The 144,179-nt window shown below is 38.2% G+C and overlaps 2 protein-coding genes across 32 annotated transcripts in view; one reads left to right on the top strand and one right to left on the bottom strand.

The window, feature by feature from the left end:
* KANSL1 (KAT8 regulatory NSL complex subunit 1) overlaps positions 1-33,339 on the top strand; it is a 181,915-nt gene extending 148,576 nt beyond the window's left edge. For 3 of the 6 annotated variants that reach the window (XM_087915639.1, XM_087915638.1, XM_087915640.1), the window contains exons 5-15: positions 2,314-2,411; positions 3,454-3,649; positions 5,218-5,380; positions 8,455-8,640; positions 10,722-10,876; positions 14,243-14,287; positions 15,219-15,340; positions 17,299-17,356; positions 27,191-27,303; positions 29,773-30,019; positions 30,397-33,339. In XM_087915639.1, coding sequence (XP_087771765.1) covers positions 2,314-2,411; positions 3,454-3,649; positions 5,218-5,380; positions 8,455-8,640; positions 10,722-10,876; positions 14,243-14,287; positions 15,219-15,340; positions 17,299-17,356; positions 27,191-27,303; positions 29,773-30,019; positions 30,397-30,624 — 1,611 coding nt within the window. In that variant the 3' untranslated portion in view covers positions 30,625-33,339. Of the gene's footprint in view, positions 1-2,313; positions 2,412-3,453; positions 3,650-5,217; positions 5,381-8,454; positions 8,641-10,259; positions 10,419-10,721; positions 10,877-14,242; positions 14,288-15,218; positions 15,341-17,298; positions 17,357-27,190; positions 27,304-29,772; positions 30,020-30,396 lie in introns of all 6 variants that reach the window. The other 3 variants (XM_087915641.1, XM_026717545.2, XM_026717541.2) reach the window with 2 other exon arrangements.
* Positions 33,340-36,661: 3,322 nt separating this feature from the next.
* MAPT (microtubule associated protein tau) lies at positions 36,662-109,626 on the bottom strand. Of its 26 annotated transcripts, none has more exons than XM_026717549.2 (14): positions 109,357-109,626; positions 92,825-92,914; positions 81,568-81,654; positions 73,111-73,173; positions 67,508-67,563; positions 66,083-66,274; positions 65,020-65,152; positions 63,842-63,895; positions 58,855-59,120; positions 52,115-52,207; positions 46,546-46,627; positions 45,300-45,412; positions 38,799-38,928; positions 36,662-38,008 (listed from the first exon to the last, which is right to left on the bottom strand). In XM_026717549.2, the coding sequence occupies exons 2-14, from the start codon at positions 92,895-92,897 to the stop codon at positions 38,004-38,006; spliced, it is 1,347 nt and encodes a 448-aa protein (XP_026573334.1). In that variant the 5' UTR covers positions 92,898-92,914; positions 109,357-109,626; the 3' UTR covers positions 36,662-38,003. The 26 variants fall into 26 exon arrangements, with proteins under 26 accessions (XP_026573334.1, XP_087771772.1, XP_026573332.1 ...); XM_087915646.1 differs by lacking the exon at positions 109,357-109,626 and adding an exon at positions 108,861-108,884; XM_026717547.2 differs by lacking the exon at positions 38,799-38,928.
* Between the last annotated feature and the right edge of the window lie 34,553 nt (positions 109,627-144,179).

Genomic DNA, 144,179 nt, shown 5'->3' with positions numbered 1-144,179 from the left:
ATCTCTCAGGAATGTTTAGGAAGTTAGTACAGTGGAAGTTATTCTTCATAGATTTTTAAAGGAATGCCTATATTTGCTTTGCATACAAAAAGTTCCAAGTTCAACCATGGTTACTTTGGTAGCAGACATTTACTTGAAAGCATGAACAGTAAATAAATATTAACATGTCTGAATAAAATAAGTAAGTAAGTGTCATATAAAAATAATCCACATTTGCCTATTGGTTTGATTCTGTAAAGCTTTACAATTGCTTATCCAAAAGTGATTGCTCAGGTAATGTTATAATGTCTGTCAGTTGCGTTTGATTTAGGCAGGTTTCATGATTGCAGTCATGTAAAATTGTGTTCTCAATTTTTTTTCATAGAAAAGCAGAAAGCTACTTGTTTACTTGGTCTATTTGATCAGAACCATCTACAGGCAGTGTCTTTCTAGACTTGCAGATAAGAGTTTCCCTTGTCGTACCTGGGTGTGTCACTTGGATATATATATACAAAGCACCTTCTGTTCTAAGACCTTTTGTTAGAGCAGACTGGACTCCTTAATCAAACACTGCCAATTTTCATTTTTGAATTCATTGAGAGAACTTTATCTTTTGTGGTGATATTGCCAGCAGTGAACCAAATTATGGGACCAAAGGTGGTAGGGTTGAAAAACACAAAATTAAAGGTTCTAAACTAAAGATTATGTTAATTGCCATTTGAAGTATAAATACTGCAGATATTAAATACACAGAGAAAATTCTATAAACTTGTATTTGGTAGGAGAGCTGGATATAATCTATATCCTATAGCTATAGTGGGTGTTTTGTACACCTCTCTGTGTTACATACTTTATGAATTATATAGTAGGTATCTATTTGATATGTCTCAATACATCAATTTTAATATTCCAGGTTATAAAGGAAAAGGCTTAGTCTGTAGTTCATGAAAACTGCTCAGAGGGCAGGACAGCTTTGCTTTCACCTTTAATTCTGTCTCTTTCCCCCTCATCCCTTTTATCTTTGGCCATATAATTTGATTACTACTGGCAATATTGCTGTAAAAGACAAAGCTCTCTCAAGGAATTCAAAATTTTATTTTTGGTCCTTACTAGCCTTTGCAAATTTAAATAGTATTGCCCTTGCATAACATGATACTGTGTAGGAAATAACAGCAGATTCAGTTCATAGAATATAAGTTGGTAGATTGTATGTAGTTGTTTTTCTACTCCTCGGAAAAACTTCTTTGTCATCTTAGAATATTCTGGATTCATTTTTCTTAGAACTTCCAAGCTTTTGGTTGCTTGAAATATCCTCTGTTTTTATCAGGTTGTAACATTTAATTCATATAATAAAGCAAACTGTAATTGGTAAAAGCTTGTGATAAATGCATTCATTCCTAAAGTTTCACTAAATTCTTTGTTATGTGCAAAATGTAATATGACTACCCTTTTTCTTGAGCCAGTTAAACTCTTCTTCCCTTTTAAAAATATTTTTGTTAGAGAGCTAAAAGTTTCTTTTAAAATCCTGTCTTCCCTCAATATATTCATTTTGAGTTTTAAAAAGTTTTTATCACATCCTTTTTATACTAACTCAAAATTAAAGATAAGCTGTAATGTTATGAATCATAAATATGTAAACTAGTGCTGTATTTGAAATAGCCTTTCCAATATGAGTGACAGTTTTATTGAGCCCTTCTCAAATATTCTTCATGGGTATAAGAACTAGAAGCTTGGTTTTAAGGTGAATTGTGAAAGACTAAACTTTCAATGGTGTAAATTTAAACATAGAACAGTAACATACAGAATATAGAGCCTCTGAATCAATTTTAGAAAATTATTTTGAAAACATACAAGATATGTTTGCATTGTCTGGGTATTCCTGTGTGCACAGAGTCTATACATTTGAAAGTTTTCCATAGACAGGTGTCCCACCATTGAAAACTGACTTCCATATGAAAATGATGGATAACTGAATTTTAAAATGAGATGTGCTTGCCCATTATTATTACTAGGTTAGAAAAAACTGTTTTGAAGTAGATGATCAGAAGAGCATCTGTGAAGATGCAGAATATGCTGTTCCTTTAATTGTGTCCGAGTTAGTGGATCTTTGAAATCATCTCTCTATGTTCCAGCTTATTGTACTGTTCGTTGCTGAGTTACAGCTATCGTACAATTCGTATTATGAAATACTCTTGATTCCCAAATGCTGCTGATTATAGAGTTTGTTATGTTAAAGAAAAAGAAGCTGTTGATCAGAGAATTATATAATTTAACAATGTTTTTTTTCTTTTCTCCCCCTGCTTCTTGCCCTTTCTATTTCTTGTATTGGTACAGTCATCGGAGAACCTTGGTAAATCCATTAGTAATACCCAAGAATCTCTAACTGCCAAAACCTGTGGAGTGCCGAGACCAGTTAATGGAGTCATTAACACGTAAGGTTCTTGTTAAACCTCTTCTTAAGAAAACATAACCTCTAGAAAGGTACTTCTGAAAGGCTACCCTTGAAGGTACTTAGGCCTATAAGCATATATAAATTAAATCAATTCTGATAGTATCTATTCAGCATGTCACTTATATCTTTATTAGAAATCTTAAAAATAAATAATTTGGAAAAATTTCAAAACTTCTGAGCAGAAGTAAGTCAAAGGACCTTTCTCAATCTGATGTTCTGTACATGTATTAGACCAGTGATGGCTCACCTTTTTCACATTGCGTGCCAAAAGTGTGTGCGTGCATGGCTGCACACATGATGCAGTGCGAGCGTGCCCCTCTGCCTGCATGTGCACGTGATCCTCCATGCCACGTGCCTCTGCATATGTGCACATGATGGTGCTCATGCCTCATGCACTGTAGATACCCGATAATCAGCTGGTTGGCAGGGGCGCGCATGCGCAGTGGGGCTCTTCCGGGTGACTCTCACATGCTGGCAGAAATGGCTCTGTGGGCCACTTCCAGCACGCATGCCATTGGTTTGCCATCACGGTATTAGACTATAACTATAACTTCCCACAAGCTGGTTCAGGAAGCTGTAGACCAGCTTATCTAGAGAACGCATTGGATTGAGAAAGTAAAAAGTTGATGGAAAGTTAACAGAATGAATCTCCTGGAAGCTGGAGCAGCCATTGTATGCAGAAGAATAAGACAGGATAATAGTGAAATAGTGTGGATGAGAAAAATGTGAGCCAGGAAGTTGTGAGAAATAGTAAGGACAAAGGAAGAACAGTACCTGACATTTCCAAATAATGAAAAGCTAGAGAGTTGCTGACAGGTGATGTCCACTGTAATCTAGTCTAACCTGGTATCAAAAAAGAATTCTGGAGGGTACTGATCTTAATTTTTAATCTTTATTATATGTATGGATTTATTAATTTCCTGGGACAAATGGGCTGCCGATTTTAAGAAGTGAAAATCTAGGCCCGATTAATAATAGAGAAGTAGAAATGCCTAATGTGCTGTATTTCCATTGTTGGACAGTCTGCAGCCAGGTTTGACAGAGCATACTCAGGGAGATGGCTCAGATGCTGAGGAGCTGTTGCGGAAAAAGCAGAGATTAAATATGATGTCTTCAATCCCTGATGGAACCTGTGTGGCAGCCCGTACACGCCCTCTTCTCGGCTGCAAGAAACGGAGGCTTATTCGACCCAGCAATCTGATTCCACTCTCCAAAAAGGTCTGTAAATGCATAAAGATAGTAAAAAAATAGAGGAGAAATATGCAGCTAAATGAGATAACTAACAAATTGTTGGTTTTACATATTGTTCCTTTGCCCCATATCACTATAAAATCTGCTTAGAGTCTCTCTGATATTCAAATAAAGTACATTTATTGGTCTTCATATCAGAAAAACTTTTCCACTATTAAATGAGTTTGGCATTGAGTAGGAAAGACTTGAGAAAGCTACATTTTAAGTCTTGATTATTTGGCTATAGAAGTGGGCAGAGAAAGATGGTTTGACTTCTCCTTCCACCATGCAGACTGCTTTGGGAGGAAAGATTCACATTTTAAACATATTTTAATTTGAGTTTAGTTTTAGATTTTTTAATTTAAAAATGTTTAAATGGCTACAATTCAGGATGCTGAATTCAGAATCAGTTCTAAATTTTGTGTTTGAGTTCATTTGCAGGATATTGCCATTATTATCTGTTGTTGTTTTATTTTAAAATGGTTCTTTCCTCTCCTTTCTCCCACAATTTAAAAAATAGCTAATCTAGGTAATTAAGGAAGTATGCACTTTCAACCAGACTGATCTGTTTTCAGTGCAATAGTTGGTAGGCTAACAGCTTAGGACAAATGTGATATTGATAGTCAAGAAATTTAAATTTGTATGCATAAATAGAAGACGCAGTACACAGAATGTAAACCTCTAAAAAAAAAACATTTTTTATATATTCTGAGCTATATCACTATTGAAGATAAAAGTGTTGCAGTGCTCAATACCTGACGCGGGAAAAAAGGTGCTTTTTCTCCAAGAACAAAACCTTTACATATCTTACTTTGAGACTTATTGTATTATCATGGATATTGAAGAAGGTTTGTTTGCGGGTTTTTTGTTTGTTTTAATTGGAACATTAATAGGATGAAGTTCCAACAGTGAAAATTATGTTTCAGTGGACACTTTGGGTTTATGAATAGCAAATATTCTGTTATTGGATAGTCTATAAATAGTAGTTTTCCAATCCTGGACAAATTCTGTAACAAGAGACGCAACTACAAAAGCTGAAGTACAAGTAGTTTTCCCAAACAGCAGAGGAAACTCAACCTCCATTCTTTATACTTGTAGACTTAGGCAAATTCACAGAATCAGTCTCTCATCATCCATCCTGTTCCCTTTTCACTCCTGTCAGATCATCTTGAAGGCTTGTTAAATACTTTGTGTAATTCACTATACCCAAATCATATACTTCCTTTTTCCAGTGCATTGATTCTACAATGAAGTCAATTTCAAATTTTGCTGAATAATTTTGCTTATCCTTTCCTGACTACCCAGAGCCATCCTGAGGTTTTCTTCTTTCCTTCCTTATCAGGCAGTGGCAGTAAAACATGTTTTTCCCTTTATGTTTTAGGCAGCCAAGAGCACCTCAAAGTCACTGGTCTCTGGCCACACCTGATAGCCCATGCCATGAAACTAATTAGTGGGTGATTGAAGACCAGGTGCTCAGTTTGAAACAAAGTGCAAGTTGATGCCTTTTTCTAGATTGATGGATTCTAGCACTTTTCCCTATCTCATCCTATGTCTAGGTTTATCGTAAACCACAGCGGTGTGGTTGTGATGTGAACCCTTTGTGTGTTCTCTGTGGCTCTCGAAGCTCAATGCCTTCAGAAATCCAGTATGAAGCCCCTTTGATGGAGCGTCTCTCACAGTTGGATTCCTGCATCCACCCTGTACTTTCATTCTCAGATGGTAAGAATGACCCCATTAGCAGATGTGAGTAATAAAAGCTAAACAAAAGTCAGCTCCTCATTCCAAGCTAGGTCGGCAGCCATATCTAGGCAACAGTAAGATCTCTACTTTTATCCTGTCTTACATAGGATGCTGGCTTTAGGATGATCCTTTGAAAGCAGAAACCAAATCTTTTTTCTTTTTTGCTTGGACCAGAGAGAGGTAGGCAGCCACAGGGGAATAATAGAAACTGAATGATTTTGGTTAAGAGAAGATCTGGAAATGCATTTACTTTGGCTCTCCTAAGGTATTGGAGCTACTCTGGTACTAATGTTAGGCATCCCTGACCTAATTATCTAAGGGTGGCCTGACATGCACTGCTAGAGACTAGTAGTTAAAATTTAAACAACAATTGGGCATCTTCCCCCCACCCCCCCTTTCCCCTGCCCTCATCCTGCTTCTTTCTTCCATATGTGAGGTTGTTAATGAATGTTCTGCCCTCGTCTGGATGATTTGATATGTGACTGGAAATTTCCAGATGACGTAATAACGTCATAACAACCTTGGTGAAAAGGATGTTAATCAGGTCTTTAAAACAGCTAAGATAGCGCCATCTGGAGTTCTTGAGAGAAGGTTGTTGCTCTGAAGCATTTGGTCAGGGGAAAAAAAGACTCTCTTGGCAGGTCACAATGCTGTTTTGGCGCAGTCAGATGTTGGCTAGCAGTAAGACGGAGGAAGAGTAAACTGAATAATCAATTGGATGGTGTGATCAGATGGAAAAATTGCTCGTATGTCTTCAACAATGCACTTCTCTCTTCTATATACATGCACACAGGTGGCAATATTTTACTGCTACAGTGCAGCCTTCTTAGGTTATCTGCATTTTCATGGTTTTCATCATTTGTACTATATTAGCAAGTTGCCAGAGTAAAGGCAGGAGATTTGCTTGGCAGATTGATTTGAATTTTTCTGCTGAATGTATTTTACTTATCAGCCTGTTATCCAGGCTGTTTTTTTAATTAACATCTGAATTCATCCTCTTTCATCAGCTGTTTCTCAGTATCCAACTACCTTTCCTATCTTAAGCCCTGCTCCTAGTTCTATGTACTTGTGTATGACCCATTTATGGAATATTCTGGGCAGGTAACTTATTTTCCAAACCCAATGGATGCAGCTATTTCTATACTGTGACTGTCCTTGATTTTGAAGTACTATGCCCAGGGGTGCACTGTAAACGTGGTAGGCAATGGCAGGGCAAAAAGTTAAAATGGAATTTTGTTTTATTTACATTTGCAATAAAAAAACATAATTACTGCCTAGGCATATGCTGTGGAATTTTCTCCATGTTAAAATCCACTGTTCATTAACCTGCAAGAAATGCTCAGAAAGGTTTTGTTTGTGGGTTATCTGTGAATAGGATGTGGCCTTGCATCCTTGTGTATATGCTCTAAACAAAGGTACACATTTTGGTTTTTACTAGGTAGGGGTGTGTGTTTGTGTGTGTGAGAGAGAGAATACACCTCATACATTTTCATGTTTTCTTTTACTTGCTGAAGGGTGCTTACCACACATTTTCTAGTACCTTGCCTTTCAAGTTGCCTGCACCACCACCAGCCGCATTTCTCTAGGAGATGTTTGTGGTTTCTGTCCCCCGTTCATGATCGGTCCATTTCACCCACATACAGAAAATTACCAAACAAAAAGGAAAATGCCAGTGATAAATTAATTGGAAGTATGTTCAGGTTGTTACTGGATAGACTAGGAATGTGAAAATAAACATCTTGGTTTGAATAGATGATGAATCAATGTTGTAATTGAGAAGTGATCAAATTCTTCATGTAAGGGGAAACGCTCTTTTAACTCCGTGTTTCCTCAAAAATGTCAATTCACCATCACAATTTTACTGTAGGGCAAATTTGCTGTTTATGTTATTTAGTAATATCCTCATTTTAATTTAAGAGGCACTTAATTATTTATTTTCAGAAACAAATCTTATTTCGGATTTTAACAAAATATTTGAATTGCTCTCATGTAAAATGCAACTTGGGATAGACATCTAGGACTTTTTTTTCCAGAGAAAGCTGTTTTAGTTGGAGAGATGGAGTAGCTTCTTCTGTTGTTGGGTCTCTACAAACAAAACTGTTCTGTCCTAACTGGAGGCGGAGCATGCTCAAAGAGAAGGATTATTTTTCCTTTCTCAACAAATAGTTCTCTACTTATAACAATTCATTTAGTGACTTTCCAAAGTTACAGTAGCACTGAGAAAGTGACTTAAAATTGTTTTTTCGTTACGACTTTTGTAGCATCCTTATGATCATGTGATCAAAATTCAGATGCTTGGCAATTGGTTCATATTTATGACCATTGCTGTGTCCCAGAGTCATGTGATCACCTTTTACAAGCAAAATCAGTGGGGAAACCAAATTCACTTAACAACCATGTTACTAGGTTATTAACTGCAGTGATTCACTTAACAACTCTGGCAAGAAAGGTTATAAAATGGAACAAAACTCACTTAACAAATGTCTCACTTAACAACAGAAATTTTGGCTCAATTGTGGTTGTATGTCGAAGGCTACCTGTATTTATTTTCTACTGTCAACCCTTTAAGCAATTTATAAATAAAAAGAACAAAACATAAAACTAACAATAGGAGAACAATATTTTATAAAATATTTGACGGAGTCATAATTAATGCAGTAATCCAATGGTTTTTCTTTTGGTACTTGTTCCACCCAAAAAAGGCCCATGCCCCTCAGATATATTGTTGCTGAAGGCTATGTTAGTTCAGATGGACTCAATGGAGTCCAATGGACTCAAAATATCTGGAGGGCACAATGTTAGGGTAGCTGCAACTGGTGATTTTATTACTGCATGAAAATCAAGAACTCCATAAATAAATACTGCTTTATTGGCTCTGAATGGATGATTGTTTTTAATCCATGTTACTATAAATCTCCAAATTTATGTTTAGATAGATTTGATGGGGAACTTTGTTCTGCATTCACAATAGGCCATCTTTATTCTGAATAATGTCTGATAAATGCCTTCTTTTGGTTTTATGTTTGTGTATGTGTGTATTTATTTTTCTGCAGATGTACAAATAGGCTTACACCTTCAGGGCATGTTGAAATCCCACTTGCAGTACAAACCCTGTGAGAAAACCAAGCCTCCCAAAAAGCTCGTGTTGAAGCACCGATCCACCATGCCTTCTAGCAGTCTGTCTGACTCAATGCGCAAAGACCGTCACAAGCTGGTTAATACCTTTTCAGCAACCGCCAGTAAGTGCCTTCATTGATTTTAGTCTTGAATTGGCAGGAATTATCCATTTGGTCCTGCAGAGTCATCTATGTGTATGGCTTAAAGTGAACCAGGATTCCACTTTGAAATGTGATTAATGCTAGTGCCCAGTCTGGAAAAGGAAATAATAAATAAGAGACTGCCTGCGAGAATACATTGAGTATTTGGGCTTCCCATAATAATAGTACGCAAACTCTAGCTTTAGGCAAAGCTTTCCAGGATTACAGGCCACCTAGAGGCTCCGCTCTACTTTCTTCCTTTGGTGGTATAATTTCTGACAGTATGTCCTCTTTTAGTAGTAATTTAATTTAGCTTTTAAGAGGGAAAGAAAGGTTAAATGGGTTAGTTATAAAGAAGAGAAGTTTGTAAACTTCTAAAAATTCCTTTGTGCAAATAATTAAGCAGTGAAAAAACAAAATAGGCAAGAACCAATGGTGCATCAATGTTTATTGAAATGAAACTTAGGCTCTTGCTTCGATCCTGGTTTTTGCAGTGTCTGTGTGAGTTAATGATAAGGAAGACTTAACTTCATATTAGTTGAAAAGAAAAATCTAGCGTGAATAACTGAAGGAATTAAACATGTAACTCTTTTTGAAGGATTATGTTGCATAGAGAGGAATAATAAAAATAATGCTTAATATTATAGACATAAGGGTATCCCTTATTCTGAGCCAGATCATTGCTCCATCTAGTCTAGAGTTTAGTGTATTCTGGCTTGAAAAACACTACTTCTGTTTGACAACCCTTTTTATCTGAAGATGCCAAAGATTGACCTATGACTCTGAGCACACAAACATGAGTTTTGCTATTGAGATTACCAACCTCCCTTCCCTTTCCCTTTTCTTACAAAATAGAAAGAGAGTAAGTTTCTGAAATAAGATGTCCTAGACTGTTTGAATTGTGTTAGAGCATGGGGGGGGCAATTATTTAGTGTTGGCTGCTGTTATGGGAAAACCACGCTGAGTATATGTAGAACGCAGTCATTCTTGAATGCTTCATGGTTATGGTATGTGTTGTTCTGGAACTGAAAACAATTAAACATAGATTGTGTGTTCCTAAATGAGCAAGAGAAAATAAATTTGCATGCATACACACATGTTTGTTCCTGCTTTTTGAATGGATTGTCTGCACTGAGCATCAGGAACACTGAACAGTATATAATTGATCAACTGCAAAGGTAAGTTTAATACTTAAAGCAAAAGAGAGGTCCTGCTGCTCTTGTTTTTTGAGATTGTTCTGCAGTGGTCAAGTAGCACCATATGTAATTGCCTCTTAGTTCTCTTTACAGAATGTAATTGACACAAACACGTGTGCCAGAATGGAAGCCAGCATTTTAGAAGCCTTGGCAGGGCTGGGTGCAGCTCAAAAGTTCCGCGCTCTAGTAGGCCTTGCAAACAGGGTGGATGGATAGATTTTTATTGCAACCGCTAAATTAATAGGGTCGTCACCCAAGGGCAGTTGCTGCCAGTAACTCTTTTATGTTGTTCTGGCAATCATGCTCGTATGGCTCCTGCGTCTTGTCTAGGCTGGGTCTCGAAAGGCAGGAAAGAGGGGTGAAAGCAGGGCATTTTCATGGCTCTCTTTCTGTTCCACTCCTCAGCTTGCTCACATCACAAAGTTGAGCCAGACAAGGCATACAGGCAACCCTTAAACGATGTGAGGGCTGCTCCCAAGGCCGAGAGAGCGCCAGAGCGCTCACTTATCCTGACGGCAGTTCATGAGAGAAAGCGATTGCGGGACAGCTCCAAGAGAAGTGAAGGTAGGCTGGCCCCAGCCAGGTCTGTCTGGGTGGAGTTTGGGATCTGCATTCTGCTCCCCATCTCACTTTCGAGAGGGCTGCTTTCTGTTTCTGGGGAATTAAAAGCGGCAGTGGTGTTACCTGCCAGGGGCTCTCTTGTGTGCTTTAACAACTTCCTCCTCTAGAGAAGCAGTCCAGCCAGAGGAAGCTTCTTTCCCTTAAGTGTGTTCGATGCCTGTCTGGTGTAATTCTTGTGGGTGTAATACAGGCATTGTTTTCACTCATTGCTCTCTACCTTATTCCTTCTCTTTCTTCCTTGCATAGTGTTGAAGCATCATGCAGAGTTTGGAGGGCCAAGTTACTTGTCGAGTGCTATGGCCTCCACGGCTCACAGTTCCTTCATGAGGCAACTCTCTACTTCCTCTGAAAATCCTATCCCTCCTGTCACCACAAGTTCCTTGGGAAGCTCCAGTGCAACTGTAAGTACTTTGGGTGGGGACGAGGGTTTACCTGACAGTAGCAAATGACTTAGAGTTTGGTTTCTTCAGTGCTTCAGGATACAGTGTGTTGCATGACCCAAGTCATACCATATCTCAAGGTGCTTGAGAGCTGACAGAAGAAAAATTAGGGCAAGGAGGAATGACTTGAACAGAAGGATATTCATATGTGCTCTTTTGTTTCAATTATAGAGTATGGGATACAAAGGGTTGTATCAAAAGTACAATGGAAAAGATTATTTTTAGCTTTCATGCTCATCAACGTTCTAAACAATTGGATTTAGATATAGACTGAAGAAAAAGTGAAGAAAAGCAGGCTTCAGAGTTGGGGACTTAATATATTCTGGGTTTGGGAACAAGGAAGTTGTGAATCCTATTGGAGAACGGGTGAGAGAATGACGGTAAGAAATGAAGTTAAGAAATGGATACATAGAAGGGGACTTTATGGCTTTTCAGTCCAGCTGAATTGAAACCCACTAGTTTGCTTGTTTGTTTTTTAATTTTGACCCAGACAATTGGAAAGGACCTTAGAAAAGAAGTAGTGTAAAATTGGTGTACTTCTTCCTCTCTATATAGCTTGCTCTCCCTCCCTCTCTGTCTTCCCAAGGCTTGCTTTGCCGTAGCTGTCTACTGCCACTCTGAAACTTAGCCTATATCTACCTTTTGTAACCAACTGGTGCCACCTTCTTCTCTTTAATTGCGCACCACTGTCCCCCTTGTGCATAACTAACAGCATTAGTTATCCCTTCCTCCCTACGTCTTCTGTATACTTTTAGCTGTTGCTTCATGTTACCATCTCTGATTTTTCTCCTTTCCCACTCTCCCATTACAAAACATTTCACAGGCAAAAGTTACATATTCTAACCCATGCATGACAGCCCAGAATTTCCCATCCTATGTATAGAATAGCCTATACGTAGGGTGACTGGAGTAAGAGATTGTGTGCCCAGACTCTAGAAAGGCACAGTAGTGGATACTTAATTTTGTTTGAAACATTTCAGCAATTGCTAGTGATAGGTAATTTCATTTGGCGGGATTTGGTTTTCCAGACTTGTCAAGCATTTAGAAAATGCTTTTCAGGAGCCATCTTGTGGTTTATTTTCTTGGCATTTAAACACTAATAGCACCCTATAAGTTCACTGTGTTTTGCTTCACTAGCTCCCTATTCATTCCCCTTCTTTATGCCAAGCAAGTTTACTTGCTTGAAATAGTCATTTATTTTATTTATTAAATTTATATGCTGCCCAGCTTGAGCATTTCAAGCTGTGTAGTGCTTATCAGGTAAAAGTAGAATTTCAGCGACATCTCTAGAGGAAATGTTCAAAATAGCATTCTAATTTTTACCTGGAGATTCTTTGTTTGGACACAAGCAGGACCAGCTTAATGTCATTTTAGTAAGTATGGGGTAGTAGCTAAATCACGGGTTGAAATCCACATTCAGCTATAAAAGTGCAACTGCCACATTAATTTCATGCATGAAATTTAAGAAAAAGATATAGAATATAATTCCTTAAATTCCTGTACAAAAGCTGGATATCAGTCTAAGAAGCATTCATGCTTTCTTGGCCAAATTCGAGTTGAATAGTGAAATAATATTTCACAAACCGTTTGAACTGCAATTGCTAATTCATTTCATTCACCCTGGAAAAGGCCAAATAATATGAATTAATAATGGCCATAATGGAACATGATCAGTCAACCAGTTCCGTTTATAAAAAAGGAGCTCCTACAATTAGAAGTAATAGCAAATAAATTAGTTGAATTTTTATTTGTTGGGCAGATGAGAGAAAAAAGAAAGAAAAATGTTCAGTAAAAACATATACATATCTGGAACATTCCAAATATATTGGAATGTTATATTGGAAGTTGTGGACTAGGTTAAATTCTCTGGATGATTTTGGACTGCATCTCCCATCACCATACTGGTAGTTATGCTTTTGTTGGTTATGGTGGAATTTATTTGTTTTTGTGTCTCTACATATAAAGCAATCACTACAAAGTCACTACAAAGGGGCAAAAAACCTTATTAAATATTGTTAAAACCACTAGTAAGCTAATGCAATTAGAAAAGGACTGAACTTAGAAGGTGGTTTTAATCTATTTTCTGAAAGCAGAAAGAGTGGAAACAGACTATGGTTCTTCAGGGAGCGTGTTCCAAAACTTGGAAACAAGGCCATCTCTCAGGTGTTTACTAAATAGATCAGGAAAATGAAGGTACCTATAAAGAGCCTCTTCTACTGATTTATGATTTAACCAACTGGTCCATCAGATAGTAAGGTCCTAAGCCATTCAGGGTTTTAAAGATGAAAACTAATATCTAAAATTGTGTCTGTAAGATAGTAACAATGGGCTGTGTTTTTCAAAATGGGCAAAGTACACTTCTGATATTGTCTACCAGTTAGCAACTTGGTTCCTGCATTTTCTACCAGTTGAAGCCTCCACACACACTCCTCAGGACTAAAACTATGTAGAAAACATTGCATTATAACCAAGAAGTGTTAATTATTGCTACATCTAGCCAGCTCAGATACATTATATGCCTGACCATATTCCTTACCACTCATGCCACCTGAAAATCGGGGATAGCAGGTGGTGTGAAGGAGCCCTTCCAAATGCTAGTCATCCTGTTTTATTAAGAATATAACCCATCCAGAATGATGACTAGTGTAGGGGGAAAATATTATCCCTGATCACTTCTGTTACAGACCCAGCATTGGACCAATTTGGAAAAAGCTAGTCTAGGTATAAATATCTAAATGTGTTCATGAATAACTTTAAGACCTCTAATTCAGATAGAGGCAAATAAGAAGGTCTTCCCTTCCCGCCCCCCCTTTTTTGGCTTGCATTACTATGATACTTAAAAAATCTCACGCGCGTAACTTTGGTTTCCGTATTAGTACCTCTTTATGAGTTTGCAAGCAAGAACTGGATCGTGAAATTTGCATCTCTGCCCTGAGTAGCTTCTGTTGGTTCATATTTCATTGAACCTCTCAGGTACCTAAATAATACTAGGTCCATTTATGCATGACAGGGGCCTTGTGCTAGCCAATCAGGGGCAAGATTTGTACATGTGTAACAATCCTATTTTCCAACATTAGCAGCTGAAGTGAGGCTACTGAGTCTCTCTGTCTCCCTGTAGCAGTGCTCTAGACTAATTGTTTGTCTCAACTTATGATTAAAGTGCAGTTTTAACAGCAGTAGATGCATGTGCTTGGTTTTTATCCTCTTTATTCATACTGGGGGGAAAGGAGGACACTGAGACAATGGTAAATTATAAGCAGTTTTTGTAAACATTTATTGCTAGTATTGTTTGTGGTATGTTTCATGTCTGGTTTCCTCTACTTCAAGGTTTCCCAAGTTGACCACCATTTTAAAAGTTTGCAATGTAATAAGGTTAGTTTCAAATTTCCCAAAGTAAGCTATTTTTTTCTAAATGCCTCTTAATAAGTTATAGTATTTCTTCCAAGCTTGTTGACATTAAAAAAAAGTTCTTACATTCTACACCAAGTATTTTAAGCAATAAAGAAGATAGCTTGATTTTGAAAGTTGCAATAAAAACAAAGTAATGAATATCTGTCGAGAATGGATATCATAATTTGGTATAAATTGCTATGTCAACAGAGCTTAGAGGCTTGAGAATCTCTTTTAAGATAGGGTTTCCCAACCGTAGCCATCTGAAGATGTGTGGACTTCAATTCCCAGAAATTATGGGAGTTGGAATCCCCACATCTTCAAGCTACCGAAGTTGAGAAACGTTGCCTTTATAAAACAGCTAAAAGGAAAAGTTAGATCTGCCACAATATGTCCAACCCACTGAGCCAGAGATGGTATTCTCAAAAAAAAAATCCCATGTTCATGAAGAGCCTGGTAGAATCTTAGGCAAAAATCAGCAGACACAAGCACTTGTTTTAATTTTATTATGTAGGATTATATATGCAGAGTATCTATGAATGTTAGAACTAGCAACATACTGCACATTTTATCAATTTTTAGAAAAATGGGCTGTTGGGAAGAAGGCTTTCCAATAAATAAATATATGCTTTACAAGCTATTCAAAGGGTAGGGTAGCTTTGCTTTAGTTTTAGTTACAAGGTTGCTTAACTTGGAATTTACATCAGGATATCTATATTTTCCATTAGTAGCTGGTTCCCTGGAATATTTAAGCAAATTAGAACTTAAATAATTCCACGTCCATTGTATTTTAATCACTAGATTAAAAGGCCAAAACATTTGTCCTTTCTTTCTGCTATAGGTTAGCTTTGAAATTGTTCCCTCTTCATATCCCTGCCTCATTTTTACTGTTGTTTTCTGCATTGTTTTGCAGCAGCAGCCAAGGAGGAGAAGAGGGGAAAGCTCTTTTGACATTAACAACATTGTCATACCAATGTCTGTTGCTGCCACAACCAGGGTAGAAAAACTTCAGTACAAAGAAATTCTTACACCAAGGTATGTTCGGAGGTTTAGTTAGCATATTAAATTTCCACAATCTTCCTGTTCATCTAAACCAGTTGAATAGCGTGATGTCCCTTCTAATTTTTTTTGCAGTCTTCCTTTTATAGAAAATTACTGGGAACTACTTGATAAATGTTCCACCATATTAAAAGAACAAACAATTTGAATCTTGCTTTTTCTATTCTACAGAACATCTGAATGAAACTTGTAGGCACCAGTGCTTTTAGACTACAGAAAACTTATCATAGATAAGGATCCATGTGTGAGTGAGCCTCTGAACCCCAAGATATTGCTGATCTATATTTTTCAACTGCTAGCATGCCCAGTAGTAAAAGATATTTTAAACAAGTTAAATAGTATCTAGAAGACTACCATTTCTCCCTCAACAGTCTAGAAGCAGAACAACTCTCTTAAGATCAGGTTAAACATTTTTGCTAAATATGTTCCAGAACAGGTGTCTAATCAAATTTGGAAGGGCCAAGGATTTCCCAGGAAAGGGAAATGTAGTTAGTATGTTCCTTACACTGGGCTCCTTACAAAATTTTGTTTTGTCATCACAGAAGCCATATTTCTATTGAGAATGAGGTTGCATAAGGTCTAGTAGCTTGATATAAAATACTTTATTGTAGATTTTATAGATTGAAAGCAGAAATGCAGGGTCTTAACTGTGGCCTTGATGGAATTTCCTTGTTACGTATGGTTATTCGATATATGACTGAAATTGAACCAACAATTTTGTCTGTGAGTCATGACAGTTGTAAGGTGGGTCACGTAACCAGACATGCGCAGCGGTTATAAAATGTTCATCATAGTCATTAAGCAGAATGAACCCATTTTTTGCTATGGGCAGGGTTTTTTTCCTGGAAACCAGAAGTAAATAACTTGTTTCCAGCAAAAGCATTATAAATCACAGTCATATGACTGCAGGGCTATGGTTCTGTACTTTTCTAGGAAGAGTCATAGCTTATCATGCTTTTAATTTAAAAGATCCAATGCTTCAGTCACCAATTTAAATGATCTCTACTGCTTGGTTAAAAATTAGAATAGGAGAAAAAAAATCAGCTGAATTAGAGTAAGGCTGTGATGCTCATAGAACGCAAATGTGAAATATTTCCCATCCCTTCTTCTTTGTGTGTGTGTTTTTTTTTCACGCTGTCATGGCAACAGTAATCTCTTTTAGTGGCTCTATATTGTTAACATAGAGGAAATGAATAGCTATCTATCTCTGGCTCTGTCCCTTGGATCTGTTACATCATCTTCACCATGCTCTCCAGCAAATTTCCAGTTGATCCTTGCAAAAGCAATATATGTTTAATATTGTTATTGCAATTAACAGTAATAGAATATGTTATATAGGAATCAACATGCATTTTCCCTCAATAATACTCACACATTTTCCAAATAAAGTGATTTTGTTTTAATGGCAAATATCAAGAGATTTTGCAGAGGGTGATTGTAATTGCAGCCTAGTACATACAGAGACTTGAAGGCATGAGTTGGGGTGAGCTGGTATGTCTGATTTGAAATTTTGCCACTGCATGTTAAAAAAGGGCAGATTGAGATATGACTGCTATGAACATTAGTGAGGTCTCTAAAAAGATGTTTGAAGCTTATTTGCTTTACCTGAAGAGGGGAAAGAGTTAGGAAGGTGTGCTAGAAAACCAAAGGCAATATTTGTGGTACTGAGGTTTAGAAGGGGCAGATAGTCTGAAATGCCACCATAAGAGTGAGGCTCTAATATGACTCTTAACTTTCCCGAGCAAGGATTAAGCTCAGTCTTCAGCTTAAGTAGAGTTCTTGAGTCGTTTTGATTGTTAATGAAAATCTCACCATAAGCCTCCATGGAGGAAAAGCCAAATGCTAAAGTAGCAGATTTCCTTTTGCTGTTGTATCCAAGTGGCAATGGATGTATTTTCCCTACTGACTCCTCTTTTTTGATCCAATCGTTGCAGTTGGCGTGTTGTGGATGTTGGTGCTCTGAAAATGAATCCAGATGAAGACAGTGAAGAGGTAATTGTAATTGTTTTCCTTGGTTGTCTGTGCTTAATTTCCATGTATGGGATTCTGAGCAGATTCTAATGCTATATATTATATTGGCATATGTTGGCTTCTAAATATATTTGGAAGAAGGTGGCAAAAACGACCATATGATCAACACATGTTGACTTTTTCCAAGGAAGAATTCTTTTTGAAGCAATCCAGAGCCATTTCTTGGTTATCTTGAATGGCTGATAAAAACAAATGGAAGTGTCTGTCCACAGAGCATTTTGGAGGGCAAAATAGAATTACAATTCATAGTGAGTGCTATTAACTACTAAGAAACTAAAACTGGAGTACCAACTGATCAGTACCAACTGATTCTCTGGGCATAAACCTCCTCACCCTAGTACTCACCAATTGTGTTGAACTGCCATTCCCAGCCAGTATTAGTAATTGTACCTAGATATCTTTGGAAGGTACTAGCTGAGACTGAGGGAGACAGTCTTGTGAAATTTTGTTATTGATCTGATTCAATAACAAATTCCCTCCAGGAGGCTTGTACTATATTTAAAAAAAAATCAAAAAAGAGATTTATGTCCAGTCATACATTATAAATTATAAAACCCCAACTATTTGATTGGGGTCAATTGCAGAGTGTTGCTAAAGATATGTGTTTTTAAGACTTTCTAGAGCAGGAACTTCCAGTGAGGGTGTTGTGCCAGACAGGTACCATGACAAAGAAGTCATGTTTCCTGGGTTCTTCTGGATAGCATTGTATGGAATCCATAACCCATCAGTTCTGCCTGATGTTATTGGATACCGCAGATACCATGGAAGAGAGGCAGTCCTTTAAATAAACTAGCCTTGTGTCAATAAAGAGTAACCTGGTAGTCCTTGAATTACTAGTATTCATTGAATGAATTTACACCTGGCTTCTGAAGTTACAACTTGCAAATGGTCCCTTAGTTATATGGTCAAAATTTGGGTGCTTGGCAACACTGACTGTAGGGGCCCTTCAAATCCCCTCTGCCTATCCTCCCCCTCAACCCAAAATCTCTGCCCTTTTGGCAGCCCGGCATTCCTCACAGTGTTCAAGATGGCTGCGCACATGGATGCTGCAGCTGGCCACTCCTTCTTTCAGTGTATGGTGTGTATGATTCAGTGTGTGTTTTGGATCCTTTACGATGGAATCCTGTGGGGCAAGGGGCATCTATAGTCGGCAAGCCTTGTTACAGATTGGACTGAAATGTGAAAAGGCTATTATGGATGATTTTATACATTCTCATAACATACTGAAGGAGCTAGGCAGCTAGGATCCTGGGGGAGCTATGGATCACTATCCCTGTAGGAAGGAGGAAGAGGCAGAGAAAAAGGAAGAGGAAGAGAGGATGCCGTGCTGGGCTTTTCTTTAGGCTCAGTAAGTTTCCACACAAGCCTTCAATTCCAAGTATATTTCTTACCAATGCAAGATTTCTGACTAACAGAATGGATGAATTAAGGCTACAGATTGCAAAGACTAAGTTCATCAAGAACTGTTGTATTTTTCTAATCACAGAAACTTGGCTTCATTCACTCATTTCAGATAAAGCTGTTGAGCTAGAAGGCTACTTAGCTCACCGGCAGAACAGTAGTAGAGATTCTAGCAAGATCAAAGGGGAAGATTTTAGCCTTTATGTGAACAAAAGCTGGTGTATCAATACAGAAACTGTAGACAGCCACTGCTCCATGGATCTGGAGTATATGACTTTTAAATGTAGACCCATATATCTTCCGCGGGAATTCAGCGTGGTTTTGACTACTGCAGTCTATATCCCACTTGATGCCAATACTATCATAGCTTTGTGATTCTTGTATAACATTGTTAGTAATCAGCAGAATAAGTATCCTGATGCTGTGCATATCATAGCGGGGGACTTTAATCAAGCTGATTTAAAAGCAGTGCTCTCTAAATTCTATCAGCATGTTAAGTGTGCTACTAGAGGAGCAAACATATTGGACAAAGTATATACCAACATCAAACATGGTTATAAGGTTATACAATTACCACATTTGGGACAATCAGACCATATGTCACTGCTTTTAGCACCAGCTTACATCCCTCTTAGGAGATGGGCTCTGCCTATAATAAAGAAATGAAATCTTGGCCAGAAGATGCTTCCCAACAACTTCAGGACTGTTTTGAGAACACAAATTGGGACATCTTTTACCACCTTGACGTAGAGGAGCACACTGCAACTGTTCTATGCTATATCAAACACTGCACAGATACTATCACTGTGAATAAACGTATTAGGATCTATCCCAATCAAAAACCCTGGATGACCAGGGAAGTCCAGTGCCTCTTGCATGACAGGACCAAGGCCTTTAGGTCTGGTGATGGGGAAAGATACAGTGTTGCCAGAGCTAATCTGAAGAAAGGTATTTGGAAGGCCAAGACTGATTATAAGAGGAAGATTGAGGATAATTTTTATAGCAATAACATGAGGCAGGTGTGGCGAGGGATTCAACAAATTACAAACCATCAACCGACCAATGTCATCCCTACTGAGGGGGATGCTTCATTGGCAGAGGAACTGAATCATTTCTTTGGTCGCTTTGAAGTGGAGACATCAGAGGCAGCTAAAATACAATCACCAGCCAATTGTAGCACCCACCTCATGGTGGAGAAAAAGGAGGTGAGGAGCATTCTGGGGGCTGTGGATCCTAGAAAGTCTGCTGGTATCTCTGGCCGAGTGCTTAAAGACTGTGTTGATTATTTAGCTGGAATCTTTACCAGGATCTTAAATCGGTCTTTATCCCAATCCACTGTTCCATTTTGTTTGAAGGCTTCCACCATTGTTCCACTGCCAAAGAAGTTCCCTATCAATAACCTCAATGATTACAGACCAGTGGCACTCACTCCTATCATCATGAAGTGCTTTGAGAAATTGGTCTTCCGGCACATCGTTTCTCATCTTCCGCAAACATTTGATAAACACCAGTTTGCATACAGAAGAAATAGATCTACAGAGAGCGCTATAGCCATCACTCTTCACAGTGCTCTGACTCATCTAGAACAGCGGGGGAGGGGGGGCTATGTGAGGATTCTTTTTGTAGATTTTAGTTCTGCATTTAACACAATTCTTCCACATAGACTAGTGTCTGAACTTCTGGACCTTGGGCTTTCTTATTCAATCTGCCTTTGGATTATGGATTTCCTGTCTGGCCACTCATAGAGGGTCAGATTAGGTAATCATACCTCTTCAGCCCTTATTCTTCACTGGTACACCACAGTGTTGCATGTTGAGTCCCTTACTCTATACTCTTTATGTGCATGACTGTATTCCCACTCACGCTAGTAATACTACTGCTAAATTTGCAGATGATACAACAGTGGTGGGACTCATCTCCAGAGGGATGCCTATCGAGATGAGGTGGACCGGTTGCTTTCATGGTGTGGAGATAATAACTTGGTCCTCAATACCAATAAGACCAAGGAGCTTATAGTGGATTATAGAAGAAATCAGACACCCAGCCCTTGCTTATCAATGGAGACTGAGTGGAGCAAGTGTTCAGTTTTAAGTTTCTAGGTGTTATCGTAAAAGAGGACCTGACCTGGGGTGCTCACATTGCAGCACTGGTCAAAAGGGCTCAGCAGAGATTATACTACCTGAGACTTCTCAGAAAACAACAACTAAATGACAAACTGCTGGTGACCTTCTACCGCTGCACCATAGAGAGTATCTTAACTTACTGCACCCCTGTAGGGTTTACCAATTGCACAGTGTCAGATAGGAAAGCACTCCAGAGGGTTAAAGTCATTGCCCAGAAGATCATTGGTTGCCCTTTCCCCTCTTTGGAAGAGCTTTATAGCTCCTGCTGCCTTAAGAAAGTTCAAAACATTCTCAAAGATCCATGTCATCCTGGGAACCCCCTTTTTTTTAACTATTACCCTCTGGCAGACGGTACAGAATAATAAAAACAAGCACAAATAGGCTGAAAAACAGCTTCTATCCCAGGGTAGTAGCTGTTTTGAATTTTTCTGTATAGTGCAATGTTGGTGCAGTGTTGGGGGTTTTCGGTTCAATGTGTGGAGGGTGAAGGTTGTGTATTTGTGTTTATTGTCATGGTCATGATGTCCACTGAAGATGTTGTTTGATTTCGTTGTACGAGGTGTAATGACCATAAAGTAAACTAAACTAAAACAGGAGTACAGGGGATAAAGTAGAGGCCTGGGATCCAGCAATTTCCACCAGTTGCCCCCAGGCTGCTATTTTAGTTTCAGCACCACTTTTCTTCAAGTGCTACAATGCAAAATCGCCATCCTGCACTCTGCAGGCTCTGCCACACCCAGTTGACCTTAGCTGTCTTCCATTGCTGACCAGAAGCACTCAGCCTTGCCCCATGTCAGGCTGCTGTTGGCTGTTCCAGTCCTTTTTGCTGAGGCCACTTGTACTGTTCTCCAATTAGTATGCCCCAGTCTCACAATCTTTCAGAAGGCTTCTGAAGCTTTATGAAGATTTTCCAAAGCATCGCAAAGCAGAGTGCATTACTGGTAATCTTCAACTTAACAACAGTTCATTTAGTGACCGTTGAAACTTACAACAGCATTGAAAAAAAGTGAAACTGTTTTTCACACTTACACTTGTTGAATAATTGCCATGGTCACATGATCAAAATTCATATGCTTGGCAGCTGGTTCATATTTATGATGGTTGCCCTGTTCCAGAATCATGTGTTCGATCACCTTTTGGAACTTTCTAACAGGCAAAGTCAACGGGGAAGCCAGATTTGCTTAACAAACATATTACTGACTTAATAACTGCAGTGCTTCATTTAAAAAGTGTGGCAAGAAGGATCATCAAATGGGGCAAAACTCATTTAATAAGTGTCTTGCTTAACAGAAATGTTGCTGTTGTAAGTTGAGGACTACATCTATGAGGAGAACAGCACAAACTGCTTTGGGAAAACAGGCCTAGAGTAGCCAATAGCTGCCTCACCTAGAGCCAGATCAAGTGCAACCCCCTTGCAGTAGGAAGAAGAGTAAGGTCATTTGGGCATGGCAGGATTTGTGGAATGCAGTTTGGTAGGGGCTTTGTGCTGTGGCATTCGGGTGGCTGGCTATGGCACAAAACTTGAGGCATCACTCTGATTGTGCTGTGGCTAAAGGCCTGGGGGTGAAGTACCCGGGTCTCTATTTAAGCCCTATCGCTTCTGTTAAGGACTGCCTAACAATGGTGGAATTCAGTGAAAGATGACGTGAAGTGCCAGGTGATGAGGTCATCTGATGTTTTGCCTAATGACCACATTGCTAAACTGTGCCCGTTACCAGAAGTAGATAATAACCAGTGCCTTGAATTGTATTTGGAAACTTGCTGACAACCAGTGCAACTCTCAGAGCAGGGACTTTTCCAGTTATGAAGAACATACCAAAAATTATCCTTAGAAATATAATGCATTGAAAAGATTCATTTAGTGTTAATCGTTTCTGTAGAATCTGGTAAGCTATTTGGAGATATACAGCTTGCCACAACTGTACATACTAGCTAAAAAAAAAGAAGTCTAAGTGAGATTTAATGCCATTTTTTTAGAACACATCAATGATCATCTTGAATTCCCAATATCTGAGGCAGCATTCAAGGCCAAGGTTTCCTTGCAACCAGCAAATAATGGGGAGGGAAGGGCAGAGAGATTTTGTAATATTTTCTTGGGGAAAATGTGGTTGTGTTCTTGAAAAGTACTATTGGAAGAGAGTTGTATGGGCTAAAGTATTCAGCCAGGCGTACTATAAGTTGGAAACCTGGGGTTGTGGCATCAGCATAATGCTGTGTTTGCCTATGTTAGCTGTTTCTCCGCTAAGGGCAGAGTTGAAAGAAAGGAGTAGCCTTCAGAGGAAAAGGCAACAAGTTATTGTTTGTCATGCATTAACAATAATAAAAGATTTGTCTAATTAATGTTACATCTCACCATGCTTTTAAATGAAAATCTCATTCTCTGCTACATCCTATTTTATAGGTATTAGTAGGTTCCTAGGCAACACCTAACTAGCTCTCAGTAACAATCTCAAGGTGGGAGGCAACCTCACACTTGGAAAGGGAAATCTTTTTTATTTAGAGCTCAGGAGCATCTTTATATTCTCCAGGTAGATGGGCCAGTGACATTAGGAACTATTTGTTTTGTTTATACCAAGAGTCTTCAAACTTGGCAAGTTTAAGACTTCTGGACTTCAACTTCCAGAATTCCTGAGCTAACATGACTGGAGGAGGAATTCTGGGAGTTGAAGTCCAGAAGTCTTAAAGCTGTCAAGTTTGAAGACCCTTGGTTTATACAAACCCAAACAAGTTGAGATCACTATATATTAATGATAACTTACTTGTGGAAAGCAGTGAAGAAACCTGTTTTCTTTTTCCTTGCCCATCTTCTTTTCACAGGTGATTTTCTACTCCAGTTAATGAGCAAACTTATGAAATTGCTGCATCAATTACCTGTGGAAAGATTTTCAGCTCCATACAGCCACTGAGCTGTATCTAGGTAGCTAATGAGGAGGATTAACAGACCCAGGTTTTGGAACTTAGGCTAGGTTAAGGCTAGGTTAGCATTGCCCATTGGAGAGTCCTGCTGATTAGATTAGAAAGCAAAGACCCTCCACATTTCAGCACATAGAAATCATGTGAGGAAGACTATTCTTAAGAGTAGTGTCATGATCTGCTCTTCTGATTCTGTGGAAGGCTCTTCTCTAGATCAGGAAGGCATGAAAGTAGTCAGAGCCTTTTCATGTGAAGTTTCTGTTCTCTTCCACTAAAGAGTTTGTAGTGTGCCTTGATCTCAGGAAGCTTATCCAGTTGCCCTTTTTGTGCTACCACATAATTTTAATGGTCTTCTCTATTGAAGAAATCCTAGTTCCAAAATTACTTAGAGAAGATTCAGGCATTTTATGGCTTCTGGGCCACATCGGTCCTTTGGCTGTACCTATGTGGCTGATGTGAGGACAGTTAGCAATTAGAAATCAAATGCATGCTGCAGAGGACAGAAGAAGTAGCTCTACACAATTGCTGTGTGCTCCTTTAGTCAGCTGTTGACTGCAGGACGACGAGAAGAGGAAGTGCTTTTCTACTCCTGTGCAGTACTTGCCCCTCACCTCGAGCAACCTGAGGAGCTGAGAGGATGAATTTTGAGGACATCAAATCAGATTATATTGGTTCGGCCTTCCACATCAACCAGAGTTTTTCATGTGGCCCTCTTGGGAAAATTAATTATCCACCTCTGACTTAGAAGATAGTTGGAATTTGGAGAGCTAGTTTGGTGTTGTGGTTAAGCCAGTGGTCCCCAACCATTCCAGCTTGGCAGTCTGGCACAAGGAGGGAGGGGAGGCAGGTGACTGGCAGGTACACTCAGCTCCATTGGTCCAAGAGGTTAGTGCCACTCACACAAACTGAGCTTTATGTGTGAACTTACGTGCAAAGCTGCATTTGTGCAAGTGGTGGGCACTTGTGCTCATGTGCAAAGCTGCACTCAATTGTGGAGGATGCTTGTGCTCACGCACGAAGCTCCACTCACATGAGTGAAGAGTACGCATGTGAGTGGAGTTTTGTGCATGAGCACAAGGGCTCTCTATTCAAGCACCCTCTGCTCATGCGAATGGAGCTTTCCCCCTGCACACATGCCCTCCTCCGCTCACGTGGAGCTTTGCGTGCACTTGTCCATCGTTCACATAGCCCTGTTTGAACAGGCAGTGGCCTGGAAGTGGGCTGTAGCCCGGGGGTTGGGGGACCCCTGGGTTAAGGCATCAGGCTAGAAACCAGAAGACTGTGAGTTCTACTCCTGTCTTGGGTATGAAACCGGCTGGATGATCTTGGGTCAATTACTTTCAATCCTAGGAAGGAGACCGTGGCAAATCACTTTTCAAAAACCTTGCCAAGAAAATTGTAGGGATTTGTCCAGACAGACTCCAAAAATCAGACATGATTGAATGGAAGGAAAATAAAATTGGAATTAAGACTATAACTGAAGTAGCCACTCTCAAACTGCTAATTTTTTCCTAGAAAAAGGTGACTGAACTGATTGTATGATAATAGGATGGCGATGATTATGACAAAATTGTCCATGCAGTGGATTTTGCCATTTTTCTTTGACGGTTTATGTGAATATACCATCAGATACTCAGTTTTATCCATATCTTTAAGAAGTTGAATCTTCCTCATGAAATTATACTGATTCTCAACCATACTTGCTATCACTGATATATGTGGGGTTAAAAAATCATATAGGTTGATGGTGCCATGTTGGAGAAGATTGTTCTAGTTGTTTGGAAATACGTTTGAACCAGAAATGTATAAAATATCTTCTCCTGGAGTTCTATTGGGTGTTTAGTTTTAGCCAGATTGAATTTTCAACATTCTCTTCTGTTAGTAGAGAATTGAAGTCTAAAATCTATCTGAATTTGGTTAATCTATCCTACCTCAAAAGAGTATATTTGTAGAAGAAACTTGATATAGTTATTCATGGAGGATATACACTGAAATACTTCCTTAAGACAAAAACATGCTTCAGAGTATATAGGAGCACAAGTGTAGCTCCTATTTCCACTTCTTTAAAGCAGCATTGTCTTTTTCTATGACCACAAAATTGCTTAGAGGAATTTGCAGGCACATGTCTCTGCACTATGCAAAACATTCCTGTTGGGTTGATTCCAAAGCATTACACAGCCCTGAAAAAATGTTTTGTCGTTGCCAGGTAAAAGCAGGATTGCAAATTCATCTGTGAAATATAGAGAATCTTTGACCTAATGACTTCGTTCAGCAACTTTCCAAATGCTTGATGGTGCTGAATAAAAAGACACATCACCCCCTCACAAAGTTTCCAGTGCTAGAGCATCCCTGCAGTCTCAATAAAAATTGGGGTGCTTTACAGCACGTCTGTCCTGAATAACCATAGGAGCTCTGCAAATACTTTTTATCAGAGACCAGGAGGCATTTTCTAGTTAGGCCCAATGATTCATCAGCTTTCTCCCGGCTTCACCACACCCAGAAGGCTTGGGCCTTCTCCCTACCCAACTGTTTACTTTCCCTTTCCATGCAGCTACTGACATGCATTCCTAATCAAAGTGAGGCACAGTTACTGTAGAAAGCTAGCCAAAGATAGAAAGAGCCTCAAATCATTGCTAGGGTTGGTGAACATCTGGCAGTGTTCTGGAGCTCTTTTGAAACATCATATTAGATAATTTCCTGTAGTAGTTGTTGACTGGGCGGGCTTGTCAGCGGCGGCATAAATTGGAAAGATAAGTAGAGCCATGAGTAGTAGGGGGTGGGTGGTGGGTGGGGAAAGACTTGTATACCGGCAGGTCTTGTTAGCTAGGACCTCCCAGCAGATCTCAAATTTCCATTCACCAGTGGGCACTGGCCCTCCCAAGGCTTCCCCATCCCTGATGCAAGTAGCTTTAACAACTGTAATGGGGGAAGCTGGGATTGTGGTTGTTGAGCAAGGCAGTCACAGGGGTGTCTCACTTAATGACTGCAATGATTTACTACCCATATTGTGGGCTTTATAGTGCTCATATGTCAAGGACCATCTATCAGCAGACACAGGATATGGCTAGGAGTCTTTCTGCACTGTGCTTCATTAATCCCTCAGAAAAGAAGAGGTTTGCTTTATGGCTTGGATAAATTATGCCTTTCAAGTTCCTTAAATGTAGAGGTGGGTAACTGGGTAATTTGGAATCTTTCAGTTACCTATTTTAAGAAGTGCATAAGGTAGGCCTGTGATGAAAAAATAACTATTATTCTTGGAGAGCTGCCTGTCCCCTTTGTGGAGTGCTTCAATAAGACACATTTTGCAAAGCTATTGCAGTCCTATTCCAATTCTAACTTTCCTTCATGGCTTTTTCAGATAGAGGATATGTCTGATGCAACCTTTGCCACTCTCCATGCTAAATGTGAGGAAATGGAGCGAGCTAGGTGGCTGTGGAGCACAAGTTTGCCACCACAACGACGAGGTAGCAGGTAAGACTGGCTGCTGCTTCAGAGCAGAGTGCTAAGCAACCTAAATGCTTCAGTTATAAGCGCCTGCTGTTAACTTTTCAGCAGCATTGCAGCAAATACCGTACCCCTATTGAGATACAAAGCTCATGTGGGCATGAATTTTTTTTGGGGGGGGGGGGTTGTCAGAAAAGCATTTCTTGGGACTAAACTTGTTTGCACTAGAGAGAATATATCCTTCAGTAAATGAAGTTGATCTGCATTCGTAAGAGTGCTACTGATACTTGGGGCATTATTTTCCAGGAAGAGTTCAGAGGTTTTACAGTCTTACATGACTTGAGAATCACATCTGCTATAAAGTATAACAGATTGATTTCTGTTCCAAGAAGTTTAGAGCCTGAACTTCAGAGAAAGTAGAAACAGGGTGGAGGTGGGCTGGGGGGGTGGAAATTGGGATAGAGAAAAGACCTCAGCTACTTTTATTTCATGTGTGAAGGTGTTTTTAACAGTTTATGCCTTTTGAATTTTCAATATTTCTGCATAGATACAGTCTAAAACAAGATGCATTCTCAGTGGTTGTGATGTTGGGCTTCTAGGCTGGAAAAGCTGCAGCCCAGGTTCGAGACCCAAGCATCATGTGACAGGATGAGCTCCCGTCCTCACCCCAGCTCCTGCCAACTAGTGACTTAAATGCAGAAAAATGCGAGTAGATAAATAGGTACCACTTCGGTGGGAAGGTAACTGCACTCTGTGACTTAATGCTGACCACATGATCACAGAAATGTCTTCTGGTAGTGCTGGCTTGGAGATGAGCCCCTCCCTCTAAATTGGCAATGACTAGCGGAGTAAAATCCACGAGGATTCCTTTATCTTTTTATTTCAATCAATGAGGTGACAATCGGGTCGGAGAGATCCTGCTTTATTTAAGAAGCACAGTTATGGGTATTCATTATCCAAGTCTGATTTTCTCAACAGATATGTTATTGTGTCATGGCTCAAAAAGAGAGATTTCTAAGGACTTCTGAAAAACAGTTGTTGATGCTCACTAGGTTGGAAGTGTTTTTCATAGTATTTTGAAAGAGTTTGGACTTCACCAGTCAGGTAGATGGTGTTGAATTGCCTCCATTTGTATACTGTTGTTATTTTCCACATGAGAGATCGGTCAACCAAGACCACAATAAAACATTACCCCAGAGTAATGTCTAAGAAACTAAAGGCCAATCTTTTATAGGCAAATGACAGTATTCATGAGACCATTCTTAGGAGAACACTGGATAATAGGTGTGCATGGCAGGGTTGAAAGGGCAGTAGTACTTAAAAGAAAAAAGAAGTTCATGTGTAGCTCACGAAATGCTATCTGGATGAGCCTAGAGGCTATTAGAAGAATGTTCTGTGGATAGATGAAACCAAAATTACATTTCTTTTGACTAGAATAAAAAGGGTTAAATGTTTAGTAGGATTTGTCTTCTATTGAAAATCTTTCCCATCTTTGAAACATGGCAGGACATGGTTTGGGTTTGCTTTGCTATTTCTGGATCAGGACAGTTTGCCATTGTTGATAGAACTATTATGAATTAAACCAGCAAATTTTATAGAAAAACATCAGGCCTAACATCTGTGCACTAAAGCTCATCATGCAGTAGGAAGACGTCCAAAAACACACAGGTTGCATGACCAAAGAATGGCTGGAACAGAAGAAAGTTTTGGAATTGTTTGAATCCTGATCATAATCCTATAGACGTGTAGTTGAAGAACTTGAAGCCGGCAATTCATGTGAGGAAGCCCACCAACATCCCTGAGTTGAAGCTGTTCTGTAAGGAGGAATGGATAAAATTTCTTCAGGCCAATTGCAGATTGATCAATAGTTAATGGAAACATTTAGTGGCAGTTACTGCTGCCCAAGAAAGACAGACCAGTTATTTGCGTATGTAGCTTTGGATCATTTTCATAAAATGTCTGATTCATTTAATTGGGTTCTCTTTACCTAGTTTTAGAACCTTTGGAGAACAAGTCAGATTCTAGGTCATATTTATATAGACATACTGAACTTGAAAAGGTTCATAAACTTTAAGCACCACTGTAATCAAGTTCTTGAAATAGCAAATAGAGTTCGTGTCAAAAGCTTTTGGATGAAGGATAGATATTCAGAAGGCAGTGAGGACATAAGAGAGATCTTTTGAGAGAGTTTTAAGTGTAAAAAAGAGTAATAAGTCTTTTCTGAAAGGAGGATACCTTATATGAAGGGAGGATGACCATTGTGGGCAGGGATGTATCCAGGAGAGGAGGAGGGAAATGATAAAGACCATGTCAGGATTCTTTAAAAAAGGGAACTTTTCATTGGCAAGCAACTGTTCACTTTCCTAATGTCATTTACTGCTTCTATGCTTCACTTATGATTTGTCTGGATTAAGATGGGAGAAGTAGGATATTGAAGAAAGATTGTACCAATTAATAATTGCCATCCTTATATATTAGTACTTATTTTAACTTCAGGTCATACAGGTCTACAGATGGACGGACAACCCCACAGTTGGGGAACCCATCTACTCCACAGCCAGCCTCACCTGATGTTGGAAACTGCTGTCTACATTCTGATTTCTCCCATCTACACTCTCCACGCAGCCCCATCAGTCCTGATCTGTTGTCTGGTCCTCATACTCCTTTGTCTCGAGACTCCACGCGACATCTGCCAACAGAGGACACACGTTGTTCCACACCTGACTCAGGCCTTGATGAGCTGGTGAGTGAATGAATCCCTTCTGGCATTTAATGAGCTAATTAATCTATGACTCTGTTGGCCTTGTAGGTGAGGATTACCCCCTTGGTTTTTTTCTTAATCTACAAAGATTAAAAGTATTCTTGGTTTAGTTATTTCTTGGCTCCCTGCTGCCCCAGCTGCATACAGACTGAAAATTGCTTTTAGTTGCAGTTCTATCCCGAAAGAATATTTCTGGTTTCCAGATTGCGCCTTGTCTTAGCACTGAGTGTTCACATTCAGCAGCAGTGGGCTTCATTGCAATAGCTGCTCAGTGTCTTTCATTCCAAGGGTTTCCAGATAAGGTACAATAGGACTCAGAGGCGATGAAGCCTACCAACCGCTCTGCCTTTTTTCCCCAGACTGTACAGCCCTGGGAACGGCGCACTTTCCCACTGACCTACAATCCCAAGATGGAGTGTGAGGAACAGACAGAGCCACAGGATCGGTCATCGCGTTGCACGAGGCGCACATCAGGCAGCAAGCCCTCCCGAGAACCAGACACTGCCTCCCTCTCACCTTCCCTTGCTTGCTTCAAGAGCTGGAATTCGGGGGCTACCACCACAGTTCAGCGGCCAGCCCACAGATAAGAGAGGGACAGGAAAAGGGAGCAAGAAGAAAAAAAAATCCACCAAATTAACTCTTGGCATTAAAAGTTTCTGAAATCTGTGTTTGATATTCAAACATCCTGCCGGGAATTTTCACAGTTTTTAGTGAATTTAAGGAGTTTAGAAACTGTTTTCTTTCTTTCCCTCCTTCTCCCCCACCTTCTTTCCACATTTCTTTGTCTCACATACACATTATCCAGTGCTGTGGTCTGATGAGGAGGGCAAACCTGCCACTCCCTCCATGAGGTGTAGATGTACACTCCTCAGAAAGGAGAACGAAGCTGGTTGGTTGACCCTGGAATTAGTTCTCTGGTGAACAGATACTTTCCATTTGTTTTCCTTTTCTTTTACTGTTTAGTGTCTGTTTTCACCTGCCAGCATCACGATGCCCTCCCTCACCCTTAAAAGTTTAGTGAAGTGAAATTAGTGGTAACAAGTGATGTTTCCTGAAAGAGACCTCCCCTTCCTCCCTCCCACCGGCCACTGGCACAAGAAAGCACTTGCAATGCAAACTCAAGATCACTTGGTTCCTTAAGGGATAGCTACCCATTGTACCAACTGCGAACAAGAAGCTCTTCTCAAGCCACCTTCCATATGTTCTGGTGGTTTCTGCTGCTTCTGAGACCGTCTCTCCATATTAAACAAGTTCAGTTGTGTGAGAAAAAGCAATTTTCCATAATCAGCCTGGATATGTTTTGGATATTTTAGTCAGATCGTGTTTTGTTTTTTAATGGCAGATTATTAGTGGGGAGAAGGCTGACAGCCATTCAAGAGGAACATTTTTTCCAAGCTTTTTTTTTTTTTTTCTGGATGTGATCTAGGATTACTTTCTTCCCTATCCCTGTTAATTACTAACACTTCTGTGTTTTCTTTTAATTTTGCATTCTGTCCATTAGTTTGAATGCTGTAGGTTATACATCTGCAGCTAATAGATTGCAATACAGTAGTGTTGAGCCTTAAGTACTGGGAGCGATGTCACAGGATTCAACAATTTGCCACCCCAGATCCACAAGCCATATAGTGAGTGTGGTATAATTTCATTGTTCCCTTTTCTTTTATCCTCTATTTAAAAAAGTAGTCTATGCATTGTTTGAGATTGCATTTAAATTTAAACATGTCTTGAGTACCAAAATATTTGTTTTTTTCCAGAGAAAGAGTGGATGTTGTTTTTCACCTCTACCTCTTACTTAACTCAACTGCAACTTACAAGTTTTGAGGCAGAAATGAATCTCAGTCATGTGTCTCTCCTCTCCCCCAATGGCTTGGGCTGAGTTTTTGCCAAGCTGAACAGATCTGATTTTTTTTTTAATTTAAAGAGCACTTTTGAGAGAAAAGTGAATGTCAGTTATGTCCCCCGTTCCTCCAAAAAGAGCTTGGGTTGACTTTTGCCATGATGAACAGATCTGATTTTTTTTTTTAAAGTTAAAGAGCAGTTTTGAGAGAAAACTGAATTTCAAGTTTTCTTTTTTTCCTTTGGACTAGCTTGGATGGACTTTTGCCAAGCTGAACAGACCTGATTTTTTTTTTAAGTTAAAGTTTTGAGTTTTTAAGTTTTGAGAGGGAACTGAATTTCAAGTTTTCTTTTCTTTTTTCCTCTGGACTGGCTTGGACTGACTTTTGCCAAGCTGAACAGATCTGGGTTGTTGTTTTTTTAATTTAAAGAGCAGTTTTGAGAGAGAAATAAATCTCAAGTCTTTCCCCCCACCCCTAAAAACGGCTTGGGCTGAGTTTTTGCCAAGCTGAACAGATCTGATTTTTTTTTTAAATTTAAAGAGCACTTTTGAGAGAAAAGTGAATGTCAGTTATGTCCCCTGTTCCTCCAAAAAGAGCTTGGGTTGACTTTTGCCATGATGAACAGATCTGATTTTTTTTTTTTTAAGTTAAAGAGCAGTTTTGAGAGAAAACTGAATTTCAAGTTTTCTTTTCTTTTTTTCCTTTGAACTAGCTTGGACGGACTTGCCAAGCTGAACAGATCTGGGTTGTTGTTGTTTTTTTTTTAATTTAAAGAGCAGTTTTGAGAGAGAAATAAATATTAAGTCTTCCCCCGCCTCTGCCCGCCCTAAAAATGGCTTGGGCTGATTTTTGTCAAGTTGAACAGATCTGAATTTATTTTTATTTAATTTAAAGCTACTGTCCTCATTTCACATCCCTGATCACTCCCATATTTTGCACACCAATTCATTGTAATGTTTTCCTGACCTTAGCGGTGTGGCTGTTGGTCCCTGTCCTGTTGTTTAGCATTGCACCTGTCTTCTGTATTAATCACATCACCAAAAAAGGAAAAACTTTTTTCTCATTTTGTAACCGTAATAAAATAGTAGCTAAACTGCTTAATGGTTGGGGTTTTTTCACAATTTTCAACATTGCCTAAAGTTTTTGGTTCTGTTCTAGTTTTTTTTTTTAAAGGAAAAACCCAATGCTACTATATCCCTCTGCATTAAGTGCTTTTTCTATTTATAAAGTTGAAAATTCTGAAGAACCATCTTAGCGTTAAAAAGGAAAAAAAAATCTACAAAAAAGAAAAATAAAACCCACCTTGTATTTTGTAAATATTTCTTTTCCTGCTTCAAGCTGTGTAATGTCCTTGTTATATAGAAATGCTTTTCTTCAGAGAAGCTGATCTTTGTTTAATGTCTTGATTCTGTTGGCCAAAGCACCAATGTGTGCTTATAAAAAAAAATTAAAAAAATTTAAAAGTTAAGGAAAGTGCTATAATTTATTGGGGAATAATATGGGGAATAAGGCATTTAGAGAATTACGGAAACTATTTCAACAGAGAACAGAGTGGTTTTCATTTTTGGATTGTAAAATCTTTAAATTGATTTTTATGAACTATTGAGGCTATTTGAAAGAAATAGTATCTTTTTCAGACAGGTGATTTAGCCAAGATTTTGAGAATTTTACTTTTTATGATAGGCAAAGCTGTTGAATAAAAGAGAATGCCATTTATGGAATGGGAAAGTTAATGCTGCAAGAGATGGAAGGTGCAAAGACAATCACAGTTGCCTTAATCAGCCTGGTGTGAGCATCATCCCATCTTTTCAATAAAAACGTTCAGGCTTAATTCTGATAATTACATTGAGCCTGCAAACTTTTTTTAATGGCAGTTTGGAAGACATTTGCCCTTGCTTCTGTCTGGGAAGTTTTCTTCAACAAAGACAATACATTTAATATTGTAGTAATGAATTTTTATTTCCAAATTCACTTTTACAGCAACAGTCAATGTAAACCAGTTGTTAAAACACACAAATACAACATGGACAGTTACAGACAAGTAGCTAAGCTAGGATGACCATACGGAGATCTCATGCCCTTCCCACCCCCTCCCGGTTTCCCCATCTCTGAAAAACTTAAAAGGGAATGATGGTTTTTTTTCCAAACGTCATTGTCCCTTTTTTATACTTGCAAATTTATGTAATAAAGCCCCATTTTGTGAACTTCAAAATCAATGTCATGTTTTTTAACACGTTTAAACCCTAGATATGTATATATACCAAGACAAGATATAAGCCAGTCAGTTTAAGATGGCTTTGGTCTGGAACCACCATGGGTCTTCGCCATCTGGGGGGGGGAAACGTCTGAATCCTAGAAGGACACAAAATCAATCAAAATACAGTTGGGAAATGGGACCTATGATCAAAGGAAATGGCTATAGCTAAGAGGGTAGGTGAAAGAATTCAAAACACTTAAATATGTGCAATGCTTGGGAAAGAGGAGGATATAAGCACTAGTAAAAATGTGAATGGAGTTGAGGCATAATTTTCTGAAAAAGGACTTGAGGACCAATACTCTTTCTAGAAGTAGTCTATGATTGCTCTTCACTGTTCAATGCTGAAGAAATGTGGGGGTGTTTTTTTAGGCTTATGCTACTACAGTAGCTGCTAAGGATAGTGTAAGGTTTTCCAGCCCAAAGTCCTGAAAAAACAAGCAAAAAGAAATCACAATGGCATAGTGTATAGCTTCGCAGTGAAAGGATTTTCCTATTCAATTATTTTTAGATTTAAAAAAGAATAAACCTACCATCCTAACTTAACTACAGAGGTAACAACAGGCTTATAAATGACTGGAAAGTGACTGCTGATGTACAGATGAATCCTCTGCAAAATCTTCCACTTGAGCGCTATCTTGGAGTAAAATACCTCCTTAGCATTAGAAGCTATCCATTACTCTGTCCAACCATTCTCCCCTTCATATCCCATAAGTTCTGCTTGTCAAAACTTTCTTCACATGATCCAGATGATTGATTAGCATATAAAAAAGAGGAGACTGCAGCCTTCCTTTGAACTGATGGAGCAAGTGACCCCTTGACCTTTATCTTGGTACTGAAAAAAGATGGCGGTACCACAAATGAACATGTTTTACAGCAAATCAAAAGAGCAATGCTGCTGATCAAGAATTGTCAACTTGTGTGATTTGTTCAACCTGGTGCTGCTCCTGTAACCATTCCCCCTCCCCCAGAATATGATAGGTATTAAGGATCATAAAGCAAATGATAATAGCCGGGGCTTTTTTAATTGGCTTTGAAACAAAAATGTTTCTTTTTACCATGGATGCTCTATCTGTTACCTACTAAGGCATCCTGATTTTGGTAATTTCAAAATTAGAGACTTGAAATCAGATTAACATTTAAAAAGATTGCTTCCAGAGCAAACCAGTTTTCTTAAAAGCCCTTTCAGCTTTGATCATTTTCAATTTTTTGCTGTCAACCAAACACATGCAGACCAGAGTTATCTTTGATCACATGCATGAAACTACAGCATGCAGAGGAAAATCAATCTCTTTATGACTGTTGGCTCAACCTAGAAAGGATACAAAGCTGGCATTTTTATTAACAGTCCAAAGGGATACCATGAATTAGGTTGGAAAGGGATGATAACCAAGGAAGTTTTCTCTCATTGCTGAGTGTAGAAGAGCAACCAAGAAAACAATTCAATAGCGATGAACACCATAATGATTGTACATACTGCAAGCTCCAGTTATTGTGGAAAGAATGATGTATCTGTAAAATCAACTAGATGTTCTTGGGTACTCTTAAAGCACTCCACTATAATTGATCCAACAGTCTTTCTTGTTCTACTCTGCCTATAAGATTCCTTATTTTTATGTTCCTTTGAAATTTCCATCAAATCATTCTAAAAAAAATGTCTGAATTTCAAGTGGCTAAATCTGGTAGAAAGGGATAAACCAGTTACTCACAATTTCTACTTAGTCTAATTTGTTTCCCTTTGCAAATATATTTCATATAACATAGATGCTTGGAGGAATATTCTTGTTTTGAAATTTAAAAATGGAAGATGAAAGAGAACAGCCTTTTCATTTACAGTACACTTACTGGAGAAAATCATTAGGTTCTAAATATTGTCAGACTCTAAATTTACTCAAAGCCACTATGACAGGTAATACAAGAAGATGGGGGTTGTAATCCAGTAATATTTTTGTGGAACATCAAATATATCCCCTTAGCATAGAAAAATTTCTGCGGACAGCAAGCAGCATGTGCGGTTAAAGCTTGTGAAATTGGTGCTTTCATGCAACTTGCCTCATGAAAATTATGTTTCTTCACAGTGGATCATTAAAGTCCACAGATCTTCAGAAATCAAATATCTTTTTTAGCAGTGCTTGCTGCATTGCAGTGAGTGAGCTTAACATCCCTCATTCTTACAGTTCGTTCTTATGACAATTCTGCTGTTCCTGAATTACAACTCCCAGCATCCCTAATAGCTTGATGATTAGACTCATATGGTTGAGTGCAAATCGTAATTCTGCAACTTCTGACGTGCTAAAGATTCTCCTGAATAATGCACAACTAGTAACTGAATAGTAACTATTGAAAGGAGTGTACTTGCTTCTGGCTATAATTTCTGATGTGTGATGCTTCTTTCAAATACACAAATATTACATAAACATGTACTCTAAAGTATGTATGAGATATAGGTCAAAATACACGTTCCCACGTCTGCTGAACTGGTGTTCTTTCACGCAATTGTCCTTCCTAAAAAACACCTGCATGCACCATAAATAAGTACATCAATTCCTTTATTTTTAAATATGCCTAGAGCCATACCTCTATCTCACAAATTTCTACATTTACAAAAAACATTGGAACAACCAGGCCAATTGGGCTGAACACAAAGGCAAATTTGCTTCTTCCCCAGCAACTCTGGACAAAATTTTTATGGTGTGACAAAATCATGGAGATTGATGGTGAGATGGGTAAAAGAGAGGCAATAGTTACTATTTGTAAAAGAGAAACGTAACTGATCCATTAAATTAAAAGAACTTAGCATATAAGAAATTAAGTCGGATTGTTTTAGTAGGTATGACTATACAGTCTAAAGTCAAAGGTTAATTTTAGGTACAAACAAAAAACATAAGCTATCGCCTTTAAAATACATTATTTCAATTAAAGAGAACTGGCATTCTGCAGGCTTTCAAGGCAGTTTTGGCTTATGTCTTAATTATCCAAAGCATGCAGTTTTATCTTGAACTTAAACCTGGTTCACAAAAATTTTCAGTACCAAAAAAGAATGGATGCATATGTAACATAACAGTCCTTTCAAAAGTTCTCTTTCCTATATCAAAATTCCTCCTTCAAAGGAAGAAATATACTTCAAATATTAAAGCCTAGCATTCCAGCTCTAGCAGGAGAGACATTTGAAGTAGAAGGTCTGCTTGTACACTGTAAATCTCTGGAGCTGCGTTAACTTTTATACTAAATCAGCAGCCATGATTGTTAAGGTGGTCACAAGGCTTCTATGCCTTAAATTTCAATGGAAAAAACTTGGCCAATAATGAGCATGTACAGCAGAAGATCTCATTTTACATCCCTAAGTGAGATTTCAAACATCACAAATTTATGTGTATTCAATTTCATTTCTTTTTGTTTGAGGTGAGGTGAAGTGATGGGAGACTTTTTAAACAGCTTATTCCATATAGGATGGAAATCTTTGCTTCCAAGTTGTTAACTATTATGAAATCCTGAGACCACAGATGACTGTTTAACTAAAGGAAGGAGAGGGAACAGATTAGCATTGATATTAATTTAAAATAAATAGGAATGATGAGGGATGTAGATGGGGGGCGGGGAAAAAAACAGAAAAAAAGGCCAGAGTTAATTTTTCTCTTATTATCTCCAACTACTACAATACAATCACAAGCCTTGCTTGGCCAGAGAAGCAGAAACTTCATCGGCCAATGTGGCCAGTTGAGGGGAGTCCACCATGTTGATGCTTCCAGTCGAAGAGACATTGCTAAGACGACGTGGAGAAGCATCTCCAGAAACAGTGGGTGATTTGTAGACAATTTCAGCTCCATGATCAGTCTTGGCTTTGGCGTTCTCACGAAAGGTCAACTTGTGGCTCTCAATCTGAAATGAGACAAGGTGGAATGGCAAGGACACAATGAGCCAGGGAATTAAAACCTTCCCCACTGCAGTCATATGTTGGTAGAACCAAAATAGTTCACCACATGGAAATATTCTCATATTTTAATGCGTGATTCTAAGAGGAAAGTGTGGGATCCTTCTTGCCAATCATAAAGCTTTGTTTATGGTTACTCGACCAGCATATCCTGACACGACTACTATATAAAGTTCATGCTACAAATTACCCAGATATAGGATGTAAGATAAAAGCCTTTGTGCAAAAATAGTAACTTTTAAAAAAAACAGCTTTCCAGACCCAATGAAATATTTCACAGGAAATATTATGCTCATCTGAACTCTCTATGATAGATTGGATTCAAAATTTAGATACACAAAGACTCCTTAAAATACTTTGCAGATGAATGTGAGGGGTGGTGGTGGTGAGGATTGATTGTAGCACAAGAGAAACTGAGGGGAAAAACCCTAAAAAATTAGGCAAAGTCTCCTTCCACAAGCACAACCTGCCTTCTTCAAATAGGGCAATCTGCCTCTGCCACCCCAGTTGCACACACCTATCTATTCATCCAACCCAACATTAAGAGGTGCAGAATCCCTCTTTTTATCACATTGGGGAGCCTAACACCAACATTCCTCAACACTCATTTAATACTGACTTTTTTCCAAAAAACAAAAACAAAAAATAGGAATTAAATTATCCCAGCCACCCAGCCAGCTTTGGGCATCTATTTCCCTTCTTGCTCTCAAAAGCTTATGACAACAGGTAACTACTTACTGACATCACATGGGTGCAAGTCGGGGAGTGGGCTCTCCTCAGGGATGGAGGGCTCCGTGATGGGGGAAGGAAGCCCAGCCTTATTGGGGCAGTTTTGTACACGGTTCTTGTCTTCCTTGCCCTTCTCTCTCTGCATGTGGGTGGAGAAGGTCAGTGGGATGCAAAATAGCATCATCAAATAAGATGACAATGAAACCAAAACTTATCAATGGGGAGGAAGGGACATATGGAACTGAAGGAAGAGAAAGCAGCAGGAAGTATGAAGAAGAAGTCACAGTAACTGAAGATGAAGCATGTAAGAGCTAAATAAGAAGAATCACATAACACTGACTAGGCTCTGAATCCTAGAAAGGATGGCTGTCACTGATAATTCATTAAGAACTATTAACCTGCAGTGACTCAATAGACCAGTAGGATCAAGCTTTTTTTTTTTTTTGCAGCCTAGCCTATAGAAACGATCATTAATTTGTCTTTAAAAAATTGAACGATATCTCTTTGAAGCAAGCAATAAAGGAAAGATCTATGGCCTCAGTCCCTCCCTCTCCAGCTTTTCTTCATACAGTTACATTGACTGCAACACTGGAAAAACAGATGGTGTCACCCAGTTCAGTTACCCCTAATTCAGATGTCATGGTGGCTAATAATAAAGCCCCTCTTTCAGTAGGTCTACTCTATTTCTAATTCTTTCTATAGTTTATCCCCTATGCCACTGGTTCTCAACCTGCAGTCCGCAGACCCCTGAAGGGTTGCAACGCTGTCACAAGGGGGCCTATGAAGGCTTGAAGAAATGTTATGATTTAAATCTTAAGTCTTGGGGGTCTCTGTCCATGGCCCATGACTACAGGAGGTGTTTAAAGCAGGTTCGTGGTAAAGAAAAGGTTGAGAACCATTGCCCTTAACAAGATAAAGTATGTGAAAGGTGTACTCGCTATCGATTTGTAATTTGTTTTCAATCCACTAATGTTCTTTCCTTCCCATAGATATTCAATAGGCATAAAAGGAGATGCTGAATGTAGCAGTGGACACATTTCAAAGTTTCATTTTCCCTTAAAAATAAATCTGGAGATGGGATGAAATATATAATCTTATATTTACATTAAATCATTCTCATTTGCCCAGAAAAAGAGATAAAACAGGTGCTAAATGAAACTGATAATCTCTGCTTAACACCAGTAATTTGAAGCAGAAACTCCATCATTAACTCAGACACAGTCATAAGTAAAAACGAAAAAAAAAAGTGGTTTGGCAGTCCCAGTTGTCTTTGTTAAGCAAATTGTGTGTGATAATTAGGCAAGGATCTCTAACTACCACTTGTTCAGTTCCATCTTAAGTGTGAATGGTTGCTGAATAAGGATTACCTGTAAGGCCAGAAATAATGTCACCTAATGTTTCTAGCTAACTGCCATTTGGTGACTGGATACAAACTGTGGCAGCCATTTTATGAATGGGCAATCCTTTCTCCAAGTGCAGCTATTTTCCTTATGTGCTATGTGTTCTTAAAGTATGGGACCAAAACTACAATCAAGCACAATCTATTGACCTGCCGAATTAACCCAACTGTGATTCAAAAAGCTCAGAAGGAAGAAACAATGCAAAAAGAAGGAGGAGGAAGAAATGCAAAGGTTTTGTCAATATCAGTGAGAGAAGGATAAGGAAGCAGAAAAGTCCTCCCATCAGAAGCCAGAATTCTCATTGGAAAGAGCTAATGAGAAACATAAAAGTTTTATAAAGTTATTAAAATGAGATGCATCTGAGTGGAAAGGACTGAAATGCATGTGAGTGGAGCCTCCCTCCCCAAGAGAGGAACAACAGATGAGGTACATACAAACAAAAGAATAACTGTTAATGGAGCACTCTCAGATTGTTGCTTCAAAGACCATGCTACATTTTTATTGCCAGCCCTGAAACTGTGAATATAACAATCTAAACTGGGATACCAATTTACAAGAAAAATAACTAGGTTTAGATAGCTTGTGATTTCAATCTCAGGTCAACATACAAAACTTAAAAGAGGTTAAACCTTTTACTGCACGAAGAGAAATATAACAACTACTGGCAGCTGTTGCTGAAGGTATACCTAGGCTAGCAACTTACAAAACTAACTGGAATGGGGTGACTCAGGAGGTTGATTCAGTCATATGAATATCCTGGTCCAAAGGATTTTTTATTTACTTTTTTATTTCTTTATTGCTCTATTTTCTATAATACCAAGATATTGTGTAGCAGTTTTAAAATATTCACAATCAATAAAAAAATGAAGTATTATACATTTGTTTGAAACTCATCATTAACTATTTGAATAGACCAGATTACAGAGCTATAATGTCACTTTTCCGCACTGCTACTGCAGTATAAGCAAAGCTTCTTAACCACCCACCCTTAATAGTACTCTTAAAAATCATACATTGCATTCTGTTGACACTATATTTCATTTTCTACTACACCTTTGTCTTAATAATGCATACTGAAGGCACAAGTTGAATCGCTGAATAAAACCCAAGGAAAATATTTATTTTCTGAAGACTGTTACAGAAATAGAATAGTTGCAAAAATAACCCAGTAGCCTTGAAAATTGCTTAATTATTATAATTATATGGTTGTTAGCAGTATATTTCCAATTTGAAATTACTATAAATCAACCAAACAAAAACTTACCAAATTTAACTTGTCTTTTGCCACCTAGTGGGATACTTGGACTTGATGAGGTTTATATGGCTCTTTGTTATCAAATGTAATTCCAGACATATTCTCATTTCTCTCTCAATTGCTTATAATTTTTCAGTTTTTACATTTGTGAGCACAGAAAATCTTAATTTACACAAATCAGAAAGTTGATATTGCTTCAGTAATGGAGTCTCTTAACCACTCAGTTTTAAAAAATTTTGAAAATTTTTGAAATTTTCTTTCCCATTACTTCAATCTGTTTAACAGTTAAGTGCTATGGTCTCATTATTGTTGGTTGCAATAATGAATAAATTTGGGAACATCACAATACAGTATTGCCTTCTTTTACTTGTCAAATTGATTTCTTTTCTCTCAAAGTTTTTATTTGAAGAAAAAAATTCAACTTTGCTATACATCTTTGCATATATTCTCGAAGTAAGATAATTCTGCTAGTGACTCACAATATTCTTGCTCAGGCAGAAAAAAAGTAAGCATCTCACTGTTTCTGATGTAATGATATTTTTCCTCTTGATAACCCTTCTGTGAGAAGGAGATTCACGTGACTTGTTTCAGTTTACAAAGTTTGGTAAACAGACTCAACCTACTTTTAACTGAGTTCATTATTTTTACAATTTTGTCTTTTCACTTCAAAGCTAATTGTTTTTTGAATCAATGTTCGAAGTGCTAGAAACATTATTTGTTATTATAATATCCCAAATGTGCTTTTTAAAAAGGAAACTGGACTGTTTTATCTTGAAGACATTTCACTTCTCATCTAAGAAGTTTCTTCAGTTCTGAAAGTCTTTAAGGTAAAACCAAGTCCAATTGCCATTTGAAAAAGCATCTTTGGAACAATCATCACCTGAATGACCAAGAAACTCCAAAGACGTTTAGTTATGTTATACTTTTAAGTGTTGTTCACCTATTTTAACTTCAACCTGTGTGACTTCACCCCTGTAAATGCATACTCATGTACTGGCTGGGGGAGGGGTGGGGGGAAGAAACACTGATCCTTGGGATAATCTTCCTTCAGCTCACTCACCTCAAAACCCTACAAAACATGTTCACTATTATAGATTTCCTCAAAAGTATCAGTTAGTTCAACAATCATTCACATACAAATGGATTTTTATTTGCAAACCAAATTATTATTTCTGCTGTAAAGGTAATTTTTGAGTATATAATTTATGAACAGTTGTAAGAGTTTACAATAAAATTACCATAATGCACCTTGTTGTCTTCCTTGAGAACCATCTGTTAAGGAATTGATGCAGGATAAGGCTTTTTTACGCACCAAAAGGTAATGTCCTGTGTTCAGAAGTGTCCTCAAACAGCCTCTTTTTTGTGGACTACATTAAACTGGCAAGTTTTTAACAAAATATACCTTTAATCTAGCCAGATTAATCCAACTCAAACTTTGGAATACAAAACTAGTATCTTTAATACAACCCATAATCAGTGCAGATATTCCAACATTGACTCCTGACTGGCAATCTAAATTACTACCTTTTGTACCACTCCTGAAGAGCAACCCTCAGTGGAGCACATTGCAGTAATGTAATGTTATCAGGGACTGGATTAAGCAAGATTTTAAAGATAGACTTTTGGGGAATATTTACAGCTGAAATCCAAAACATTCTTGGGTAAACTTTTTGCTATGGGAACCAGTATTTGGCAACAAGATGCTCCAGGTTTTTAGGAACAGTGTGATCCAGAACAAAACAAAGCCCTGGCCATAGTTGACTAACAGTGCTCCGTTTTGCCTTGTTTCATCACCAAACTGCAATACTGTGAGTGCTCAAATTCTATTGAATTTATCCTTGTCCAGCCCAGGTTATCTACCAGCCTGAACCAGGTTGAAAGTCCTATTAAAACAAGTATGTGATTAACTTCTAAGCACATTCCACTGACTTAAACTTTCCTGAAAGCTGTCCTTACAGAAAGACTCTGTGTTCCATCATTTTATTTGTTTCCCTATGAAGATGACAGCAATTGACAATATTTATACCCTGTGGAAGATAGCACGCTTACCCTTTCAACAACCTAGAAGCAATTATTTGAGCAAGTAATGACCAAAAGGAATTTTTTAATGTTATCTTTCAAAGACAAAAAAAGGAGATTTGTGAAATTTGAGATAATCTTCAAAGGTACCATATGGTATCTTCATATATGAAAACATATTAAATCATCAGAACATTTAGGTTCATTACAGACTTCATTATCCAATGGGGCCAAGAAATATTTCTCCTCCCTTCTGCTGTTTCTGAAATATTAATTGCTGTTGCATTTCTTTTGACATATATACAGGTGTACTTAAAAGCAGGGGTTAGGTTATGTTTATTTCTCTGATAATCCTAATGTTTTCTTCTTTTGTACTACAAAAGAGAAATTCCTAATTTAGCAGTCGATCTTGATGAAAAAGGAGATGGTCAGACTGCCAAACCAAAAAAAATATAGTTGAGAGAAGAAGAGCTTGCATAGCCAGTGTAGAAAAATCAGAATAATTTCCAAGGGAATTTGATTTTTCTTAATCTTCTGGCAAGTATCAGAGCTGGCAGATTTTTTTTTTAATCTAAGAATTAAAAAAGCTTGTTTAGGAACTCGGTGATACATATCTTTATCCTGGCATTGGCCTTATATAGAATGCTTTGTCAGTGGGATATGATCACTGATTAAAAATGTAAGTTTGGTCTGCCCTGCTCTAAAATCTTTTAATATAGCAATGTTCAGTAAGACAAGAAACAAGGCAAGACTTCCAACGGTCAAGACGAGAGTAACATGACATCGATATTTCTTGGATCTGGTGTGCTTTTGTGATTTATCCACACTATTGTAATAATATTTTCTGTGCAGGTAAAAAAGTTTGTCCTATGGAAGAATCCTTGTAAGAATTAAAGAATATCGAGATTTATCAAAAGGATGATATCCAAAACAGAAACTCATCAATCCTTATCAGTGTTCCAAATGCCTCAAAATCTTGCAGAATTGAATTAGTTATCTCTGATCTTTTCTCTCACATTCTCTCCTCTAAGAGAATATAGTTATTGTTCAAGACCATTCCTAAATAAGCATATTCTCTCTAAATAACTTCAAATATGAAACTACCAGAGAAATATTTACATTTTCCTGCTGCCAGTTTAATAAGAAATATCGTAAGTATTTAAAAGAGTATCAAAACACTGTCTAAAATCTGGTTTGAAAAAGTGGTGAGAAGATGAGATCATAAAGTAAAAACTAACAGTTGATTAATATCAATCATCATCTCCAACTTCACTGCACAAACATGTTGCTTCTGTACTCATTCTTATAAAGGAACAATTAATGTGCTGGGCATGCTTCCCCTGTGGCAGTTTTGTGGTTTAGGTATGTCTGTACACATCTGAAGGTGCTTGTTGAAAAATGTACCAAAGATATATGGAAAGAGGGATACCTTCTTTAGCAAAGGCATTCCATGCAAATGGAAAATTTATGTGTGCCTTGTCTATTTCTTCTTGGTCACCAGTTTTTAAGGGAAATCAATTTAAGTAGTTTATGTGAGCTTGTATATAGCATCTATTAGCTCTCAGTTGCTTCTTTACAATTAAGAACAGCTGCTGGTTTACTCAATGTCTTAATATGCTTCAGTTGGCACTGGGGATATTTATAGATATTGTGTTATGAAAATTGGGACCTAGTAAGAATTATGTTAAGTCTTAGATTATCATTATTCCAGAATTAGAAGATTTGATAAAGATACTATTTCTCAAAGCTTAATGCAATTATTGCCCTACAGCTTCCTAGACAAACCTGCCCCCATCATCCACACAACTAAAAAAATAGCAAGAGAAATCTTTTTACCTTCTTATTTCCTCCTCCAGGAATATGGGTAATGTTATCTAATGACCCAATTTTTGATTGCACTTTATCTTTGAAATCCAGTTTCTCAGATTTCACCTCTACCAGTCCACCGCCTAAGGAAAAATGAGCAGGATAAACACATATCAAAAGGAACATATAAATAATGATGACTTCTGAATAAAATACTTTTCTATGTGTATGTCTGTGCATGCTTCTTTCCCTCAAGAAGGTGTTGTGCTTGTCTGCTTAAGCCTCTGAATATATGAGTTCTGCCCCAATATCCAAATTCATTTATGGAAGTCTCACATGATTTACAAAGAAAATTTGGATCTCGAAATTTACATTTAGTACAGTAGTAGTAGTTGTAGTAATAGCCTAGCTGCAACATGCATTCTAAATTCAAAATAATGAAATGTATTTTACTGAAGGCACAAAGAAAGGACAAACAAATTGGAGTGTATTGAATCTGTGCTTCAAATCAAGAAACCCTTCTTAGTAATAGCTACAGCTTGGGTAAATAATTCTAAAATTAAATGTTACTAAACTTGCAGGACTTTCATATACAGTGCAGCACTTTTAATAATCTAAACTGATGAACTACACTTTTTCTACACGGCCCCTTTTCTCTAGCTTCCTGTTTTTTAGACCCCTATATAAGTAAAAAATAAAAGGAGGCAGGGTTTACGTAAGACTCAAAGAACTACTGGATAAGGTTTATTCCCAGAGCAGATCGCATTCCCTATTAAAAGTCTGGAAATTGATGTTCTAAATTACAGCAGAGAAGTCTGGCGCATTTCAAGGAAGGAATTCCAGATTTCATTCTGCAATACCACCACACCCAAAATGTTTCCCTTGAAAGGAAGACATTTGGAGTGATTCCTATTGAAACCACTTGGGTGAATTTGTTGTTCATTTAATTTTACAGTTAATTAAACATAGTTTTTTTCTTATGTTCTGAAGTAATAAATTGATAGGAATTCTGTAAATAACAGCATCCAGTATTTTGTAGACACATAGTTAAACAATAGCAGGAATAAACATATGGAAGGAATAATTTCTCTGATCTCATTTATCAATTGTAATTATTAATTGTTCTCTAAATACATCTTTTGCAATTACCTTTATCTTTGTCAGATAATCTCCATATTTTTCAAAGGCAAAATAAAAATAAAACTAGCATTTAGCCAAAGACAAACGACACAATGTCTTACAAAGATACTTCAAAAATAAAATACATAGATATCACCTGGTTTGTGATGAATGTTATCCAGAGACCCACATTTGGACGTTACATGGCTAAGATCCACTGGCTTGTATACAATTTGTATCTGTGAGAAGAAAATGAAAAAACAACAACTATACACTATGGGATTGGAATTTATTTTAAATTAGAAAAAATTACCCAAAATATGCTGGAAAAGTGAGACATAAAAAATACTGGAACTTGTTTGGAAAAGAAATACAGTTGGAAGAATCATTTAACCAAGAAAGACTGAATAAAAGCTTTCTGCAAGAAACTGTGAAGCCAAAAGATGTGTTATCAAATTATCTCCCAAGCATGCACAGATTCATTTTGATTTTAACAAGATTCATTTAAAAATTTGTGGGAAAGTAAGAACCATCATAAAAGAAAGATACCCATAAAATAATTGATCCTATGTTTTCAAATAAATTATCTATTCTAAAAATTAATTATCTTAGTTTTTAGAATTAACTCATCGTTCTATTTTGCCTTTCACATTCATGCTGCTCCAGATTTTTTTATTTTTAATAGCATAGGAGTCCAAATATTTCAATCATGTATATGCTGTATCCATATACTTAGAATATTTCACAGAGAAAATCATACTTTAAAAATAATTGTTGTACTCATCCCTGAAGATCTCACTATTCTTGCAAAATTACCCCTTATGTGGCATACACACTGAATTTCCAAGCATGCAAAAACTATTATACCTCCATAAGATGGAGATTTGAAACTGAGAATACTTAGATGAAAGTAGAAAGTGGAGAGGAGAGAAGGAAAGAGAAGTATAATCAAATAAACTATATCACAGAGAAATTATTTAAAAGCACAACAGAAACTGAGCTAAATACCTTTTTTGATGCAAAACTTAAGGTTTATGTCCACAAAACTGAAAGAACAGAAATAATCAATGTGCATTGAAAAGGCTGAGGGGGAGGGGAAGAATTAATTTTTTAAAGGATCTTTTTAAAATGCAACTGAAAAAGCATTTGGAACAATGTGGTATTATAATCACAGTAGAGTCAAGTTATCGAGAAATAAGACATGCACAAAAGGCACAAATATAAACAAAAATACTTACTAGCAGTTATTAGGTTACAACAAATGACACTGCAGGAAGGCATACAACTGGAAAAAAGACATACAATATCGTCCCAAAGGGTGGGGACCAAATCCATCTTTGCTGTGCATTTTGCTCCAAAGCTGAGCAGGTACCAGGATACCAATTCCCTTATAACATTAGAAACTGAACAACCCATCATAGGAAGCAACCACAGTCCTGAGCAAATTGATGCTACGTTACGCTATAGCGGAACTCACTCAAGGCAATCGTGATTACAAGTTACAACTCTTCTCTGGCCTTTTTCTCCTAAAGGGGTGCATTGGGGATTTTTTTTTTCTGGAATATTTTTCTCTGCAGCTCCAAGCTAGATCCAAACTATTTTCAAACGTTGTGTTTCTTCTGCCAGCTTCTCCCACCACCTTTGTTACTGTGCTAATCAATTTCCAGACATTTTATCACACTTATAGACAGATGGATAAACAATGTCTTGACCCTTTTACATAATTTCTTTCCAACATTTTTTTGGATTAGGAAAAAAAAAAGGTATTTATAATTCAGACCAGTATAATTTTATCACTCTTTACCTATGATGAAATCATTCAGGGACGATGGCTTGAGTTAGACAGCCTACACCATCTAGACCAGCTAGAGGAACATTTCAGAGTCTTATATTAATGGGATGTATTTGAACATATTCACCCATATGCAAAAAAACTAATGAGATCTGAATCAATTACCTGTTGTTATATATAACTTCTGAAGTGAGGTAACTGACCTCACTTCAGAAGTATTCTTCATGTCAGATCTACGTAACATTACTCAAAGAGAAGTGATGTGTTAAGAGCATAACTTTCCTCAAATCAGACAAAAGGTGTACCTTTGCTACTCACTTTTCACACAAGCATTAAAAAAAAAAAACATTAAAGAAAATAACCAGGTCAATTTTATTTTTAAAATTATCATTGAATAACTATAGCTTGCCAATTAAAAAGGGGGAAGTTTTTTAAAAAAATCTCAAGACAAAATGGCATGTTTCCTTAGATCAAAAATGGGAAACTTTGGCCCCCTTATTTCTTGTGGACTTCAACTCCCAGAATTCTGAGCCAGCCAATTTGGTCTTCTCCTTTTTTTTAACCCCTGTACTGTGCTGTGCTTCTTTCCTGCTCTGCTTTGTTTCAAAACCCAATCCGGTCACAACCATAATTGGTTCCATAACTTCGATCGCAACCCGATTTGGTCATGACCGGAAGCTAGATTGTCTGCGCATGCGCCTACAAAAAAAAATGGCATGGAAGGGAAAATCAACATAGAAAGGGAATCGGTTGCAGCCATGTTTGTTCACCATCCGATTTTTGAATCATGACCCAATTCAAAAATGTTGTGGATTTTTTTGGTCGGAACCCAATTTGGTCACAGTCAGAAGCATTTGTGACCAGAGGTTTCACTGTACAATTAAATATGTAGCAATAGCAATAGAACTTAGACTTATATGCTGCTTCACAGTGCTTTTACAGCCCTCTGTAAACAGCTTACAGAGTCAGCATATTGTCCCCAACAATTTGGGTCCTCATTTTACCCACCTTGGAAGGATGGAAGGCTGAGTCAACTTTGAGCCTGATAAGATTCAATCTGCCAAATTGCAGGCAGCCGATAGTCAGCAGAAGTAGCTTGCAGTACTGCATTCTAACCACTGTGCCAGCACAACTCCTAAGATCATAAAAGGTGTTTTCTTCTATAAAATTTGATGCCTAGTACCGGTACCTCGTCCTCTCAAGCCTCCCTCTAGCCATTCTACTCCCCAAGGAACTTCTTTGCATCTCCCTGGCTATTTCTCCCCAAATGGACTGTCTACCTCATCCAAAATCAATGCCATTCTCTCCTCTTCTCTGTTGAAACGTTACAAATCACCGAAAAGGACACAGCAAGGATAGAAAGTACATATATCAAGTGTGGGTGTGTGATGCACATTGACCTGATAGACAAAGGGGAATAAAGAAGGAAGAGGGCAAGGAAGAACTGAAACAAATTCATAATCATTGTCTGTGAGCTTCACATTGTCCACAAGTTCTATGTCAAAAATTTAGAAATTAACCTCCTTCAAAACTTCATGAAATTTGATTTAAGAGACATGCTTAGAGAGATCTAATGAAAAATGTTGTCATTATTCACACATTTTTAACTTGGTATGCTACAAAATTGTTGCTGTGAGAATGACAGTACTGTCACAATTTAATTCCCCTTGGAGACTCTAAAAATCAAAACAGCTTTCACTAAATTTCTAGACATTGTAGGGAATGCTACATATAATGGAAAAGAAGAGTATCTTTTTAGAAGCAATCTTTTAGAATGATATTTATAGTACTTAGTGGCTTTTGTTACCAAAGGCAGCATTGTTTCAGTTATTTTTATAATATAATCAACTGACTACATACTATTACACTTATAGCAGAAGTAGCCTTTATAGTTGTAGAGTGAATTAAAGATGAGGAAAGATAAAAATGTTAAAAACCATACCCATAAATAATGATTGTAACCGTACATGTGGAGTTGTCAATAATGGGAGAAAGGTCACAAAATTAGTTTGAGAAAATAGAACACTATGAGAGAAATAGTGGGTAAGGATGAATTGGAGCTGTGTCTGGCACACAAATGAGGCAGACATCACTATGCTAGAGTAAAAAAGATTAGTAAATGGGACCTATAAAAAAGATGCTTTGTTCATTGTTACTTTATGTAGTCTACTTTTACAGCATTCATGAACTACTTAATCTTAACCAAAATCCCTCTTAGAAAGTGTACACTTTTGCTTATATACTTTTCAGACTCTGATTTAGAGAAATACATACATCAAAAGCTTATCACTAATCAGAGGATACGGAGCTGCCTTTTTGAATTTTTTTAATGACTATCTTTTAAATGCCAACTATGAAGATCATTTTCTCCACTGCAGACAAATGTCACAATTCTGTTAGTTGATAAACAGTGAAACAGAGAACATTGCACAAGTCCAGCATCATGCAAACAGTGTTCTAGAAAAGATAAACTATCAAACAAACTAATAATGCAAACTGTGCAAGTTTAATTAGTAAATTGTTTTTTTGAGAATACATGCTATTTAATGTGTATTTCAAAGGCCATGAGCTTTGAGTTGGAAGATTAAATTTAGAATCCCAGAGTAACTCAAGATCACTGCATTTTGTAAAAATAATAATAATCCTGGCATTCTTAAGGTGCTTCTAGACAAAGCTTATTGCAACAAATAAAATACATTTATCAACTAATGTCTTGAGAATTGAAAAACACGGGAAGAGGGGGCTTTGTGAGAGAAAAATGGTGGGAACATTAAGAAAGCTACACCTATAAATTCATACCTGAATCCCCATAAATTCTATCAATGGCAATAACCCCATTAATTCCCTAATCTGGAAGCACCTTTGTTTGCAGAAGTAAAGAAATACACAATTGTTAGCATCTGGTGAAGACTCAAAATGCAATATTGGATAGTTCTTTCTGAATTAGCCAATAAGATTCATATGCCATCCCTGTATTCATTTCTTATGAAGATAAATTAAGAAATGAATCAAGCATATTTAGAAATGAGAAAAATTATTATCATGGTCCAGAAAAATCCTGACACTTGGTAAAGAATGTTTTTTTCAGACAGATAGAAGGTACATTTTTCCTCTACTACCCCACTAAAAAGTCTCTAGAAATTTGATACTTGGTATAGCTAAATAAGGGATATTATGGGAAGAGATAAGAGGAATTAATTGGCTCGCCTGAGCCCCTAACAAGTTATGTTGTCCCAGAGAACAAGAATGTCTACACTGAAAACACCACACTTCAGAGATGAGGTCAATATGCCACATATCCAACTATTTATCTACCAACTATTCAGTCTATTGATTCCATAGAATCAATAGACTGGATCTTTCCACAGGCTTTAAAAATCACCAATTATAGAAACAAAACAAACATGTAAAAGAAAACCTGTAGATGATAATTTGCTTAATTGCCAAATTTTCACATTCTGGGCTAGGGAACATGCTTATCCTTTAAAAAAAGAAAAAAAATATTTCAGATGCAGAACATCTGATTTACCATAAGTATGTGCAATGTTTTCATGAGGCTTCCAGAATAGCACATATTGTTCATCAAATTTCTAGATTTCTATCTTGTATTAACATCTTCCTCTTTCTCTAAGTGAACTGGACAACATATTTGTCAGAAGCGTGAAAGCCATGCAATTAAAAATAACCTTACAGTATTATTTTGAAAACTAGCCAATTAATCCTGTATACATTAGTACACAAGATTCTGCTGGAGGTCTAATCGAGCCATATCTTTCCTAGTAGGAGGTTAATTTATATATGTTATATTTAAGTGTGTTACCAACGGCTGGCTGGCTGAGCAAGCAGCATTGGCATTTTAGGATTAATGCAGAATTCATGCCACTAATAATAAATTATTTTATTATAGTGCATTGAATGGTGTGAAGGTACTCACACTGCCTCCTCCTGGAATATGTTTGATATTATCCTTTGATCCACACCTGGATTGGACATGGCTAAAGTTCAGCTTCTTATTAACCACCTGCACCTTTGATAGTTAGAAAAAGAACATAAGTGACACCTACTGCCAGTCAATGACACAGCGCAAAGGGTTTGTCTACAGTAAACTTAGAAGAAAGAAAAAACAGAAAACGTTTCCAAGGCATTTTTCAGCAACTTAGTTTAACAAATGAAGCCACATATTTCAGCTCTGCAGAAGTGAATATCTGGAAAGCAAGCTTTAAATCAACACTTAAAAAAAGAAAAAAAATCATACAATTCAAGCTATTCCACTTGTACAGGAGTGCATTGGTCCTATATAAACTACAATTAACTATTTGTATAAGTTGAAGAGTTACATATTTCATCAGTACTATGCCAAATTTAGTGCAACTTTTAATATCAATATGGGGCTCTGTTGCCCCCACAAGCAAACACCTGAATATCCCACAACTCACTGGATATATCTTTGATCAGCACCACGAAAAACAACATTGTAACATACTGATGAAAGTGAAAAGAAAAACATGAATCAGACTTCTCTTGCCTGTTTTTAGTTTGTGCATTCTTGCTTATTGGACTTGAAAAAATATTGAGAGCTGGTATATGAGTTGCAATTTTAGCATGACAAATGTAGTTGGATAAGTATAGCCACCATATGAAGATGGCTTGTGTCTGCAGGGTGAAAGCTGAAATCAAAGTTTTTATCAGATTGAAGAATAGCATCCTGAAAAAGTCATCACTGGAACCTGCCATTTTGGATATCCCACAACTAGTTGGGGGGAAATTTTGAAGAATCCTTGGAGTATCTATTACAGGGAATTCTGGATTAAACAAAGAATTTTGATCCACTTTTATCTTTTCAAGTTTCAGATATTGGTCACTCTAGTAGTTGACCTTTGTCAGGATGAAAATGTGGGGGTTGAACCCCCTACATCTCTCTTCAGGGACAGTCACTTTAGCCAATCTACACCAGTGCTGCAGTATCTGCCCATTTGTTTCTTGATCAAACTGCTGTTAATTAAGTTCTATATGGTTTAAGTCAAGGTGATTTTTGGGACCATTTGCTCCCAGTGACATTAAAAAGGAATGCTCCCATTTCTTCCCTTACATTTGGGCTATGAGAAATAGTTATGAAGTCGCATTCTTATCCTGCAATAGCTGCCCTATTTTGTGGAATATTTGCCATCCAAGGATCAACTGGCCCAATCACACCTTACCTTTAAGAAGACAATGGGATCATAATTTTTTAATTGCACATATATTATGTATAAGCTAACTTGGGTTTTTTAAATTACTCGTGAGTTTTTTGAATTTGTGAGAAAGGGAATGAAACAAAAGGAAGCAGACAAAGCACTTTCAGAGTGGGAACTGAGATGTCACTCTTTCTCTGAAAGTGATTGCGCACCCTGCTGGTATTCATGCCATGGTTTCCTTAGCATGATACAATTATTCAAACTGTCAAGTCAGCAAAGGTGCTTTTTCAAGAGGCAAATGCACTTTCTGATTTTTCTTTGAAGTCATTTCGCTTCTCATTCAAGAAGCTTCTTCAGCTCTGACTGGTTGGTGGGAAATGGAAGGATTTATACTCCTTATAGACAGTTGGTAACTTGCATTCTTTTTACGAGTTGTTAAGGCCACCTGGATATTTATCTGTGTCATCAGGATCACCTGAGTAGTGCAAATAGGTGTGGAGCTTTTTTGGAATTGCTGAAAGGACTGTGTTGCAAACTGGAGATGGATGATGTTGTATCTCACCTGCTCTGTTGAGAGAAAGCTGTTCAATTTTGACATAGATGGCCTCTTTGACCCCTTTTTCAAACCAGCGGTCTTCTCTGTCCAAAATGTGAACTTTGCTGTCTTCAAAAGAGTGACCCTTGTCTTTTAAATGCAGACAGAGTGCTGAATCTAGTCCTGATGGGTTAGAGTTCTCCTATATTGTACCATGCGTTTATGAAGTGGTTGTTTTGTTTCCCCAATGTAAAGATCTCCACAAGGCTCACTGAACTGCACTGCATATACCACATTGCTCAGTTTGTGTCTTATGTTGTGTTGGCTGAAGTTCCTCCTGAGCTTTTCTGATATTCCTACAATGTATGGAATGACATGTTGCTTTGTTTATTGTTCTCTTCACTGTCTGTTAGGGAGAAGTCCCTGTATTGCCTTTTTTGAGATTTGATGAAGGCCCACTTGGAATAGCGACACATTCTGAGGGCTTCCTGGATGTGTTTTAGTTCTTTTTCTTTCCCAACTTTGCTGGTTGGCAGGCCTTCAGCTCAGGGGAGTAAGATTCTGATAACTCCCATTTTGTAACAGCATAACAGACAATGAAAAGAACATGTGGCTCCTCCCTAACAGACAATGAAAAGAACAATAAATGAAGTAACATTGCCATTCCATACATTGAAAGAATATTGGAAGAACTCATGAGGAACTTCAGCCAACACAACATACATGCACACTTCAAACTCAAGAATACACTAAGGCAGAAGCTTGTCCACCCCAAGAATAAAACACTCAAACACAAACTGAGCAACATGGTGTATGCAGTACAATGCAGTGAGCCATGTGGAAATCTGTATCCACTGGCTTGAAAGAGGGGTCAAAGAGGCCATCTATGTCAAAATTGAGCAGCTTTCTCTCAACAGAGGAGGAGAAATATGACATCATCTATTTCCAATTTACCACATAGTCCTTTCAATAGTTCCAAGAAGACTCCACACCCATTTGCATTACTCAGGTGATCTTAACAATACAGCTAAACCTCCAAGTCGCCTTAACAACTTGCTAAAAGAATGCAAATAACCACCATCTGCGAGGACTATACATCCTTCCATTCCCCACCATCCCAGTAAGAGCTGAAGAAGCTTCTTGGATGAGAAGTGAAATGTCTACAAAGAAAAACCAGAAAGTCCAGCTGCCTCTTTAAAAAGCACCCTTGGGACAACTATGACCTGGATGTCTGAGAATCTCCATAGACACTTATCAAGTCATCACCTACCATGGGGACCAAGTAATCAACATTGGTCTTTTTTAAATAACACTAAAAGAAGCATTGAGAAAATTACATACTAATATTACTTCTGTCAACACTTTTTCCTCTTTTCTCTCAATTGTCTGAAACAGCATGGAGAAGGAATAGAGGGTAAGCTGTGTGAATCTACAAATTACCATCCAAAGAGCCACAATTATTGTAAGCTCATCTTGCCCAACTTACTTTGGGCATTTGACTAGTAGAGATACATGTGGCAATATGCTTGTCTGCAGGCAGAATAGATCTCTTAAGACAGAACAAAAGCTAAGGATTGCCAAGAAGCATCAACCACTATCCAAATAATCTGATGCAGTACTATGCAACAATGAATGGTTTTGATTGTGGCCTATTCTGCAAAAGTCAGGAAAAGAACGGGAGAGACACCTAAAGAAATTACTAAAAAACAATGACAAGCTTTTATTACAGATTGGTTAAACTATAAAAAAATGTTGAGAAAAGACTAGTGAGCCCTGCCTAGAAGTAAAAAGTGAATCAAAAAATTATAATCTGAATTTAATAAGGTGGAAAAATTACAAACTATAGTAATAACATTATCTGAGATAGAAAAGCCAAGTCAGGGTAGAGGGACTTTAAGATTCTTTAATGCTCTGATGAAAAATGTTGGAAAAAATAAACTGGGACATAGGGAAAAAAAATCTGACACAGATCTGGCTCACATTAGGGCCCATTTCAAAAGTAGTTGCACCAGAGACATGACTTCACTGTGAGATAAGGTGATTTAAGTTGCAAATGGATTAGCAGGATTCTGAGAACCTTATCAAATGGACTGCTACAAAGAAGAAGGGATGAGATATCAGCTGCAAGCTTTTAGAATCCAGGTCTAGCAGCATGGAGGAACATATTTCTCTTTTCCTGTTCAATTAAAATTCAGAATCAATTGGTTCAGGCTTGAAATACAAAGAGCTTTCCATATTGAGAGAGAACAGAGAGTATAAATCAAACAAACAAATAGAGTAAGTTTGAAGAAAATAATATTTACTATATGGTCTTCAGGGAAGTAGGCTAATAAGACTGGAATTTCAGTCTGTTACAATCAGCTTCCCCACTGATGTAGCAATGGTGAATGTGCAAAAAAAGAAAGAGTGATGTAAACTGGCCTAAGCTGTCTTTGATAGGAAGGAAGAAGACCTGATAGAAAGATCAGATGTACATGACGTGAGTTCAGAAAACAATGTTGTAAAACTGGAATTATCTATAAGGCAAAATGGAGTATTTGCAGAAGAACTTCTGTTCTGTTTACACTCTTTCCATTTCTTCCTTTTTACTGTTGAAAGCCATCTAGAATAGCCCCACAATGGGATAGGCAACAAATAAGTTTAACAAATAAATAGGTGCAAGCAATAAATCTTCTAAAACTGGAACTTAGCATGTGGTCCTGATTCTTCATACCTGACATTAATCTGGTCAATTAATGGTCAGCATTAAAGTGGCTCTTGGTAAGAGTCAACAGTAAGTGCAGGCTGAATTTGGATTGCTTATGGTAATCTAACAACTCCAAACTGATTTCTCTCTTGACTCCAAACCCATGCTCTGCCTTTTCTTCTCCTACAGTAATATGTGATCAAATCATATACAATTCAGGCAACTTAATGTTTGCCCATTAAAAAAAATCTTATGATGCCATTCTGTCTTTATGGAATAGGAGCTGCTTGGACTGAATGTAGACAGGCTCAATGACCTAGAGTTGAAGAGATGCTTAGAAAAAAATAACAAAATTGCGCATGACTGAATTATCAGGAAGCATCCAATTGGAAACTAACTTTAAGTGAGGCAAAAAAGCATAATAACATGTCATTAATAGAATTGGCATAAAAATGATTTTAATTTTTCACCATTATTATATGATTAATTAATACCACATCAAAAAAAAAAAGGAAAATGTTAAAAAATTTAAAAATAGTAATAATTAAATTGTGTTAACTAGAAAAATCCAAACGGCATCTTAAATTTAAAATTATTTTTCAACATGCATGTATATGCTTTAAGTCAAGTCCTGTTGTAGGAATATTTTAATTGCTTAAAATAGAAAGTGCAAAATAAAAGAATCTAACATAATGCTTATCAGAAAGATAATAACCATTACCAAAGTATAGATGTATGAGAAATGGTTTGCCAATCCAGTATATCATTGCACTAATTACAATAATGCATTTTTTAAACAAAAGTAGTAGAAAAGTAATCTAAACAAGTATAACTATACTGTTTTCACATCCTTCCTAACACAGTCATAGCTGGAAAAATATATATATATATATTTGTTTTAAGAAAGCTGTTTAAGTGTAGATAAACGCTGCATGAGTAAATACTTGCAGATGTTCCAAAATCTGAAACCCCACTAAATGCATGATTGTTTCTCCACCTGATGGAAATAAATGGGAAATGCATGAGAGTTGTTGACATGCTCTTGAAAATAGATAGGCACGATGTATCCATTAAGAATGAAGCACTAAAATTGTCTACACTTAATAAAAATCCAGGGAGCAGCAGCAACTGAACATAAGATGATTGAAAACACCACTAGAGGCACCAAAACAGCAGCCTATCCTATCAGCCTATGAATGGAGCTATTTATATTTAATGTACTGCCCTCTAGTCATTAAAAATGCTGGCATTTGAAACTCTGGTCAGTAAAGTAGCTTAGAAAACTTGGACAGTAATTACTAACTCCCACAGACTAATGTTAACAACAACAAATCATTAAAAAGGGAATTTTGCTACCTTTAAATCCTAAATAATTTGTTGCCTTGCCTTGATTGCCTGGTTTTTTAAAAAAAAAAACAGCACTTACTTTTAACATAATGGCATGATGATGAACATCTCAAATTAGATATTAATGAGCCTGATTGTTAGAATTAAAAAAAAGAATTAAGAATTCTTTTAATTAAGTTTTAATTAAAGAATTTAATTAAGAATTCTTTAATTAAGAATTAAGTTTAACTGTTCCTGCTAGCAACATCATCAAAATGTAACACTAGAGTCTGAGAATGATTCAGAGGGCAGGAATATAATATACCTTAAATCAAGTACTATTTGTTCTTAATATTCTAGCAATATTAAGATATTATTAAGATATTATTAATATTAAGATATTAATATCTTCGTATACAAAAAGTACTCTCTTAGCAGGTTTCTTTAGTAGAACACACCTCTTTTACTGTATGGCCAAGATGAGAAGTCTGTTCCATTCAAGATCCTGCTGAATTTTAATTCTCAACAACCTCAGCCAAAAGAGTCAAATTGAGACTGAATTACTTCAGTATAATTTTGAGAGAAGCGGGATCTTCACATGAGATGCATATAGTGCTGTCTTGTTACTGCTGTGGATTAGTGCTTCCATACGTAGCTTTAAAGAACTGCTTTCTAATCAGAACTTCACTACCTTGTACATATTCAGTTCCCATTTATTTTCTAATTTGGAAGGAATTCTTAGCATGTTTAATTGTAATGAACACATATCATTTCAGTAATGTCAATATTGCCTAATCAATAATCTCACATATTCTGCCAGGTGAAGGTAGCTCATAAAGCTGAGAGTTTTACAGGCAGGGAATGCAATGCTGGAATGGCAAAGAGAGAAAACTACCCCCCCTACTAAACCACACACCCCCTACCACACACAGACACACACACATTAGATTTACCTTTCCACCTCCAGGTTGATGCTTTAAGTTGTCAGTGGAACCAATTTTGGACTTGATATTCTTCAGGTCTGGCATGGGGACCGGAGCTGTCTGCAGGCGGCTCTTGGCAGAAGAAGGGGATTTAGGTGGTGTACGAACCACTGCAACCTTCTTGGGCTCCCTGTTTGGTGGAGTTGGCAAGGATGGTGTGCGAGAGCGACTACCAGGGGTTCCTGGAGATCCAGGACTGCTGTATCCACTTCTCTCTCCAGACTTGGTTGGTTCACCTACAGTTTAAGATTGAAATTAGTTTTAGTTGCTGATTCTAAATTTTATTTCCTATTAGTCAGTAAGCATGAAATATCCACATAACATCAAGATAAAGTTGTATTGCTCTATTAAGCTATTTTGCACCCATAAACATCGTCATTGCAAAATATAGTCCACATCCAACAATATAAACAAGGTCCTTTTGAGTGATAATTTCATTATGCCTTTGTGTCATTGCAAATGCACAACTCTGTTACAGTTGCATTTGTAATTAACAAAATTGTGGGGTCTTCAGTGCTCTCCGAAATGGGTTGATTTCTTGCAGATGTTTTATTATCAAACTAGCTGTTAACCTGCTCTTACCCGGGTATTTATTTATCCCAATCCTGTATTAAACAGAAAGATCCTGTAGTCAGGACTCTCCCTTTTGTACTGTCTCTTGCGCAGCGTCAAAATTCTTCTATTCCTCCACAAGAGGGAGTCCCCTTATGGAGTACTGTGCAACCGTTACCATGACAAGTTCACTGTGCTGTACAGTAGAAGCCATTTTAAGGCGCACACACACACCCTGAGGGATGTTAGGGGTGTCTTACTGCCATAGTATTTGTTTCCAAAGGGTAAGTCATCTGTGTACCAAGTTTGGTTGAAATTGCTCGAGGCTTTTCAGAGTTATGCTAGAACATACACAAACACATAAATTGGTAGGTAGGTAGGTAGGTAGATAGGTATAGAAATAGGAATAGAAGAAAATAGACAGAAGAAGATAGATTAGGTAACATCATCACTGACAGTTGATTGTTGAAATTATTACAGTTGAAATTATTTTATTGTTGAAAAAAGCAGCCATTTTGAAAGTTATTTTTCAAACAGACAATAAACCATGTCTTCCATTTCTTAATCATTTTTAGGTATTATTATCTTTATTGACTTAAAACAGGCTCTCTTCAGCCACAGCCTGTTACGCCTTTCCTTTTTGAAGATCTACTCCATTTTGGAGACTTCTTTATTGCTAAACAATAAGAAAGAGAGTTGCTAACGGCAAGCTAAAATAAGGAAGCATGGAATATCTTTGTTTTAACTTTGATGGAGAAACAAAAGAGTAGAAAGTTGTGGTTTTATTTTAGTATTTTTAAGTAAATTATAACTTGGTTTGCTTTGTTCTGGGTATCTAAAACTTTCCAATGTTCATGAACTCTGGCCAGCAATTCTTAAATGAGTTACAAAAAATTTATTCTTTGGCCACAAGAGGGAACATGGATTTGAGCAAATTGTTAGATATTGTTTGAAAAATTCTTAAATAAAACTCTTCATTTTATAGATCAATTATGTTCTAAGGATGTTATAAAAACTACTCAAACTACTTCAGAGATGCAATTATATGTAGAAAGTTATCAAACAAGATTGAGGCAATTCACAAGTAGCTGAAAATGCAAAGGACTCAACTGCAACTCTGGAATATAAATCTGACCCCAATCTTGATGATGATGATGGTGGTGGTGATGGTGATGTTTTAAATATAAACTTTCCAGCACAATTGAAAAAAAGTTCCAAGAATATCTGAACCTTTCAAGAGGATGAATTAGGGACGTTTTCTTCGTGGATACTAACAAGCTTGAGAATTTCTTGAGAAAAAGATAAGTATAAAAAGATAATAACTTGATTGACATTCCAGAAAAGAAAAGATTTTATTTTATGAAGATAAGCCGGAAGGAACAACTTAAATTTAATTAGTTAATTTGAGTTAGGATGGATTTTTACCAGTAATATATGTAATTGAAAGAAAAATTTAATGCAAATAATCCAAAATGTTACAATGAATTTTGCTAATATAAATGATGATAGTCTATAAAGATTAATATGTACAAATAGAAATATAATATTTTCCACAGCAAAGAAAACAAAGTAGAGATGGTTAAATTGATTCTTTTATTCAAAGAAAAGAATATATTTAATTTTGTTTTTATTTGGAAACCACTTCTGAATTTTGTGCTTGCAATAGAAAGATACACCTTTTGTTTTGTTGATTAACTAACTATGTTTGTTGTTACAGAAATGGCTAGCATATATTATTGTATAAAAGTAAAAAGTTGAAGTCGTAATGTTATTTATCTTCTACTGTGCTAATCAGATGTCAACATCCTTTTTTCATTTATTTCTCCCCACTCTGCCCTCCCTAGTTTTTCATTATTTTTATTTTCCTTTGTATTTTATATTCTGATAAACTAATAAAATTTTTGAGCCCAAGTAATTCAGTCATCCTCATAAGATTGTTAAATTTTTGCTGTTCCAACAAGCCCTTGGAGATTAACATCTGCATTTTATCTGCAATCTGTTTAGCAGTAACATATAATTTTACATTATTTGTAATAAATGATATCTTGATATTTTTATGACATAGATTACAGATTTCCTGCAGATTATCAACTGAATGTAAAGAAACAGCAGAATATAAATGAATAAACTTAATTGTTAATTGCATCCCCTTATTTATCTATTATTACTTATCTATAATCTGGAAGTGGAACCAGATTAGTACAGCAAATATTGGCTTTATAAATATCCAGAAAATACTACATTTCACTGATTCAATATAGCATTCGTGCTACCCCTATTGTTATAAATTATACCATATTGTGATATAGTATTCAAGAAACACACTGTATTTTTTATTTTACTCTGAACGGCTTCATTATGGTGCTTTCACCTGAGTTGTTCAATAATGTGGATTCTGAAGTTTTGGTTATGATAGATTGTGTTAATTGGGTCAGTCCCAGAGGTGGTATTCAGTGGGTTCTGACCAGTTCTGGAGAACCAGTAGTGGAAATGTTGAGTAGTTTGGACAACCGGCAAATACCATCTCTGACTGGAGATTTTACAGTATCCTTCTTCTGCCACGCCCACCAAACCACACCCACAGAACGGTAATAAAAATTTTTGAAACCCACCACTGACAGTCCTGTGTGTAATATTGTGTTTCCCCAGAAATAAGACCCAATCTTATTTTCTTTTGCGCCCCAAAGTAAGCACTTGGGCTTATTTTAGGGAAGTCTTATTTTTTTTAATCACAAAGCCCAGCCATGAGCGCACAAGAGGCTGCGATCACACAGTGGCTGACTGTGGCAGGAGGCAGGTGCCCAAAGGGCATAGATCTGCATGCCTCAGATCTTCAGGCTGCTGTGGAGAGCATGGCTGGTGTCGCCTCCATGAGGTGGTGTGTGTGTGTGTGTGTGTGTGTGTGTGTGTGTGTGTGAGAGAGAGAGAGAGAGAGCAAGGCAGAGAGAGAGCCGCCAGACCTGATATAAATCTCCAAGGTTGGATCAGGTCTCTCTCTCTCTCTCTCTCTCACACACACACACACACACACACACACACACACTTACTCACACACACACACACACACACACACACACACACTCACACATGCACACGTATATACAGAGGTTGGATTGGATCGCTCTCTCACTCAGTCGCCCTCACAGCGGCGGTAGTGGGATGCATCAATGCCTGGTTGGTGGGGCACTTTTCCCTTGGTCGCTTTCCCTCTTTCTTCTCCCCGCTGCTCCTCTTCCTTCAGCCCTTTTCGTCTGTCCATTGCAGCGCAACACCTGGGATTTACTTTAACATCAGCAGGGCTTGGGGGATAGTCAATTCCCATTTGTGATGCAACAGAGGAGGCAGAAGGCAATCCTACCAGACCAGTCTGCCTCATTTCATCCTCCACCCCCCCCCGCCTTATTTTGTCCTCACCTCCTCACCTAACCATACCTTAGCTTGATTTTTACAGCTGCGTCATGCCCTACCTAATACAACCAGATGGTGGATAGGGCTTAACTAGGCCTTATTTGGAGGGGGGGCTTATTTTAAGTGCAGACATGAAAATCAGGCTAGGGTTTGTTTTCAGGATAGGTCATAATTTCAGGAAACATAGAATACCCAGAAATCACATTTGCTCACTTCTATTGAGCCAAACATTTAAACATTTAATACTTAACAAAAAAAAAATTAAGAAAGATGAAGAGATGTGTGTATATGTTATGTATGTGTATTTTATTACAGAAGGCAAATCATTTTTTTTCCTTCACAGGCTCAAGAAAACTCTCTTAAAATAGAAAACAATGTTTTGCAACTATTCCTAACTCAGTTCACCATGAACATTAGACACTCATCACTGTTATTTGAAATCCAGTTGCCAGGGGACTAACTGTGGCTTATTATATGAAGTATGCATATTGACATCAATTTAGTTTGTAAAAACTGAAAATGGAATCCAGATTAAGCCAGGGTACCTTATGGCCTGTCTCTTTCTATATGCACCCATCCACACACTCAGATCCAACAGTATGCTCTTTTCCTGTTATTTGCACTGGGCAGATGACCCTGGGGCTCCATCTGTACTCCTTTTCTAAGTGTGATGATAATATTCCCTATTTTAATTGGAGGGAAATGCCAGCTGAACTAGTATTCACCAATGATGTTATATCAGCCAACTTAATTTATATATTTAAACAATATTATTATCTTGCCCAAGTGTCTATGCTTCTACAAAATATATTTACACTGTCTTCACATTGATTCCTCTTGTCTTTCCAACTGAAAAGTTAAACACACTCCATGATAATGTCTCATACACCAACTGTAATACTAGTATCAATATTCAGAATCAACATAGATCAATGCCTGAAAAGTACCTTAGGATTCTTTAGGAATAAAGAAGGAACTAATACATATATATTTTTACCTCTCTCAGATTTTGCTGCTGTGCTAGGGGGCCTTCTCTGCTCCTTCTTAGCAGCTGAAAGAACAAAAATATTCCTTCACTGAACCATGACTTTTAGTGTCTTTTCAGATCCTAACGATACATTAGAATAATTACTACAAATTACTGGAATAATTCTCAGCACTGAAATAAGTGAAAATAATAAAGTGATTGCCAAACACTACAGTCACTAAAATCTGTAGATTGCATTATATTGAGAGAAATCTTATGATTACTGAGCTTCATTACCTATTAGGGCTGTGCAGCATTTCAGTTTCAAGGGCAAAATGATGCATTGGTGCACATAAGGGCACTAATATAGAACCTGTCCTCATCTCCCTAAAGCAGCTATATTCTTTTTTCAGGATTTCTCTCAAAAAAATATTTTTGACAAATTTATTCTGATTGTGGAAATAAAAGGATACATATGATTCTATAGAGATATCATCTAGCATTTCTGATCATGCAACAATTTGTCTTTTCCTTCTTAAATGGGAAAGCACAAATCTACTACAGATAGACCTTAACATTCAGTGTCTGAGACCGCAAAACGTAAGTTTGGTTTAGAAACATCTTACTTGTCATGATATAAATATATAAAGAAACCGTTGTCATTGAAGTGGTTTCCATGTGACAATTCGACCAAAGACTTATGGAAATTTTTGCCCATAATTATCATCTGTATTTACTGTTTGAGAGTGATTTCTTTCCTTGCTGTGAACAAATGCTGCTAGGCTTATTTAAGCAAGGGCTAATTTCTACACTTCACTATTTGGTAGGTTGGTTGGAAGGAGTATAGGTCAGTTCTGATTATTCCTGCAATGGGTGCAGTCAGGTTGAGTGCAGGATGTACGAAACCTCCGAGTGTTGGGTGAGGGGAATGACACAGGCCATGAGGAAGTCCCTTATAATATTGATTCAACTGTGGTACCTTTAACCCTTTCCAGAATAACCTCCCATTTTTAAGGTCATTTCAACACCATATTCTCAGTCACATGAATTGCTAAGGATGTCCTGAAGAATGTATATTTTCCCGAGAAACCACCGTAAAATTAATTTTATTTATTTACATATTAAAATGATTCCAATAAGCCAAAGAGTCTTTGTTTTTCTTTTTTCTCTATGTGTAACAAAATGAACACATAAATTTCTTCTCTTACTGAGGCTTGGTGGTGTTTTAGGAACAGTGGGAGTTTTGGAAGGGATTCGAGATGCACTGGCTGGGCTCTTCTGATTCTGGGCCGCAGCAGAGCGTGGAGTTGCTATCTTCGATGCACTTTTCATATCTGGACCCTGAAGATACATTAAGAAAGGGAAGGGTTACTATACTGCTAGTGAAGTTTAAAAAAAGAATAAAAAATTGCTAAAATGCCTCCTATCTTTATGTGATTTTCAATCCAGGTTCTCCTAAATAAATAAAATTGCACTTAAATCTTATGTTATAGGTACTTACTATGATACTTCATTTGCATTTTATGCTTTTTGAGTACAAAATATTTTCTTCTTTAATTAAGAATAATCTTGTGAGAGAAATCACTAATTGTTCTTATAGTGAATCAAATGTACCTAAATCAAATCAATTTGATGAGGTCTAACAGGCTGCACTATATCCATTCAGGAACTAATTCTCTACATTAATTCCATGGGCTTTTTTTTTCCTCCTGCAACACTGAAATCTGAACCCTAAAAACAGATGTTAATGTAACTATTGGCTCTCCATAGTTGAGGGTGACATTATTTTCTCTACTTTTGAAAAACCTCAGCAACATCAAATTAAATTTTGTAAAAAAAAACAAAGAAGCTAGTTACAAAAAGATCTGATACCAGCCTTTTTTCATTTTCCATCCTTATTGGGAAGTTTGGTAACTGCAAATTTGCTCCAATAGCAAATTCCCACTGAAGAGCATAACTGGCAGTTACTAAACAACAGCATCCTTGGCTTCAAATGAATTAAAGGCATTATTTAACTATGTCAAGAAAGTATTTCTAAATTAAGTTACAAAGAGTCCATGGTCAGTGATAGCCTAGTCACTCAGATGGCAGAGAGTTTGCATTAGCAAGAGACTAAATGAGTAACCATAATGTGACATAATCTAGAGTGAAAAATAATCTCCGCTAAATTACACTGAACTTAAGTGTATAAACCAAGTGGCCAAATTCAAATAGGAATAAAATAATGTTCCCACCCTTCTCCCCTGCTTTTCTTTTTAAGTAATTCCTTACCTTGCTGTTTTTTCCTTTTATTCCTGTACTGGTTGATCGGGATGCGATAGAAGAGGTGCATTTAGGGGTAGATGATGAGGACTTGGAAGGATTGGAGGGTTTTTTCAAAGGGATAGAACTAATAGAGGAATTGCGTTTGGGGGTAATGGAAGATCTACCTTGTGGGATTTTGACAGAGGAAGGTATAGATGTCTTTAAAACAAATAAAATTAAACCAAGGGTTAGCATGGAAAAGAGCAAAAAAAAAGCAATAAACTTAAAAAAAGTTGGTTAAAGTAAAATAAGAATGACCGCTAAGTTAATCATGCTGGAATCAAAGTAAGAGTTAAATGAAACTATTATTTCCCCTGACTGCAAAAATATAACAAAGGCATATCCCAGCCCCTTACCCATATTTAAGGAACATCTCACTTTAACAATGAACATCTCAAGATCTGCAAGTATTTGCAAATGACAGTAGAGAAATTTTCAAATGTCCTATTATCACCACGCTGTTAATTATCTTTATAAAGTTGCACAATTATAAGCGAAATGTACTTCTCTCCATTCCACAACAAACCAATGAACAACCAGTTTTGTTTTTGTTTTTACATTTATTAATGTGGCCCATATAATGTGTCTGAATGTTTTTCCTTTTGTACTTAGCTAATTTCAGAAAACTTTTTTTGGGGAAATCATTGCAATATTATTGCTGAAATATACAATCAGAGTTTCCTATTATGACTGGGTTCATTCTAGTAATCACATGATCGGCAAATGTTTGATAGTTAAGAGGAAAACTAATTTTAATAGGAACATTTTAGAACTACATAATTTGAAAGAACAAGCCTTTGATAATTCAGCTGATATAAGCCTTCAGCTCTTCCAGTCATGGTTCTTGCCTGGGCTACTATGCATGTCTATAATACCTGTCCTCCTTTTGAGCACTACATAAGCAGATTCTTTTATTCCTAATTGTACTAGTTAAAAACTACTTTGCAAAATTTAATCACAAGACAAGCCATGAAATCAGCTGTATAGCATAAAGCTGTACAATATCCTCTATTATATCCTGTCCAGCTTGCTCTATCCCCATCTATATTAATTACTGTGGTAAGTTATACTAAAGTAGCTCTTTGTTGCTTAGAGAATAAAAAATGGCAATTTTGATGCATAGGAAAACAATTTGTTCTTAAGAGATTCTTGTCATAGATTACTTCTTTTCAAAGGGGGAGAGAGGGGAACTCAGATGAGTTAATACTAGAACTGGGGAAAGTGTCCAGATTTCAAAACAACTTTCTGGATAGTCAGATACTGAAATAACCTTTGAAGGTTTTTTTTCTGTCATCAAATAGAAAATAGCCTGCTCCCAGAAGAAAAATATTTCCAAGACAGAAGAACAAAAGAGGAAAAAGTATGACTACGATAATCCACTTGTCAACTTACCTTTGGTTTTGTCTCTTCAATCCCAATTTCATTTTTATCTCTGCTGTCAATGTGAGCTGAAATAAAAGTGGGGAAAGCCCTATACTTAGTATGCTTTCTGGAATAGATAAATGAAGCAATCAATTCTAAAATAGATTTGGAATATGACAAACTATTTGGGCAACTATCACATACATTTCTTCTTTTCTCCTTTTAATGCAAACAGCAAGCATGCTTTGTCTCACATTAAATACTTGGGGTGGGGGGAGAATAGCAAAATCAAGCCAGCTGTATTGGGAACACAAAATGCTATGTGTTCCCAACCAACTGAAACCATTTTTGGCAGCTCCTCCAATGTTTTTGTGCGAAGCTCTGTTTGCAAAGTGATGTCAAGAACTGGCAAGATCACTTTGTGTCTTTAATGACTGGAGCAATGGAGAAGCCTATCCGTGTCTTGTGGTTTTTGAATACAAATGGACTAAGAATATAATATTCTATCTGCATGTAGCTCCTTGAAAAGAGAGCAAAACAGTTTGAAGGTGTTCCTTTTTATATTATAGAAGATAGTCTGTCTTCTCTGTATTAAAAAACACAAGTCCTCCTCTGCAACTTCAGAAGCATACAATTGTGTTTTTTAATAAAGGAGGTTTGGGGAGGAAGAGATCATGAGGTTTCACAAGCATAATTATTTCCAATGAAATAAAAGGAGTGTTGCTTTCCCTGGGCCAGTTTGAAGCTTATGATAAAAAGCATTTAATAGGGCAGCAATACTTAGAAAAGGGCTATTGCCTTCATGCTGTAGCTTGGTTCAAGGAATTGGCTGGATCTTAGGAAATAAAATATTAGTTTTTGTGGTTCACTCATCTAATCCAGCCAGCAGTTTTACATCTAAAGATTTCACAATGTTTAAGCCAATCCCACTTGAGTCTGATTATTTTTAGACCATTTGTAATTCAATATGTTTTTTATGCAACTGAACCAAGCTTAGAAAATGACCCCACTGCTGTTTACAGAAGGAATAATTTAATTCAGTTTTAATTTACCAAATTATATTTTGTGGATGAGAATAGTACACATATTTAATTCTATCACTGTAGCAAAGAAGATTCATTAGCTGTTTGCATTATATGCATTATAATATAGTGAAGGTAAATCCAAAATAATGCATTTGCAAAACTGCCCTGGTAGACAATATTTTATAATATAAAATAATAGATTTATAATATTAATGTAAAGTTTTAGGATATTTTACAGTTCAATATTAAGGAATGGAATTTCTGTCTACACTTTATTCAGTTTTAATTGTTGTAATTAATTGTTGCTTAAGATTTAACATCTGTAAAATACCAGTCCAAGTCCAAACTTTTAATTCAATACTTCCTAACAATAATAGAGATGGTATTATTTGACTAGATTCTCAATTCTTTAGAAAAATTAATAAATTGGGAAGAAGAAAAACCATGCTCACCCAATTAAATCAGTATACACCTTACAACTAAATAGCACTTTCTTAAAAACTAAACATTTTCTGTATACTGTTATTACAGTTAGTTTGAGATCTAGTAGCTCAATTTACAGTCTACAACTGTATGAAATAAATAGTTGTCCAGGGGGTTGGAGAGCACATTTTACAAAAATGGTCAGATGTCACTTTTAAGAATACCTGTTTTATGCTTGGCTCAAAATGAGAAAAAAACCCAAACAATCCAAAAACAATTAAGTAGGATTTAGTGGGGACAGAGTAGACTTTATGGCTAAAACAAATAGGACTTACAAGAAGCCATATTGGGCCAAGGGAACATAGCTGTCCATTGTATAAAACACAAGCAGAATTATAGCTGTCCATTGTATAAAACGTAGTTTTGCTTACCTGTATAAGGTAATTTTAATGGTTATAGAATTAGTTTTGTGCTTATACATCTGAAAAACATCTGCCAGCACTAAAATAAAAGCAGGCATTTTACCCTATCTCATCTTAAGGCTTTTCATACGTCATTTCCTGCTTAGTCCCTTCTCAAAAATGCAGCAATTTTTGCTCTCATATTTTTCCCTATATACCTTTGATGGGCAGAGAGAAATCAAACAAAGATCTGTTGGAAGATGTGAAAAGGCTCTATAACTGCATTGGCACAGAATTATATTATAACTATTAATATTAGTAGTGTTGTATTGGAAAGCAGAAGCCTTCGCCCTTAACAGCCCAATTTATGGGATGACTGCAAATTTCATTCATTCATTCAATTTCTATATCCACATATCTCAGCCTGGGTGCTTTACAATTCAATATATATATATATATTACAATCAAAATACTAAAAACATTTTGAAAGAATAGAACAATATACACAGTATCCAAGGTGCTTGGCCTACACTCAGGAAACAATACAATACAATCAGGAAACGAAGCCCTTAGCACATCCAGTGTCTCAGACTTGAGAACATAGCCAGGTTTTTAGGGCCCTACGAAAGGCTAACGGGATTGGGGCCATTCTAATAATCTCTGAAGGGAGGATGTTCCATAGAGCAGAAGCCACTGCACCAGCCAAAACTCTGTTGCTGACGGGATCTACACCATGCCCATTTGGCTAGATCTGGTTGGAGAAGTAGAGACTCTTGGGAAAAGGTGATCCCTCAGGTACCCTGATCCCAAACCATGTAGGGCTTTAAAGATAATTACCAACATCTTGAATTGTATCTGGAAACACTGATAGCCAATGCAACTCACGCAAAAGCGTTGTTACCTATGCCATATATCTGCCATCATTTACTACTTATGCAGCCACATTCTGCACCAGCTGAAGTTTCTGAATGATAAATTTCTGAGAAACTTTAATGCCTAAAAAATTAGAGTGGACATTTCTGTCTGTCCTATAAGCATTCTGATCTACTGCTAACGAACATCTTTTCTGGGCTTCCCAAATTTTTTTAAAATACTGTTTTCAGGTGCAGCAGAGTCCAAACAAGATTATTTTTATCCTTACTTATCTTTTCTTATCATTGTCAATGACAATGGGCTAAGAATTCTGCTGTAGATTTAACACAATCCCCTCCTCAAGAGAATAGTCCAGGCATTGAATATCAGAAAGTAGAGAGGGGTATTAGCTTCTAGTAGAGACACCCTGAGATGAAAGTTTACTCAAGTCCTACATGATTTAATGACTTTGCAAGTAGACAAAAAGAACAAAACAAGTACATGCACAGCCTCTAGTATACCCTTATTCCAACTGAGTCCTTTCCCATTAGCACAGAATTCTGAGCAATGTGTATTCTGGCTAGAAAATTCAAAGAGCTCAGATTGTGGAAGATCAACTTGAGGGCACGGTGGCTCATAGCTGAATGCAATTTTTATCATCCATGAACCTGTACAACTGGCTAGTTTGTCTTCTGGAACCAACTCTTGTTGATTCCAACTCTTTGTGTTCCAACTCTTTGTTGCACAAATCCTAAGCCTTGTTTTCTTTTCTTCACTGTTTAAATCCTTGGATGGGTTTGGACTTTTATTATCTGCATCCATTTACTGCTTCTGTATATCTTTCTGGCTTTCTCTTTGTGGAGCAAGACCTCAAACAGCATAACAACACAGCTGTTTCAAACCCCCTAACCTTGATCAAAAACTGGATAAATTGCTGATTCAAGTTCTATGTCATTTTTGGTCACTGGAGGGCAGGGAGATTGGTTTATATTTATCAATTCTTGACAGACTTTGTCTGGCCTGAGGATGCACAACTCCATCTATTTTTCTTCAGTCAATGGCACTGAGGCCATGTATGACAGCTTTATACCATCTTTCTCTTTTGATTTTTCTTTCCAGGCAATATTTTTATCTCCTAATAGTCTAGACTCTAGACCATGGGTCAACCTAAAAGAAAAATCTTCAAGAAATGTCTGGAATGTAAGCTGGTTCCTAAATAAGATTGAGTGTGGGATGGAATATCCCGATTTTTATCTCATTGACATCATTATCATAAATTATTTCCACTCCAACTAATAACATACTAACCCCAGGCATTATCATGACAAGGAGATAGGAATATATTATTGCATTTAACATATATACAGAAGTATTTACAATCACTTACAAACTTGGAGAAATGATTGTTTCATGAAGAAAAACTAAGTGCTATAGTATTATTTACTATAACCAACATGTCTTTAATTAAAAGGTAATTTGTTGAGCCTAAAAAAGTTCTAAGAACTTATTAATTTGAACTATTTCAAATATAAGGTAGGATGTAAAACACAAGTCAAGGTATCTATCTTAATACAATTGTCTTAATACATTTATTTTCATTTTCACAAAATCAAAACTATTACAATTATTTTGAAACGATACATTTTGAATATGCCCATAAAGCACCTCTTTATTTGATATATGAGGTATCTTTATTCTTTTTTTAAAACAATAAACTAGTCAAAGTTGGTAGCACTAATGAAGCAGGATTATTTTCTAGCTATTGGAAATATTTATTGTTAATAGCTATAATTATTAATCTATTATGGCATTTAGCACTTCATTTCTATGAAGCATAGTTTACTTTTTATTTATTTTATGACATGATTCACAGCTTCAGATAATGTGATCTAAATGATCACCTACTATTTTCCTTCATGTTGTCTGCAATCATTTTCAAGATGGGTAGCCAAAATTCTAAGAATTTTGCACCAACAGCAAGGGCTAGATACAATGGACTAATTCAATTGTAATGATCAACTGTGGCTTGTCACTATGTCAGGTGTATGTTTTTTTTCTTCTTCCCTACTGTGATTGTGAGCAAAAGGGTAATGCTTTTCTTTCCAATTTCACTTGAGCAATGTTTAATATAGTCCTGCTATACCAGGTTAGGTCAATTAAATTCTGATAAAATAACTCAAATGTTTAAGCATGATGTAAACAGTTTCAATTAACCACAGCTAAAACTTAATAATCTGTCCAGGTTCAGACATATACTGCAGTTAGTAAAACAAAGAAGCAAGCACATTTTGTAGACATTATTTTTAGTTTAGATCTTGTTCTTCACAAAAAGCAATTCATCCCACAAAACCAAACTGAAAATAAAACCTATCAATTAGGGAACACAAAGTTCAAATGGATCTCTAACTGGCCAAGAATTTGGACGGGTAAGTTGAAATAATAAATGGCAGAAGCTATGCCGTTCATAATACAGGTTTATACTGTCATTTTATTAGGACATGGTGACTCAGTGGCTAAGATGCTGAGCTTGTCAATTAGAAAGCAACCTAGCAGTTCGAAAGCACGTAAAAATGCAAGTAGACAAATAGGGACCACTTTGGTGGGAAGATAACAGTATTCTGTGCGCCTTCGGCATTTAGTCATGCTGACCACATGACCACAGAGACGTTTTTGGACAGCGCTGGCTCTTCAGCTTTGTAACGGAGATGAGCACCACCCCTTAGAGCCGGAAATGACTAGCACGGCAAGGGGAACCTTTACCTTACTGTCATTTTAATATTTTGTTGCACTTACTGTTTACATTTATTGATCAATTTTCTACTTCTCATGCCCCATGCGTCATTAAGCCAATACATAGTGTAATCTAGATCAGCAATTTCCTCGGGTCAAAGCACTTTTTAGATATATAGGAAATAAACTTTACTATGCTTACCTTGAGCATCCCCCGAAGCATGGTCTTCATGGTTAGGAGTACAAACTATGCCTGCTTCCTCAGCTAAATTTTCCAAATTAAAGATGGGGAAATGGTTTCAACATTAAAAATAGAACAAGACAAATGTTTCTGTATTTTCAAATGATATGTGAATATTTGAAAATGCATGGCAGTACATTTAAATGAAAATGAAATAAACTGATGAGAACATTTCCGCTGAAATCACACCAATTCCTGAATCCTATTCATCAATGATATACATACCCACCTGAAGAAAAATATAATAAAACCTGACAGGGCTTACAGAAAACATTTAACTAAAAAGATACTAATCTGAACATTTAACAATACACAATTATTTGGTAATTAAATATGGTAATTAAATATGATGAAACGAAATGAAAACAATTATATAAACACCTAATAGGCTTTTTGGAAGATGCAAACTTGTTTTGACAGATTTTTTTTAACTAAGACATTTTGTGTATTTTATACAGACATGGAACAATATAACATAGTCATGTTCATCTGCAATTGGGTCAACATAGTTTAGCTGTGCTTATCTTCAGCTGGGTTAATTGAAAGTTTTAAAAAGAAAATTAACTTTTCCCTTGATTGCTAAAATTTGGAGAGCCTTGATGCAGATATTCATGGAATTTCAGAGGGCATGATTAGGAACTGTCAATATATTTTGAATAAGATATGTAGGCAATACATATAATGAAACATAATACTCTATATAATTATTCTATAATATATAATTATATAATATTGTCAAAGCTGGCTGGGTAAAATTTTGGGAACTGGAAATCTATATATCTAAAAGTTGCTAATGTTGAGTAACACTGCTCCATTTTATTTCTGACTGTAAGATTCTCATTCGGGCAGCAGTACAAGTTGCAGTACAAAGGTTAAATCCTTTTTGGGGGCCTCTTGCCATGCAACTCCCCAACTTTAAACATCAGTAGTACTGTGAACTTGCTCTTTCCAAAGGAGTTTTAGTGGAATATATTCCTGGTGATAATTTTCTTGAAACATCACTTCTTGAAGTCACAAATGAAAAGTATGAGGTAGCAAAGGTTTGTTCCCATGGAAGCATATCTTTAAACACTGAATCCCAGAGACTGTTTCTTACAATATTATTATAAATGTAAACTATTTCAAAATGCTTCCATTTCTTATCAGTCAACATCTGGAAGATTTTTTTCTCCCCTTGATGGAAGAAGCAATAAAATATGTAGGGGGAAGGGGTGGTATTAAAGTGAAAATGGTATTTATTTAAAATAAATAAAGGAGAAAGGGTGTAGATTGCTTCCAGATTTCTCTTATAAAACCACCCAGAGCCTTGTTCTTTCATTTTTACTAGGACTGTTTCTAATAGTTTTTCATGAATGTTACCAGACAAAGCATGCATTTGCTAAAAAAAAAGGTTATCTAATAATTGATCATGATTTCTTTGATTATCAGAATATCCCCCCTCCCCCAAAAAAACCTGGTTGGGAAAGTACAAGAGAAAGACAGAAGAGAGAGAGAGAGAGGAAGGAAGGAAGGAAGGAAGGAAGGAAGGAAGGAAGGAAGGAAGGAAGGAGAAAAGAAAAGAAAAGAAAAGAAAAGAAAAGAAAAGAAAAGAAAAGAAAAGAAAAGAAAAGAAAAGAAAAGTTACACTTCTCATGTAAAAAATACGTTTAACTGGAAGGTACCATAAATGTAAATACCGAAAGATGTTTTGCCCCAAAGTATCTGACAAAGGATACTCTAGCTTCTAAGAGATTTCATATCCGTATGTATCAATAGGAAATGCATAAAAATGTAAATGGGAAAATATATTACAGATAGTCCTCAACTTTGTTTAAATGATTGTTCAAATTTACAAGAACATTGAAAAAAATCTCTTTATGACTGTTGCAACATCCTCTTTGTCATGTGATCAAAGACACTGGCAACTGGTTAATATGATGGCTGCAGTGTCCCCAGCTTATGTAATCACCTTTTGCAACCTTCTGACAAGCAAAATCAATATGGAAATTAGATTTACAAATGCAGTGGTTCACTTAATAACAGTGGCAAATAAGGTCATAAAATGGGATAAAATTCACTTAACTGTCTCACTTAGCAACAGAGATTTTGGACTCAATCGTGGTAACAAATCAATTATCTACATTCAAACATCTAACTTTTTAAGGTTAAGGTTAAATTTATCTAATGGATTTTGCACCTATCTAAAGCAAAAACCTTTGAACCAGTAGAAAACTAGTACTTCATCCACTTGTTAAGGGCAGAGCAGTATTATTCTGTTCAGTTTAACTTACAAATTCCTATCAAGCCCTGCAATAGGATGGTTTGACTAAACAGATTATTTTGAAGAAAAATACAAATAAGTAACATGCCTTTTCTCATATAATATCCTTAATTCAACTAGGAGGTTATCACACTGACCTATAAAGGAAGATGGATACAAAAAAATCAAAAGATCAAAAAATATGCTGGAATTTTTTCTATAAGAAAAAAATGGGTTAATGCTTGATTCTTGCATTTAGTAATGCACACTAGATAAGAATAAACAGAACTTGGCTGGTTTATATTTAAATTTATTAGGACCAGTGGGATATAAGTTAGTGTTGACTAATAAGTCCCACAAATTTCTAGTCTAATCCAAATAATTTTTCATTTTCATTTTTTCAATTTTCAATTTTTCATTTGAAAAATTATTGAAGAAAAAAGTTCTCCCAATAGGATAAAAAAAGATGTACAAAGTTTAAAAAGACATCATGCAAAAAAAAAAACCCCACCTAGAGCTCTTTAAATTTTCTTTACCCTTGATAACAAGATAAAGAAAAAGATTCAAGTCATGATTCAAATGTTCAAACTACTATTTGTTTAATGAAAAGTTGGGGATATAAGGTACTTCACTTTGCCCCTGTAAAGACTAATTAAGATGATTATACCACAGGATCCATGTTCTCAGTATTTTGACCTGAGAAAAGTGCTAACAATAATGCAGTCTTTTTTTAAAATGAAAATCTTCAATTACTCAAAGGGAACCCCCATTACACTAGTCAAACAAAGTAACACTAATATATAAAAGATATATAAATTATAAATATATAATTTATATAATATATAAATTATTTAGGTTTATAAAATGGAAACCAAGGAAGAGAAGGTAATAGAAATGTATCTCTTGATTGGGTTCTGCATCAGGAATTACCAGATGTCTCCTAAGTAATGAAGAGGTTAGAAGCATATTTATGGCTTTGACAGCGTTATCTTCATTTGCTATTAAGCATTTGAATATTTAACATTTCCAGTACAGAACCTGCTGTTGACAATTGTTCTGAATGAAACAGACACAAAATCCACCTACCTTTCAGATGTGACAGCTGTATATTAATATTAATGTTCTACAGATCCCACTTTACTTGTATAATTACATATTATATAGATCAAAAAATAGTTAAGTTCTGTATTTCTCTCTTTCTTAGACTTTTTAGATTACATTATTCTTTTCTAGTGCTTTAACATTATCTACGGGCTATTTAAAGAATGCCTTTTTGTTGTAGTTTAACGGAATACAAGGAAATTGATGCACAAAAGACAAATGTCATATTGTAGTCCATCTATAACACAGGGGCATTGCATGAGGAAGAGACTCTATCAGATTCTCCTTAAAGAATTGGAAGAACAAATCATAGAACTGTTTGTGCTAATCCTGTTTCTCACAGTAAATTAGTAGATAATAGAGCAACTGTAGCAGAATTTATTGTTGAGAATCTCACCATTCGTATTTAGATATTCAGAAAGACAGGAACTATACCATTGCACCAATGATTCCAACTATAAAGACAGAATAAGTGGTAAATCATAAGCATTTTACCTTCATAGCACAGTGCAGAAACAGGATCTAATGAGAAGGGAAATGTAGCTGGCAACTTCTCTTTCAACTAACAGCAGATGATCTAATCTACAGAATCTCAACTGCATGTGGATTTGAAAGTAGAATTATTAATTCAAGATAAAAATCACACAGGAAAAATGAAGATAGCTACCAGGATACTATAGCCGGGAGCCTTCATCTTTCACAATGAAGACACCAGTGAACAGCCTTTTATTTGATGGAGTAGCAGATAACAAAAATAGTACGCTGGTAGAAAATAAACTGGGTAATATGTAGGGGCTTTTGCTTCAACTAGATATTTAAGATCTTAGGAAAACTATTCATGGCCTGTAGCTTTCAATTTATGATTTAAGTTAAGATTTCAGTGTAAGGTAGAGTTTCTGGTAGATTATCTAGATAATCTTATTGGCAAATTTAGATTTTATATATAGGCAATATATAAAATGAGGCATTTTGGCAACAGATAATAATGGGATTAAAAATTTAGCACAAAACAGAAACAGTATAAATTAAATTAGAAATTACCAAACTATAGAGTAGTTGAGTTATAAACCTAGGCACCTCTAAAAGAATAGTGAAATACTAAATAGATAATTACTTTACAATAAAAAGAATAACTAGATCCTGTAAAACCTACTAGCAATATATAACTATTAACCAATTAAAATTAAGCAAGTACAATATAAAACTAAGCCATTGCGTCATCAGACCAGACTAGAAATCACAAGTTCACAGAGGAGCAGCCCTATTTCTCAGAATCAAACAACATTTGAGCTCATATTTAAAGATTTTAAAATCATCTGTCATCTGAAGAATAAGAGAGAGCCCTTTCCAAGCTGTGGGATTATGTCTTAAAAGCCCTCACCTTCAAAATTTCCGAATCACCAAAAAGCAAGTCAAGAAACAATGGATGGAACTAATCAAGGAGAGAAGCAACTTAGAAACTAAAAAGAAAATTCCTAGCAGTGGGAAGTGAGAACAATTAACCAGTGAAACAGATTGCCTTCAGAAGTTATGGGCGCTCCATCACTAGAGGCTTTTAAGAAGAGACTAGAAAGCCACTTGTCTAGAATGGCAGTCTTCTGCTTGAACAGGAAAGACTCCAAGACTCCAATGCTTTTGTTCTAGTTCTGATTCAAATTTGTTCAAAAAGGAAGAACAACAAAATGCCAAAGAGACCAATGAGAAGATTTGTGAGGCTGCACCAGCTCAACAATGAAGAAACAAAACAGAATGAGAAGAACTAAGGTGACCAAGATCCCTTCCAACTCTGTTATTCTATGAAGAATTGTATAAGTGACACACAGAGTCTAAAGGATGCTCAAGGATATCAACTGTAGCCAGTAAATCTAGCAGCATTAGCACAGATGACAAGTGGTATGCTCTGTCCACCAGAATACTATTCCACACTGAAGCTATTCGTGGAATGACTAGTTTGAAATCCAAATTGAAGTTGATCACAAAAGTCACAACTTGCAAAATAATTGTTCAGGTGAGAGGAAAAAACTTGACTTCATTCGTGAGAGAGAAACAATTCTTTTCAGGATTTTTTTTTTTATATACAAAAATGAAAAGACGAAGAGATGAGGAAGACCACATATCTAGGATAAATGCAAAGTTTGAACTCTTTTTCATAGAGGGCATAAAAGATATGTGTTTAAGGATATTAGAAAAACTGAATACAGGAAGGAGAGAAAGGGTCTCAGTGGGCATGTAGTTTGTGTGAAGATTTAGCTAGAAATCTCTTCCTATATGGCTTATTAATACACAAATTACAACCAGTGTGTTTCTATGAAAGTAGCTATTGTTCCCAGTTACCACAGCCAGCATGCTAACATGAAGTTTTAATTCAGCAATATGAAGAAGGCTATGGATTCCCCATCCTTGCATAAGAGCCTTTTCTGTCATGGTGTCCAAACTTTGGAATATCATTCTCCCATAGATTAAATTTGTGCCAGTCCTATTGGCCTTTAGAAAAGCATTAAATATTTAATTTTATCTCTGAGACTGGGGATGAGCAGGTGGGTGAATGGGGTATATCCAGTCTCGCCTTATAGGTGTGTTTGCACAAAGAGCATGAAGAATAATACTTCCCTTACTAGAAAACTAAATTCATCAGTGAGGGCCTCAACCTATCATTACTTATGGAATCCTGAAATGTGTTATAATAAGTGTGGAACCAAGAAATTATGTAGAAGTTATTGCTTTTGTTCCCCTGCCTTCAATCCCAAACTCTCTTATAGCACATTGTCAAGAAAGCTGCAATGTACAGGTGTCTGTGCCCTTCAAAATTACCAATATCATAAAGCTAAGCAGGGAGAGGCTTGGCTCCAAGTCACATTTGATCGACCTTCACTTGCCTCACCTGTGGTTCCTTCAATCATTTCTGCATGCTCATGAGCTGAATTTCGATCCTCATATGCTCTGTCCTCTACTAATGGAGCTGTAATATCTATAACACATACCAAGAGGAAGCAACTTTCAAGTAAAAGTTCTGCAAGTCGAACTTTTGCAGATTGCTTACATTAAGAAAACTGAAGACTATTCTGCTATAAAAGGCTGTAATTACCAAAAAAACCCATCGTTTCCCAGGTAATATAAAAGCAATCATTTCCCAAGCTGGAGAAGCAGACAGTAAGTTAACACAATTTTAAACTTGGTGAATATAAAATCAAAACAAGATCAAGTTCAGATTTTGGAAGAAATTTAAAACTAAAATGTAGAGATCTTACTCAAACCATTGCACCATCATCAAGCTAGTTCTAATAACAAAATATCAGATCTCTCCCCAAGCAATAGCAAGGTCGGTTATCCTAAGAAGTTAAGAAATAATATAAATTTTAAAAAATAAGTTTTGGAAAAAGCCTATTAAGTGTTTGTCATTTTCTCCCAACATAATTTTTTTAATTGCCATAGACAAGAACACAGACAAGATGGTCAAAGAGAGAAACAAAGGTAACACAAGGAGCTACAATAATACTGTCTGACTTTCTATCCGATATGCTTATGTATGAGAAGCATACAACAGCGCAATGAACAGCACAATAAACAGGAATCATGCCATCAATTTTAGACTGTTCCGAGTACTGGTACATAGATCCATCATTTTTCTTCTTAAGGGTTCTTTCTTTCTACAGATTTTACCTAATGCCTCCAATACCAGGAATTAAAATGCCTGTTGTCCATAAATATTTCTGTTTGAAGTAGCTTGAGTATATATGTTTCTATTTTCTATAATGTTCACTCTCTTGGCATTTTTCACCCAAAAATAATTATTATATTTAGTAGCCCACAGAGGAACATTTAGAGAACTGCTTACCTTACAGATTCAGTGTGATGCTTCAAGAAGTGATTTTTAGAAGATTCCACTTGCCAGATTTCATAGAAACAGTGTTACCAAAATAAAGATGCAACGGAACATTTACAGATGTAAAATGGTTTTAACACTCAAGTGCACTTCCAGCCCAAAAGATGAAAAACAAAAAAAATACTGAATAAAAAACTTTAATCATCATTTATGCATTAGTGAAGCAAACATTTAATTAAATTAATAAGGACATGCCTACTGCCTATACTTTAGTTCTTCAAGTTCGCTTGTCTGTGTTCTTTTCTGCAATCTTGTCTTTGCTGCTCACAAATCAGGATACCACAGAGCACTTGAAAGTAGGATTTGTTTGCCCTTTAACTGATTAATTCCCAATGCTTGAAAACTGAAGTCACTTCATACAGCAACAGTGCTCGATTTAAATTAAGAGCAACAGGTTTCTAGAGCATAGTAACTTCACTGAAGCATGAACTTTTACATGTATTGATTTAAACAAACAAACAAATGCTAGATGACAAAGATGGCACAATTACAAAATAAAAATAATGGTTTTCTGCACGGCTAATTTTGTAACTGTAATTCCATTTGAGACAGCATAATTTTAGCAATCACATCTGTGTCATCATATAGGAAAATATTCTTTCAGATAAAAAGATGGGGAGTTGCTTGTTTCATTTTCAATGTAACATAGCAAAGTAGTTTAACTTATCTGTAAAGCTCTAGAGTAATTTGGTGGGTTTGTAATATGGGTCGGTAGGGTATCCATGGTATAAAATCAATTTAAATATAGTAATGACTTCGGTTTATAGATAGAGCCTAAATTGACCTAATCCTAACCCTAACTAACCCGTTACCTTTTTGTCCATGGGCTGGAAAGAATGTCCCTATAAATGAAATATTTCTTTTAATGTTATTCTGAAACCAAACTATGCCAATTCCTACATTAACTTTTTCAAAAGAAGGTGAATATTTAAAATCCTTGAGAAGACACTATAGGGGAGAAACAATATCAGGCTGAAAACAACTCTGAATTTAATTGTGAAAGGCGCAAACAAGACCACAAATAAACTTTTGTACGGCAGTTTCAGTCACAGCAATAACTAAAGCTATAAGAAAAATCATTTAATACTAAAAGCTTTAATTATTACTAGGAGGGCCTGTATTGATGCACTTTTAAGAGACACATTCAAGACCTGGCTGCTATAAATTTCAAAGTAATGAGACAAAGAGCTCCCACCTTCCACAGTTGGGGTACTTTTAGCATCAGAAGCTTCAGACCCTGGTTCATCAGATCCATCATCAACTGGTATATGGAGGGGAGCCCCTGGAAACACATACATTCAGCACTCAGCATCAGGAGCTCAGCTTTGGAATATGGCCCGTCAACTAAGTAATAAGGTTTTGAATTAGGCTGCTCATCCCCACAGAGCAAGAAATGGGCATGCAGGTACAATTGCTTATAAAGGCAACATTAGCTAAAGAAGATAACAGTAAAATGGAAGTCCCTGATACAGATTTTAGAGCCAAGCAACAAAGCAGCTACGGCAAGGTAAAAAGCAACTGATCTGGTGGTGCATCCATCAGCAGCAAACATGAAAGCAAAGTCAAGAAGTCAACATGCAAAGCAAGCTTTTTCAACTTCTTCTTTCAGTACAGATTATAACAGACCTCATAAGAATGCCTTGCATCATGCCTTGGTTGCAGATAATGCATTTAAAGTTATTAGAACATCAATTGGAGAGAAATAAACATCTACAATGATTTATACAGTAAGCTGTGTTTTAGTATCAAGTTGGTCACCTGTGAAGATATATGATGCCTAGTTCTAAGGATCAGGAAAAGCAGATCTCTACTTATTCATCCTGAAAATGTAGAAAACGCCCAAATCTACTGGCATTTTCAGAAAAACAACCTTGTCAGAAGAACTAACTGGACCTGGATAATGAACATTTGAATAGACACCCAGCTGTCTTTTGAATGTCTCTTTGATATTTTAAAAGCACACTTGACTGAACAGGATAGGGGCATGAGAAATTCTGGGATGTTTGCTGAATATCATAAAAGGTAATCTACTGGGGGAAATCTGAGGAAGTATTCTTGCTGGTTGATTTTGAAAAGTTTTATTCTTTTCCCCTGAATGATAGCGTAATATGAAGGAGACATATATATTTGGAAGAATTTCCAGGATCCATGGGTTTTCCCCTTCCCAATAGCAGCTAACATTTTGAAATGGACAGAAAAGTAGTTATGAATCAGGCAGCAGGAAACTCAAATTGTTGATACAGTTAAGTGAGAAGCAGTGATCCAAAACACAGAAACTGCTTTATCAATAGACAATAATCATTTCAAAGGGACTGGCCGGTCATATTTATTGAGCAACCTTCATGCAAATTAGAACAGCTTGTAATCACTCAGAGATACTGAATCTATAAATAAAAAACTAGGCCTTTTTTGGGGCGGGAGAGGGGGAACTTCTATCTAATGCTTGCATTTCTTTCAGTGCTAAGGAAGGAAGAAAAGATCATATGATTTGGCAGCATTGCTCCAATTTTTTTTCTTGCAAATGAATACTCTCAATGTTTTCTTCTGTTCACATAATGAGCAAATTATTCCATCAAGGAAATTCATGATGAAGTCTTCCTATGGAACACTCAAGTATTCACTCACCTATACTTCATGTCTCTTCTTTCAAATATTTTTTTTAAATCGGTGGACTGAAAATAAGGCATCTTTCATATAATACGCTAGAAAAATATTTTTGAAATCAGGCCAAAATGCATATTTTATTGAGTAAAAGGGCAACAGTCTTACTGCTATGGGTAGAGCAGAACAGACAGCAATTTGTTGTAACTAAATAAATCTGTGCCTGGTATATTACATGATTATCCTTAAGGAAGAGACAGTTATAATAAATATCTATTATACTACACCACTATACTTGTCATTGCAACCCATGAATAAGCCATCTGACTCCTGATAACAACACAGACATTTCCCTACAATTTTCACGGCAACATTTTCAGAAAGTGTTTTACCAGTACCTTTTTTCTAGGGCTGAGGGAGGATGACTGGCTCAAAGTCATTCAGCTGACTTCTGCGCCTAAAGGAAGATTAGATTTTCCAGTTCTAATCTAATGCATTAACCACTACACCAAACTGCCTCTCTATGCTGCTACATACAAAAACCCATCTATCTAAAGAATATACTGCTACTATTTGCAAATTACATTATTTCCTGCTTTACTATTTCATTACTTCAGTTACTTCACAGAGATATAATTTCTTCTTCAGAGATAATTCTTGGCAGCAGGACCAGCCTGCTTATATACCCAGCACCATGAACACTGAAAGTTCAATGGTTACATTTCCAATAATAGCTTGCTAGAGCCTAGCTTGCTAGTTTAATTTAAGTATTGTTTTCATTTTTAGTGATGAAAGGCATTCTCTTATGTTTACTCCCTTGCCAAGTCTTCATTTGATCTCCACAGCAGTTAATGAAATGGAAGTTACAGTTTATTGTTGTCCTTTTTCTGGTTCAACTGTAACAACGTGACATATACAGCCAACGAAAGAAGTAGGCAAGGCACACAATTCCATCTCAGCCAGAATAGCATCATTCTCTACATTCAGACTAGAATATTCTAATAAAAGAAAGTTGAAAGTGCATGTTATCAGAGTTGAAAGTGCATATTATCAGAAATTTTAACTTTTTGTCACATACAATCCAAAATATCTCTGTATGTTCCATTAAAAGTTCGCTGAGAACTAAGCAACCAGTCTATTTGGTAGGAGATTGACAAAACAGTAGAGCATTACTGATTATAATGGCTGAAAAGCAATCTTACGCCCTGAAGCAGTCCCAATCATATCTAAGAAGTACTTGCTTTTTTGATACATTTATTTTGTTCATTTTTTAAAAAAATCTTTTTACCAATCTACAGAATTATTACTTTCTCCCTGAGGTCTTTGACAAAGTTCTGAAATATCATGATTTTACATTAGGTTTCATGCAGTGACTATTAGTTACTTTCTATTAGTTGATGGGGAAGAAATGACCAATCATTTATTTCAACTTTTCCTAAAGATAGGCATAATGTAGCTTGCTATTCTACACCTAATACCTTTCTCCTATAACCAAGATTTCTGCTGAATTTATTAGGTGTTTTTTTCCATAAACACTTAATTTTTCCATAAACTATTATGTCTGGAAATGTTCATCCAGGTCTCCTTCTATTATGTTAAGCATTTTATTGAAATCGTTATAAACTATTTTTCCTTGCTCTCTCCTATTTTTCACGGTATTTAGCAGATGGCCTCAGAGATAAATATAAGAGATTATATTTATAATCTCTCCCCAATATAAGAGAAATAGACTATATAATAATCAGCTTTATCAAATCGGTGCTGGAATTTTCCAGGATCCACATTAAGATCCTGATCTGAATATTCTTAAGTGATTGAGTAAAACACTGATCACTACTGGCATAGTGTCCTCAATGGCACCATAGGAAGTTTTGTCCTCAAAACTTCAAAACAAGTTGTTCATCATTCAGATGACTGGCCTTTAAGTTCTATTCCTTTGTGAGAACTTCAGATCTTGGCTATGTAAGGCTTATCTCAGCCAAGCACTAGAACCTTACTGTACTATGCAAAGAGGACTTTACTTAAACCAATAAAGTGGCTGTCCTCACAGGATCCAGGAATAAATGTCACTATCCAACTGAGTACTCAGTATGGGGCAAAGAGTAATCAAGCAGGTTACAATTCATTGCCCATGGTGAAGGAGCTGTGATTCTCTATTGGTTACCATGGTGAAGGGACTGTGAAGGCAGGCGCTGAGAGCCAGGGGGAGGAATGGGAACAAAAGCCCTTCTCAGATTCTTCTTGTATCAGCCTGGTTTGACTGAAAGTTAAAAATCACTGAGCCTGGATAATCTTGCTAAAGTCCTGGAAAATAAAGAGAATACATGAAGCAAACAAGAACACTCCTGAAGAAAAAATAAGTTCCTACAAGTATTTATTTGTCTTGCCTTAGGACCCCAAGTTCCACTAAGGCTCAAGAATGTCCATTATAAATACTTCCAAGTAGACTTATTGTGGGTTTACCGTCTATGACACAGTGACTCAGATCAATGGATAAAAAATTATATTATTGACATTACATAACATGGCCAAAAGATTTTGTAAAAATAAAATAGCAACAGAGTTAATTAAATCAGTTTTAATACTGGCTGTTAACATGAAAGGAACTTGCTAGGTTTTCAGGATGCAAACAAGATGAAAGTTCATATGTGATTTTCAGAGGAGGAGATTCCATCATGTTTTCAAACACTAGGAACACCTTCTTGCATAGATTTTACGTTCCAACTTGTCATTCACAGATTGTATTATGAAAAAATATCTCCACTTGCTCTCTCGTGCATAGAAAATTGAGAATCTTCCTTAAGAAAAATGATTAAAGTCTAGAATTGCTAAAAGAAAATAAAACAATAGATACTAGGGAGGAATATAACCTGTAAAGATTTTCAAACAACTAACAGAATTCAGTTTTCAGCCAAAGTAATTCTTACTTCCAAGTCTGAATTTTGAGTATATAGGTAGGTTCCAATTAAAGTTGTCCATATTAAGATCTTTTATAAAGCTGCCAAATAGAATAGATTATGTTCTAGAGATAAGCAGCTTGACTTCATAATAAAGATCAGTTTCATGTCCAAAGATAAAGGTAAAACATCTCACATGCTGCTAATACCAAAAAGTAAAGTAATCCCATAAAAAATAACCAGAATACTTGTAGAAACAAGTATCCCAAAGCACACGAGAAGAGATAAAGAACATCTGAAAACTCTTTCTGACATTCCAAATCTGCTTACTTGCAAAATGCTCAACTACAGTTCTTATCTTCCCTATATGCAAATTTCTTTGGCACATTGACCCCAACAAATTTATCTGATCATGCCTTTTGAACTGTTCAATAATGACTTAGCTTGTATATTATTTGAAACCTTTAGCATGTTAAAATTTTAGAAAACACTGAAGAGAACAACAGAAAACAGGTAAGTCCACACTTAAAAAATGCAATTACTGGAATGTAAGGGTCAGCATTCCGGAATATCACATAAAGAGATACAGAGACATTAATTGCAGCTTTGGTTCAATGAATATTAAATATGAAGCCAAATCAAAGATGAAGGGAACTGCATGAAAATAAATATGTTAATTTCTATATGATTTTGTCATTTTTCCAGAGTTTGGCTCAACAATGTTATGTTTATTTTACAAATTCATGATAATTTATTGATTTTTATTTGTCAGTCTGGGCAATAAAGAAGCAGTGTAGGCAATGATAGAACAACTTTGTTCTGGAAAATAACATAAATATGGCAACTCAGTGGTTTCCAATGTTTATTCTGATATGCAATGGACTTCTGGAATATAAAATGGGAACATGAATAAGTGTTTTAATTGCTTTTTTAACATAATTAAGTGTCTGGCCACCTGAAGCATGATAAATATGCTGATGGATACCAAAACAAATCAGAATTTTTTGGATCAGAAGGAAAAGAAGCTATAATTATTATTAAACCTTAATAATGTTTTAGAATTCCCACCTTAGTAATCCTACTTTAATAGCCAGAAGCCAGTATCAGGTATTCATATTCTAAAAATCCTCTCCTTCTCTCCCTTCATATTCAAATATGCTTAATTTAATTTATGATTCTTCATGAAGAACATCCATTTACTATCTAGATCTTCAGCTTTTGGGTTTTAGCATAGCAATTTAGCTTACAAGTAAAGGTTCTCTTGAAACAAGCTTGGTTACTGGTGGTTTTATGGCTATATCCATGCATTTTTGTCAGACACCTTACAGAAATGACTTGCCATGTCTTTCTTCCAGAATATATTTTGAGTTCCCAGTCTAGTCCTAGAATTCAGAGATAATCTTAGCTTCCAGGATGAATAAAGCCTGACTCAGTGCTGCTACTGATGTATTTCAGATCTAACAGAGAACCATATTTTACTGATGCATGGAGAGAGAAAGTAAAGGAATCATGAAAAAGCTCAATATCTGGACCTGGCTTGCAAAGTTATAGAACAAAAAGAGGATTTTAAACCTGATCCAGGCAGGGGTGGGATTCAAATTTCTTAACAACTGATTCTGTGGGCATGGCCTAATTTGTGGGTGTGGCTTGGTGGTCATGTGACTGGCTGGGCATGCATAGGTGATCATGTGACTGGGGTAGGTGTGGTTAGGTGGTCATGTCATGGGGTGGGCATAGCTAGGTGGCCATGTGACTGGCAAACCAAATATAAATGGTCCTCACTTAATGGCCAGTTGCTCAGCAAGTGTTTTAATTTATGACTGACCTCCCCAGAGCTACTTGACCTGTTTTTGGAGTTTTGACAGCCATTTTCTCTCTCTCTCTTTCTCTCTTATGACCAGTTACAACATCCCACACAGTCATATGACTGAGATTTTCTATATTTTTTGCCAGTTTTCAACAATTATTTCTGGTTTCTGGTTAAAAATGCCCATTAGGGAAAAGGGACTTGTTTAACAACCAATGTTCGCTTAATGACCACAAGGTTCACTTAACGACCATGGTGTTTGCCTAACCCAGGGGTCTTCAACCTTAAATACTCAAAGAGCCATTTTTCTATTTTTTTAAACAGATTTCTCTGTATGTGTCTCTTTCTTTCTCTCCCCCTCATCTCTTTTTTCTTTCTCCCCCTCTTTTTCTCATCTCGCTCTCTCATTTTTCTTTTTCTTCCTCTCTCATTTCTTTTTCTTTCTCCCTCTCCCTCTTTCTCATCTCTCTTTCTCTCATCTCTCCCCCTCTCTCTGTCTCTTGTCTCTCTCTCTCTCTTTCCTTTCCTCCCTCCCTCCCTCTCCTTCTCCCTCTCTCTGTGCTTGGGAGGGGGGGAAGGAATATCTGAACTGGTGCTGGATGGTGGGAATCTGACAAGCCAGTACTGAAGACCATATGGTGGGCAGAGAGGGGAGGCAATCCCGCAGTCGCCCCCAAAATATTGCTTCTGGGGAGGAGGGAACTTGGTGGGTATCTGGGGGCGGCGAGAGCTTCACGGCTCCTGAGAGGGTCGCACCTCCCTGCTCCCAACATCTTCACAAGGGCATCGCTGGCAGCTGCTTCCTGCTTCTCTGCAGCCATGCTGCTTCCCTCCTCCTTCTTGGCCTCATACATACAAACACTCATACATCTCACGGTGCTGGAGGGACTCACCCACGTGCCGACTCCTTGCAGAAGATCCTCCTGGTGCCACGTGCGCACACTCTACCCAAGGAGGAGAAGGGTTGCCAAACTTTTCTTCCTTCCCTTCGAAGCATAGCTGCTCGGAAGGCAGCTCCTGTGGCCCGACTGTCCCTTTATGGTCCCCACTCACCCCACCTCACCACACTGAAGTACCTTAAAGGGACAGGCTGCCTTCGTGCTGCGGAGGGAGGAATAAAAGTTCGGCAACTCTTCTCCTCCTTCTCGGGCCTACACACAGAGCGTGCCCTGCACAAATTGTGCATGCATGGCGCCAGAGAGACTTGCCTATGCACAGAAGGTCACAGACTCACGTATCCATGCTCTGTGTGAATGCCTGAGAAGGAGAAGACTTGCCAAGTTTTTCTTTCTCCCTCTCTTCTGACATATACTGGCCAGGCAGGTGAGCAGTGTCACGTGGGGCAAGCGTCCTCCCAGCCGGCGCAGCCATGGGGCTCCGACCTCATACAAATGCAAGTTTACAGACACCTCAGGATTCCAGGCTTTGGCTGCAAGAACTGCAGACAGCCTTCCCCACCACACACTTCCTCCTCCCATGGCCCCATGTGAGGCAGGAGGCCTGACAGAAAGCACCTGGTCCAAAGACACGGTCCTCCATGACGGAGCCCTTCCCGGGGAAACAAAGCACGAACTTACTGATCCATCCCGTAGGGGAGCTCCAGAGTGGTGGCAGCGCTCTGGGAGGATGGTCCTTGGGGCCCTGGGAAACCGAATTGTGCAGCACAGCAAAATTTACTTTAGCAACTGGGAGTTGCTGCTTTGGGTTCTGCAAGTGCTCTCTCTTCGGCTCCTGGTGGAAGAGAGGAACAGGATTCAACCTGGCTCTTTCTCTGCCACCCAGAGCTGTTTCCTGATGAGACCTGCAGGACCCAAAGCTAAATTTCGCTGTGCTGGGAAAGAGACCAGCAGGGGAGAGAAGCAGCTGCTGACCCCGCTGGATCCAACATGAGCCTCTCCACATGTTCTCCTGCTGCTTTTGCTGGGAGAGCGACAGAGTCTTTCTTGCACAGCGATAAGCTATATTTCGCTATGCCAAGAAAGACTCTCTCGCTCTCCCAGCTAGGCCAGCAGGGGAGAGAAGCAGCCGCTGACCCGGCCGGAGCCGACACAGAGCTGCTCCACGTGTTCTCCTGCAAAGGAAAGTCGGGGTGGGTGGGGTGGGAAGGTGACTAGCAGCGACAGGTACAGGTGATCAGGGCTTGCTTGCGGAGCCTCACTCACCGATCGTGAAGGCAGGCAGCAATGGCTGGTGTGGTAGGTGGGCAAAAGCAGGCTGCAGGCCAGCCATGTCACACAGGCGCAATAAGGACTGATTGGGTGGGAAGAGGAGGGATGGGCGGAGAGGGGCGGGGCCAGCCAGGGGTACGATTTGTCGGTTCTCCAAACTGCACAGAATCATAACCACCGATTCTATAGAACAGGTCCGAACCAGTAGAATTCCACCCCTGGATCCAGGTCATTAAGAAGTCCAATTTTTAAACTGCTGAAATATCTTAAGAGATAAATTGCTTTATGTACTTTCAGTCTACAACTGGTAGCAACATTAAATATATTAATTCATTATAATTGTCTCTCAATAGCTGCAACAGAAATTATGAGTTTTCCCATATGTGGTGCTAAATGTGTCAATACTTTAAATATATCAATATATTTAATATATCCGAACAAAATGCTTAACAGTCCAATAATGAGGATCCATTTGACATTTCTGTTGTATTAGTCCACATCTAATAAATCTGATTGCCATCAGATTATCTAACTAATGTTATGTAGAGCCCATGAAATGATCACTGCACAGTGTTTGGCTTCAGGGTTTAATGACTATGGCCTAGATTTCCTGATAGTTCATTGGCAACTGTGGCTGGTATCTTCAAACATAAAATGTTCTGCTACATAGACCACACACAGCTGAGCAGATGGGATCCTATCTGTACAGCCAGGGGTCTTGACTGCTGATTGACCTTTGGCCAAGCCGGTTTCCAACTACTGCAGGTTGATGAGGGCTGGTCTCTGACTGGTTCTTTGTGTTTGATCCTGATTGTTTTGCTGGTGTTGGTTCCTGACTGGTCCTTTGTTCATACCAGCTTCTGACTGGTCATTTTGGAATGCTGAGTCCTGATTGGTTCTTTGTTTGTGCTGACTTCTGGTTGGCTAGTCGTGTCTGGGACTTTGTCCAGGCAAATGTCTGATTTTAACATTTTGGGGAGTTGACACTTGCTTCGTCCTGCTTTGGGGATGATCTTGCCATGGCACAGGACAGGTAACCAGGCTTTGTTAACTTTCAGGCTTTCTTCTTTTTTGATGAAGCTGTTAGGATGCTTATAGATCTCAACAGCCTCTCTGTGCAGGTGTATATAATAGTCTGAAGCCTTTGTTCATGTCTTTGAACTGAATTTTATTACCTGTATGGCACAATGCATGTTCTGCTACTGATGGTTTTGGGGGGCTGTTCTTGTCTGCAGTGCCTCTCATGCATTTTGTGGTACCAATGTACATCTGTCCACAGCTAGAGGATACTATAGATACAGAATGCTACAAAGAGTTCTCTGATTTTCTGATTTTCTTAATTGGTCTGTAGATATTTTAAGGTTGTAATTTTCTAATAATTTACCTGTTTGGTCAGGGCATTTGTTTATTTATTTTATTTACCTTTCACATTTTTCTGCCACCCATCTCCTTCAAAGAAGGACTCTGGGCGGTGTGCAGTAAAATGCTAAAATATAAAACAGTATAAATAAAAGTTTTAAAAAATTAAGAGGAGGCCAGAAATTAAAAATCAGTTAAAAGCGAAGGGAGGGTTTTCAGGAAAGTAACTAGACCCATAGATGCATTCTCCCCTGGGCTCCCGCATGTGAGATTGCAGAGACAAGTCTTAACTCCTTTTCAGAAGGCCAGGAGGATGGGTGGCTGCCTCACCTCCAAGGGAAAAATATTTCATAGGATAGGGGCAACAGCCAAAAAGGCTCTCTTCCTAAACCCTGCAAGTTGGAGTTCTTTGCCTGACCTGGTGGGATGGGCTAATGTAATAGGACAAAGATAGTTCCATATGTATCCTGGCCCCATTCCATGTAGGGTTTTATAGCTTAAAATCAACACCTTGAATTGGTCCCAGAAGCAAACTGGCACCCAAAGCAGCTCACTGAATAGAGGTGTTACATATATCTTTCTAAAATCTAGGTACCTAAAATTTCCCCTGCAACCACATTTCATACCAGCTGGAGCTTCTGGATACATTTCAAAGGTAGCCCCATGTAGAGAGCACTGCAGCAGTCCAAATGGGAGATAACCAGAGCATGAGTGACCTAGCAGAGAGCGTCCCTGTCCAGGAAAGGGTGTAACTGGCACACAACGGAATGTTGAATAAAGCCCCTCCTTGCCAAGGGTGCCAGTTGCTCTTCGAGAAAGAGCCATGAGTCTGGAAGAACCCAAGATTATGTACCAGATCTACTTGGGATACTGCAATTGCATTCAAGACCAAAGAAGATAAACTCCTGGATACAGAGAGGCTCACTCATAGGCACTCCATCTTACCAGGGTTCAGCTAAAGTCTGTGGTTCTCCATCCAGGCCTCCATGACTACAAAAGAACATCCACTGCATCACTCACTTCACCTGGTACAGAGATATATTACCTACCTTCTCCATGTAGGGAGAAATACTCTTCCTATTGGTAGCAGTTTGTTCACAGATGCATCTACTAAACACAGATGCTAGCCAGGAAAATCTATACCTCTAGATAGATTACACTCATATAGTAATAAACAATCAGCTCTCTAAACATCACTCTGGAAAAAATTTAAGAATAAAAGTATTTTAAACTAGAGTTTAAAATGAGTATGTAGTGTTTCTTTGCTGTAGAATACAAGCAATTACTCTTCTAGAATTGAACACATATTTATAGTCACTTTTCTGGTTATATAGATTTCTAATTGTTTTTAAGTAATAAAGCTTAGCAAACTAGTTTAAGGCAAATATTGGCAGCATCTCTCTCTCTCTCTCTCTCTCTCTCTCTCTCTCTCTCTCTCTCTCTGTGTGTGTGTGTGTGTGTGTGTGTGTGTGTGTGTGTAATTGTATCTATGACTTCCTTATCCTCAGCTCATTTATACTTCCACGTTTATTCCCATTGATAATCTCCCTTCATTTTTTTTTAATCCTGGCTTCCACCTTGTGATTAAAACATTCTTGTTTCCCACCTCATATGACTCACCTGTTGGATTCCACCTAGCTTGGCTCACCAAATGATCATCTGTCATACTGAAGTCCTGATGTTGATCAGCCATCCTATCAGAAAGGTCACCTTGAAAAAGAGAGAGAGAGAGAGAGAGAGAGAGAGGAGAGAGAGATGGAGTATTTAAAACAAAAACACTAACTTCTTTGGATAGCATCCACCTTAAGTTTTATAATATAGTTGGTACTGTTTTAGTGACCACTCATTCAACAATTGTTCCAAGCTTCAATGGCGCAAAGCAGGAGACTTACAACTGGTCCTTGAGGTTGTGGTTGTCACAATGTTCCCAAAGTCATATGATCATGATTCAGGCACATGGCGACTGGCTTGCATTTATGATGGTTGCAATTGTTCCACAGGCACACATTGCCATTTGCGACTTTCCTTGCCAGTTTCCCACAAGTTGGAAGCAGGGAAGATCACAAATTGCTTCTAAAAGTTTCTCCTGCCACTTTTTCTCCAGAGGAATCCCCAGGCTGCAGGATATGTGGGGGCTCTGGGCCCAAGTGCACTTGTACCACACCGCCCAGCGCCCACTATACCCCACACTCTTATGCTAGGTCACCCACTCCTCTGTGCCTCATAAAACACAAAATAATTAATTTTAAAATAGTTTGTTAACAAAATTACCAAAATAATAGATGACTGCAAAGAAAAACAGAATGAAAGAAATTTAAAGCATCCAATTTAAACTTTACTATTTTTTTTCATCACCAGAATCCAAAACAGGTTGATAAATCCTCTTTTTTCCACAGCAGCATTCTTCCAGGGAATGTAAGGTAGGTGATAAATACAGCCAAAAATACTGGAACCATCCATTTTCCTTCTGACACTTCCTTTGTTATCTTTAACAGCTTTCTATCCCTCTCAAACAACGTGTTGAAGAGAAGGAACTGGTAGTTTCCACAGGATACCTAAATTATTTGTTGCAAATGATTTTTAAAAATATGAAAATAGCCTTAAAAGACTCATTCCTGATCTAAAAATTCAATCCAGAAATTAAAACAGCTGCTCCAACCTGCCCAGAATCACTTTCTGGGAGAGATAGGCAACATAAAAATTTAACAAATAAAGGCTATTGGTTAACTAGATTACAACACCTTCAATATATTGCAGCATTTGTAATTAAAAATAAAGTTGAGAAAACCAAGGGAGGGGAAAAATTATGGAGAAAATATTAAAACAGTAATAAGATATGGAATAGAACACAAAGATGAATATGAAATTGAGTTTGTGTCTGTATGAAGAAGTGATAACCCGGGATCATGCTATTCTCAAAAAAAAAGATGTTTTATTTGTATTATTTTTTTGTGAAAACCCAAATAAAATTTATATTTAATATATTGCAGCATTTGTTTTCTCTACTCTAAATATTATTCTATGCATTTGAACACATTGTCTTTCGAAGTATATATATCCCTGATACAAGCTGCCTTCCTGACAATACACAAAACATTACCAAGGTTTGTATTAATTTACTTTTGTCAGGAAAACCCTAGTTGGGATCAGAACTTCCATTGCTAAATGAAGCAGTCAATGGACAAAAACATCCTGTGAAAACATGCTCAGTAATGGAAGTTCAGTAGTCCTGAGGTGAGGGCCTGACCCTGTTTCTGTGTTGTGCAAACTGCCTGCTCCATCCCACTGCCCCCTCCCCCTCCCAGAAAGGATTAGTGTCCTTTGGCTGATGAGCCTACACTGCTTTACTGTACTCTCAATTCCCCACTTATCTCCTCCCATCTCTGCCCTTTTAGCCATTCTGCACTTTGCTGCTGCCATATGTCCATGCCACTTCCAGGAGACCTTCATCATCTTCTCCTGCTGCTCCTGGACATTTGTGATACCTTCCCCAAGTGCAAGCAGCTCATTCAGCTGGGTACATCTCATCAGAAGCTGGAAGAAGATGGCAAAGAACACCTGGGGGCATCAGTGGGAGTAGAGGTGGCAGAGTGCAAGGCCTGAGCCATGTGAAGGGTTAGCAGCTGCCTCAGCCAGGTCCGCTTCCTCAGCAGTTGGGAGAAAAAAAGATGGGGAAGGCCAGAAAGAGATGGCAAGGGCAGGGGACTGCAGGCGGCCAAAAGAGCAGAGGTGGGAGTTAGATAGGCAAGGGGAGAGTTGAAGACCATGCTGTGGTTGAAAGTGTAGGCAGGCTGCTAATTGCCCGAGTTGCGCACCCATGACCGAGGGGTGCTGCAATGGCCATAACTTCAAGGACCAGTTGTAACTAGCATTCTTTTAGCCCCGTGGTAACCCTGAACAGTCACTGAATGATTATTACGTGAGGGTAGCCTGTAACAAGATTTATAGATTAGAAACAGACTTTCACTGAAAATAAGCCAATGTAAAAGTATTTATCACAGATTTAAATTGGCCTTCTTTATTCTATTTTCAAATGGCATGCTATTTGACATCGAAGCCTTTGAAAAGTTTTGTAATTTATCAGGTGGAAATAAACATGCCTCCACATATACTGTCCAGAAGAGGGTTTTCTAATCTCTAGAAACTTTGCCCTATATGAGATTAAATAGCATACTGTATAAAATAAACTATGAAAATAAACAATGAACTTAATGGACAGTAACAAGCGGCGATTCTTGTATGACCCTGAGGCGTGACATATAACTTGACCACAAGAGGGCAATATAGGAATTAATTAATTCACTTTTACCCCATTACTCTTTGACTTTGTTTCATAACTTTTTTTTGGCTATCTGGTCAGCAATAGTAATTCAGAAAGACATGCCACCTTTGGGATGGTGAAAGCAATTAATAGCATTGTAAACAGATACCCCAGACTGATTTATCATTATGAAATAGTATGTTAGACGGTTTTTCAATTTTCCCTTTCACCACAAAGAAAAGCCTTGAAGAAGCATGTAAGTTGGTGAATGTCACAAGGGAGAACTGCTGAATATCCCAAAGATTGGTTGAATATGACTGATGCCTCACTGTCCCCATTGAGCCATTTTGTAAATGTAAAAGGTTTATTGCTTCTTCTTCTAATAGTAAATTCACATCTCCCAAAGAAGTTGTTGATGCTCTCTTCCCCTTCCCCACATAATCTACAAAAGCACTATTCCCCCCTCATCTTATATAAAAAAGGTCATTTTTCATGCCCTCTCAAAATCTTTGGGGAAAAAGTACTTTGAGTTGCTGCCTGCACTATACCCTTTAAAGTCCCTGATGCACAGATGTAACCATACATTTAAGTAACTACACAAACTCTTTAAAAATACTTAAGGAGGAGAGCACATTTTTCGGTCTAATCTATTTATCAAATGTTTGGGTGGTGAAAATTCTCCACCTTGTCATCCACAGACAGATCTTTCCAGTTTGAAGTGATAAGGACCCTTTAGAGTTTATCTGTAACCACCCTCTTTCTCACATTGCTCCCAGACCAATGTTATCTGGCAAAAAGTCTTGGAAGTTATTCTTTGGATAATTTCCCAGACAGCAAGAATTCAATTTGTTTGAATATATCTAGAAGAAAACTGTCCTCCAGATACTTTACATTTTTGCCCAACTGTCAGCCTTCCAAAGTAAACCACACAGGAAATGGATGAATTAATTCTATTTTATTGCAAAGCTACATTACCAGAATCTTGCAAATCTGAAAGTACAAACATCCCATAAGTTTTAACTTTCTTATCCATTAGAGTGGGTCCTTTCTCAATTTCTTTTTATGATTGTTAAGTGATTATGCTTTTGGTTGTCTACAGCTTACTTTGGATTTATTTATTCGTCCCCACAGAAAGTAGCAGCTTCCCTGTTGCTTCAGACACTAAGCAAGATTAGCCAGGACTATAGCTTAGATTGGGAAGCCCAAAAATATTCTGGAAAAAAGTCATGATAAACCCCTGCCTATTGCTGCTAGGAAAAACATATGGGCATGTTCATGGATCACATTCAGCTTGAAACTGTCTTTACTATTACCTTTTGAGAATATACAGATTTGCTAGAATGAGAGAAAGGAAAGAAGGAACATCTTCTTTCGCTAGAATGAAAGAAGGGAAGAAGACAAGGCTGTATCGTAAGGATTTGGTATGAGAACTATCAGTAAGGTAATGCAGAGTACCTCCTCTCATTTTATATTTCGGATGGAGGGTGGATAGGTGGATGATTTATGATTATTTTTGACACTTATGCAGCCAGCCCCATGGTAACATGATCAGAATTCAGATGCTTGGCAACTGGTTCATATTTATGATGGTTGCAATGTCCCAAGGTCATGTGATCACTTTTGGCGGTCTCCTGACAAACGAAATTATTGGGGAAGCCAGATTCACTTAACAACCATGTTACTAACTTATCTGCAATAATTCACTTAACAACCATGGCAGGAAAGGTCTTAAAATGAGGCAAAATTCACTTAAGAATTATACTTAGCAACATAAATTTTGGGCTCAATTGTGGTCGTAAGTCAAGGCATATCTGTACTTTATCATGAACGAGGAAGCCAATCTCAGATATATTTCTGAAACATGGGTGAGAAGCATGAAAAGATCTGGTTTACCTCTTCCAGTTTTAAGCGGATTACTATTAAATTACTTCATTGTCTATACATCCTATTTGAACTGGGACAGAATGGAGATAGTATTGCCCACCTTGATCCTAGCAAAATCCCTGACTAATTTAACCAGGTGGATTTTAAGGTGATGCTGTAAATTTCATGCTCAGATTGTCCTAGCTAAGCCAGATCATGGTTAAAGTTCTCCCCTATGACAAGTATGAGATTCATTCAAGCTGTCCCTGGATCAAAGTGTAGGGCTTTGTGTACCTCCATGCCAGTCTCTTTGTGCTTGGATGTGAGATGATAGCTAGGATTATCACTGAACAAACATCTTGGGAAGTTAGGTCTCATAGTGTTTATCTTCTCTTGCAGGGATTAAGACTCATTATAGGACTCTCCCCACCCCACCCCCCAAAAACGACTCACAGAATTCAATGGTTTCTTAAACGTTTATTTAGATCAAGGTCCTTAAAGTCTTCAACTCATCAATCCCTTCACAAAATTTTAGATTTCACTCATGTAGTGTCTGCATTTTGTTTTGAAAGTGAACACCATCATAAGCAAACAGAATCACACTAGTTCAGAAACCTATTTCATTTTGAGTTCCAGTCTCTTTTGGGACTGATTCACCTTAACAGATTACCTTTACTGGGAGAGAGAGCCAAGGGATTTTAAACCTATTACCATGCTTAAACTATAAATGACATCTAAACCATAGTATCTTACTGACTGCTTCAACAACCTGGGGATAAAATACAGTGTTTTACAACAATTATTTCAGTTGTTGCCTATAATGTGTAAATATTGGATGGATTATTTTAAAATTTTATCAATTTTCCCCAAGCTATTTAATTTCTTTATAAAGCCACTAGAAATATTCAACACAAATTTTGAAACACACTGTCATCATGTGCTAATCTTATCCAATACTATTTCACTGTTAAACTTAAATCAGTGAAATAGCATTGGATAAGCATGCGGGTTGTAGAAGGATTAACTGAAACTATCAACATCAACAGTGTCTAGATACAACAATGGCCTAAACAGAAATAAGAAAACAGAATCAGAATCAGAATCAGAATCAGAAATAGGAGACAATTTACCTGTCTTGGATGAAGTTGCACACTCTCAGAACAACCATCGTCTCTAAGAGTCTTAGAGAAGTGTTGTACACTTGAAAATTTTTGGATTTCAATTCTCAGAATTCCACTGCCAGCATGGATGGTTGGGCAATTCTGAGAGTTGGAAGCCCACATATCTTCAAATGGCCAAAACTGAAAACAAGGACCAAGAGATGATGATGACAAGAATAGTTTAATATACTCAAAAACGCAAGTAAGAGTAGCAAGGCTGTAGTCATCTATTTCTCTTCTAAAATAATTCATTTATTAGGGTAACCAAATGTAATATAGTTCAAGATCAAGACAGTGCGCCAGATTTAACAAATCACAGGTTTACTTAAATATAATTATTGATTTTACAAAGCAATTTACAAAGTTAATCAGTAGAATTCCTATTGAGAATTGATCAGAGATCAAAACAAAAAATGAAAGCAAGAGAAGCATATCTAGGATTTCAGAATATACAGCACAACAATCAGGGTTCAATACAAAAGGCAAAAAATGTAATCAAGGTAAAACGCAGGATCAAGGATTTCAGGAGTCAAATGGAAATGAAAGTAGGCTATAACAAAAAGTTGTTCAAGAACATGCACACGCTTTCAGTCTCTCCCCAACTATACTCAATGCCTATCAAATCCCAAGAGCATTTCACCGCAAATAAATAAATCTTTCCATCTATTTTCTGCATATCTATCTGAAGGCAGTAGTGTTCTCATGAATACACATAGTGGATATATGTAAATGTCTTCCTGCTAAAATGCCAGGTTTTTGAGATGTAAAATATCAGACCAAGATAAATCACTTCATAATTTTTCCATCTATAACATGTAACTTACACAATTCAACTGAAAAACAAACTGAAATCTTTTAATCAGAACAAATAAAAATAAAACCAATCAAGCTCAAAATTATGTTATTCAGTACACATCTGCCGTAAATTAAACTGAGTCTGATCATGCCCACATAAGCTCAGCTGTTCTAGTATGATTTTTCTGACATTACAGCCAAAGCCATAGTTTTCAAAGAAAACTCACAAAGCATCAAAGGCATCTCATTGTTAGAAGACCAGTTAGAAGAATGGTACAAAAAATTCCCAAGGCATTGAATATACTATGGAATACAGTGAAGACAGTCATCAACAAGTGGAGAAACTATGGCACAACAGTGACATTAACAAGAACTGGTTGTGTTTCCAAAACAGATGAAAAATCAAGAAGGAAACTGATCAAATGACTGCCAAGAGACCTATATCAACATTTAAGGAGTTGCAGGAATTTCTGGCAAAAACTGTTTATGTACTATATGTTACAATAATATAATGTATTCTTCATATGTCAGAGCTGTGGGGTAGGGTGGCAAGCTAGAAAACTTTTCTTACAAAGAAAAGCAGCCCAACCCAGCAACATTTTGCTAAGACCAACATCAAGTATTACAAAAGCTTGTGGAAAAATATATTATAGTCTAATGAGACAAAGGTTGAACTTCTGGCCATAATTCCAAAAACATTGTTGTTAGCTCAAAAACAATACTGAATATCACCAAAATTATACCATACCCAAAGTGAAGCATGGTGGAGACAGCATTATGCTTTGGAACTTTTTTTCAGCTGGAAATGGGACTTTAGTCAAAGTGATGGAATTATGAAGAGTTCCAAATATCAGTCAATTTTGGCTTAAAACCTCCAGGCCTTTGCTGAAATGATGAAGATGAAAAGGAATATCACATTTCAACACAACAATGACCCAAAGCATACCTCCAAATTAGCAAAAGAACGGCTTCACCAGAAGATCAAAGTTTTGGAATAACCCAGTTGGGCTCAGATCTGAATCCAATTGAAAATCTCTGGGTTGACCTGAAGGAGGTGCTCTTGCAATCTAACAGGTCTGGGATGTTTTTGCAAAGAAGAGTGGGCAAAAATTCCCAAGGAAAGATGTGCTATGTTCACAGGCTCCTACAACAGAAGACTGCAGGAAAAGCTGTTTCAATAAAGTATCAGTTTAAAGGTATGCACATTTATACAACCACATTACTGTGTTTTATTTTTATTTTTTCCCTCCTAAACTATATCAGTTTGTTTTTCAATTGGATTGTACAGCTTTTATGTTATATTAAAGGTGGAAAAAATTCAAAATTACAAAAGCATGCATGAGTATAGTAAAATCTTCTAAATTTAAACAGTGGTTTTTCAAGAGGCCACTGGACTTTCCAATATTTTTTTTGAAGACATTTTGCTTCTCATCCAAGAATCTTCTTCAGCTCTGACTGAAGCTGTTCCCTACCATCCAGTCAGAGCTGAGGAAGCTTCTTGGATGAGAAGCAAAATGTCTTTAAAGAAAAACCGGAAAGTCCAGCTGAAAAAGCACATTTGGGACATTCTAAAACTAGAATAATAGAACTGCTAGATCTTCTGATTAAATGCGACAAAATTTACATCAAATCTGCATCAAATACTTTGTGGCAAATACATGCCCAGGCTAAAGTTAAGGATATTAAGGCTTAGGGTCATCATTTGAAGAACTAACTATAGATAGGCACAAACCTCATCTTAAGAAATCCTGTTAACTGATGAACCTCTAGGAACACTTTGAACAGTACTAGGGACATGCCCTTTTCAAAGCTGTATGAAGTACTGGTAAATCTGTAATCAGTTTCTTTAATTCTATGTTCATAACTAATACACAATCCTTTAATGGAGAAGACCCAAATATATATTTCTCATGCCTTCTAGGACTTATAGCAGTACCTACTTCCCAATTCTGATGCCTTCAAAGAACTAGATTACAACCTTTAGCATTTCATTCAACTAACTATACTGGCTGGTGCTGACAAGACTTAAAGACAAACATAATGCTATTAGAGTGGTTAGATCTGAATTCTGAGACCATCTAAAGGGCACGATCACAAAATGGTTGTTATGGTGGTGTGGCCAATCACAAAACACCTCTATACCAAAGTGAAACAAAGTGGACATCAGGTTGCCACTATTCCCCTATTTATTGTCCTAAAGCGCTTTGGGATCTACATGATGCCTAGAGAGGGCATTGTGACAAATACAGATCATGCCTGATGACAGTACTTTGCTTTGTTGCATGCAGACTTGCTCTTCTTTTTATTTTTCAGTTAAAGAAATCTACAAAAATAAATCTTAAGGGAGGAGTTTGCCAGATTCCAAAGGATTTGCCATTAGACCAAGTACTGCTTCTCAGCATAGCACTGGGGATCAGAGGAACTCCAGATTTTTCCTTATCTTAGTTAATTGAGCAGGAAGAAGAAACTGTTCTTCTAATGTGGGACTTAGCATAAACAGCCTAGTAAAAAAGGTAAAAATATGTTCTGTTTTTTTTTTCTTAAGAAAATTGCTGATTTCTAAAATTTGTAAAAATAATAGCTTATACTAAATGGTTTTCCTGTGATTTTTAGAACTGTATTTCCTACAACTGAAGAATATGTGTCTCTTTTTAGCATGAAGGAGTTCTTTGAAGATGATAACTATCTCATGAAACAGATCAGCACTGGAAAGCAGGAGGCAGAACATCTCTGCCATAATCTTGCTTCCTTCTGCCAGCTATGAGCATCTTGCACTGTAACACATACAGATCATTATGCAAAGGGGCTTCCTTCAGGCCCCTGCAATAATTTTTCCTCTGGGATTTCCACAGGAAGACAAGAATTCAGCTACAGCAGGTAAAATACTTTAGTGCGGAAACAGAGATCTCTAGTTATGATACACAGCAACTTGGCCCTGGCTAAGAATCTGTTGCTCTAGGAAGACAACCAAGATTATAATTCTGAGTTTCCTTTTCTTGTCTTTTTGTAAGAGGCATTTTCTGCCTCCCTTTCTAACTAGGGCCACCATCTGTATCAAATTCAATGGCAAATCTGTATAGCCAACAATAGTGCATGAATTTTAAAGATGCATAAACAAAAAAGGCCTTCACTACAGCCTCAATTTGGAATTGAGGAATTCTCAATCCATGGTTCATTAGAGAGCAAAAAAAGAAAAGCACCTCACCTCATTTACTAACTTTTTAATACGTATATGCTACGATTTCTCCTTTTACCAATTATAAATTAGAAAGTTTAATATCTTCTCGGTGTTTAACCAACCTTTCCCAATGTTATCCGATCCAAATGAGTACTGTAATTTGGGGAGGTATAATTGAAACATCCGATTATCAAAGAACTTTTCCATACTAGTTCCTTATTGGAACTCTCTAATATCATCATGCCATGACAAATCTTCCACACATTACTGTTATTTTATCACAACAATGGCTGACCTCATAAAACAGCGTAAGTCATTGTGAAAATTCTACAAAAGAGCAAAATAGAGAGCAAACAGTAAAAATTCATTCCAAAAAATCCATTCCACCTCAGCACAATTCTTATCTCCCAACATATTGTAGCTTTCTGAGGAAGGGTGCCTACAAAAGAAAGTCACTATTTCAGTAGTAAGTTTTTTATTCATTTTAAATAAGATCAAATGTTTGTGGATTACAATGTTTATTATGTTGACAATGCATGTAATTGCAGTTTAGCCTTATCAAATCACGATATTATGAAATGAAATATACTTTATATTTAGGATGGGCATTTTTAAATACACATACCTACTACCTATATGAAAGCATATCCTTCTTTAGAGTCAGACTAAAATAACACTTCTCTAAAGTCTTATCTATGTAGTCATGACTGTCCGTGAAATCACATAACTCAGGATCATGGCAGCTTGAATAAACTTTAAATTCAATTGTTGCTTCAAATCCCTCCTCTTGTAAATGCTAGATATTTGCCAAATCCCCTGGAATAGGATAAGCTCATTAGAACTAGACATCCAATTCTGCTCAAAATCAAAGACAAAGATAGGTCAAGAGTTCAGCAACATCTTTTAAACAAAATTACATAATCTCTTAATTGTTAATTTTTCAATTAACCATGACTGGAAAAGTAACAAACACTATATCTCTGAAATTGTTTCAGGCAATTTAAGCTTCAGTGGTCCCTTCCAGTTCTGTGTTTCTATTATTCCTTGAATTAATCATTACTTTTTATTTCTAAATTCAGATTCCAATATTCCTAACTCCCGCTCATTTTCCTCTCTAGAAAACATTTATACCATACTTTCTCTCAAGCCAGACTATTCTTCTTCAGCTGCATTAGACATTATCCACTGCAATAGATATATTATAGCTTCTGCTATGAATATTTGAAATTTCAAGTTCTGTACAAATTGCTGTAAAAGTACTCAATCACATGGCCTCATTCTGTGTCTTCTGAACTGGAGGATAAAGAGTTTAAATATGTCATCTAAATCCAATCCAAAGATTAGCAGCAGTTCCTATTTTCAATATCAAGACTCAGGCTTGTTCCATATATCCAGAGGGATCATCCACATTAACAGTGAAGCAAAGTCTCTGTGAATAAGAAGTCCCATAAAATCTTCCCTCTAGTAGAGCTGATGGGAGGGCATCTAGAAAAGGCCCATCTATATTTGCTTGGTATTAAATTGTATAAGTACCCCACAATAAAGGGCTTGCAACTGTCTGACAAACGGCGATAGAATTAAGGGGCACTGATGAAATTATATATTTATAACTGCATAAAATTTTAATTAGATATGCTATTTTATTGTATTACGATTACTATTACTATTGTATTTCACTGCAGTCAGCCAGATGTTCAGACTGGAATTTGGCACTTTTATCCATCTATCAAGTCCTTCCCAAGCACCTAGATAAGTAGATATGGATACTTGATAGTGTTAACAGATATCGTCACAGGATGTAAGCTGTTCCGAGTAAGGCTGCCTTTTGCAATTAACTGACAGTGATTTTGTAAATGCCAACTGTGTTCAAGTGAGCCACCAGTTGTTTTGGATTGCATTGAAAGTGCTTATTACTACTAGCTTCTTCTTCTCCTTCTCCTCCTCCTCCTCTCCTTTTCTTCTTCTTCTTTCACCATCATCATCACCATCATCATCATCATCATTCCTGGTAAGTAATTGTTGCATTAAATTATTTCTCCTTTTATTATACTTAAAGATTTGTCAAAGACTGCAATAAAGACATCTGATCTCAGCAGGAAAGCAAATATGGATGCATATATAAAAACGTCCCTACCTTCAAATATAGAGGAAAGTATAAACCTTGCTATTGTATGACTAGGCTAGTTTGCAGTGACTTTCTTACACACACACACACACACACACACACAAATACAAATTATTATTTAAAAATAACATTTTCCTTCATTTTATGCATATGTGAAAAGGGGTGATGTATCTAGCCGCATATGTGAATAGATTGGCCAATGATGAATGATGCATACTGCACAGCAGCCCCTTTTCTATTCAGTTTGCTATACAGGTAGTTCTCAAATTAGACCACAATTGGGCCCAAAATTTCTGTTGTTAAGTAAAAAAAAATTTAATTGAGTTTTGTTCCATTTTAAAACATTTCTTGTCACAGTTGTTAAGTGAGTAGTTTAGTAACCAGTTGTTGTGAATCTGGTGTCCCCACTGACTTTGTTTGTCAGAAGGCTGCAAAGGGTGATCACATGACCTTGTGACACAGCAACAGTCACAAATATGAACCAATTGCCAAGCATCTGAATTTTGGTAGTCTTAAGTCATTTTTTTCAGTGCAGTTGTAACTTTGAACCGCCAGTAAATGAACTTTTGTAAATCAAGGATTACCTGCCTGGTTTTATTTATAGTTCAAGATAGAAAACATAGGTCTCTCCCCTTTTGTCATTATTATAAAGGACAAATAGGTTGGGCTGAGAGACAGCCACTGACTGAATAATCTCCATGTTGTGAAGGTCCTCTCCTCTTCTACTAGTAACACAATCTTATGTGATATTGATATTATCTTGATATTATCCTAGTTTGTTCACAAGATATACATTCCTCAAGAAAACTTTCCTACCTGCATCTGTCTACTGGATGACTTGCCAAAGTCTATTCTGACTTTGGTCAAAAACATTTATTCTTCTTTCCTCACTGTATTTCTACAAGTGTTAACACTTTATTTTATTCAATTTAAATTTGTACAATTAGAAAAACTGTATAATAATAGAAACATAAATACAACCTAAAATGATTTAAAGTTTTATGTATTTACATGTGTAAATACATTTCTAATAATTTATGTTCTAATGAAATAAGAGAAAAAGTGGAAAAATAGAAATGTAAGGAAAAGCTTATTTCTAAAGGGCGAAATCACACCACCATCATTACACCCCATAAAATGTAGATTAACTATGCCATAAATTTGGGCAAATACCTTTAAGTTATTACACAGTAAAATAAGACATATGTCATGAAATAGACTGGAGATGCTACACAGCAAAATAGATTGGAGACAACATACTATAGAACAGTGTGTTATCCTACACAAATGCAAACACAGACACAAACAATTTCCAATTTATATTTTAAGGGGAAAAAAACCAAAGTGCTCTAGTTTGATTCCAGTCATCTAGAGAAACTGCACTAAACAAGATTTCTAAACTTAAATGCCCATGGCATATTTCTCTTAAAAGTCAATAGCAATTTGTTCCTCCAATGTTTGCTGTCTATGAATGCAGGCTTTCAAAAGAAAAGTATTACACAATTAAGACTGCAATTAACTAGATAGCTCTTGTAACAGAGGCCCCTCCTCTTTCCGTTCTTTTAATGAAGCACGCACTAACAGCAACAGAAAAATACATAATGCCTGAAAAGCTAAAAGGGAATGTAAATGTTTATTTATTTATCAAATGCCACTCATCTCATGAAAAGCAACTCTGGGCAGCATATAATATTTCATCTTAAGCATCATGTTTATGCCAGTCCAACACACAAATATGCCTTATTTTGAAAAAGTTTATGTATTATATGCAAACAAACAAGCTGCAGTTACAATCAAATTAAGGGAACTCATCTGATTGACTTCCTCAGCCTAGCCTGTCATGCCATTCCTCATGTCACAGTACATGCTGAATTTTGCAAAATTACAATAATTTTCCTGTAAAATTTATCCACTTGGCAGTCCTCTCAGAAACACAAGTCCAAGTAGTAAGGGTTTATCTAATTTGGCCCCAGAAGTTTCCCAGGCATAGATAATTTCTGCTGGAACCATCAGCTAAGAAATTGTATCTTCACGTATTTGAGAAGACAACCTGAGAAACTTCTCAAAGCAGATAGGCTGAACTGTGCAGAAAATATGCTTTCAGAGAACAGGCTGGCCTTCAAGGAAGGAAGCTACTTCAAGGATTTTGTTTGATTGTTTGCATCAAAGCACACCACAAACATCCATTCAAATGCCCTGAAAAGCCTAATTAAATTTTTTTTAAAAATAAACATGACAAAATATGAATAACTGTATTAATAATTACCAAGCATTTCCTGTGCTTCCTGGCAATGTAAAGGTCTGAAATGGGAATAGGGAAACTTCTTGTGGAGGGAGGAGAGGAGAGAGCAAAAATGTAAAAAGATTTTTTAAAAAAATAGAGAACCTTCATTTCTCTAAGTTCTTCTCCTTAACATTTGCCAAAGATCAAAACCAACCATCCAGATCACAAAGTACAAATGGAATCCAACCATAATTAAAAAACATTCACTATAATTAACATTAAACTATATGGTCAGAAAAATAAGCAGCATTAAAAAACAATTAAAGAAGAATTCCATGTGTTTCTTAAAGATCTTAGCCAGTAGGAGAATTCTAATTACTTCCAAGATGGTTTGCAATACAAAACACAAAATTAAGATGAGGTAGCACCTAGGTGCTCAAGTGAAAAAACAGAATCCAAGTTTTACTGTAATAAAACAAGATTTCCTCAGCAGCTATAATGAGATCATTGTTTCATATGCTTCCTTGTCACTCAGTTTCATAAAAGAAAGCTGATGTCATCTCAGGGTTATTAGGAGAGTATTCTCATTCATGTGGTAGGAGTAATAATACCAGGTATTGATTTGATGTGTATATTTTCTGTTAAATGTTATGTTTATGTTGAATTATGTTGGCTTAAAGTCAGGTGGCTCAAGTGACATACAAGTCTTATATACATAAATGTCCCAGAAACTGCATGTTCAGACTAATCTTTGATGGTTTTTAATATTTTTAATATTATTTAATATTATCATTATTACTATTGTTACCCGAGACACTATTATGAAATGAGCAATCTCATACATTATGAAAATCAATAATCATGAATGCTTTATCTTGTATATCAACTAGTTTAAGAGCTAAGGAAAAGCATACAAAGAATTATATCAAAATGTTGAAAATGTATTGCAGCCCTTATTTGTAGCACTGTACAGGTTTTCAAATTATAATCAGATGCTACCCCTTTGGGAAAAAGAATACAGCAAAAAAAATCTAATAAAATATATTATTATATTAAGCCAAGCAAAAATAACACTTGCAGTTAATGCTAATACCAGCAGTAGACAAAAGAGTTTTCCCCTTCATCCCCACCCAAGCTAGAAGAACATACCACAGCTTTTACCCAATGAAAATGGCACTTTGCATCCATGTATTCTGGCTGAGTAGGGGCGTGACCAGCTGCTGATATTAGATCCATTTTTCTCTGAGAAAAATCAGTGGAAACACTAAAGGGACACAACCATCATGTGTGAAATCACTGGATGGTGGCAGCAATTCTTTGAAAGATAATCTAGAACACCCCCCCCCCACCAAGACTACTGCATCTATAGCCAAATGAGTATACACAGATGTTTGTGGGGGAGGGGGGATAGAGAGGGGGAGAAAAATTACATGTTTTTTTTTCCCCAACTCACCAATCACACCCACTAAAAATGTAAATCTCATAATGCTGACCTACATATCTGGAACAAAGCATCTGTCAGGAAAGATGACCTTTATAAAATTCTTTCTTTCTAGGCTTAATGAAAATGAATTAATTTATTAATTTATGAGAATGGAGGAAGAATACTTTTTCCTTTCATTAGTTATTCAAAGGTTTTTCACCATCTAATTGTTAGAAACGCGACATGGACTGCAAAACATGGCACCACCAAAATGAAGAGCAGGGGAGCCCATCCTTTTTCTCTTTCCAAGATCCACACCTACTGCAGTGCCAACAGCATATAATTCGCCATCACCCTCAACAATTAAAATGAGCTTTCCAAACAGAAAACCAAATGGTCTAGATAAAGAAGGAAAAGAATACCAGAAAGAAAAGAATAGGAATAGAAAACCAAGACGTCCTTAAAATGTAAAACGACTCAATTTGGCAAACTGAAAATTGTTTAAAAACCGGCACACGCACGTGAAATTTACATTTCACGCTGTATTTCTGCAAATGAATGAAAATGAAACAATGCTATGCTTTTCAAAGCCTTCCTAAACCTCTGCCGCTTTCCCTTGCAACTTACATCTACCCTTGAGGGTCTCAGAGACACACCCCTCCTGCCCCATTTTGTACTGCGAGAATCTCCATTGAGTGCCGAGCTTACAATACACCAAGAAAGAAAAGCGCCAATTTGCAGAGCAGAGACAGGTGGCGAGTGCGTATTGGCACTCAGGGTCCTCTACTCCGAAGGAGTGCGCTTAAAGGAGGCGAAGAGAGATAAGCAGCTCCAAATGCCACGGGCGAAGAGGTAGCAGTAACTGCAAAGGCTGAGCGAAGGTGTCTATCCGGCGATCTTCCGCTCCACTCGAATTATGCTGCGGTTCTGAGCCTTCTGACTCCCGAGCTTTTTTATCTGCACGGCACCTCTGCTTACAGCCATTGCCGGAGCAATCGCTGCGTAACCCGCACGCACCTGTGCGTTCCACGCACCCCGCCCGGCCAACCCCGATCCCCCAATGCATGGAGAATCCGAAGGCCCCGGGTTACCTTCCTCGGCTGGAAGCATCTGGCAACCCTACCTGGTGCTGCGGCTGCTAACTCTGCTGCAGGGAGAGCTCGCTGGAAAGTCTCGCTCACTAGAGCCGGGAGGAGGGGGAGTGACAGGAGAGAAGGAGCGACCGAAGAAGAACGCGCTTAACCAAAGCCGCGAACGCGCCTAAGCTCCGGAACCTTCCCTAGAAGAAGCCGTACACGCGCGTTCGCGAAGGCCCACCCAATGCTGCCCGAGCGGGCTCGACTAAGCAGGCGCAAAAAGCTCGCCCGTGTCCTCTTTCATCAGACACCACCCTGCAGGCGTGTGCGCATGTGTCGAGTCCTTGCGCTTTTTTCCAGCCCGTGTTCTTTGTCTCCTGTAGGAAAAAGGCTGTTTCCCAAAAATACTGAGTTGAGGGCGAGGGTTGGGAACGGATTCGCGCGCCCTACCAAGCAAATAAACATAGTAACCCGCTTCAGTAGTATACTTCGATATAAGAAGCCGAGACGGGGGTCTTTTCTGTGGTTTTAAAGTTGGGGAAAGGCTGCTTTTAGTGATAGCTAAAAAGGCCAACGGAGGATGTTCCGTACAAACAATGGAAGCCAGCGAGACTCCTTAAGGATCTGGTTAAGAAGAGCAAAAACTAAAAGGGAAAGAAATTCCTGAAAGGAAAGCAAGAATAGAAATGGGTTCTAACTCTATCCTTATCTGTATTGATAATACACATTTTCGTTTTGAAATAGGTTGTTTTTTGCTTTTTTTTTTACTTTAACCATTAGCATTTTAATACTACTATATTTTATTTTTCTGCATCATAAAAAAACTAAGACACTGAAAAGAATGAATTATAAATACGTTTAATAAAAGGTAGATTACAGCATCATGGGAAAGGCCTGGCAACCCTATTTTTACCAATCCTCAAGGTGATCACTTTGCCCTGTCCTCAGCTCATGATTTATGCTCAGTCCTACTTTGCTACTTTCAGTAATGCAACTCAATCCTACATAACGCTCAGTCCTCCATAAACTGCCACAATCCTGCTACTGTGTTATCTACATACAGTTAAAAGTCTCCTGTATGTTTGTAACCTTCAATTGGGCAACCATTGTTAAATCAAGGTATCTCAACTAAAAGAATGCATCCAATATCTGACCCCTGGGATTGAAATGAAAAGGATTTTCACGCCAGTTGTATTGGCAAAGTTATGGTCAGTGCAATAATGCTGCACCACCCTGCAGCACCATGATCCTGCAATCGTGATCATGATTTCAGGTGGTCCCTGTATGCTTCCCATAAGCAAAGTCAGTGGGGATGAGAGCAGGAATGTGAAACACCCACTCACACATATAGGTTGCCTGTGTGTGGATCATTCAGTTTATCGAGTTAGGTAAGGAAACATCCATGAAAAGATGACCTAACCAGTTATGGATGTACTAAACATCCTTAAAATGGTATTTTAGTCACATTCCAAAGAGCTGGATGGTTTGCCCGGAATAATTTTGACTTGGTAAATTTCTGTTCCTAGGTAACATTGACATTAGGGAGAAATTTATACCTAAATGGGAATATCAGACAGTAATGAGAATGGCTATTTATTAACTAATCAATGGCCTCAGTAAATTCACTTGCCCAAATGTACAGGCAACCTATATGTTAGCAAGCCACAAAATAAAACCAACAACAGAAGTCACAACTGTAAATCCCCAATAGGATATTCTATTTATACTCAGCAAAGGCTGGGTTCTGCTAAGGATAGTGTCAGAAAGGTCTCAGTTTAGCCTGTTATTTTCTGAGCATTCCTTATCTCCCACTTAACTGTGATAAATAAGATTTTTGTGCTTGAATATCTATGCCATTTGAAAAATCATAACTTCTAAAATAACATAAAAAGAATAGTTTAAACACTATGAGTTCCTTTTGTTTCCTGTTTAATCCCTTATTTTATTTGTAGTTCATTTATAATTTGCTTTTAATGTAAGTGAACTATATTAATAATCAACATTAATTTCCATTTTTTGGCATGAACTTTTGGGTACCAGTTTAGGTCTAGGTATATAAATGTCATTTTTAGGTATTCTAAATTCAATTAGGTATCCTCTAATAATGTTATTATAAGCAATCCCTCAATATTTATTGAGATCATTGTTAAAATTGGTCTTGACAAAGTCCTCTTTAGTGAATTCATTCCTTGGTTTTCCCAGGTTTGATCTGGTGTGAGAAGGATTAGCTGGCAATCAAAGTTGCTGTTGTACACCTGACTGGTTTGAAATATTGGTCCACAACTTTCGAGGAAGCTCTTTCTGTATATCTTTCTGAAATATCTCAGTGTGACACTCAACAGGATGCTGTCTTTTAAACAGCATTGCCTGAACACTAAAAGTACCACGAGGAACAATATCATCAAAAGATTGGTAAGTACCAATAGGGAGCTCAACTAAATTGTGCACATCAGCTTTGGCCTTGAGTATCTCTGCAACAGAGGATGCTGCTCCAGTAAGGGGTGTATCTGCACAAACAAAACAAATTGATATCATAATTTGTCAATGAAGCAATACGCTTTATGACAGGTTATCTCAAATCTACACCAACAAAAAACTATATCCTCCTACTGGCATTTCCCCATCCAAGATCAGGAGAGAAGTAGCAGCAGATGTTGAGAGAACTCGGCAAGAAAATGATCCTTGATATCCTCTGAATGGGCATGTGTTCCAAGCTCAACAACTCAAATCTAGGAACAGTTTTATGGCAAGAACAAGTATTATTGAAGTACACAAGAACACAATTGAATTAAAAGATGGAGGAAGGAGACCATTGAGCAAGGAATAACATTAAAGGGGGATATGGCTAAGGATTTGACGTCACTTATGAATAGGTTGAGAGTTGGAGTGCTTAAATTTAAAACGAATATGCTCAAGTGAAAGCTTTAGTGGACAACAACATGCTATGTGAATGTGCAGAGAAATAGAGCCAGGCCCATCTGCTGATATGCCAGCTACTACCAGAAACATATACCAATAATGACTTATTTTTGGCCAATGACAAAGTCAAGAGGGTGGCTGCATCCTAGCACTTTAAAGTTTGATCTAGACACAGAAGAAGAAGAATTCAGTTAGATGATAAATAGCATTTAAAAATATTGAAACTTTCAAAAAAATCATTTATGAATTGCTACGATGCAACTTTAGTTCTCTTAATCACCTCTTTTCCATTAATTACTATAGGTGGTGCCAATAAGATGCCAAAAGGCACCTTTCTTAATATTTGCCAAGCTCCCTGCTTCACTTAATCTTTTATAACTTTACATATTTTAATTTTTCAAAATTATTTGGGAAGTTAGTGAAACTAATCAACTTTTATTTCAGGGATGTGTCTGGTCCCATATAGCTTCTTAGGGCTCATCCTCATATCCCAGTAACTGTAGCATAAAGATGTTTATCTATTTTTAATGGACATATTTCCATGATAATCACTTTTGTTACATTGGCAATCAGCTGTAAAAGTATCTTAGCTGTTTATGTAGCAATAATAATATAGGAGAATATATTACTTTTCCTACATTACTTTTCCTTTATCCAGCATAAGCAAGCCTTGCCATCTTAGTACAGTGATATTGGAAATGTTCCAAAACTAAGACCTGACATTTGGCAAATTCTTATTGGCCTCAATGTTGTCCATGGTCACTTCAGCTTGGGCTCATGTGGAGACCAAACATTACTGTTCACATTTCTGTCAAGGCATTGGCTGGCCTCTGTCAAATATGCTGTATGGGCATTATGCATGCTTTTTAGGTACAAATATAGCACTCTTTGGGAAAACTAATGTCTTACTTTTTTAAAAAGCTACACTAGATCCATCTTTAAGGAAAAAATACCATCAGACTTTGAAAAAGCTGCCAATCTTATGTTACAAAGGCTGATTTAAGCAAGGGATATGAGTCAGATCTCTCAGTGTATATTGTTGCTTCTTTCCCCAACTAGTTCGTTAACAGGGTTGCAGCTTTGACAACAAGAACTTTTGCATGACTGTACCTCACAAGTTATAATATTTTACACACACGCTACTTTCAGATACTGCCAGCCACATCCAAATTATTCCCTTAATACTAATGTGGAAAATAATAAGAATTCGTGTGAAATCATCTTCCTTTTCCTTCCTTCCTTCCTTTTCGGAAGGAGAGGTCACAAAAACAGCTTAGAAGCATAAAGTGACGTGCTTTTTGCAATTTCTTCATTGCACATGGCAATGTATCACTCAGGCCATTTCTGACAAAGGAATAGCATGCTCCTGGAAGAATGGTAAGCTCTGGTTAAAAAAAAATAGCCCACCTGACAAGTTGTGAGATAGACGAGGGTGATGCATAAGATAGTTCTCTCAATCTGCTGGACAGTTCCCTTCCATTTAACTCTGCACTGTTCCATCCCTGCACCCAGTCAGTTAGCTATTTTGGGATATTGCCAAAAGCCTACTTGACATATATTCAGAAATAGCCCATGTAACAGGACACTGGCATGGAGCAGCACCATATTAGTGAACTGTCATTTGGGTAACTTGAAAGATAATTAGCTTATGCCCCAAATACTCATTGATTCATCCACTACACCTCATCATGTGTTAAAGAGAATTATTAGTTATCATTTTTCCTACTGATTTGTGGGTTCTGAAAAAGAGGCAGTACAATTGAGGGAATCAACCCTTAACTTGCCCCGCATCAAAACTATAAACACATGACTACATGCAAACCTTATTGACAATTTTATTCAGAGCACAGCTATCAGGCAGCATAAATTATACTAGCATACCTCTGACAGCTTGAGGAATGGAAGAATACATACAGTATTAATGCAGTCTTGAGGAAGAGCCTTAAACGAAAGGGAAGGGTGTAATAAATCTGAACAGTCTGATCCTGTCAAATTGATGAATATAGGTAAGAAAGTGATTTTGATTATGTGTCATCAAATCAGTGTTTACTCTTAATAATTACATAGATGGACCTTCCCTGGGATATTTATCTCTTGCAACACTGAGTCTATCATCACTATAATTCACCTTATTCTCTTCACTTTCCCTCCAATTTTCTCAGCATTATGTACTTCTCAAGGGAACTGGATATTGTGTCCATTATTTGTGCATAATGTGTCCAAAATATGAACTCTGATCTGTTCAATGATACAATAGTATGTTTTCTTACCTGTTAATGGGGCAGATAGTTCTCATTTAACAACAGTGGGACACAAATTTCCATCACTAAGCAATGCGATCATAAAGCACAACATTGCATGGCTGTGTGGCTTAGCAATAGTTCTGGCAGATCCTGGTTACCCTTGTTAAGCAAACCATTGCAGGCTGTTAAGCAAACCATTGCAGGCTGTTAAACAAGGACCTCACATGAGCATTATTACCTATTTCCTGCCAGCATCCCTATTGACTTTACTTGTGGGAAGCCATCACATGATTGTGAATGCAGGAAGCTGTCATGATCAGGAATATAGGCCAGTTGCTAAAAGCCCAAATCATGATCATGTGACAGCAGGAACATTGCAAATGGCCTGAACTTTGAGGACCAGTAATAAATACCACTCATGCAGCACTGTCATAAGTTTCAATGATTGCTAAATGAGTGATTACTAACTTAAGTCCACCGTACTCTTAGGGATCTTCTCCAACACCAAAGCTCAAAACTCTCAGTGTAGTACAAAAGCTCACAACAAATGGACAGGCTCAACGATAGTTTCAACTGGGAAACTATTAACATTTTAGACCACACCAAATCCAAAAATTTCAGAGAAATTCCTGAAAACAAACAAATGAACCATTAATAGACACATAAAGACAAATGAACCATTAATAGACACATAAAGCTAAACCACATTTGCACCCTATTTAAAGAGAGACAATAAAAAACAGGAAGGAAATGGGCGTTGGTAGAGGTTACCCTGAACGCCCTTTCTATCTATGCTGCGAGAGAGCCCAGGATGGGTTGACTCCTTCCTATGACGTCTTAGCTGAGTCTGTACTAAGATATAAAAGCCAGCCCCTGGGAGAGACCCCAGCTTTGGCGAAGATACTAGACAGACTGAAAGATGTCTCTGAAAGCCCAAAATAAACACAGAAATATATCTTACCCTCTCCGGACGAATCAAGGGAGGGGCTGGGCTCTCTCGCAGCATAGATAGAAAGGGCGTTCAGGGTAACCTTTACCAACGCCCATTCTCCTTCATGCTGCATCGAGCCCAGGATGGGACATACCAAAGCTTGCATGTCCACGGGTGGGTCTTCGTCTGGCTCATCACACTGACTGTTGAACCACTCGTTGAAGCACCCGTCTGCCGAAGGCTGCAGTTGCCGAGGCAAAGACATCCAGATGGTAGTATCTGATGAAAGGAGATGGAGATGTCCACGTGGCCGCACAACAGATCTCCCCCAAGGGTGCTTGGGTTGCCCAGGCAGCCGAAGTGGTCGCGTTTCTGGTAGAGTGCGCTGTCAGACCTCGAGGAACCAGAAGGGCCGCAGCTTTGTAGGCCTGCTCAATGCAAAATCTGACCCACCTGCTAATAGTAGGAGAAGAGGCCTTGTGCCCCAAGTGAGAAGGGAAAAGGAAACAAAATGGCTTCAGACTTCCTGAAGGAGGAACTGCGCTTAATGTATATTGTAAGAGCCCTACCTACGTCTAGCGAGTGCCACTGCTGCTCTAAGTCATGGTGTGGGAGGGGGCAGAAGCCAGGCAACATAATGTACTGGGACCTTTGAAACAGATGTTAACCCTTGGAATAAATGAGGGGTCCAGACTGAGGACAATGCTATCATTGTGAAAGGAACAAAGGTCCTGTCTAATGGAAAGAGCAGTGAGCTCGGATACCCGCCGGGCTGAAGTGATGGAAACGGGGAACACTACCCTCAGAGTCAGGAAACAGAGAGATAATGTTCTAAGGGGTTCAAAAGGGGGCTTTGTAAGGGCATAAAGGACCACATGAAGATCCCAGGAAGGATACCTGTGAACCACCGGAGGGTGCAGGTTGGAAGCCCCTTTCGAAAACCTCCTGACTGAAGGGTGATTGGATAAGGAAGGAAGCGAACCCCATGAAAGAACTGAGGAGAGGGCCTCAACCTGCCTGCATAAAGGTGTTGGGGGCCAAACCTTTCTCCAGATCATGCTGAAGGAATCTAAGAACCTTTGCCAACTGGGCGAAAGCGGGAGAGAGAGAGACCCTCCCTAAGGCACCATTGTGAAGGGCCTTCCAAGTGGCATCATAGATGTGCCTTATGGGAGGTTTGCGAGATGCCAGGATAGTGATGATGACCCTTTCAGGAAGATCAGCCACTTCTAGCCACTGCCACTCAAGTGCCACATGGTCAGCTTGAGCCACTGGGGCTCCGGGTGGAGCAGAATCCCCTGATGAAGGGAGATTAGATGGGCTGGGATCCTCCAAGGAGAAGCCCCCGACAGGTTGACCAGGTCCGCAAACCAGGGCGTCCTTGGCCAATAGGGTGCCAGGAGGAGGAGCTCCGCTCATTCCTCCAACATCTTCCAAATTACTGCCGGAACGATGGGAGCGGGGGAAAGGCATAGAGGAGACTTTTGGGCCATCTGCACCGAAGGGCATTGGTCCCCTCCGCTTCCTGGTAAGGAAACCTGGTGAAGAATCTGTTGACCTGGGCAATTTGAGGAGTGGAGAAGATCCACCTCCAGCGTTCTGAATCTGAGGGAAAGGTCCCTGAATAGAGAAGGAAGAATAGACCATTCTGCCTGGTCGGCTAGGCTCCTGCTGAGCCAGTCGGCCTGGGAGTTGTTGATCCCGGAGAAGTGGTCCGCCGAGATCGACAACAGGTGTTGCTCTGCCCATAACCCCAACCGTAGAGCCTCTCCCATGAGGGCTCTGGACCTTGTCCCCCCCCACCGGTTGACATGAGCCATGGCGGCCATGTTGTCCATAAGGACGAGAACATGAGAGCCGGTCACTGAGTGCCTGAAATGCTTGAGAGCTAGAAAATGGCTCTGAGGTCTAGCCAATTTATGGGAAGGGCCTGCTCTGACCTGGATCAAGGTCCTGAGCTATCTGGCCCTGCATATGGGAACCCCAACCCAGGAGGCTGGCATCGGTGGTTATCACTAGCCTGTCTGGGACCCTGAAAAGGAGTCCCTTCCAGATTAACGGGGAACACCACCAATTGAGAGATCTCCGGATTTGTGGAGGGAGCGGGACCTTGATGGATGAATGCCTGCTTGTTGGTAGGGAAGCAGGAACCATTAGAGTGGACAGGAGTGAAAAAATCCGTGGCTCTGGAGATATGACAGGATAATTTGCCAATCCCGATGGGCTGCATAGATGAAGGAGGACAGAATCAAAATGTTGTCCAAATAGTATTGGATCCTCACTGGAACAGAAAACAGAGATGTCATCAATGCTATCAGAACCTTCGTGAAGACCCTTGAAGCCGATGAGAGGCCGAAGGGAAGTGCTCGATACTGGTAATGGGTATTCTGATAACAGAAATGGAAAAACTGGCGATGATGAGGCCAAATGGGGATGTGGAGGTAAGCCTCCATGAGATCAGTGGAAGAGAGGAGATCGCCCTCCCGAACGCTCTCTAAAATAGAATGCAGAGTCTGCATTTTAAATAGCCTGTATTTTACAAATTGGTTGAGAAATTTTAGATCCAGGATGGTTCGCTACCCCTCCTGAGGCTTTGGGAATGATGAAAGGTGAGAATAAAGCCCACATCTCCATTGAGAGGGGGGAACAGGTTTGAATAGCTCGGATTTCAAGAAGGAGTTGAATGGCTTGATTCATGAGGTCTTGCCTTGAAATGTCCCAAGAGACAGGACAGATCAATTTTTTTTAGGGGGCAGTGCATTAAGAAGTCCAATTGTAATCCTGACCTAATAGTGCTGAGCATGCAGGCATCCGCCGTTGACTCCTCCCATTTGGAGGCAAAGAAGGCTAGGCGACCTCCAATGGGTGGGGAAAACTAGGAATTACTTAGAGCTACCCTCCCGAAAGGGCTGTTTACCAGTATAAGGAGCTGGGCGAGAGAATTTTATGTTTATCTCTGGTTTCGATGAGATAAGGTTCCAAAGCATCGCCAAAAAGCTTATCGCCCGCGAATGGAACTGAAACTAGCTTCCATTTACGGCATGACTCCTCCTGCCAATTTCTGAGCCATAACAGTCTTCTTGCTGCTACTGAAGATGCCATGGCCTTAGATGAAAAATTTGGTGGAATTGAGAGTGGCATTTGCAGTGAATTCCGCCACTGCGATAATCTTATTAAGGCCTTGGTGAGACCGAAGGTCAGATGTAGGCAATCTAATCTGGAGTTGGTGCAGCCACCGTATGGATGCCCCTGTGAGAGTGCCAGAAAATGGGAACGAGGCCAGAACCGAAATGTCAACAGAAGGCCCTGCCAGGGAATTGTCCAGGGCTGTGCTGACGTTGTAGAAACGCTTATCCAGAGAAGATGGGTGAGGACCTGCCGAAGGGGAAGCGCACTGTTCCTTGACCAAATCCAGGAACAAAGTGGGACAAGGCAAAAACCCTGTCTGCACTACAGGCTTGGAGAAGAATGAGTCCCCTGGCTAGAGGGAATTCCCTGTGGCTCAGGAGCCACTTCCTCTAGCCACAGCTTGGCAGTGACCAAGGCCATGCTGAGTAATGGCCTGAAGAGAGAAGGATTGAAGACCAGTGCAGAAGATGTCTGCTCTGGGCGAGAGTCCTCTTCCTCTGAAAGATTTTGGTCAAAGGTCTCGCCCTCTTCACGTTCTGAACGAGAGGAGTAACTGTTCAAATGGTGAAGCCCTTCCCTCCTCATTAACCTCCTCCCATTCTGGTCAAGAAGAATGGACCCTGAGGTCCTGGGGCCTGTGTAAATCAGGGTGATGAGGCAACTTATAGTTTTGCTTGAAACCTTCAGCCAATCCCTGCCTAATGGCCAAAGAGACAACATCTTGGATATCCCCTGGTCTATGCTCAAAGGTAGGGGCAGAAGGCCGAAGGCCCGCTGCTGAGGGAGTGAAAGTGGCTTCAGGCCTAGATTGAGAAGAGGTTCAAGGCCTGGAGGGAGGGGCATAGGGCCCAGAAGCCTATTGGAAATAAGGCCCAGATCTGCTTAGATCCTGAAGATCATTGTACTGCAAAAGCCTCAGGAGACAGGCTCATAGATAACTTCTCCTCCCCTGGGAGGGCTTGGCTGGGGCCCACAGGTATGACCTGAAACATGCTGTGGTTGCACTCCCTTCTGTTGAATAGTTCTGTTGAACTGCCTCTCTAGGGCTGCATGTCTGAGCTTTTCTGCCCTCAACTCAGCCTGAGTTGCCTTCTTAGGGGCTAGAGCCTTAGCTCTGATTTTAGCAGCCACCTCCCTCTGGACTGATTGGGTGCATTGCCTACAACTTTTTCTCTTATTGGCTTAAGAGACTGTTCCACTGAGGGGGAGGGAGGGACTCTGCCTGACCCTTATCTTGCTCCATTTGAAGAATAAAGGCTCTTACGATGGAAAGCAACTGTTTGTAAATTTTTTGTATTTAGCCCCTTAGGGTATAAATTGGCCCCCGGGCTTACAAAATGGCCGCTCACCTCATGGTGGAAGGCTTCAATCCAAGCTGGCCGCTGACTATGGGGAACAGCCTCTGAGATCGAAGAATTTCTCCTTAGGCTATAAAGAGCCCCGAGTGAAGTCAGCAAAGGAAAGGGCAGCCTCTGGCCACACGATCAGCTGGCTGACGTTGGTATCGGTTTGCCGATCACTTTTTACGACCGTTCAAACCGCAGGTGTGGGGGAGGTCTACAGACGCTGCCCAACTTGCCTGAACAGCACTCTAGCAATGCTTCTCCCAATGCTGCAGGAGAGAGAGAGCCCTGCTCTCCTGGAAGAGCAGCTGCCCAGATCCTGGGAGCTGCTGAAGCGAGGAAAAAAGGTACTGAAGATCGCTTGTGAGTGCTATCTACAGAACCTCAGCTGGCTGATGCTGGTATCGGTTTGCTGATCACTTTTTATGACCGCTCAAACCGCAGGCATGGGGGAGGTCTACAGATGCTGCCCAACTTGCCTGAACAGCGCTCTGGCAACACTGCTCCCAACCTTGCTCGAAACGAGGAAAAACGGCACTGAAGATCGCTGGTTAGTGTTACCTAACAGAAGCTTTCAGAGACACAGCTACTGACTGAAAGGAGCTGAGTCAAAAGCTGGGGTCTCTTCCAGGGGCTGGCTTTTATATCTTAGTGCAGACTCAGCTATGACATCATAGGAAGGAGTCAACCCATCCTGGGCTCTCGATGCAGCATGGAGGAGAAGAAAAAGATCAAAATAAAGGTAATTCTCAACTTACAAGCACAATTGAATCCAAAATTTCTGTTGCTAAAGTGAAACATTTTAAAGTACGTTTTGCTCCATTTTTCTTGCCACAGTTCTTAAGTGGATTGCTGCAGTTGATAGGTTAGTAACCTAGTTGTTAAATAAACCTGGCTTCCCCATTGACTTTGCTTGTGAGAAAGTCGCAAAAGATGATCATGTGATTTTGGAATACAGCAACGCTCCTAAAATGAACTTGTTGCCAAGAATCTGAATTTTGATCACACATTCATGTGGGTACTATAACAGTTGTAACTGTGAAAAATGCTTATAAGTCACATTTTTCAGTGCTATTGTAACTTTGAACAATCACTAAACAAACTGTTATAAGTTGAGGAAAACCTGTATATCTCCTCCAACAGCAAATATACTCAGATAACCAAGGATCAACATTAGACAAACAATCAGACAGAAAGTAATAATCAAAGAGCAACCAAGGAGGAAACTGCACCTCCACCAAACTGGCAGGGCCAGCTACTAATGTATATATAAGAGACAGCATATCCCACACACTCACTGCATTGATGATGTTACCTAGTTGGGTAAAGAAATATCTGCAAGCGAACAACTTCAATAAACAAGGATTGCACACCTCAATGTTCTTTTTACCCTTCATCAAAGCAAAACATTGTCTGCACAGTTCAGACATATCTCAGTATATTTTCAAAAAACTATATGGGTACCCTACCAAGAGATATGTCTATGACATATCTCTTGATTGCTAGTTCCTTTCCTGTGCATAATCATTTCCAAAAGACCATTTCAGTAACTTCCCTGTTAATTCTAAGGTTGGTTGCTATTTAATCTTAGTCCCAATTTTTCACCGTCCTTCATGATTTCATTACTAGTTTCTACGTTTTTTGCATTTTCAACTAATAGAGTAATATCAGAATAGTACAATCTTTCTCAAGTTTTAAAAGTACACCCATGTTCTTCCCGTTCAGGTTCCCTCTATTTTCAGCATCTAAATGAATAAATAAGAAAAGTAAGTAAACCGCTTTATTTCACTCCTTACTGACATGGAATCAGTCTATTTCATTGTGTTCTATCCAGACTGTGGCTTCCCAACCAGTGCAAAAGATTTCTTGTGAAAATGAGAACTTCTGAGGTTCTGATTAATTGAGGATATATCACAGCTTCATAATTAATGAAACACATATTGATTGTGTTGTTCTTGGTTTTCTTCTTTTTGTTTTTCAGCTTTATCAGTTATCCAGTATGCCTCAGCAGTAATGAATCTTGTTCTTCAGCCATTCCTAAAGTTATCTTAAATGTCTGGCATCTCTATTTCCAGCAAGGACTGTAATCTGACTCAAATGATCTGAAGCAGTGGTCCCCAACCTTTTTTGTACCAGGGACCGGTTTCACGCAGAAACACTTTTTCAAGGACCAGTTAGGGTTTTTTATTTACTTACTTACTTACTTACTTACTTATTTATTTATCTATCAATCAATCAATCAATCAATCAATCAATCAATCAATTAATTAATTTTATTATATATTCCACTCATTGAAAAGCTAGTTATGACTTAATTTAATTATAATCAAAGTTGGATTGGATTTAATAATCATGGTTAATGCAGGCATGATATTCCCCTCTGAAAAAAAAAATCAGGGCCAGCCAAAAGAGACCCGCCGCGTGCCAAGAAATCGCACACACAACACCAACGCTACACACCCTTCCGTTCCAGCCGGTCAGGTGTGGATCAGCTCCAGAGCTGGGCAGCTGCTTCCCTGGTGGCGGGGCCGTGGCCGCCGCCCAGGGAGCGCCCGCTGCTTTCCATTGCCAGGGCCGGGCGGTGGTGTGTTGCCCTGTGCCACGTGGCCCCCGCTTGGCAGCGCGCTTCTCAGCACGAGGCAGCCGGGTTGCCCTAGGAGCCCGGCCAGCCAGGCGCGGGGAAGGCAGCAAGGGCCCTGCTGGGCTGGGGCGGAAAACCCGCTTGGCAAGGGGCCGGGGAAGCCTGCGGGCGGAGGACCAAGTACGCTGGGTGGCAGAGATTCTGCCGAGGCCGTCAGACGGAGAGATGGCTGGTCTGTGGCTGCCCAGCTCCCGTTTCCTGCCGTTCACCTGAGTGGCCTGTAGCTGCATGTCGGTGAGGCGATTGAAGAGCTTCTCGTGAGCCTTGACCAGGTCGCCGGCCGCTTCCAAAGAGGTCGAGGGAGTTCGTGCAGGCTGGTATCGAGATAATCAGCAGCAGCGTAGCCTCCCTTTAACAGAGCCTCACAGAACTCCTGGCGTAAGCCCGGAGAATCAGGAGCCTCCTCCTTAGGGAGAGCAGCTTCTCCACGGCTACCACGTTTCCCTTTTCTCTAGCCACGCACAGCGTGGAGCTGACGTTTTTGGTCGAGCGAGGCTGAGGGACCGCATCAAAACCAGCGCTCGATCCAGCACGTCGGAACAAGATGCCGCCAAAGCAAAGTAGGCGGCCCGGTCCCAAATGACCCGCGGACCGGTACGGCCCGCGGACCGGTGGTTGGGGACCCCTAATCTGAAGCATCATTTTGCTATCAAATAAAATTAAGAATTGTATGATAACTTGTACTCAGTCCATTGATTTTGCTTGTCAGAAGTTTGCAAAAGGTGATCACATGATTCCAGGGCACTGTAATTGTCATAAATATGAGCCAGTTGCCAAGCATCTGAATGTTGATCATGTGACATGGGGATGCTGCAATGATCACAAGTGTGAAAAACGATCATAAATCATTTTTTCAGTCATTGTAACCAAACAATCATTAAATGAATTGTTATAAATCTAGGAGTACTATATGTCAATAGAAGTAGCTGGATGCAGTGGGAATAAGGAATTTAAATTTAAAGTATGAAGAGGTAGGTAAAGAATGAATGAATGCCAGAGGTGGTATTCAGCAGGTTCTGACCAGTTTTGGAGAACCGGTAGCAAAAATTTTGAGCAGTTTGGAGAACTGGCAAATACCACCTCTGACTGGCCCACCCCACCCCATCTATTCTCTGCTTCCTGAGTCCCAGCTGATCATCTGGGTCTTCTTTTGTTACCCTGCCCAGGAGAACAGAGCTGGAAAGCAGGTTAGTGGGATGGGGTGGGAATGGAGATTTTGCAGTATCCTTCCCCTGCCATGCCCACCAAGCCATGCCCACAGAACCGGTAGTTAAAATTTTTGAATCTCACCACTGATGGGTGCTATATGACTGTAAATTGAGTATAAAAACGAGTGACTGCTATAAAATAAAACATGATGAGGCAGTTTGATGATACAGGTAATGAAGACTGAATCATGAACAATAAAAGAAGCGGAACTGAATGGTGAGAATGCGGAAACCTGTGAAAGTCCTGGTTGCATGGAGTTAATAAGATCTTCAAAAAGAGAGCAGTGAGAATCTTACAGAACAAGGAGCAATATATAAGCAATATAATAAGGGATGCAAGGGAATGATGCAAGGATGCTTTGCTTTAAATATATATATAATATGGAGAAGTATATTTGGTTTCGGTAAAAACTCAAATTAGCTATATTTCTTTTTCCTTTTTTTGTCTCATCTGTTTCATATTTTTCCTACACTTTGCACAATGCTGCTTTTTCCAGAAAGAAGCATTTTAATGGGTACCTGTGTAAATACATAAGCACAACATATAGGATGTGCTAATAATCAATGCCATCCTGTTTTTATAGGGTTGTCTACCTCCAGATCACTGATTAATAACTGAGTGTGTTATGTGAATGTACTGACAGATTTACCACTTAAATCTTATACATTAGTCAGAGTCTGTAACATTGAGTCAGTTTATAAATATAAAAGAATAACAAATAAGATTTTCCCAAACTTCAGCCAAAAGTTTGCCTCTTTCAGATAACAATCTAAAATATGATTTGCAGTAGGATATATTTGGCATTTTCTAAAACATACTTTGCACTTTTGTACTTGATTCACATTCTGGACTCTCATACATATTGGCTCTGCATCAACTCAGCTACATGAGTTGTGTTTTTTAATCATTTAAATTGTTTTTATTGTCATGCATCAGTTTATTTGACTCTAGAAGAAAGCTTAAGCTTTATTGGTATTGTTTTGTAACACTGAGATTTTGAGTTTACTTGGTTTTCAATGGCTTTGGTCTCCTTTTATTATAATTCCCATTTTCTGGGACAATAAATTATTTATTATTATCTGCTTTATCTAAATATGCCAAGGAAAGAGTACATACAACTAAGCATAGTGTTAATTTTTCTTGCAAAAAAAAGAGGGGGGTTGACTTTCTTTCACTATAGAAGTGTTAGATCAGCAGCTTATACCCTGATAATATATAATAACAATAATAATAATAATAATAATAATAATAATAATAATAATAATAATAATAATCAATATACACTGAATTTTTTCCCTAAGTTCTCTGAGTTCAGGTAAATTGATGTTATTACAGTATCACCACCATTACTTTACATGCAAATACAGAAGCTTCACACTGCAATGCTTATTTACACCCAGGGTGAAAACTAGCTTTCAGAAATGCCACCATTCTATCCTTCCAGCATCCTTGTGGAGATTTTTTTTTATAAAAGTAGGAAAAAATGGCACTTTCCTAGCACAATGTCTACCCAACTAGTAGCCAATAAAACAATGTATATGTGTGCAGACACAAACAGCAAGAGAAGTTGCACAGATCTTCTGAAAATATGGAGAAAACATTGGTGCTAGGAATGTGTTTATGTGTTTATTTTTATAGAATGATAATAAGTAGCTGTTACAGCTCAGGGAGAAGGGGATACTTTATTTTAAAATATACCCTAGCTGATCAGATGGCAATAGATAATCCTAGAGAATTTGAAAGTTTACAGCCCCTTTGTCACAGAGTTTTGCAAGCAAGAGTAGTTAGAAATGTAGGGACAATGTGCTGAATAAGAGAGCAGGAAGGAAGTACCACCTTGACCTAAATCTTCCATTCATCAGCTCTACTGCATTGTAATCCACAAGTTAAATCTATTAATCTCTTGGTGTTTTCTTTTTAAGAGGAAGAATATAAATCAGAGCTGGCAATGAATGCCCACAGATAAGGGAAAAGGCAGTCAGCAGGGAAGTACAAAGGGGCAAAGTACAGAAATGATATATGAAGCTTAATTACAAAACTCAGAAGTTAATTAAGAAGAAGAGAAGTAATATTTGAAGACACATAACCCATTTTAAATCATTTGTCAAAACTATTAGAAGTCTCTAAGGCAATTAAAAGCCAACAGTGACACCTACCGACAGGGTTGAATAACAGAATAAGGCACAGTTGCATCCAATAAACCATCTCTTCCAGCCTATGTCCCCATCCTAGATGTTTTTAGACAAGAAGTAGAACTAGTTTTAAAACTGAGAATTAAAATATTGAAGTGTTAAATTGCTTCTGCCTTTTAGGATCAACCATCAGCAATAAAGGAACAAGTAGTCAAGAAATAATTGTCAAATAGCAGTTGGCAGAGCAGCTTGATGTTTTTGGAAAAGATCTTCAAATGACATCATGTATCCAAATTTACAAAGATAAGACTTGTGCAAGCATACTTTATGAAAGCATAAGTTATGCTCTTAAGAAGTAAGGAAGAATATTGATGTTTTTGAATTTGGTATTGGAGGAGACACTTAAGAATGCCACAGATAGTCAAATCAATTAATCATCAAGTAAACCAACCCAGAATTTTCATTCAAGGCACAAATGACTATGTAAGTTCATACTTTGGACCCATTATGAAAAGGTTGCAATGCTGGGAAAGGTAGAAAGGAAGAAGAGCAGCACCCGGAAGAAAAGTAGATGCAGATAAATCATAATGGAGAAAATCTAGTTATGTGGTTAGCAGTCAAAAACAACCTGATGGCACATAATTAATCCATCAATCTTGCCAAAGAAGACTGTTGGTACTTCAGCGTAGACCAAGTTTTGGAGAAAAAAAAAACAGTAATACAAGCAATACTAAAACTCTATTGATATGGCTAAAGTAAAAGAATTTTGAAAAAAGTGACAGATTTTCTGTCTCCGTCTTACCACCTAAGAGAGTCAAGGTGGGCCAGACTGGAATTTGTTTCTCTTTATCCCTTGCTGTTTTCCTGGGCTTCATGGATATTTTTGTAATGGTTGCAACATATTTTCTACAAGTCTATTTCTGTATTCCTTTACAAGAGGTGTTAATATTATCAGAAATGATTGGCAGGCTAAATCATTGCAGAACCTTCTAAACTAATCTGGAAAAGAAATCATTACGTCTCCACTTTGTCCTTTTGGATTCCACCTTGGCTCTATCCCACATTGCCTCCAGCTGCCTCTTCTCAGGTTTAATGCAATGCAACAATTCTATGAAGCATCATAGAACCTAGGTTTTAACGCAGAATAGGAAGCATGTAGGACTCACAATATCAAACAGGCACAATATCAAACAAGCTGTATAAAATAGGCCATATAGCCTATTTTAGAGTGACTGAGAAACCAGCAGGATATAAACCAAATGCAGTCCTCATCTCTACAGAAGGGAGCATGTCACAACAATCCTGTCTTCACCAAGTAATAATCATCCCATTTATGGCGAAAGTATGTGGACAAAGACACAGAGCTAGGAGCACAAAGTACAGCGCCAGATACGGAAGCTACTTCCAAGGAACTGAAGTGCGGCAATGGCATCTTCATGCAGATGGCATTCATGATGAGGCAGCCAGCTGGCCTAGTCTGGGAGAGGCTTGCCACAACAGTGCAGTGATATCATACTATGGCTAAGATGGCGTATCCCACCATCTGATGCTTGTATTAGAAGACTGCTATGCAGAAAGAGGAAGGGTGTAGCAGTGCCACAGTTGGAGAAACGAAGGCTTCTTGGTGCTTAAAATGACCTGATCTACCCATGTCGTTAAGCCTATTCATTGTGCCATGACACAAAGCCTCAATTAAGGGTAAGTTGTATCTTTTTAAATTCATTTCAACTGCGCAGAGCTTTTGAGATTATGTGAAATATAAAATAAATCTAAAATCAAAAACCCCTAAATAGGGAAGAAAGTTAAATATAGCAGAGAAGAATATTCAGCTGAAGAAAACACATTTGTGTACCACTTTGAGTCATTAATCATTTTAATAATTTGAAATAATAGAGGTAAACATTATATATATTCATAATTATCTATCCAATGAAATTTGGAATCTTATCTGAAAAGGCTTCAGAATTCTCCAGTTTGTCTCAATAAAGCATTTCAAATTGTCTCAGTCTCCTTCCAGACTTGGAGGTAGTGGGAAGAACAGCTATTTCATTTTGCTATAGAAAGTTTGAATGTTTGCCACACCCAAGCTTTTGCCACAGTGAATCATACGCTTAAAAACCTGCTCAGTCTTGCTCCTGATACACTTGAGAATCAAAAGAGAAGCATCTTGCAATTTCTTTAGCCCTTTGATAGGATTAACATATATAGGAATTCTCCAAATGTTAATAATATTGTGTTATGCATTTAATATAAAAGCCAATTTACGTAGTGGAGAAAGCGCTAACCTAGAACCCAGGACAAGGTGAATTCTAGGCATCCATTTGTCGTGAAATCTGTCTGGGTAATTTTGGGCTAGTTCCTTCTTAGCCAACCTGCTCATAGAGTTTCTGTTGTGGGGAAAATAGGAAGAAGAATTAGCATGTTCACTGCCTTTAATTGAACAAAATATATTAAAAAGTGGAATAAAAATATTATAATACAAACACTTGCCACATAGCACTCCAAACTTAACAATTGTTGTTAAGAAAGAAAAAAGTCTCAATAGTGGATGTGGCAGTACCTGAAGACAGCAGAAGAGTAGAAAAAGAACTGGAGAAAATCACAATATAAAGACCTGCAAATAGAAATAGACTGTGAAAAAAATAAAAATAGAAATAGAAATAGTATCCTGTGATGATATCTTTATCAAACCACCATCAAACCACAATATTTCCCTATCTTTGGAAAGGATTCAATAGGTAGATAAAAATGCCAAATCTAGTCTTAACATCTAACTGACTATGCAACTACACCTATACATTTAAATAAAAGAAAATACCCAATTGCTCAGAAAAGAATAACTCTATCATCACTGAATACTAGTTTATTTGCATTTAAAAAATTTTAAAACAATGTTAGATAGGCTTGTTGGTTCACATGAATTGTTTGTTAAAGGTAATCACGTGCTTGGAGTAAACATTACTGTTATGATTATAGTAATAGAAATAAATCCACTAGAATTTAGCAGCTGATATAATAAAATAAATAATTGATATCTTATCTTTCTTATACGGCAGCAGTCCCCAATGTTTTTGTTATCAGAGACTGTTTTCATGGAAGACCATTTTTCCACAGACTGGTGGGAGGGAACTTATAACTTATATCCCTTCGCATGTGAAATATTTGTATTTGCAGCCGCTCTGCAGCGCTAGTATCAGTGTCTAGCTCCACCTCAGATCATCAGGCATAGGAGCATCAACCCTATCAGTAGGGCTCCTATGAGAATCTAATGCGGTGGAGCTCAGATGGTAATGCTAGCACTGGTGAGCAGCTGCAAATACAGATGAAGCTTCACTCGCTCACCACCACTCACTTCCAGCCATGCAGTCCAGTTCTTAACAAGCCATGACACGGTATCAATCCATGGCCGCAATTTGGGAACCCTTGCTCTAGAAGCTCAATAGGATATTAGGGATGTCATCTTTCTAACCTCTCAAGAACAATCCTATAAATCTGGTTAGGCCAAGAGACTACAGCTGGTCCAATTAATTAAAGCATGCATAAGTGCAAAATCGTGCCTACTGTCTCTGTCCTATTGTCCCCATTTATTTGTATCTATTTCCTGTATTCTTACTCATGTTTATATTTATACATATTATCTTGTAAGCAATTGACAAACAAATCAAATAAACAAATAAACAAACTCTCCCAGTTTACTAAATGAATCAAGTAGGATCTGAACCTTTGTCCCAGTCTGCTCTGACACCATTATAACAATGCCACATTCTTCCCACTTCAGAGAAATAAATAATAATTAAAGCATAATTATCTGGATCAGAGGTGATATTCAGCAGGTTCTGACCAGTTCTGGAAACCGGTAGCAGAAATTTTGAGTAGTTTGGAGAACTGGCAAATACCTCCTCTGACTGGAGATTTTATAGTATCCTTCCCCTGCTAGGCCCACCAAGCCACCCCCACAGAACTGGTAGTAAAAAAAATTGAATCCCACTACTGATCTGGATTCACATATAATTTTAAATCTGAATTAAATATGTTCAGAGCAATGTATGAAGCTGGCCTATGAAAACATGTCTCCAGTGACAATACTACAGTCTGCTAGCATCTTTGCAATGCCTTGCCAGCAGTGCTTTTGTTTTTATTTCCATTTTTATTTCCTTATTTCTTTCCTGCAAAAAAAAGAGAGAGACAGAGACAGAGACAAAGAGATGAGAGTAGTAAAGAGAACTCTTTGTGTTTTAATCACTTAGTATTCCCATCTCTATGGAGGAACAAATAAGAAATTAAGTTTAGGTTAACACATACCCATACATATAACTTCAGAGAACAAATAAATTATGCCCAAATAATTACACTTAATTTAAAACAAGAATATAAATTATAGTTATGTATTTATATAAAAAAGTAACATAGACCTGACCATGTTATGTTTAATGTGTGTCATGTGAATCAGAAGCCTGTGGCAATTTTTCACCAAGAGTTTCTTACATTTAAACAGTTATAAAATGGTAGCAAACTTTTAAAATAAGGCTGCTAAAAAGGAAGGAAATTTTAGGGTGGTTGATTAACTGACCCAGGAAACTGACTAAAGACTCAGCAAAAATTGCTTAATAGAGGTAAGAATTTGCTATAGTTGATGTACTTACAAATTGCTGGAAGAATAAAGTGATTTCAGGAAAGGGTAGACTTTGAATGAAAGAATTTAAACCAGAGCCAAGATCATCTCCTAAAATGTATTTCTAAATTATACAATACAGAGATAGAACAAATTAAAAATTGAATGAGATACCAATAGCAAAAGTTCAAAGAAATAACCATAGTACATCAATGGGAAGGGCTGCAGGAAAAAATCAGTAACATTTGCTGCTAGTTATAATTTCGAAAAAATTATGTAAAATTTTGCAATGATATATAGTTTTACAATTAATTATCAAGATAGAAAAATAATTTAACAATAAATGTTGGAATTGCCATAAAAAGAATTATTTTATTATATGTGTTTAAATACATTGAGGAAGTTGAAGATCTCTGAGATCCCTTCCAACTCTATTTTTCTGTTAAAATATCACTATCACTATTAAGATATATGCTAGCAGTTGTAAAAATATTGGAAAAAAGAAATTTTGTCAACAATATCAGGTTGGGAAATCAAAATTGGAGAATATGTAGCCAAGGATATGGTAGTTGTAATGAGGATGTTATATGCACAGATGGAAGAATATAGAAATATTGTGCCCCAGTGGTGGGATTCAATTTTTTTTTACTACTGGTTCGGTGGGCGTGGCTTGGTGGGTGTGGCAGGGGAAGGATACTGTAAAATCTCCAGTCAGAGGTGGCATTTGCTGGTTCTCCAAACTACTCAAAATGTCCACTACCGGTTCTCCAGAACTGGTCAGAACCTGCTGAATACCACCTTAGTTGTATCCATATTGGAGGAATAGGTTGTGAAAATTGCTGATTTTGCAGAAATGGTTAAACTGATTTGCCTAAGGAGAGAACTACAATTACATATAAAAGACCAGAAACCCTTTATAGACTTTTTTGTCTTTTGCTAAAAATGAATAAAAATGAATTGGGGATTTGGGAATTCATTGATTAAAAAGATCTGTTTATAGAAACAGAAGAATCATGATATGAAATCTGGGAGGGTAAAGATAGCAATTATTATTTTGTAACTGTAACTATTTTGGAAGTAATTCCTTAAGATATCTTTTCTGTTTCATTCTCTTTCATTGTCTTCATTTTTTTTTTTTACATTTCTTGCCCTTTCCTTTTTTTATTATTGTAGATTTTTAAATTTGCATAAAATCTTGTTCTACTAAATTATTTCAAAAAAGGAGGTTATGCAGCAATTCCAAATTTGAAGTTTATATCCGTAATAAAAGTCTAACCAAATTTAAGTGAGAATGGCTCCTATATATACTGGTATTACACATTACACAACATGGCAAATTTAGACATTTGGAATATACATTTAGAAAAAAATGTATGCCATTAATAAAAATAATAAAATAAAAAGATAGCAGTAAAAATCTTTAAATTTTAATGTAAAGCATACATTGAAATCAATGATTGGGGAATGAAAGGGAAGGGAAGCAGGATTGGATTCTATCGGTTCGGATCGGTTCGATAGAACCAATTGTTATGATTCTCCAAAGTTCAAAGAACTGATAAATTGGGCCTCTGGCTGGCCCCGCCCCTCTCCACCCACTTCTCTGATCCCTACCCAATCAGTCCTTATTGCACATGCACAACATCGTGCGCATGCGCAACACGCCTGCAGCCTGCTTTTGTCTACCCGCCGGGCCAACCATCACTGCCTGCCTTTCATTGCAGTCCAGAGAAGCAGTCCAGTTAAATCCTGTTTCTCTCTGCTGCCCAGGAGCCATTTCCCAAAGGGAGGGGGACTTGCAAGCTTTTCACTCTGCCAGGAGAGGCTCTCTCAGCAAGAGTAGGAGAGAGAAGCAGCCCGGAGCTGACACGAGCCTCTTCACTGTTCCTTCCAGCTGAGTTAGGCTAATCCTAACCCCAACTGAGCAACCCGATCTGCCTGCTTACAGGTAAACCTGTGGAACACGCTAGCCCCTCTCCCACTGTCCCTGGGCCTCCCTGAGCCTCACCCAGCCATCTCTGGGGCTCCCCAGGCCTTGCCCAGACATGTCAGGGGCTCCCCGAGCCTTGCCCAGCCATCTCTGGGGCTCCCTAGGCCTTGCCCATCTTGCAGCCATCCTGGGCCTCCTCCCGTCTGGCCGCCTGCTTCTTGACACAAGCAGAGGCTGCTGGTTGGAGTAAGGGGAACTGCAGTGCTGGGCTCCTGTTGCGGCAAGTGCCAAGGGCATAACTAGAATTGGAAGAGGCTGTGCGTCTCTGGCGGAAAGAACCAGAGTTTATTGATGCGAGAGCAGCTGCCGCCTCGCTCACACCTGCTCATCCAAGCTGCCAGGTGTTGCTCCAGTTCTTTCCACCACAGCCACACAGCCTTTTATTCCAATTCTAGCTATGCCCTTGACACTCTCCACTGCTGGAGCCCAGCATTGTGGCTCCCCTTGCTCCAACCAGCAGCCTAGGTTCACGTCCAGAAGCTGGCGGCCATGAGGGAAAAGGCCAAGGTGGGGGGCCATTTCTGGGCCAGTCCAGCCAGTGGATGGTCGAGCAGGCAGCCCTCAGGGTGATGCGGCAATGGCAGTGGCCGGAGCATGCCATGGCCGTTTGCTTTCTCTGCTGCTCTGGGGCTGAGACTGACAGAGGTGGTGGAGGTGCCCCAAAAGAGACGGCAGGAACTCCTGGGGCTGCTTCCCACCACCGCTTTGCCACCACCGCCCCCCCACCACTGCTGTGGTGCTCTGAAAGGGAGGGCAGATGGATGTTCTGGGGCTGCTGCTTTCTTTGTTCTCCCACCGTCCGCTGCTCTGGAGCTTGCCAGATCAGTTCATCCCAGACCAGTTTTGTGTTTGTCACAAGAGAGAGAGTTTGGTGAGTTTCTTGAATGATAAGTGGAATATTATTTTATTTCATCAGCTGCAAGAAAAGGCTGACTAAAATATTGATCATGCTTTTTTCCACTCTTTACGTGTTTTCACCAGCAAATATTTATCAGGTACAGTAAAGCTGTTGTGATATTATGTACAATATTCAATTACTTGATAAGGGACTTCTCACATATGAAACACATATGGGTGATCACTGCTAAATTAACAATTCCAAAATATATATTTGCAAATTCTACTTTTCCTTAACTGCTCCTTTAATATTATACTTTTCTATGAATACTAGCAATGTTTTATTTCTTAGTACCTTGATACACTATACTTGGCAAATATTATACCGTATTCACATGTATGTGTCAATAAAATCCTCGACTTACAACAGTTCATTTAATGACTGTTCAAAGTTATAATGGCACTGAAAAAAGTGACTATATGATCATTTTCCACACTTATGACCATTGCAGCATCTCCGTGGTCATATGATTTACATCCAGATGCTTGACAACAACTGATTCACATTTATGACATTTGCAGTGTCCTGGGGTCATGTGATCACATTCTTCAACCTTCTGACAAGCAAAGTCAATGGCGAAACCAGATTTACTTAGCAACCGTGTTATTAATTTAACAACTGCAGTGATTCACTTAGCAAATACGGCAAGAATAGTTGTAAAATGGGGCAAGACTCATTGAACAAATTTCTCAAGATAAATTTTGGCCTCAATTCTTGTCATAAGCTGAGGACTAGCTGAATCCAGCTTGCACTTTGCCAGCAAGCAGACTTTAATTCCAAATCAACCACATAATTCGTCCAGCCATCTTAAAGGTATCAAGGCTGAGAAACGCTGGGCTTGCTTGTACCTTCCTAGAATCTATGACCCCTTTAATGCTCCTCTGAGACAAAAAAAACTACTATGAATTAATTAGTATCTTAACTACTTCTGTTATACAGTGGCTATTTGCATGGCTGAACAATTTGCATGTATACTAATATTATTCCAACTTATCTTGCTTAAAGCCCAAAGCTAAACAGAAGTAGGCCTGTTTAGATGAAGATTGCCAGGGATTACCAAAGCCATAGACTAAATTGAAAAACATTATTTGAAAATGAACGAACACTAATATTGAAAAAGAAACCATGAAAACAATATGGTCATCTCCATAAAGTCAACAGGGGTAAGATCAGTTTGAAGGAGCTTGGCTTACCTTACAAAAGATTATTCTGATAAATTTTCCAGCGTTGTATCATTTAAATTCTCCTGAGGTACAATTTTCTTCTAAGAAAGAATATGGGCCTATAAATCACCTCCCCCTTGTTAGTTTGCAGGTAACTCTCAAAAAGCACTTTGGATAATAGTCAATCTGCAGGCACGTTGGGTTCACTCTATAGAAATGTAACACTTAGTTGTTATTATCCTGTAGAAAAAAGCATTCATTCCTATGGCTCTCAGTTTAGCAGGAGGACCTGTTCATTATAAAACACAGCCCGACTTGATGTCCAGGGGAAAAAAAACACTCTCCCCATTGTACAGATGGACAAACAATGGGTTAAGTGACTCCCTTAAGGTTCCACAATGAGTCTGACAGATTGTCTGTCTAAGGTATTAGTATGGCTCCTGTCACCATAGCAGCTAGCTAGACAACCAACCTCACAATTGATGTGTTTATAATCCTCCTGGGTTGGATGAGCTCTAGAGTAATAATTAAGGAAAAACAAAAATTAAGAATCTCAAAATAATGCTTTAAGGGAGCAATTGTCTGGGTTTTTCCTCAGCGTTTTATGTGTATAACAAGATTTTCTCAGCAATTCTTTCCTATCAATGCTCAATAATAGGGGCCTGGATAATTGAAGAGACTGAAAGAAGGTAACAGAAAAGGTAACTTCAACATTTGTTTCTACACTTGACTGGATGGAAACATGCTGGTAAGCCATGATTTGTTTAATAAGCTACAACCGATGACTTTACACATCAGGTTAAGCCATAAGGTTATCAGGTTAAGATTTATGAGCCATTGTAATTGGGCTTATTCATATTCATATGTTCAGCCAAATAAAGCAAAACATCTATCATAACAATTACTCTTCCCCCAAACCTGCATAAATAATCTAGTGCGTAGTAGAAATAGTACTCAAATTACAACCGTAATGTGACCAGCCCATTATGGTTATGTTGTAACAGTCGTAAAGTGGTTTGGTCACATGACTGATCTAATTTACAATGTTTGTTAAGCGAACCCATTGTTCACTGTGGCATGATTTTGATGAAAACTGGAAGTACTGTATTTTTCGGACTATAAGGCGCACCTCTCCCGCCCCCCCACAAAGAAAAGTGGGTGGAAATGCCTGTGCATCTTATAGAGTGAATACTGGCCCATTTTTGGCCTCCCCAAACCTCCATTTTTGGCCTCCCGGGGTCCTGAAGCACTCTGCAGACCAAAAACGGGTCCATTTTTGGCCTCCAGAGGCCTCCGTGAGTCCCCTTTTGGCCTGTTTTTGGCTTGCAGAGTGGGGAGGGCAAAAATGGGATGGAGGCAAAAAAACTATCTTTTTCTTGTTTTCCTCCTCTAAACTAAGGTGTGTCTTATGATCTGGTGTGTCTTATAGTCCAAAAAATCGAGTTAAATGTTGGTTTTCAGCAAAATCATCATGAAACATACTCATGAGACCAAAGGATGCTGCAAATGGTCATAAAAGTGGCTGAGCACTCAAACTGCAGCCACGTGTCAGTGAAGGGCAAATTGTCAGAACTTTAGATCTGGATCGCTAGTCTCCTTTTTCAGATAGGTCATAATTTTGAATGGTCATTAAGCAATCTGTCATAAGTTGAGGACTATCTGTACAATGTTACAGCAAAAAGGCATGAGAGAACTTAGCAGTTAATGGAAGAGCAGACTTTTGTGCAAAGAATTACAAGATGAAGACTATTTCAGAAGGAAGATGAGAACTCCAGTTTAAGAATCTGAGTAAAGTAAAAAGCTGCTTGCTGAAGAAAAAGTTAATTCAAAAGAATGGGGTGACTGGGGTGTCCCATAAGAAAATACATTTTTTTTTGCCTTTCTTTTTCACAGTTGTTTTTCTTTATACTACCTTTTTATTATTCGTTATTATTATTTTATAATTCCCTTAACACTGTTCAACTATTTACAAAGTGTGCACTACTATTACTGTTAGTCTTCTCATCACTTCTTATTACCCATCCCCTCCCACTTGTGATTGTAGGACTGTAACTTTGTCACTTGTATCCTTACAATTTATATTGACTGTTTCCTAGTAAGATTTGATTGTTGACTGTACCCTATGACTGTCATTAAGTGTTGTATGTACGTTATGATTCTTGATTCTTAATGAATGTATCTTTTCTTTATGTACACTGAGAGTATTTACACTAAGACAAATTCCTTCTGTGTCCAATCACACTTGGCCAATAAAAGTATTGTATTGTATTGTATTGTATTGTATTGTATTGTATTGTATTGTATTGTATTGTATTGTATTGTATTGTATTGTATTGTATTTGTATTGTATTGAATTGAATTGAATTGAATTTTATTGTATTGTATTGTATTGTACTCTACTCTACTCTACTCTACTCTACTCTACTCTACTCTATTCTATTATTGGGATATTAGAATCTGTGAATTAGACCAAAGTTTCCCAAGGTTGGCAATCTTAAGATGTGTGGATTTCAGCTTCCACAATCCCCCAGCTTTGTGGGAGCTGACGTCCACACATCTTAAAGTTTCCAAGACTGAGAGACATTTGATTAGATTGAAGGAAGAATTGGGGTAGAGAAAGGAATGTGTATGTATGTCATTAAAATGGCAAAGCTGTGGCTTTTCGTTATGATATTTGTAAAGGGCATTTAAAAACATAAGAAGGGTTCTGCTGGATCAAGTCATAGGTCCATCTGGTGCAGCATTCTGTATTTACAATGCTGGATGTCTCTGGGAAGCTCATAAGTCTGAAAGGTAGGTAATAGCTTCCCTTTCACATTCATATGCCAGCACTAATTATTTAAGTAATTCAGGAGAAAATACGCAACCCTCAGTATGACTAACTATTGATAACCTAATTATTCTATACATGAATTTGTCAGTCCTGTTTTAAAACCATTCAAAGTGGCGGCAATTTCTACAATTTAACTGCTATATGCATTCTATGACTTTTCCTCTCTTAACCTTCTAGTCCCAATTGCTGTAGTAATACGGTCATTTTTCAACCTTTTCTAGTTCTGCAGCATACAAAAGAAGTAGAAACTTTATAATGTATGTGGTGTGGTGACCAGAACTATACATAATACTCTAATTGAGGTCTACACATCTACTTATATAATGCAGGATTACAGCATTATATATTGTATATGTTATTGTAATATATTACAACTGAACATATGTATTACACAGAGTTTTAATTGTTTTCTGATTGAAAGCATGGATTTTTTTCCCCCAGACCAACTCATGTCCGACTGACATTTTCATTTATCTGTTCACCATGAAAAAAAATTATTTCTCTTGGAGTTGTAGTATCTTTCCTAATTTAAGATAATCATTGTGGCTAAAAATCCATTACTGTACTGTATTTTCAAACAATCTCCAAGCATTATGCATAATTTAGTTTTCTCATTCTTTTCTATTTCATCACTTACTTACTTACTTCTTTCCTCCCTCCCTCCCTCTCTCTCTCTTTTTCTTTTTAAAAAAAATGGTTATTCTCCTGCAGGCAAACATAACTGAATAAGACTTTTTGGTATTTAGTGCATTCAGAAAGTATTCCTACCCACTTCACTTTTATCAATTTGGTCTGATTCTCCAGTTGCTGAAATTCATTTTTTCCTCATTAATCTGCACTCACTACTCCATAATGACAAAGTGAAGACAGAGTTTTAGAAATATCTGTAAATTTATTAAAAAGAAAAAATTGAAATATCACCTTGGCACAAATACTCAATACTTTGTTGGAGTATCGTTGTCAGCAATCTCAGCCTCAAATCTTTTGGGGTATGACATGACATGTTTTGCACACCCGGATTGGGGAATTTTCTGCCATTCTTCCTTGCAAATCCTCTCAAGCTCCATCAGGTTGGATGGCGACTGTCACTGGACAGCCATTTTCAGGTCATCCAGAGATATTCAATAGGATTCAAGTCAGAGATTTGGCTCAGCCACTCCTAGACATTCACAGAGTTGTCATAAGCCACTCTTGTATTGTCTTTGCTGTGTGCTTACGATTGTTGACATGTTAGAAAGTGAACCTTCAGCCCAGTCTGAGGTCCTGAGTAATGTGGAACAGGTTTTCATTGAGGATATCTCTGTACTTTGCTCCATTCGGCTTTCCCTCAACTCTGCCCAGTCTCCCAGTCCTTGCTGCTGAAAAACACCCACACACATGATGCTGCCTGCTATCACCACCAAGCTTCACTGCTGGGATGGTATTGGGCAGGTAATGAGTGGTGCCTGGTTTCCTCCAGACATAACATTTAGAATTGAGGCCAAACTGGTTTCATCAGACCAGAGAATCTTGTTTCTCATAGTCTGAGAGTCCTTCATGAGCTTTTTTACAAACTCCAAGTGGACTTTCATGTATTTTGCATTGAGGAGAGTGTTAAGTATGCATGACACTACATGAGTTACGTCATATGCAAAATGGAGTCCGCTTATTAGTTTCAGCCGCCGGCAGGAAAATTGAGTCCCCGGCAGTGGCTGAAGTGTCGGACAGCACAGGTTATAAAAAGCCGCATTTGTTTGCTTTTTGATTCTGGTTTATAAATAAAGAGTTTCTCACACTCCTGAGTCCTGCTCCTTCCTCATCCGCGCCCATTTAACACTGGCGACGAGGGTGGGATTCTGAGGAAGGCAAAGGACCTTGCGGGGCACCGCGGCCATTTTCCAGCTGAATTGTGAACTCGACTGTTCAGACCAACAGCAAACCAACATGGCCCACCAACCCCTATCAATCCCATTCGAGCCAATCAAAGAGAAGTGGTCCTCGTACATGGGAAGATTCAACCTAAATGTGGAGGTGAACGGGATGCAGACAGCATCTGATGCAAAGAAGAAGGTTTACTTTTTAATCTATTGCAATTCGGAACTCTACGAACTAATAGAAGCCCTCATTGCAGATGAGCTGGTGAATGTCTCCTGGAACAAGCATTGAAGGGGCATTTTGACCCTACCCCATTGTACCTGGCAAACCAGAACAACTTCTACATCCGGAGCCAAAAGGAAGGAGAAAGCATAAGTGATTTTGTGGCGGTGCTTAGGAAACGATCAAAGAACTGCAAGTTCTCAAATGCCAAAGAAATGATCTGGGATTGGCTAGTTCTCAGCCTAAAGGATTTAACCCTGCAGAAGAAACTGTTCACAAGGGAGGACGTCCCATTCAAGGAGGCTCTGAAAGAAGCAAAAGCCACGGAAGCCTCTGACTGTTCGGCAGCCCGAGTCAAGGGCAAAAACAAGGTCCATGCCACCCATGCCACGAGGGGGGGCACCGCAAAGTCCATCCTGCTCTGAAAGCAACAGTGAAAAGGAAGATGTCCACCTGGTAAAACCCAGCAAATCTGGAACCGCCAAGGGAACCAATCCTTGTGGAAGCTGCAGAGGGAACCATCCCTAGTCCATCTGCCATTTTAGGGAAGTAATCTTCAGGTGACACGAGAGGAAAGGCCACATTGTGGAACCTTGGAGAGCCAGCCAACCAACGGACAAATCAAGCCACAGAGCAAACTCCCCAACCAGACAATACAAGGGTTGAAAGACATTTGGCACAAAATTCAAAAAACATGATGGCGGCCGGGAAGAAGAAACCCACCATACAATCAGGAGCTACACACACGCCCACGTGGGACACACACATACCAACAAATTCCTCATCGAAGTGAGGATTGCTAGGACCCTATGGTCAATGGAAATGGACTCCGGGTCTTATATATCAGTGATCTCCTGGACAGCTCTCCAGAAGATCAACCCCCACATCCACCGAAACCAGCTCCAGCCACAACAGATAATACTAAAAGATTACCAGGGCTACAAAATACCGGTGCTGGGAAAGAAAATTTGTCACATGGAATACGGAGATTTCCAGGGATCCCTACCACTTACCATTGCGGACTTAGACCTTCCCAGCCTCCTAGGGAGAGAATGGTTCACACTACTGCAAATCAGCCTCACTGACATCCATGCAACAGCAATGACCAGAGCAAGTAGCAGAAATGACCTAGTTGTGTTGGCGAGGGAATTCCAGGACGTTTTCAGCAGCGAACTGGGCAAGTATAAGGGGACCCCAATCAGTTTTAACCTCAACCCCAACATAGTCCCTGTCCGACTTAAGTCCTGGAGGATCCCTTTTGCTCTGTGGCCCAAGGTTGAAGAGCAATTAAACAAGCTGGTGGCTCAAGGGATCCTTGAGTCCATAGACCATGTGAGGTGGGAGACCCCTATAGTGACCCCTGTAAAGCCTGATGGGTAAGTCAGAATCTGTGGGGACTACAAGAGTACCCTGAACCTTGTGCTACAACAGAGCGCATATCTGGTACCAGTAGTCCAGTACCTACTACATTCGTTGGGCTGGGGCAAGATTTTTGCTAAGCTGGACCTAGCACAGACTTATCAACAATTGCCTATGGATGCAGCCACTGCTGAAGCCCAAACAATTGTAACCACAAGGGCTCATTCAAGTGCAACCGGCTGCAATTTGAAGTTAGCATATCCCCCTGCCTTTTCCAAAGCATAATGGAAAGGCTGCTACAAGGTCTGCCGTGAGTAGTTCCTAACTTCGACAATGTAATAATCTCAGCCAAAGACAAGCCCCAACTAATGGAAAGGGTCCGAACAGTATTAGAAAGATTCCAAGAAGTGGGGCTTAATTTAAAAAGGGACAAATACTACATTGCCATACCGAGCGTAGAGTTCTTGAGTTTCCAAATGGATGGGTCAGGCATCCAACCCATGAACAGCAAGCTGAAAGCAATGAAGGAAGCCCCCACCCCACATAATAAAAGTGAACTCTAAGCATTCTTGGGCTTATTAAACTTCTATAACATATTCTTACCACAGGAGACAACCATAGCGGAGCCACTCCATAGACTGTTGGATAAGAATCCTACCTGGAAGTGGGGGCCCTCTGAGGATGCCGCATTCTCCAAAATAAAAGATATTTTAACATCTGCACAGTACTGATGCAATATAACAAGATCCTGCCGCTACGGCTGACCTGCGACGCATCACCTTACATTATTGGGCAGTACTGACTACCGAATGGAAAGGAAGCCCCCATAGCCTATTATTCTAAGACATTGTCAAAATCTGAGAGGAACTACAGCCAAATAAACAAAGAAGCCCTCACAACTGTAGCCAGAGTAAAACGTTTTCACAAATACCTCTAGGGCAGACACTTCGAGTTGGTCACCGAACACAAGCCACTGCTTGGCATTCTCTCAGAAAACAAACCCACACCCAACATCTTATCACCTAGGATGTTAAGATGGACAGTTTTGCTGTAGCATATAACTACAGCCTTCTACACAGACCAGGGAAGAACATTCCACACACCAATGCACTCAGCAGATGCACCCTGCCAGACCTAGTGGAAGACCCAGCCCCTGTGTCTTCTGTATTCCTTGTAAAACGTTTGGGTTTATTGACAACAACAGACATCATGAGACTCACCATGAAGGATAAAATGTTGGCGCGAGTTTGAACTGGGTATCGCAAGGGTGGTCGAACTAGATGGAATGGGAGGAATTCAAGCCTTTCAAAGACAGACAGCTAGAGCTGTCAGCATTAAAGGGATGTGTATTATGAGGAGACAGGGTGGTGGTACCACAACCATTAAGGGAAAGAATTTTGGGATTGCTACATGAAGGGCACCTCAGGATAGTAAAAATGAAGGCCCTGGCGAGGAGTTACATTTGGTGGCTGGGGATAGACAGAGACATTGAGACCTGGATTGCCACATGCTCACCATGTCAGGAATCCCAACCGATCCTTCCCTCAGACCCCCCTCAGGTGGGAAAAGCCCTCAGCACCATGGGGTCACATACACATAGACTTTGCAGGATCCTGCCAGGGACAAATGTTCCTAATCATAGTTGACACCTACTCTAAATGGTTGGAGGTGGTTATCATGAAATCCACAACAACTGAGGCAACAATCAGAGCTTTGTGGAAAATATTCGCCACCCACGGGCTACCCAATGTGCTAGTTTTGGACAATGGCCCACAGTTCACAGTACAGCAATTCGAAAGCTTTCTTGCTCATCTGGGGATCCGACATGCCCTATCGGTGCTGGCTCATCCAGCGGCAAATGGGCAAGTGGAGAGAATGGTCAGAACGACCAAAGAAGTTCTAAAATTAGGCCCCGGCGATTGTCAAGAAAAAAATTGATGAATTGTTGCTAACCGAACACATAACACCAAGTGCAGCAACAAACAGAAGCCCAGAAGAATTGCTCATGAACAGGAAATTAAGGTCCACTCTGGACAGAATCCATCCAAACTATATAAGCGACACCCCTCTAGACTCCACAGGGAAGTGCAGAACATTCACACTGGGAGACACAGTGTATGCCTGCAACTACACGAAACCTGGGTCCTGGCAAAAATAATCAAAAGTACTGGACCCAGATCATACAGACTGGAGGTAGAAGGGGGAAAAACATGGAACAGGCACACAGACCAACTGCGGGGCCGCACAGTTCAACCCCCACATGAAGCCGAACAACACAACACACTTCCGGCAACAACAAAACCCTGGGAATTAGAAATCTCACAAAGACACATATTAACAAGGGCAACCCTGAACAGGACAGCGGGGGACTTAGCTATGGGAGGAGGAGTCCAGTGTAATACTTCCGAGGCCTCTAGCTCAACAGAAACTACTACGCCTCCGGAAACATTCGAGACGCTTCCAAAGGCAGAGTCTGGAGCAGCAGCGGACCTGTCCGCTCAGGCCGCTGCCTCAGAAACAACTGAACCATGCAGGCCCAGTTACACCTCCAGAAGCCCCTCCTACCTCCTGCCGTGTATGCGGTGATTGGTTTGCCTGAACTAAGAGGGGAGGGGTGTTAAATATGCATGACACTACATGAGTTATGTCACATGCAAAGTGGAGTCTGATGTCAGACTCCACTTATTGGTTTCAGCCACTGGCGGGAAGATTGAGTCCCCATCATTGGCTAAAGTGTCGGACAGTGCCGACTATAAAAAGCTGGCGCTGGCCGCGCTTCTTTACTTTTTGATTCTGGTTTGTAAAGAGTTTCTCACACTCCTGAGTCCTGCTCCTTCCTCATCCATGCCCATTTAACAGAGAGGCTTCCGTCTAGCCACTCTGCCATAAAGCCCAGATTGGTGGAGAGCTGCAGTGATGATTGTCCTTCTGGAACTCTGTCCCATCTCCACACAGGATCTCTGAGCAACCATTGGGTTCTTGGTCACCTCTCTTATTCAGGCATTTCTCCCGATTGCTCAGTTTAACAGGGCAACCGGAAGAGTCCTGTTGTGCCAAACTTTTTCCATTTGAGAATTATGGAGACTACTGTGCTCTTAGGAACCTTCAGTGCAGCAGAAATTTTATTGTGCCTTGAAATATTCCTATCTCTGATCTCTGCAGGCAGTTCCTTTGACGTCACGACTTTTGTCCTGCTGCAGTGTGCATTATCAGTTGTCAAGTCTTCTATAGAGAGGTGTGTGTGTTTCCAAATCATCTCCAATCAATTTAATTTACCACAGGTAGATTCCAATCAAGATGTAGGAACATGTCAGCAATGATCAAGAGAAATGTGAGGCACCATAGCTAAATTTCATGTTGTTACAAAGGGCATGAATACTTATGGCAATGTGATA

The sequence above is a fragment of the Pseudonaja textilis genome, chromosome Z (genome assembly GCF_049901715.1).
Source record: "Pseudonaja textilis isolate UNSWEBS1 chromosome Z, rPseTex1.2, whole genome shotgun sequence".
NCBI lineage: Eukaryota > Metazoa > Chordata > Lepidosauria > Squamata > Elapidae > Pseudonaja > Pseudonaja textilis.
The sequence above is the reverse complement of the archived record's forward strand: the minus strand, read 5'-3'. Positions and strand labels throughout refer to the sequence as shown.

Coding starts and splice junctions, on each gene's coding strand:
- MAPT (XM_087915643.1), bottom strand. Junction 81,655..92,824: donor AGCTAGGTGGAATCCAACAG/GTGAGTCATATG, acceptor ATGTGTTTCCAG/GGGCTCCCCTCCATATACCA. Junction 52,208..58,854: donor ATCAACCTGGAGGTGGAAAG/GTAAATCTAATG, acceptor TAACTATCAAAG/GTGCAGGTGGTTAATAAGAA.